The sequence below is a fragment of the Actinia tenebrosa genome, unplaced genomic scaffold (genome assembly GCF_029948245.1).
Source record: "Actinia tenebrosa isolate PJP-AT-01 unplaced genomic scaffold, QUT_ActTen_1.0 PGA_scaffold16__25_contigs__length_10494907, whole genome shotgun sequence".
NCBI classification, from domain to species: Eukaryota; Metazoa; Cnidaria; class Anthozoa; order Actiniaria; family Actiniidae; genus Actinia; species Actinia tenebrosa.
This window is the reverse complement of record NW_028292576.1, coordinates 6491836-6603023: the sequence shown is the minus strand read 5'-3', so window position 1 is coordinate 6603023 and position 111188 is coordinate 6491836. Positions and strand designations below refer to the sequence as shown.

The following is a 111188-nucleotide window of genomic DNA, read 5'->3' as shown; positions in this document are numbered from 1 at the left end:
ACTCAAGCCCGAGTTTATTCAGACGCTTTCGATAAATAAATTCCCAAATGCAATATTTATGGTCGGTTAATTAATAGGAGGAGCTAGATACCCGCATTCCATGAATGCCTAAACTCAAACCCACTCAAGTGTAACAGCCCCCATTAAACAATCTAGATCATATTTCACTGAGCACTCAATTAATACGGGGTACAAGTTCTGTGTGAGGTATAGATTTTCTCGGAAGTTCCTACTGTTATGTAACGTGGGTGTATGGGAGTTAAGGAGTTGAATGTTCAGATTTTGGCTCCCTTTCGCAAGATTTCAAATATTTGCTCTTGGATGGGATTCTTATTAGAAAAGACCTTGCAATGAGGTCATTAGTCCATTGTTCTTCCATCATAATTTATCGCCACGAATACACTTGGATTTTATGTAGCTCGTGGCATATTCAAAACAATTTTGTATCATCCTCCAAAACAAAACTGCAACTCAAATGAAAACCTCCAGAACAAGAATATTCAGATTTGATCTTATTTTTTGATCCTATAATCATATCAATCTATGATAAATCAGTTCCATAAAATAAATTCATTTATATCTATATTTATGTATGTCAACAAACTCCCCTTCTAAATATAGTCTATCCGTTCTGGGAAAATGCCTGTGGAGTGAAATGGAAATGTTATTTTTTTCCTCTAAGGGCGCAAAATTCTAGGACTAGCTGTAACGGTGTTAATGAATTTATCAAAATTGCACATGGTTTAAAATGTTCATTACACGAGATTACAATTAAGGATCAAGGGGAAAACAAAAAGTTTGCGCAAGTGATTCACGTCATCGCCTCGCTCTCGTCTCTAGCTGTTGTCATCTTGGAAGGCTAGCCAAATGTAAAACTTATTAATTTTCTCATTAATGAGTAATATTGATGAAGTTTACTCTCAGTGGGGGAGGCAGCTATGCTAAAAAATAACTTAATTTCACTGAAGAAATATTGCTCGTAAAGTCAAGTTGAAATATTCAATATTCATTCGCAGACATACTTAATTTATAACTTAATTTCACTGAATATTGCTCGTAAAGTCAAGTTGAAATATTCAATATTAATTCGCAGACATACTAAACGCACTTTTATATTCAAAAAAAATAATAAATAAATAATTGGGGAAAAAATTCAAGTCTCGTGCGAAGTAGTGATAATTATGTTTAGTGATGATGGGCAATTTTGTAAAAAAGATTATTTTTAGGGTTATGAGTACTTGGAGGACTGAATTCGTTTCGTCTATTTGATCGAGTTCTTTGTTTACGACCCAACAGTAAACAAGGGCGCTGCACACGCAATGAGAGGTCCAGCAACACTAGGCTTAAAAACGAGCCAACAGCTTGTATTCCGACAACACCCATGTTATCAATAATGCTACAGATGGATAATAATTTTTCAACAAGGAAATATAATTTTGTCACTCTGTTTGTTCTGTTCTTTCGTTCTTCTGACCGGAAGTGAGAGTCATAATGAATAAGTTCAATTTTGACTTTTGATTTGCATTTCAATTGGTTACCTGTGGGTGAAAAATATGTTTACTGATACTCGAGCCAAATAAAATACCATTCATTTTGTTATTATCCTCAAAAGTTTCGCCAACCATAGTGTCAATTGATGTTTATTTTGGATGTGTCCGGTATTTGTTTTAAGACAAATTGTAACCAAACAAAGAAATTTTTTTCTAGATCTCGCCACGATGTTTCGTAACCTTGTTGGAGAAAATAATATTGAAAGCAAATATCTAGTTCCAAACCCACAGAATTGTCTAGAGACAATTTTTTGTAAGAGTATTTTGATCATTCGGTTTGGCTGTTTCTTCCGCTGTGCCTGAGTAGGGATACTGAGTTCGTCTGATCAGTACCCAGGCCACTACGGACCACAGAAACAGCTTACATATATGAAGTTTTGTATCGCATCTACCTAATCTTACAACTATATGTTATTCCTAAAATTTCTCAATTTAAGACTAATTTTCCATCCTTAATCCAGTCTTTGTTTAGTTCTAAATGTGACACCCGTCTTGTGACCAATTTAATTTATGAGATGAGAAAGGCATTCTGAAAAACAATCACTGTATGTCTTTTCCAGCATTTTCCATCAGGACTTCTTAGCGTTACAGTGTTACAGGGCTTGCCATGTTGAAAGTAATTGCGTAAGTCCTTGGTGGATTGGATTTTGATTCTGAACTGAGGAAACGTGCGTGATATATATACCTAATGCTATTTTCAAAGGCAAAATGCATTTGCTGGTGCGTATGAGTATAGTGACCGGTAGATTGTTTTGAGTGAAAGCGTTCTAGTGACTGGTATGCCTGATCTACAACGATGAACTCCTTCATTCCTTGTCTCATTCCTTGTCTCTTTTCTTACACGAAGCTCCAAGTAGCCAGGTTCCAGCAGGCCACATTCATTCACTATTAAGTGTTAAGTAAAAATGACTTTAAATACTAGGTATCTACAGTACGAAAGGCTCCAGTCAATCGACCTTGACCTGATTCCCAGCTGTTCTGACCACACTCCATCAATCCGTCATGCTACTACGGCAATATACTCTACAGCTTATCCATGTTGTTGTGTTAAATATAAGAATAAATATATCGCTTTATTTTAATGTTTTGTCGTTCGAGCGCTTTCGCGCTAGTTAACTGGGACACTTTTTTTACTCCACACACACTCAGCTACTACATTTATGTTTTATGCACACAACGCTCAAATTGTACATTGATTTTTACGGAGGGAGGACACCGGAGAACCCGGAGAAAACCCTCGTGGCAAGGGAGAGAAGAATACATCAAACAAACCCAATTCACATGTGGTATCCGAAGTGGCTCGAACCAATGTCTCGAACTTTTGGAACCACAGTGGTGAAAACGACACGTTAGCAACGTACGCCGCCCATGCTGTATGCTACTCATGTTAAGTTCTTGTATACACCTGGCGAGACTGCTCAAGCATGCACCGGGCATTCCAGGAGAATAGTGTTAATATGAATAAGAACCGAGAATCAACAAAGACTCCAGCAGTGATCTCCCGCACCGGGCGTAGGGTGAAGTGAAATCTTTCACATGCGCTGACTATATGCTCCCTATAGTGATAATTTAATTCTCACAACAAATTTAGAAAATACCATCGCGTACTTATAACTCAGACTAATCTTTTGTCTTATTCTATCATATATACACTCCTTTCTACCACTTCTTTCTCTTTTACTCCGACGAAGGACTAGCGTCCGAAACGTCAGTAAGTTTTTTCATCTTTTCACGGTGTATAATTTACCTTTTCATCATTACTGTTTCATTAGAAACACCGACGCAGCTCACACTAGTTTTTAGCTAGTTATATCTTTTTATAACTCAGACTAAGCAGCGTGCAAAACCTTAAAGTCAAGAGCTAGAATTGTTAAAGAAAGCAACATCACTATGAACCATGAATAGTCATATACTGAAACTCAAAATCGGTATGCAAAAGCGCTCTTTCCTTCATGCAAAGATGAGCAAGAAGAAATGGGTGAAGTGGAATTAACAAAATTAATGAAGAGTAATTTCTCTTCGCTTGACACAAGTATTACAAGCACCAGCATGGAACTCCGTGGCCGAATCCTGATTCTACACAGCTGTAATCTAAACAAACTGGCCGGCCACAATTTCGGAGTCCAGTTTCACCCGCGTACCATGACCCTATATAGCTAACATATAATTATTAGCAATCAAGTTGGATAGTTTACAAACTGGTGAATTTAGAGTTTCCCTTTCATGACCGTATCTTATGCAGTATACAATTGTGAAATATTGAAGATATAGAGCTTGTGAAGTGTGCCCTCACGCTTAAGAACAGAGCTACACTGAAAGAGATAATCGGCAAAGCTTTTGCAAAAAAAAAATCATTCAGATAACTATCCTTAATTGCTGCTCGAAGTTAGATTTGAATGTTTTTTGTTGTGTTTTATTTTAAAGTCCACGTGGCCGTAACGCTTAACCGCCTTTTTGTGATATTTTAAAGTTGAATGCATATTAAAATTCTACGTCAGTCCCGCCCCAAAGTGATGCAAGAAATAAGCCCTCCGATGATCCAACCATGCGCCAGGTCGCTAGGGTTACCACTACACTGCATGGTAAAACAGATATCCGATCTTGCTTCAAATGAGACCGCAGCTCATCACTGCTCCTGTATTGGATATTTTAATTTATGCGCCTCACATACTAGCTCATAGTTGTAGTTCTTCTCCTAGTTAGACTTGAAAACCGATTGACTTGGAAACCGTATTGAAAACCAAATCAAAAACTATCTTTAAATATTCAGATTTATATCCGATATCATTGAAAAATACTAACTTTTACAATGTTTTATCACCATCATTTTTATTGTCTATCTATGTTTTCGTCACGTCTTCCTTTCTCTTTATATCGTTCATTGCAAAACTATGCTTTGTTCTCATTTCGTCTGACCTCATGCCTCAGATGCCTTTTAGATTCGTTATCTGGCTTGATTAACGATAGGTTATTCCAGTTATTCCAAATGAATTGGTTGACTATATATTCATATATTCAGTTATTTAAAGTGACCACAGTAAATCCGTGAAACACTAATTACTAAATAGTACAAAATAGTGCTAATTAAACAATAGAAAACAATGGAATTTGCATGAAATTGTGCTATTTAGTATTACTAAAGTTTCACGGATTTACTGTGGTCACTCTATAAAAAGTTTATTTATGTGAATAAGTGATTTCGAATGATTACATTTGTACATATATATAATAATTTTTCATATATGGCTGCGCAAATAAACAAAATCTGTAACTTTAATACTGAAATTAGATTTTCGTCTGCCTGAGTAATTTTTCATTTTTGATCACTCGCATCGGAAACAGCCTTTTGTCATCGGGTTAACGCTGCAAACAGCGAACCAGGTAACCAGCTTTGATAAATGTCTACTTATAAATATCCCAACTGGGTACTTCAGTATTAATGTGGGCGCTTAATTAAATCTCCAAGCTTCTCGGTATGCGATGTCTGGGCCACAAGTACACGGGGGCATTGAAGAGAACTGAATGGAATTATAGAGGGATTGGTTGCATGAGACGTCAATGGGACCGAGAGAGACATGGCGATGGAGTGGGCCGGATCTTGGAGACAAACAGGTAGACAGAGAGAATAACTTAAGGTTTTTCCTCCACCGACTGAAGCTGAATCGTAGTTGAAGCATTTAGACTGATATCAATGTGACTGACACGACAGCCAGACAGCAAGAGGCATCTAGAATAGGAAGAAATAGAATATAAAGAAAAGAGAAAGATACGGAGAGGCTCAACAACATGAAATTAGTCTGCACAATGCAAAAACTGAAAGAAGAAAAACTATATCGAAACAAGTCTTATAAACTGAAGTCGAAAGCAATACACAACTTCTTCCGTCATGGAGAGAGTTACTTCCTCAAATGTCAGACCAAGGGGTTTTCACCATTCGAACGCTAACTCAATTATCACGATTTTTTTCTGAAAAGCAATTGCCAGGAATGTAAAATTAAGTAGCAAAAGTGAGCTGTTTTCAGTGGTTTTTTTTTTAACAGCGCGCGTATTAATTGAGTAATCTTGAAACCTAAGGGCCTAACGTTATAAATCATACGAACTTCAGTCAGTATGCAGATTTAAAAAATTCCATAGCACTTGCCCCTCTTACAAAAAATAATCCTATATTTGGAGTTGCAACCCATCGACTAGCTTCCAATCTTCAAATTTAAGTTGGGTCATTAAGATTATAATCTTATTAGTTCTCTCAAAGCTAATCTTATTGCGGTAAATGAAGTAGATTTTTCTTGCTCTCACTGTGCATAGGGTGTGTTTAGTTCGGATGGTAGTATCGTGTATACTGTATAAGTGCCCCTTATACTTCGTGTCTTTTATTAGTGCAATCGACGCATTGGCCTTGTCCTTACATTTATGGAGAACAAATTAATACATCTGCCAAGGGAGATCTGAATCCCCCCCCCCCCCCCCCTTAAATAGGACAGAAATAATCTTAAGTCAAGCCTAGTGTATGCAGTCGTTGATAACACCAACGAAACTTCGACTAATCGATAACGTTATAGAAAAGAATATTGTAAGCACTGATCAGTGACGTGAAATTCGGTATGCTAGTCTTACTTGAAGCCATAAATACTGAATCTCTATAGGAAAACAAATTGTTAAGCTGAATGTCTTAAAACCTGAATAAAAAAGGTGATGCGTTTTTTAAAACTTTGTTTTGGCGTTTGAGTTTGGTTATGAGTCGCGAATGTAAATTTATTCGCCGAACTCGAGTGACGATTTTAACGTTGTTGTCTCTCACCACATCGTTACATTTTTCAGCATCCTGTTTTACGTTTCTTTGAACTGTATAAAATATGATCCCATTTCAGTTCCCAGGCGGGTTTTGTTACAGATCGAAGAGAGGATGGTATAACACGGGTCATGTATTGACGTGGGAGTGATTAAGAATGCAAAACACGAACTTTATTTTTTAAGCGGCATGTCATCTGCAAGTCCGTACACTAAGACCATCCGTCTGGGTTTAGAAAGGACCTTTTTGACTCAAGAGAGCGCTGGTTAGTGAATGCAAGGAAATGGAAGAGCGGGAAAAGAGAAGGAAAGCACAGCATGCAAATGGAAAAGAAAAAAAAAGGAATGCAGATATAGGAGTAAATAAAGAAGAGGATTACGAGGAAAAGTAAGAAAGAAAGAAACCGAAAACTCGTCTCATGCAAAAACACTAATTGACAATAATGGAAAACTTATAAGCAGGAACTAATATTAATTCGTTAGAAAATGAAATACTCGGCCAACGATCGAAAGGATAGATAAATGAAAGAAAGGAACGAATATATTTGACAACTTGAAAATTTTCCGCATTGTTTGTCCGATTATCTTTCAACATAATTTCTTTCGTGCATTGTCGGCAATCTTGATCTTTAGCCAGCACTACGACTCGGGGTAACCCGAGTATTAGGCACCCCGAAGGCCTGATAAGGCTAACTCTTCGGCAAGCGCGGCCTAAGCAATTTTCACCAGTCACAAGGCATGCTATCTAAACACGTTCTAAATACTATATCGTTCTTATTTATTACAAACTTTCTTCGATTGATCACTAATCCGCCTAATGAACGACTTAGATAAAGACAAAGGAGTCCAACAGTATCACCAATGATAAGATAACACTCGCGTGCTCTGGGTGGATGGCCTGTGTTTTCTGCACGAAAATGACGCCAATTTGAATTAAAAACCTGAACCGGATGCTCTTCTTGAACGATTTACCCTTATCCTCTCTTTTCCTCTTGAAAGAGAAAGCTTTAAGCCACATTACATTGGAATTTAATCAATAATTTCAAAAGCGTGCACGAGTTACGGGATCTCCACTGCCCAGAGACATAAAAAAACATCCCGAGGCTTTTCACTTTTCAACTATCTAATATAAAGCTCTAGCCTTAGTGATTCTAACAGATGTTCTTTTCGATACACTTTCGTTCTTCGAATGGCACGAACTTCCGCTTATAAGTACAACTACTAGTACTTTATCTGGAGCTATTTTCGCCTGCAGTGAAGGAAGCTTAGGAGAGAGAGAAAACATAAGACTAGTTTATCTAAAGTTTCAAAAAGAATGTTGCCGTTTGTGAGGTTTATGCCATTTTGCGTTGTATTTTCTTTGCATGAAGCCAGAATTTTTTACTGGTTTTTCTGATGACAGGAAGCTTCTTGGATTACATTAATTCTTGACTGACTGGTTATCGTGTTTAATTTTATCACCAAAGGACAGTAAAGAGTTTTCATAAGAGATAATATATCGTACTGAAAATCGTAAAGTTAATTGCATTTCAATGGCTTTTCCGGGCGTCCTGGCTTCCTACGTACACTAGTTTTTGGATCGAATTCTTTCTATACATTCCTGCCATGTACCAACTAGACCAACTACAAATCACTGGCACTGAACTCCTCTCGTGGCCACTGAGAAGGGTCATGAAGCTGTCTTTTGTCAGGATGGTACCGCGCTCTCTATAGTGGCCTTAGCATAGTTAGTTTTTGACTTTAGGAAATACGCTCAAAACTCTCTGAAGATAGGATTTTTAATGAGTGTGAGTATTGTAAGAAAACCTCGTTGAAGGCAAGAGATGCCTCCAACGTGATTTTGGAACTTAAGCTACGGACACACGCGGTGCAACATTGCGCGCAGTGTTGTATGCAATTGATGTTGCGAGCCATGACACACAACGCAATATGTTGCACGTAATCTTGCTGAAGTAGAAAACTATCCTACTTCAGCAAGCTTGCCTGCAATGTTGCGCGCAATGTTACACCGTGTGTCTTTGCCTTTACTTTAGTCGAACTTCAAAGATTTACTACACTTACAAGCTCTTTCCAGCTATTGTAATTATTCTGATCATCTGTCCTGTCAGTTTTGGAATTACACGAAAAAAGCACTGTTGCTGGACTAATTTTTTCAAGGCGTTATTTTTGCTAAGTTTCTTTCTTTTTTCTCAGTTGTTTTGATAAGTTTAATACATTTTCTCGTTGAACAGGTAGGCGAATATTCTTAATGATACAAATCACTGGTGGTATCGCTCTTTGTCTAAAACCATAATGGAAAAGCATCGATTTCTCATTACAATATCATTAGTGATAAGATCGTCATTATAATAACCCTTCCGAAACACGCGTACCAAGAATGATGTAATAGTAGATTATTAAATGTATGTCCTTCATTCTTTAACTTTCTTCTTTCTCGTTCTTCTCCTCTTTGCTTTTTTTTATACCTTCTCCATCTTTCTTCATTTGCCTTCCTTTCAAGTTTTTTCCTTTGCTTTCTCTTTTTTTCTCTTTCTTGATATTCAAGATTCTTCATTCTTCTCCTCGTTTTTTTTCCTTGCACTTTTCCTCCATCTTTCTTCATTTGCCTTCCTTTCAAGTTTTTTCTTTCCTTTCTCTTTTTCAGTTCCCTTTTCTTGTCATTTCTTTAATTTCATTCTCTCATTCCCCCCTTCTCATTTTTATATCCAGTCTTGTACAAGGAAAACAACTTAAAATTTACACGCGCAAAGCACGAAACAGTGACAATAACTCAAACATGTCAGCTGTTCACGGCACACTCATTCCAGCGCGTGTCCAATAACTAAACATACGTACACAGTTCACCAAATAGTTGTAAAGAAATATCAAGAATTAAAACCGTTCAAATCGAAGTGCTGTTGTATGATTTATTCCTTTCAGTGGTGCTCCAGCGCGTGGCCGCTCTTACACGAGCCACATTCGCCTTTTGATTACAAACCTTTGGCCTCTAGCTATGAAAACACCGAGAAGAAAGGAACCATTAATTATCAATTCGCCGATAAAACAAGGTGAACTTTATTTTGCGGGTGTTGGAAACTAATTAACAAGTGGCTGCACGTGTCTTGAGTAAAATCCCTATTTATAAAGCAAACATCTTCTTCTTCTATCTGACTTACACACGCATGCGTAAGGGTTAAGCCTATAAAGTGTAATGCTGATTTCCTATTGTCAAGGGCTTCTTTGAACACAAAGTTGCCGAGACTTGTTTTTTGATTTCAAAACTTTACTTTGTATTGATTCTTATGCTTATTATTATTATTTCTAACAAAAAGTGCTCGAAATATCGAATTAAGAAGTCGATCATTTCATTTTTTCCCCAAAAAGGCACTCGATAAAACGAGAAATCTGTGGCACAAGCGTCTACTAAACGCTAGCTGTCTTTAGTGGCGGGAAAAAAAACAAACCATGCCTTGGCAAACGCTTCTTATTCATCAAAAAAGAGGAAAAGAGGAGAAAAAAAAATTCATTTTTGTCAAAAATATTTTCTTTAATTGTTGGAAATACTAAGAAGTCGTTTCAAGTTCTTTTTTCTCCAAAAGGCACTCGATAAAGCGGGAAATATGTGGCACACGCGTCTACTAAGTGGTGTCATTAGTGGCGGGAAAAAGAGCCAACTCGTGGCACACGCTTCTAATTCATCTAACAAGTGTCTTGAAATCAATGGCGCCAATGATAACAAAAATAACCTTTAGTTACCAAACGCTCTTTTCATTTCTATACTACAATGAAATTGAATAACTCATGGAACTAAACGGTCGAAGCAGGTAGTGTATTTATGTTTTATTGTCCTTTGTTGTCCTCGAAGGAAATAAAGCACTATAAGGGACTAATTGTCTAATGCATCTTAATTGAGATGAAGGATACTTTATGCGTATTTTAAGTTTGTTTTTCGGTGTGCAAGAGAATATACTATTAAAACAAAGCGATTTTGAGGAACGCCTTATGAAACTCACGGCGTGACTCAGAAAAAGCTGCTGTGTTATTTGCTATAGGTAATGTTTTAAGCACTGTGAAATGTCAAAATCCTCAGGACTGAGAAGTCACAAAGAAAGTAGGGTTTAAAAGTTAGTTAGGACCATTGAAAAACATATTGAAAAGAAGGATTATCTGGTTAAAAAGCTTTACGTTACAACGACAGCATTGCTACACCTCACTAGTCCATGTAATTAGTTTATACAAATATTTCTCAACAATGGAAATAAGAAGATCATTGAAAACGCGATAATGCATTGTGGGCGGATGATTTGTATGGATATTTGCAATTACAATGGTGACTCATTGCAAATACCATACAAACACAAATATTTTGATATTAGTTATCTAATGACTAGGAGTATAACTTCATGTTTTTGTGAGACACAAAACTAGTACGGCATTTCGTGACTAAGTCTTTATGTAAATATTAGAGTGTGTGACGAAATGTTCATGTAACCAGATAGTAGTTTTGTAACCAGAGATAGATAGGGATATATTCTTACACACATGTACTGAGCATAGATCTCAAAGAAAGAAGCAGTAAATATAAGTTCCAGCAAAAACGTGTCAACTATTGGTTCGAACGGGATCAAAAGTACCGTGTGTAACATTTTGGCGACCCTGCCAGGACCGCTAATCGAGGAATTTCTCGTAAAAAGGCGGTTCTCGAGACCTGGAAGACGATTGACCTCGTGGTCGAAGAAGTTGATGTTGTGTTGGACGCACATGGATACGAAATTAGCGTTCCTTTGAATGCTTTCATCGCAAATAAGTCAAGCATTCCCTTCGTATGGTACTGAAGACTTGATGTACGTGGCCTAAGAGGAATTAATGTCCGTTTGGACGCCAGAAAACTTTAGAGAACGTGGTTTTGCAAGATTTGGGGGTGTGGTGTAATAACAGACCAAGCCGGCTACGATGGATTTTGATTTAGAGGCTCAGCAGTTGAGATTGGAGCAAGAAATTTTAAATTTGTCGCTAGAACGCTTGCAGGAGTTAGCAGAGCACCTCAAGGTGCCTTGTGAAGATGAAGGAAAACTAAAGTTATCGAGGAAAATACGGAGGACAGTCGAAGAAGTAATAGAGAGCTCAGAGGACAAACAGTTAGTCATTGAAGACATCGGCAAATTCACCAAGGAGAGCAACACAGCGCAGAAGGATGCTGAATACGACAAAGCGAAGAAAGAACTAGAGAAGATGCAAGAGAACTTCAAGAAGATGATGGAGGATTACCAGAAGCAAATCAACGAAGCAAACGAAAAGTTGGTATCTCTACAACCAGATAACAAATCATCAAAACAGGAAGCAATCGAACCGGTATGTACTCTTAGTGACGTAGGCGTCGTAGATGTACGAAATGCACTCAGGCGCGATTTTCGTATCATTGGTATGATTGGAGGAGATACGCACAAAGACCGCTTGTCTCTCGTAAGTCTCTTGAGGCAAATCGAGGTTGGTCTTAAGAACAAATACAGCGAGACAGAAGTAATCGAAGGCGTGATCAGAGCGATTAGTCCATCACTTAAATTAAGATCTTATTTAGAAATGATGCCAGCGCTAACGATAGGAAAACTTGAGCAGATTCTAAAAGCACATTATAAACAGAAATCTAGTACAGAGCTTTACCAAGAATTGACAACGGCATGTCAGGCTGCGAAGGAGTCTCCGCAAGATTTTCTAATTAGAGTCATGGATTTGCGCCAACAAGTTCTCTTTGCATCGCAAACGAACGAAGGAACTGTTAAGTATGACTCTGCGTTAGTAAATGGTTTATTTCGCCACGTGATCGAGACCGGCCTGCAGTCGGAATCCATACGCACAAAGCTTCGGCCACATCTGTTAAACGCTGACGCTAGTGACGAAGAGCTAATGGAGAAATTAAATGCTGCGGCGTCGGAAGAGTCTGAGCGCATGAGTAAGCTGAGTCCTGGGTCACGCAAAGCGCTCGTTAATCAAATTCACGCTCCTGTCGAACAAAACGATAGAAAAATACCAGCGCCAAAGAACCATGGCAGTGGGAAAGCACAGAGTGAAGATAGCTACATGGCAACGCTCAAGGCTCTTCAGGCTGAAGTGGCTGCAATTCGATCGGATTTAAATAAACCGCGCGAAAGAAGGAAGGAAGAGAGGAATGTTCGCCGTTGCACTAAATGTGAAGAAAACAACGCTGAAAGTTGTAGTCATTGTTTTAAATGTGGATCGGGTGAACACTTCGCGCGGGGTTGCAAAACAAAGTCGGGAAACTCCCGACGGCTACGCCCGGGGGACAGGGAGTAGTCCGGGAAAACAAAGAGTCCCATGTGTGCGTGTCGTGCGGAGTACAAGGGAAACAAGAAACAGTCATACTTTGTTCGGGATGCGAAAGTGTTAATTACTGTTCAAGTGCGTGTAAGTTTGCACATTGGAATGAGCACAAAACACTTTGCAATGCAATAGGCTATATCACCCAGCAAGAGAATGAAGAGATGAGAGAACAAGGATTTTACCGCACACACCTCACGCCAGGACAACTCACCAAAGTTGTTAATTTGGTGGGGAAGAAATGCATGATAACTTGTTTGTTAAATGGTCGCAAAACTGATGCATTATGGGATACTGGGGCTCAGGTTTCTATCCTCCCCAAAGACTGGATTGACAAACAAATGGATGGGACTACCGTGCGTAAAATAGGGGAACTTTTAGATGGGCAAAATCTAAACCTGACAGCGGCGAACGGTACCCCTTTCCCATTTGAGGGTTGGGTCGAAATAGACTTTGAGCTTTTGTCAGGAGGAGAGGGAGCTAAAGTCAAAGTTCCTTTCTTGGTTTCACGAGACCAATTAGACACACCTATTATTGGGTACAATGTTATCGCAGAACTTGTTAAACGTGAAGGGGAAACAAAGGACGGAATAGTAGACAGTATGGCGGCGACAATGACTCATCTGAAAAGAAGCGACGTAGAAGGGCTAGTGAGTACGCTGCGCGCGGTTGATCCATACTGCGAACTTGCCGAAATTAAAACTTGCAAGCGAGACATTGTAATACCCAAAAAGCAAGCAACAATTATAAAGTGCTCAGCAAAGGTTGGTCCGACTGAGGGTAAGATTCCAGTTTTGTTTGAACCAGACCCCCAAGCCTCGTGGCCGAGTGAAATAAATGTACCAGAATCTGTAGTGACTATCTCGGGAGGCTCATCCAGTCGCGTGAAAATCAGTGTCGAGAACCACTCTGACCATGACGTACGTATTAAGGGCCACACTGTTCTCGGTAGCCTCTACCAAGTACGGTCGGTGACACCTGTCGAGGTAACACGGAGGGATCTACCATGTCAACAAGCGACACCACCCAGCGAAACGGATTTTAGCGCCGAGGAAATCTCCCACCTACCTAGCGTAGACGGCCTGACAGACGAGCAAAAGAACATCGCTCTGAGCATGCTCAAAGAAGAGGCCCACAGTTTCTCCCAAGACGACAACGACATCGGCTGTGCTGAAGAGCTGCAAATGTCTATCAACCTGTCAGACACCAGACCAGTCCAGAAAACGTACACAGCAATCCCGAGACCTCTGTATCCTGAGGTAAAACAGTACGTGGAGGACCTTCTAAACCGTGGCTGGATACGACACTCGAGATCCTCTTACTCTTCACCAGTAGTGTGCGTTCGTAAGAAGGATGGCAGCCTACGTCTGTGTGTCGACTATCGTCAGCTGAACGAGCGCACAGTTCCAGACCGACACCCACTGCCGCGTGTGCAGACAACTCTAGAGAACCTTGGAGGGAACAGCTGGTTCTCGTTGTTGGACCAAGGAAAAGCCTATCACCAAGGATTCATCCATCCATCTTGTCGAAACCTTACAGCATTCGTGACTCCATGGGGCCTCTATGAATGGGTTAGAATTCCTTTTGGTTTAATGACAGCGCCTGCTGAGTTCCAACGATTCATGGAAGGCTGTCTCCACGACATGCGAGATGACTGTTGCGTCCCCTACATCGATGACGTCATCGTGTACAGTAGGACTTTTGAGGACCATGTCGAGCACATCCGACAGGTTCTACGTCGTTTACGATCCCATGGTATTAAGTTAAAACCTGCTAAGTGTAAGCTGTTTCAAAGAGAAGTCCGTTACCTGGGACAAATCGTATCCGCAGAAGGATATAAACCCGACCCATCGAACGTTGCCGCAGTACTAGTACTGAAAAACTCGCAACCCAAAACAGTCGGGGATGTAAGAAAACTTCTCGGGCTGGTCGGATATTATCGGCGATATATTCAGGACTTCTCAAGGATTGCGTGTCCTCTGTTTGAACTCCTACAAGGACGAAACGAAACTAGCACACCAGAACAGTGCAAGAAAACGTTCCGCCGTGGAAAACGAAGTCAGCCTGCCGTTTCGTCCTCGCAACCAGTAACCTGGGCAGCCAAGCATCAGGAAGCCTTAGAGAAGCTGCTGAATTGTTTGGCTACACCACCCATACTTGGTTATCCAGACTACAACACGTCGTTTGTACTGCACACAGATGCATCAAAGGAGGGATTAGGAGCCGTGCTCTATCAAAGGCAGAACGGTATTATGCGAGTGATAGGGTATGGTTCGCGGGCACTCACGAAGGCTGAGAAGAATTACAACTTACATTCAGGCAAACTAGAATTCCTAGCATTAAAATGGGCTATTTGTAACCATTTCCGCGAATATCTCTATTACGCACCGCAGTTTACCGTCTACACAGACAACAATCCCCTTACGTATGTACTGTCGACAGCTAAATTGAACGCGACCGGCCAACGTTGGGTAGCAGAACTTGCTGATTTCAGGTTTTCAATCAAGTATCGCCCAGGTAGCGTAAATGGTGACGCCGATGCTCTCTCGAGAATGCCTCTTGACATCAACACCTACATGGAATCCTGCACAACCACGACAACGAGAGAAGACGTCTCAGCGGCCTTCAATGGACTCCATGCTCAAGAGAAAGGTGAAGCCGTCTGGATAGCAGCAGTGGGTGGTACTCTAATAACTCCAGATGAAGAAATGTTGAGTGGAGTGACAATTAACGGCCTCCCAACAGATACCATTTTGGAAGCTCAACGACAAGACCCAGCAATAGGACGCGTACTAGCCATGAAGACTGAAGGACGCTGCCCCACAGTCAGAGAGATGAGGAGGGAGCAACCACAGACAAAATCTCTGGTTCGACACTGGAATAAACTACATATAGACGACTGTGGACTACTACGCCGACATATTGGAGAGTATAAACAGCTTGTACTTCCTCCACAATACCACAACTTAGTGTTCAAGGAACTCCACAAGGATATGGGACATTTAGGGGCAGAGAGGGTTGTACACCTCGCACGTGAACGAGTCTTCTGGCCAAACATGGAGAGAGACATCACTCATTTTGTATCTCACGTATGCGAATGTATCAAGCAACGCAAACCGAATCGAGAGACTCGTGCTCCTCTGCAACCCATCAGCACATCCGCGCCTTTTGAACTAATCTCTGTGGACTACCTTCATCTAGAGCGCAGCGTGGGTGGTTATGAGTACATACTGGTAGTAGTCGATCACTTCACTCGCTTTGCGCAGGCATATGCAACTAGAAACAAATCAGCAGCAACTGCAGCTGAACGACTGTACAACGACTTCTTTCTCCGATTCGGATTTCCTGGTGCAATCGTACACGATCAAGGAAAGGAATTTGAGAACAAACTCTTTCAACAACTCCAGCGTCTATCAGGAACATCTCGAGTGCGGACGACTCCATATCACCCACAGTGCAATGGGAAAGCAGAGCGCTTCAATCGGACACTGCTGTCGATGTTAAGAACTTTGCCTGAAACCGCGAAAAGTAGATGGAAAGACTCGCTAAATAAAGTAGTGCACGCGTACAATTGTACTAAAAGCAGCTCAACTGGTTACTCGCCATTTTATTTGATGTTTGGCCGGACTCCAAGACTACCGATCGACATAATTCTCGGAACATCAAACAGAAAGGGAACATCCAGCTACACCGAGTTCGCTAAGAAATGGCACACAGCAATGCAGGAAGCATACCTGAAGGCAGCGAAAAATGCTGATATCTCTACCTCTAGAGGAAAGAAGAACTATGACCAGAAGGTTCACTACACACAGTTGCAGCCAGGTGACCGCGTTTTGGTCAGGAACCTCTCTGAACGTGGAGGGCCAGGAAAGCTTAGATCACATTGGGAGGACAAGGTTCATGTGGTAGTACAAAAGAGAGAGGGAATCCCGGTATACGTTGTGAGACCGGAAGGACGCCCAATCGACGGTAAAAGAAGAATACTCCACAGGAATCTACTCCTACCATGTGACTCACTTCCACTGGGCCACACCCAGCTACAAATGGAACAAAGGCAAGCAAACCAGAATCAAGATAGACCGGCCTTGACACAACCTCAGTTTCTAACTAATGACAGTCCATCTGATGACGAGTCAGAAGAACAGTTTAGAGGGTTTTTACCAAACGAACTGAATCCAGCAACTAATGAACGTGAACATAATGAGTCAGCGGAAACAGACCCCCCGCAAGAAGACCAGGTATCCCAGCAAGACAATCTACCTCAGGAAGACTACGCAAGCCATGACCAAGCTCAGAACCTTGAGGACGCTCAACCTCAGCTCATCACTGTAGGCGAACCTGACACAGAATTAGAAGCAGTTCCTCCTACAGAACCGGAAGGCAGACCAGTCCGCGAGAGACGCCCTCCACAGACGCTAACCTACAACACTCTTGGGACACCAATGACTAACTGGTACCATGCAAATGGTATCGCAGCTTACCCTTATTACGGAGGGACGTATCACTACCCCGCTCCTGCACACGGAGGGACCTTCATCAACCCACCAGTCTTGTCTAGACAAGGACAAGTTCAACAACCTTACAACCAACCTGTATACCCATGGACAGTGTATCGCCAACAGTTTAATGGCTACAACACTTACAACCCGCAGTACTAACAGATATATTTTTAGCATATTATTCTTATAGTTTATCAAAAAAAAAAAACTGGAACAGGACTGTGTCAAATACACAATGATTAGTCAGGGACTACACACGTCCTACTACACGAAACATTAGAGAGACGACGTGCCCAGCGCCGGCGGACAAGAGAAGTCATATGGACTATAGAAAACGAGACAGCAATGAACTGATTGGGCCTGATCAACCCAATTCACTTGAACTCTATAATCTGTAGATAGTCTTTGAATAGTGTACACGTCTGATTTATGTTTAGTGTTTTGTCATGTCCAGGAGGACATCATTTTAAGTGGGGGAGTATGTGAGACACAAAACTAGTACGGCATTTCGTGACTAAGTCTTTATGTAAATATTAGAGTGTGTGACGAAATGTTCATGTAACCAGATAGTAGTTTTGTAACCAGAGATAGATAGGGATATATTCTTACACACATGTACTGAGCATAGATCTCAAAGAAAGAAGCAGTAAATATAAGTTCCAGCAAAAACGTGTCAACTATTGGTTCGAACGGGATCAAAAGTACCGTGTGTAACATTTTCAGTACTAAAACTCTTTTAGATAAATTAAGTTTGATCTAAAAGAATATTTAAAATGTTTCAAATGATGGGTAAAGTTTGGGGTCAAATAGTGCGTGAAATGTTGAGCCGTTTCTCACGTACAGACTTAAGTAAATGGCTTGCAGCGATCATGCAGCGATCATGCAGCGATCATGCAGCGATCATGCAGCGATCATGCAGCGATCATGGGCGAAGGTGGTACGAACAAGACCGGCAGCAATAGATTGCATACCCTGACAAGCATTGGTGTTCATACTAGTGCAGTACATTCTTATACTAAACAAACAAGTCAGAAACATTCGGCAAACACAAAAAATAAAGCAGCGTCTACAATATATTGATGCATCGGTGCACAAATGCTGGTTTTGCTGGTTTGCAATCCGATTCCCAAGAGGACCAAATAACAAAATGTGAAAAGCCCAAACCATAGATTAGTTAATAAAGGGCTTATGGCCAAACAAACAAACTAGTCAGTAATAATCCAGGATTAAAAACAATAATGGGGAAAGGGGTACGAACAAAGACAAGACCGGCAATAAATAGCATACCCTTAACAAGCATTGGTGTTAATACTGGTGCAATACATTCATACGTATACACCAAAACAAAGCAGTGTATATAGTATGTTTATGCATCAATGCACAAATGCCGGTATTGCTGGTTTGCAATCACTTCCAAGAGGACCAAGTAACAAAACGCGAAAGCGCTAACCATAGTTAGCAAAGAACTTTGGCTAAACAACTAGTCAGTCATAAACCATGAGTAAACCCAAAGGCAAAGCAGTCAGCATACATTTTATAGATGCATCAATACAATTAATGCCGGTCTTCATTCCCAAGAGGACAAAAGAACAGCATACGTGACAACAAACAAACTAGTCCTAAACCTTGAGTATTCATAAAAACAAAGCAATGTCTATAGTGTAGATGCATCGATGCACAAATGCTGGTTTGCAATTGTTCCCAAGAGGACCAACTAATGAAAGGCCAAACTAACAAACTAGTCATAAACCTTCAGCATACCATAGTTAATACTATGAGTATACACAAAGACAAAGCAGTGTCTACAGTGTATGGATGCATCGATGCACAAACACCGCTACTGCATGTTTGCAATCCTTCCCAAGAGAACCAAATGACTCGACTGCTAGATAACTGTCAAGGACTGACATGCAATCCAAACAAACAAATACAAAGCAGTGTTTATAGTATTTACATGCTAATGCTGGTGTTGCCTTTTTGCAAAATGAGACATGAGCACCTTAAGAAAAAGAAAACTTTTTTCCGAGTTTAATAATTAACTGGCGGCAATGGACATCAGCAATATGCATTGAAATGTATTATGCTTATTTAATAGACATGCATTATGACATGCTGCAATGCATATGATTGACAGACGTTAATTACAGAACAGCTCCACCCATGCAATGGAAAATTTGATATTCCATGGGCGGAGCCAGGAGAGTGTGGATTGGGTGGCAAGATACCCCTTTTGGAATTGAAACATAATAAGAATAAAGGACAAGATAAAAAGGACGCTATGTGATGTAAAAACGAATACCAGACATAAATATGATAATGAAATAAACGACGAGAGGTGAAAGAGAAAAAACTCAGAAGAAATCTGAATTCCAGATGGGATTTGAACCCACGACCTTCCGTAATCTAGTCGGACGCTATGTGATGCCTTTCTAGGTAACAGACATCCATTAGAAATCGTTCTGGATCCGGCACTGTTTTCATACCACCACGGTTAAGCATCAGAGGAAAACAATCATAAGAATGGTAACAAATTTTACACCCCTTGAAAAAGAAATAGAGCCTAGGGTAGGTCATTCAGCTAAAAACAGGTATCCATAGGGGCCCTGTAAGCACAGTACGTAGTGCAGACACACTCTCTAAAATGTGCAAAGAAAGAGAGAACTTTGTTGTTGCTAAACAACATGGTCAGCGTATGCTGCTGGTGTCCATGCATGTTGCTAATGGAAACAAGGTCATGACGAAGGCTAATGACATAGTCCCTCTATTCTGGACTTTGGTCTTCTAAGGCAAGCCTCTTGTACGAGGTCGTTAGAGCATAAATAGGTATAATTAATCCATCTGCAATCATGCACACAAATGTAATCCCACTGTTGTACTGGCTAATAACACTACTATTAAATAGAGCATTTATAAGGGAGGTAACCTTTCATAATGCCGAGTGGATAAAACGACGCGGCAATCTCATACTTGCTACGATTAATAAAGAGATCTAGAGCTTAAAGTATAAGTGTTGTGTCTAGTTAGGTCGTGGCTATCACTTTCTTACTTTGATTGATTGGATGCAACAGCTATGACGTGGCGTCAGTAGCGTAGCGAAAAAAAAACATTTTGAAAAAAGAATAACAACAAAAAAAAAACATATTAAACCGAAACGAAAGAGGAAAATAAATTATTACAACCTACAAAAGTGCGAATTTATGCAAAGTTATCCGGACGGGTTACCTGTGCACTGCGAACCCGGTCAGAGCCTGGAATCTGCACGTGGGAATTTGAATTTTTTTCTTATTTTGGATCAGTGCCCCCCCCCCCAGCTCCTAGGTCCTCGCTACGCCCCGGCGTGGCGTTCTTAACTACTAAATAAATGATTGAAATGAAATTCCGATATCTCTTGAGTAAGATATAACCTCTTTTTTATTTATTTTTTTAATTTAGTTAAACTTATAGATCACTCAGAATTACTGAATGTAAAACTAGCAGTTCCACCCGTGGTGGTCCGCGTTTGTGCCATGCCTCTCTGCACCGAAACCACCACGGCTGGTAATCCAGCTTATGTGTGAAGTGGCTTATAATGTTTCGTTGGGATTAGGTGAGAGGACAAGCTTCATTGGAGGTTGACGATATGACGGTAAGTGGATAATTGAGGATTATTTCATCAATCAGCATTATATTAGCAAAAAACAATTACGACAAAGCCTTTGTTTTTCCCCGAATTATGAATTCAATATGTGAATTGCTAAATTGTGCTCTAGGTTTATGGTCCAAATTTTACACCCTAATATTATTTTTATTTTTCCCCTCAGTCCTTCTTCTTCTTCTTTTTCTCATTCTTTTTGTTTTTACTATTTTTTGTTGTCTTCATTTGGTTGACTGCAAGAAAAGACCTCTGCATAATTGCCTGTTCTATTTTTACAACATATATATACCTAGTTTAAATTTGCTTAAAGTGCTACTACGACGAAAATCGCTCAAACTTGGATTCAGCTGAAACTTCCTAAGAATACTCTTTAAAGGTCCAATAATCACTGTATGAAGTGTTTTCTCAATATTCAGGACGAAAGTATGATATTTTTACGATTATTTTTTGGAGTCTGTGACGTCATACACTCAACATCGAACATCGCTCCATACATTTCTTTGTAGTTATGATCAAAATATCAGTAGTCAAGGGAGAAAGAAATACCCAAACACCCCAAAATATAAATTATAGTCACAAGTAATGTGAAATAAGCACATTAGCCACCCTTTGGGCTTCATAGGAATAAAATAAATTAAGGATTTATATACAAAGAAATATATGTAGCAATGTTTGATGTTGAGTGTATGACGTCACAGACTCCAAAAAATAATAGTTGAATATTAAATTTCTTTGTACTCCAATGATAGTTCGAATTCTTATTGCAGCCTTTAGACTAAAAGATCGTGATAGCACAAACGTTAACAGGAATACGAAACATGGAGTATATAAATTAGTTGACTTGATTCACTAATTTACTAAGCTAGATGACTTGATTCACTAATGTATTCGCCTTGTAAAGCCCCGTTTACACTGGCGACTTTTACGGCGATTTTTGCTGCGATTTCTGAGGCAATTTTCGGAAATATGAAATCTTTTGTCTCATCCTTCAAAAGAGACATTCGTCTAGGAAAATCTTGGTATCCTGAAAAAACTTTATAAGTAAATTGTTTATCATTATTTATTATGGACAAAATCGCAAAAAAATCGCAGCAAAATTCGCCGCAAAAATCGCTAGTGTAAACGGGGCTTAAAGTAATACTTGTGTGAATTAACAGTATTGCACACCTTGGAGACACAGATTGCACAATGTCTTGCCGGAGGCAATATATCGCAATATATATCACTTACTTAATAAAAACAAAGAAGTTTGTTTAATACTGGTCGCACTTCAAAGGTAATCCCCCTAAATCCAGCAACTAAGTCAAGATAAGTCCTTCTATGTCTGGAGTCTAGCGTGAAGGATTATGGGATCAAACAACGAGCGTTGCTAGGCAGCGGAATTATTTAGGTAGCTCATAGAAGCCTTTTTCCTGAAAGCTCTTTTGATTTTAGCTCAAAAATAATTAGTTTGCTTTGCTAGATCAAACGCATTTTCATAAAGGATGTTTTAATAATTTTTTAGAGAACCTCTTTACTATTAAACAGATAATATCTAGAGCTTAGCGTTGTGTGTCTTGATTACAGACTCATTTACTCAGGCTTAGCCTCGAATCAGTGTCTAAATATTCACAAATACCAACGGTAAAGTAAAGAATGCACAAGTTCAACAATACAAACACTTTGAAACTTGACGGGCCTTCACTTGTAAAAATGATATTATACAAAAAATCGGGCGAACCCTGAGTAAATGAGTCTGTAATCAAGAAACACTGCGGTAATTTGGAACTCGAAAAGGGTCTATTGCAAATCCGAAAAGTAGTCTTTAGTATTGCATGTTGACTTCATTGTTTTCACTGCGGGTGATAATTTTTACATTCGCAATTTTCGTTCGTTTTCATCTTCGCGTTCTATTTTTTCCATTTTTTCCTATTTCTTATCTTTGTCGACCGACAAAAAAAAAAAAAAAAAAAAAAAAACACAAACAAAGCAAAAAACCAAAAAAATCTGAAGAGGGTTTTAGATCGGCGATACGAACTCTATTTCGCGCAAAAACTGAAATGGAAACCCCCCAAAAAGTTAAATCCGCAATCCCCTGCATTAGCAGGATACGCCTATTCCTCAAAATTTTACTCTATGACCATAGGCCCGACTAAATAATTTGCGAAATCCATCGATCCGTAGAAATATTCGGCCCCTTCCTATATACCACAACATTATGAGTATATCGTATCCTGTTCATCACAATACAGAACATATAGCATCAATATACCACCTGTGCCCTTTTATCATATATACATGTGGTTTATTCATACATACACCAGAATGACGACAATTTCTACTTGTCGCTACGGGGACTCTTTTTCTTTAACAACATAATTAACAAGTGTGCGCGTGTGAAAACATTTGGATTACATGACAGGAAGCGTTTTTTCTGTTTTGTTTTGTTTTTAATTTTTCTTTTTTTTTTTTTTGAATAAACAAGATAATTTGTCTCATCTATGCAATCACGGGGGGAGGGGTGGGGTTGTAATTCTTTTGAAAATCCAATAATTATTTTCACCGATGTAAATCATTCAGCCTGAATGGATTCCGGTGGTTGGATGTGTGAGTTATAATCGCTACCCAACTTAGTTACCCTAACTTTGATCAGCCCAGAAGTTGTTTCAGGGTTTGATCTGTGTGTTAGATGTGCCCTGACTTAGATCAGCCCAGAGGTTGTTTCAGCTAGGGTTTTATATGTGAGTTAGCCATGCCCTGACTTAGATCAGCCCCGAGGTTGTTTCAGCTAGGGTTTTATATGTGAGTTAGCCATGCCCTGACTTAGATCAGCCCAGAGGTTGTTTCAGCTAGGGTTTTATATGTGAGTTAGCCATGCCCTGACTTAGATCAGCCCAGAGGTTGTTTAGGGTTTGATCTGTGAGTTAGTCATGCCCTGACTTAGATCAGCCCAGAGGTTGTTTCAGGGTTTGATCTATGAGTTAGCCATGCCCTGACTTAGATCAGCCCAGAGGTTGTTTCAGGGTTCAATCTGTGAGTTAGCCGTGCCCTGACTTAGATCAGCCCAGAGGTTGTTTCAGGGTTCAATCTGTGAGTTAGCCGTGCCCTGACTTAGATCAGCCCAGAGGTTGTTTCAGGGTTCTATCTGTGAGTTAGCCGTGCCCTGACTTAGATCAGCCCAGAAAACATCTATAAGATTTGGCAAGTTTTGATCTTTTTTTTTTTTTTTTTTTTTTGTAAGAAAGAGATACGTTTTACTTGCAATTCGTTTATTTTTTCCAGCACCATTAAGATGAAAAAGCGAACTCCATTCTGATACCCCTTACAACTGTCCTTTGCCTTGAGAGATAACATCAAGATAGCGATCCATTTCGTGGGCTTTAAGGAATCTTAAGGCCGGTTTAGACGGTACGATTTTCGCCTACAACTATCGTATGCAACACGCTCGCGCCATCCTACAACTCGAGTCGTAGCGTGTAAATCAAGCCTACAACTCGCCTACGACAGACGCGAGTGTGTTGTATACGATAGTTGTAGGCGAAAATCGTACCGTCTAAACCGGCCTTAATATATCATCCTGGAGATAAAGGCAAGTGGCGAAATCTCGAAGTAGTGCATGTAAACAATACGGAATAGAAACAGGTCTTGGTGTAAGGTGTGCCCAACCTCACACCTTGACAAATCTAAATCAGATCTCCTAAAAACAAATCACTTTAAAGTAAAATACCATAACATATTTTGAATGGAAAGATCATTGTCACCAGCCAACAATATGATACAAATAAGCAAATCGCTTGGTAAACAATTTCCAACACCTGCCTATTATGACAACCTGCTAAGATCTTGGCACTCACGATCATTTCATTGCCTAGAGACGTGTCTCGCTTCGCTGCTAATACCACGTTCTACTGAGAGTTTTAAACCGGTTACGAACAATATTATTCGTTCCTCGAAGAAGCCTGACTACATATCTCATTCAGTCACTCCTCGCTGGCGCCGAAAGTTGCTACGCAGTTTCCATTCCCATTTAAAATTACGGTCACACGCAAATACATAGAGCTCAACAAACACAGTGAGATCCCGTTGGGCAACGGTCAATCAGAAAAGTGAATGCAATATCAATGATGATAAAAAAGCACCTAATGTCGTACAAAGCTTTTGTTATTGTGTAGGTTACTTACTTTATATATCTATGTTATATGTATCCAACCATAATAGCTGATGTCTTTATCTAGGGCGGAATTCGAAGTATTTTATTTATGATTATAGAATATTTGAGATATAACGCGCACGCTGATTGGTTGGCTACCGTGTTTATATCAGACAGAGACACGCTCGCGCAAAGACGTTCAAAAATAAAATACCTTTTTAAAACAATATAAAACGGCTGCTTTTGTCTCTGTATTGTGATATAAACACTCTGAGAGCTGTAGAGCACTCGATAAGCAAGAGAAACACTAGGCTACGCCTCGTGTTCCTAAGCTTGCTTCTCTCGTGCTATACAGCTCCCAGCGTGTTTGATTACAATACAGAGACATGCTCGCGCGCTTTATATTCCTTAAACAGTGTATTTTTCTCGAAGTTTTGGGCTTTTGAAACACATCACTGCGCATGCGTAGAATCAAAACAAAAACGCGACTTCAAAAGTATCACATAAACAACGACTATCTCCACGCATTGGTGCTAAATTAATTATTGTGTTCATAATTGAACGCAAAGCGTGAATGTTTCGGTCAAGGTGCTAGTAAACAAAGTATAGATTCCAGAACAAGACTTGACACCGTTAACGAGCTGTTTGTCCACATTTATTGAATGAGGCTACCTGCCACTATGCATGAAATTATTCACTAGATCTAGTCATTACCTGCTATAGCATAATTCTATTTTGTTTTCATTGATATCTTCAAATTAGTTCTATCGGCATAACATTGCATGGTAATTGGATGCCGTAGCCATGACTAAAAAGAGTCCCTAACTTATTCAGTGACATGGAAAAGTAACAAAACCGAAACGCAAGCAAAGCAAGGTGAAAAAGTCACACTGTGCTTCTAATTAGCTGATCTGGCGGAGAAGCAAACTATTCGACATTACCTTTTTTATTTGAACACAAAAATGGGTGAAGTTCACCGGGTTTATGAAAACCCTTTTAGTATTATTGTCTGTATAGTAGAATACAGCGGGTAGTAATCACGAACATTCCCATAAGAAGGCTCTTGCAGGCCAAATACCTGCCAACTCCCATCAATACGGCACAGGCAACAGAAGACAATTGCTTTGTGATGTTTCACTGCACGCCTTATCTCGTCAAGCTGCTCACTTGGGTTGCGAGAGTCGTGGAAATCAAGGGTTAAATTCCGGAATTCTTCGATGCTTCCAGCATTGAGAGCACTCAAAGTGAAAAACACTTTGTCAACGGAAGTTGCACTAAGCAAATCGAAGTTCACTTCGATCTTGTGGTTCCCCCTGCTACCACGCCAGTTATTTTTAAATCCATGACCAGAATGAGTTACAGCACCATAACCTGTACCATAACCATAAAGCCCACTAGGAAATACTGTTCTCTTGAAGTCAACAACGTCAACACGGCTGGTACCACTATATAATATAGCCGATACATTGAGATAGTCTCGACGATAGCCCACATAATTCCAATGGAAATCAAAAGTGACATGTTTTAGTGAATCTGAGATGGTCTTGAGGACCTTGATCAGAGTGATTGTACTGTTATCAGCGATGTTGTAATCACTGACCTTCATCAGCTGATTGGATTTATAACTCTAAAAAATAATTATGATATTAATATTCAGCCCTTTTGTTGAGGGGCGTGGTCAAGGGGGCCAGAATTTGTAAAGAAAAAAAGAATTTGTAATGAAAAAAAGTAAAAAGTAATGTCATTTTTTTAATGTTTTGTTTTTGTTCTGCGTCTTGGTGGCTCAAAAAAAAAAGGCAGATTTTTGAATTTGGGGCCCTCCTCCAGAAAATAGAGAAGTAGATATAAGAATTTCAACTAAGATCAAAATGAAATTTAGGAATATTCATTTTTGCAGAGGGAGGAAAACCTCTAAGCAAAGGAGAGAATAAACAAACAACTCTACTTAGCTATGACACAAAACAAATGGATCAAACAGGCTGGGAAGAAGTGGTTAGAGGTAAGTATTCTCACCACTATGACACCCATATTTGAATACTTCCCAAGCACACAAGGGGTAGGATTAAGAGTGTATTAATTTATTTGCATCAGTAAATGCAACTAGGATCTCCTAGGATCAAATTAGAATAGGTACATAGTCAAGTGTACTTGATCTGTTACTGTAAGTCATTAGCATCATTCTTTCCTAGCCATAGGACATTCTAATGTATATTGGTTTGACAAGTTCTAATCATTCCTTTTTTGTCATTCACTTTAGCAAGCATGTTGGCATATTGCTGTTTTGCAGGTGGACCGAATTCATTAATTACCATAACTATAATATTGCAACATCATTCCAGCATAGCACAATGCACTTTTCATTTTTACACAAAGACAAGCGGTTTACTATTCAAAAGAAAGTTTCAATATCTATTATGATAATAATCATAATGATAATAATAATAATAATGACGATGATGTTGTGATTAATAATAACATAGTAATAAACATTTATTAACATTTCTACGTCTTCTAGCTGGATACAAGTAGTACCCTACCGATCAGCAAGACAGGTCTTTGCAAATTCTTCGTGAAGTTTATGTTGACTGTAACCTTTAGTCCAGTATTCCCCCAATTAATGCCTACCCGTTATTTATTTTATCATCATTATTTGCATTTGAATGCTTTAACACCATGATACAGTTAACAATATTGCTACATAACAATCACTTTGTCTTACCTCCAGGGATTTGTCATTGTAAATCAGGCGCTGCTTCTTGGAATCAATCCCAAAGTGCACAGAGACATTCTTTTTCAGGTCCATTATGGTTGTAGAACGGCTGACTACTATGGTTTTTTTGTCTCCATTCAGCATCACCACATTGACGGTAATGTTTCTTATCAAAGACCTGTAGCCTAGAGAATCCACTGATTCATTTGCCGATGCTGCCTGATCATCTTCAAAAGGCGGGAAGAGCCAATTCAGTTTCTGAATACAGGAACTATATTGCCTGCTGTGCTTGGGTACATCAGCATTGCACGCTGGACACTGTTTGCGCTGCTCAATGGACTTTGCAACACACTAAAAAGAAATAACAATTACTTATATTCATAATTTGAAGTTCCCAAAGACATCCATACCCCCAACATGGAGGGAATTTGTAAAAAGACCCCCCTACCCTCATGAACTTCCAATTTTCTTCCAAAAGAACTCTGTAATTTTGTTCTTTCTCTGACCCCCTCCCCTCCAGAATTTCCAATTTCCTCTTTGGGTGTGGTACAGATATATTTTTCTGGAACTACACAGTTACCTTCTTAAATTAAAATGTCATGCATGCACTAGATAAAAAGCTCCTAACATCTGACAGATCTTAACATCCAAATAATTGTAAGGAAATACTGAAATTTGTGTTTAATGCCATTTCTCCCATATTTTAAAAACATGAGCTGATACTTTGCCCTCTTAATAATCAAGACAATACTTGCATTACTAGTTTTCAATTTTTATGTACATAAATGTGTTACTATGAGTAGAGTCACCTGAACTGTTAGAGAAAATGGGCTATTTGGACTGAATGCATATATGCTGCCTATTTACAAATAGTGATTCCCAAACTTGATGAGTGGGTTTCCTGTAGTACAACAGATTGTGGTCAACTTCTGGAACTGGGCTTCCTTTGGGCACATCTTAGTCTGATCACTTTGTCAATTATTCTTGTTCTTATTTTTTTATCATTATTATTTATCTTTTCACACTCACCCTCAAGCAGTAGAGCTGTGCATGCTTGTTGCTGCAAACATTTTCGTGCGGAAATTCTTTACGAAGTTTATGTTGACTGCAACCTTCACACAGCATTGCTGAAATTATTGAACAATATATTTAGTATCCAAAATTTTCAAATTTTGATTTTTAATGCCATATGGTAAATAATTCTGTATATACAGCCTAGATAATATTAGGATAATACATCCTGGTCGTGTATAATTTGAAACAATAGAGCTTTCTCTCAAAAAAGAAACGCAACCGTTCTTGCAAATTTTCACTGTGATAGCGAATCAGTTGTATATCTTGCCAAGACTATCATTTAAAGCTTACAATCTGGCGTAATGCTTCGATTGGACAGCCAAATATTTCAATTATGTAAATAAATATCACTTGGCTTGCTTTGTAGTTCAAAACAAAGCAGTATATCTTAAAGATTCTGGATTACTGAGAATAATTCCAACCCCAAAATCAGTCAACCAAGATTTACTTGCAGTTCAAATTCCTCATAAGTTTAGGGTCTTATTATATAAACCTACCTTAAATCAATTTTTAATTAGTTTCTTTTTCGTCGGGATGTTATCTTAGAAGCAAGGAGGTCATAAAACACAACAGTATACAAAGAAAAGGTTTTCGCTGATGAATTATTTTCCGACTTTCGATTCCAAGAAGTTAGTTTTAATTTATGCGTAATTTCGCGGAAGTGACTTTGCCCTTGCCTACGTCACGCTGGTATGCAGTAATTGTCCCATGGGGGAAGTAGTGAGGAAATTCGTGTTCTTGTTTTTTTATAGTATTTCGAAAATAGTTTTCACCATTTATTCTAATTTTTTAAAATCAGGAGTTCTGTTGCAGCAAAAGAACTACCTATCGCAGAATTGAAGGTCGTACTGCAGGCAAAGACAAGCTATTAGTTTAAAACTAATAGCTTGTCTAATATAGAATTCCCCTCATATAAGCAATCTCGTTTTCCCCTCAATAATTAAGCTTGCGCTATCAGTTCAGACCCGGCTTGCAGTAGCTTTGAAGAAAAAAAGAGAGAAAATTGGACGAGGAAAGAAAGAATGAATGAAAATGAGAAGAGTGAATGAGAAAGGCAGAAAGAATGAAGAGTTAAGCCTTTTGGTTCAGAGTATCCACCAAACACGTCTAAAATGTAATTGAACCTTGAACGCCAAATCAACAAGGACAATAAGTTTTCAACATTTTTTATTGAAGATATTTTAGGCTTTAACAATCCCTCTATTTACATTAATAACGTAGCGATATAATTTTGAATGTGATGTTATGATTTTATTTCATATTTATTAGTTTCATGTTTAGTGCTAACGTCTGACGAAGCACCACCGTTAATTATACAAGTATTTTTTATATTACATACCTTCTCAAATTTCCAATTTGAAAACGAGATGTTTCCCAGAAATGAAACAAAGCTTAATACAAAGATTTTCTGACAAAAATATACTATTTGATATACTCAGTGTGTTAACTGTAACATATTTTTAACAGTCTTACTTTGACACTTTGACTTTAAGTGTAAATAAATCAGCTTATTCTCTTGACGGTATTATTTCATTACTATATCAATGCAATTAAAAACACAATGTCATTCCAATAAGGCGTTGGACTACCACTACCGAAATGTTTCGCAAATTCCGTTGAGCATCCTATTATTTATTACTTCGAAGATGGACAAAAAAATACGCTCAGAGTCAAAGCGTCTATATCTTTCTTGAATTGAAAGTCCAATGTACAAATAGGTTAAAAATTTCCAAGTGGACTTCAAAGAGAAAAGATAAGTGTAACTGTACTATTACTATATCTTTTGAGTATGATTCTTTCCCCACGTGCACGAGCACGAATCTCTAGCACAAAGCATGATGGTAAACCGAGTACTTACGGTTTTTCCGAGCTCCTCTAAAAATCCCTCTGACAATTTTTCCTTCGACATTTTCTAAGAAACTGTAAGTATTTCAACAGAGGAAAATAACAGTATTTTTTCCTGATAAATCTATTGATTTTCTTATTCTGTTTTGTGTAGTACTCAGTTTCCCATCATGCTTTGTGCTAGAGATTCGTTCTTGCACATTGCCTAGATGAATATAGAAAATATTCTTACCGAAACATCAATAGAGATGATAAGAGGCAGCGAAACATAAGGTGATTTCTATTACAGTCATGATTTCATAATGTATTGTAATAAGACGTTTGCATAATGGTATCATTGTACTACGACTACCAAAATACGTTGGTACTAATTAATTGAACAAAAGAAAGTGTGCAAGGGATTCTGGTAGCCGTAGTTAATGACACCATTATAAAAAGGAACATATATTGTTATAAAATGAAATCACCGAAACGTTTTCTGCTTTGCAATACATAACTTACCATACTTACTTTTACTGAACTATATTTTAAATACACCGTGCTAAATTCACTATATTTTGATTATTAATGCTAAATTCCTTTCGCTGCCGCTTAGTACGACTAAAGAGCAATTTATTCCCCAATTGTTTTGTTATAAATTAATTGATTACTACATTTAATATCGGCCAATTAATTAATAATTAATTAACAAACTTGTTAATGAAATTTCTAAAGATTTTGACTATTAAATTGTATTTCATTTTCACCCGTATACAAATTTTTTGCACCATTTTAAAATATGGCTCGCAAATTTATTCAGTTTAAAATTGTTTTGGTCAGACTGAGGTAAAATTATTCCCCAAAAATCGTTCTCAGAAAGTTTAAAATATATTCCATTTTGCAAGAATAAAATTATGAAGTTTTCTGGTAGACTTATAATTAAGCCTTATTGTTGTTTAGCTTTTTTAATTCTATTTACTATTTAAGTTACCTATTCATCTTCCCAGTCTACAGTTATTTGAAAAAGTATTTTTTTGTTTTGTTTTTGTGAGACAAGGAAAAAGATAGCTGAATGATTTTTGAAAATCCTCACAATTTCTATTTACAGATAGACTGACTGACCGGACTGAGAATAATCCTACTTTTTCTCCAGACTCAGTAAAGATGTTAGAATAAGTTTTTAGAACATTGAGCTTTAAGATCCTTATGGATGTGCAGAGATTAGAGCCTCTTCCTGCTCCAATTTCTGTGCATGCACAGGAATGCTAAAACTTGTTATCCTAAGACTAGTCTTTTTAAGTCTGCATGAAGACAAAAGTTGGACTGCTCACAGTCTTCTGGTTTAAAATTTTCATTTTTCAGTCACATTGCCATCATTTTCTAAAATTTAAAGGTTCTCATTGAAGAGCCTCATCATTATGTTGCTATGACTACCAACCATAAGGTCAACTGCTTCTTAAATATGTCAAGCAGCTGATGCTCCCAGATGTCCCTTTGGATTTGCTTTGGCTGATGATGTTTCCATAGCGACATACTTGTTGGTATCATTGTCGACAGCAGCTGTTATCGTTGGCGCTGGAGATAGGTATGCTGCCATTGCATCCATGATGCTCGGTGTCGGTGCAAATTCCAACTCTTCACTTTCATTATCATCTACCGACAGCAACACTCTCGAGCGGACTGCAAAGCAACAGAATTATTCTTTATTTCCATGATTAATGGCTCAAGTAATACTTAACAAATAAAATTTTCAAGTGACTGCTAGAGTAACTCAAACTAGCAGATATGAATTTTTGGTGAAATTTAAGAGAATGCATACTAAAATGTACATTTGGCAGGTAACAGTTATCACCTTTTTTTAAATTTATCCTTGAGTCTAGAGGTCATTTACTCTGACAGTGAATAAATAGAACCTCTGGAGTCCAGGAAAGAACAATAGATCTCTTTAAAAATCCATATCTTATCAAAAGCAGTATGTAAGTTTGTGTATGACCTGGTATCCTTATGAGATGTTAAAATTTGTTCGCAAATTTGGTTATCAGCTTCAAACACTTCCAGAAAGCCATATTTAAAGCTATCTTTTTCTTCAAATACACCAGTTCAATATTCGATGCATACCACTGTTTTTGAAGACCACAGACTTATTTCTGCAGATTTAGTCACCTTTTTATAAATACCATTTCACAAATACCATTTAAAGTCCATGAAATTTTTTTAAATGGTATTATTTAACTTGCACATTCTTTACATTACATCTGGTTCACGTTTGCATCTGATTTGCTCTTAAACAAGCCTAAACCTGTACAAATGAGTCTTTGGTCATAAAACACAGCAGCATCTACCACATGAGAAAAGGGACTATCGAAAATATCTGGGAAAGAAATGGGAAAAGGGGAGGACTATTGCAGCTTTTCGTGACATAACTGCCCCTCACCTGAGGGAGTGGTGTAGTCCATTGGCTGTTTAGGAGCTGTGTGATCAGACACATGATGAGAAGGAAAAGACAGTCCATTTTTTGTTAGTGGACTCCAGCTACCAATAAAGACAGCAAAACACAGTACAACAACCTTACAAGACAAAGAAAAACAAATTTCAACACAGAATTTAGAATAACATTTATTAATAGGTACATGTAATTTTTGGAGCATAAAAAGTCTGGTGAGTCTTTTGTGCAGGGATAAGACATTGCACAATGAATGCTGCAAGGCATGAGAAACTTATATTGACAGTTCTCTTCTCAAATGCTTAGACTAAGACTATAATAACTTTTGCCCACTGCAAGTTTGGTAATATAGGAAAAAGACGAGAAGTTTACACTAGATAGCACATTTTTCATGCTCCTCTGAAGTAAAAAAAACCCCAGACACAGTATATTTCTTTGTGTTTTATTGGCTTATAATTCTGTCCAACAAATTTCTAACTAAAAAAAATTATAATAAAATTAAGGATAATAATTTTTTTTACAAATGCCCAAAAAATCATGATGCCTAGAATTTGACAATTTGAATTTTGTATTATATTAAAGTTATAGAAAAAAGAAAACTTCCCTAATAGCATGCAATATATTCATGGTTTACAAACATCAGGAATCCTCTTTCATTCAAATTAAAGTAAAATAAAAATTCCTTGTTTTATGCAATAGCATATCACATTTACATCAATGGGTGACATCAGTGTGAACACTGAAACTAACTGTTCAGTGTAAATTGATTAAAGTAACTCACCATTAGGCATGTACTTGTTTGCGTCGAGCATGCACTCACAGGACAATGCGTTTTTGTGTTGTTAATCATTGACTGTAGTTTCTGAAGTTGGCTTAGTAATGATCTGTACAGGAAAGACAACAATAGTTATGAACTCAATGTCCAGTCAATAAATATAGTGTATATGAATTTTTATTCCGTAGTCTTTCATATTTCCAAGATGCTGTCTATTTTATCCCCTTTAAACAGTGCCACAATGCACTGCGATACAAACTCAACCGAGTTTTTTTTATCAACCTTGTAATGGCCAATAGACTTAATCTACTTATGCATGATGTTTTGCCCATCTCAGGCCATGTGTCACTCTCTTGAGAATTGGGTTCTTTGTTTGAGTTGTAACTCATGTGCAACCGTTATAAACAAAGAAATAATAGTCTAGGGAATGACACATGGTCTGAAATGTAAAAACAGTGGATAAGGTCTATTGGGATTTCTTCCTGCACTATTTCCCATCATTCTGATTGCACTATCTGTAGCTTATTGATAAAAAAATTAATTTACCTGTTTGTGTTTTCTAAACCATCCAATTTCTTCCGTAAATCCATATTTTCATTTGAACATGTTTCAATTCTGAAAGTAAAATAAAGTACAACTGGTCAAAACAATGTCTATTTAACTCATATCTGTATTATAGATGTATCATTGCGCACCATATGTTTTGTTTGTTATATTATAACAAATTTTGTTACGTAACTAAGTGAAGATGTGTCATACTAAGTCTGCACATTCTTAAATTGTCATTTCCATAAACATGCAAACTCTGTCGCAAAAAATCCAAATTTCAGCAAGCAACTTGCAGCTACTGAGTTTGCAGGTATATGAAAATGGCAGTAAATTGTAGAAAAATATTACTTGCCTCTTTTCTAATGTTTCCATGTACTCTTTCTTCTTGCGCCTGCTTTCTTGTGCAGATATCTAAAATTGAACAAGAAAAGTTGGAAGTATTATAAATGGTAGGACAATGATTCCAATCAATTAGTTCCCCTATATCTTGGTTAATCATAGAGGTTGTTCTAATGCTAGAGGTTCCTCTAATGCCAAAGTTTTCTGGCCCCCTTTTCTCTTATTTCTGGATTTTCTCCTTAATCATTAAGAAATCATTAACCAATCAGCCTTGCAACCAATCAATCAATTCATCTATCTGTCAATCAACCAGTGGGTAGATATACACCCTGTACCTAAACAGAAAGGTCATCATCAGAGGATCATCATCATTTTGACATTAACTACATATTCACTAACCTTATTTTTTATTTTTCTTCTAACTTTCTTGAGAGCTCTTTCCTCGACCTATGACATACAAAATCTTAAAATTAGAAAGGAAATAAAAACAGAAACTCCTAACAGAAAGTATCACTGGTAAAGACCAACTTAAGCTGGTACAATACAATAAGCTTTATTAGGTTCCCAATATGGGATCTTCATACCTAATTTACATTATGATTAATTACAAAAATACATGAATAAAGAAAAATATATAAATGTAATAAGATATATTTTATATGCAAGTGAGAAATCTAATCAAAGACTAAGGACTAAGGACTAGGAGTGTAACCAATATTCAAGATAGTGAGACTTCAATTTTTCTTTTGAAAACAGACACTGATGCAGAATTTGTGATTTCACTAGGGAGGGGATTCCAAACAGAAACCCCCCTATAAAAAAAAGAATTTTGGGCCTTAGTAATGCAGCACTTGGGAATATAAAGGTCATTGCTGTTTCTGGTGTTATATTGATGTATATTACAGTATTATACACTCGTATTTATACCTTTGTTAATGGTAAACCAGCTGGAACTGGTAAACCTTCCGAGACTAATGTTCTTCTTTCTTCTTCTGTCAGAAAAAATGGCTGCTTGTCTTGTGGCTGGTCAAAACAATATTGAATATAAATAACATCATAGAACAAAGACAAAGATACTTGTAAAAAAGGAGAAATCTAACAAGCTCTGCCAAGAATCCAGGAATCGAGAAGTCCACAAGTCCAGGAATCAAACCAAAGACCCTCAATGCGAAATCCTGGTTAACATGAGAAGTGCAAATGCATTTATGCAAGCAAAATTACATGTTACCTATACAGTAACACAAAGTTTAAAACAATACAAGAAATGTTTTGATGTACATGTAAACAACCGCTAATGTTGCGCATCTTAATTTACTTGTATTTGGAATTCACACATGTACATTGCTTGTGATTGCATTTGCATAATTGCTCGGGTGAACCACAGGCCTATGAGGAGAGAAGCAAGTGCACCACTGCTTCATGCACACTCCAAAACATTATAACATACAATAATGATGTGGTGCATCTCTCGAAACCTGTCTCTCAATCACCATTGTGTAATTCCTGCTTGGGATTCTGGTTATGAAGTTCTAATTTATAAATCTAAAAATAAGATACCTTGAAACATTGTGGTGTGGTTTCTCTTGGGCTTGATCCACCTATGCTCAGTTCACCTTCTCTTGGTGGTGTGCTGGGGGTCGTGCTTGTTGGTGAATGGGCACTGGAATCGTAACCTTCAAACATAAGAAAAATACATAATTATTCTGCTTTCTTGGAGCTTTAATAAAGCAATGAGATCATTAAATAAGTCATAACCTACTAAAGCAATATGACATGATGGTAAACATCTAGTGATTGTCAATGATTTTGAAATTCAATTTAATATATTTCAACCATTCATATTTCACTTTCATTTAGAATTTTTTTAATGAATAAGGTTAGTAAATTTTAATAGGGACTGTATCACAAAAATAGACTTCAAACCTATATTTTTATGACTGGAACATTTTAAAATTTCATCAACAATTTCATACTAAAGTCAAAAAAAGCTAGATCTTACAATTCCCTTGCTTTTTTACTTTTGTTCATTCTCAAGAATTAAAAGTAAAATGCTTTAAAAGTTTATAAGTTATTAATAGAATAATTAATAAGCATTATTCTCGATATATCAGATTGGATGATTGTCACTTAAAAGTCAAAATTTATCAACAAATTACCAAACTTAAATAATCTAAAAGGGTTTGTATCTTAGCATTTTAAAACCATTTTCTATGCCTTGTTATGTTGATTTTAAGTTATAATTTTAGCCGTTTAAGTGACAGTCACTGAGAAAAAGAATTCACGATAGGAAAGACAGCGAAAAAGGTGCTTTGAAGGTGAGGGTGTTGGTGCTTACTGTATTGCGTGCAACGTCTGAGCGTGGCATATTCGGACTGGATAGGAAGAGATGTATAGTAATACCCATCACCTATGAAAAATACATAGCAATAAAACTGTCACTTTTTAAACTAAGTTAAAAAAAATCCCTTATTTTTATTGGGCTTCTTTAGACAGTTTAATGACATTGTTGATTTATTCTAGTGTTAGTCTACAGCCTTGAAAATTAATACCAATATTGCATAGTAATAGTTAATCCATAATTTATTTTAGAATAATGCACAACTTAAGTGAATTGTTACGCATCTTGGCAAGCCATTAGAAGTTCTAATCAACTGCCATTCATGGTTCAAAGATTATAAAATTCAAAGTTCACGGGTAAAATTATTGTGTTATGTTTTAATCATTTGCCATAATGAGTAATTTGGCAGAAGATTTGCTCATCTTAAGCTGCAAGTTGATCAATCTAATGACTACAACAATTTTACAACTTCATGAAAAGCCTGGATTTAGGAAGCCTGTTGCTTTCTAAAACTTTTATTTAAAAAATTCCTCTTTTGGCCAAATCACAATTATTAATCACGTTCCACTCCCCAGTGAGTAAAATTTGAAACAAAACTATTCGAAACATTTTGAGAATTTCAAAAATGTTTGTACATTATTATTGGTTCACAAGTTTTCAAACATGAGACATATTGTTATTCACAGTCTCAGACTTAGTCCAGATAAGGATTAACTGTGTCCAAGGCCTTAAATATACAGACCAAGGCTGTGAGGCAAAGGTTTGTTTTCAAGACTAAGGGCACAATTTATTACTAACCGGACCAAATTTAGGACCATACGTATAGTAACTTTTACATATAGTAACTAAATTTTTTTTCCCTTTTCTTTTCCAATTTTTTTGCAATTCGTTATTTCATGCTTTCAAGTGTGGATGACATCAGGATGCTGCATAGTGGGCAGACACTGAAAAAAATACCGCCTCCTCAAACAGCCAATCAGAATGCATGATTTTTAGAATGCTGGACCAGAAAAAAAACATCTAATTTTACCCCTCGTATTATATCTTGATATGAAACTGTATCAGAGACATAGTAAGAGGGGTGCAAGGGTGACTGTGACCCCCTCATCATTGTCAATTGATTTGTAACATGCATGTACCCTAGGGGAGGGGAGACAGGAATGATTTGTTTAGGATATGGGGCACCACCCTCAAGGGAAATCTTGAGTGAGCACTGCTGTGGTCCAGGTTTGAGCCATGGCCAGGCCTAGATCACGATATGTGAGTTGAGTTTGTTTGATGCCTTGTTCTCTCCTGTGCCACGAGGGTTACTGAATTTGTATCCCACAATAAAAAAGTGATTTTATTTTATTTTATGCCCCTAAAAATGGATTAAAAAAACTAGATTGTTTAAAGAAAAATTTAAAAAATAGTGTTAGTTATAAAAAAGAAAAAGTAAAAAAAATCGAATTTTGTTTTAAATAATTCTGTAACCCTAGGGAATTCCATCCCATCACCTGATTCACGTCATTTAGGAACTATTTTTAACACAGCTAGGAAAATCTTTTTGTTTTTTGTTTCTAGGGTTCTAAATAGGAGTGGGTGCAAGCAAGAGTACGGAGTTTAAACACTGACGTCGTTTTACGGTGAAAGGACGTAAAAATATACGTAAAAGCTTGGTAAATAAAGTCATGGCAACGATAGACAATCTTTAACAAAAGAAAGAGAAGAAACTAGAAAAAAAACTCTCACTAAGGTAATTAAAAATAAATAAATGAACGTACATTCCCTTTTAAATAAGAATATTTCTTTTCTGCAAAAACCACATAAAATTTAAAGGATTTCCTTAGTTTATAAAATTATTTAACTAGCTTTATTTACTTTGCGTACAACGATTAGTTGAAAATAGTAACTCATAAATCTGGTTTAAAATACAAATGACCGGAAATTGCGAAAAATATTACAGGAATTAACTTTTATTTAAAGGGAAAATTGTATCACATTCCAAAGAAAGTAATTTAGTCTCGGAGTTAAAGATTTTCAACAAATTAGGGTAAATAATCAGTGAAAAAGAAAAGAAAATTACTCTATTGGTTTCATAATGATATTCGAACGCTAATCACGCGTATATGAATGAACTTCGTACGCGGGAAAAAGGAAAAACTACAATCAAAAGTGTTGAAATTTTAGAGTAGTGATATACCTTAGGTAACACTAAACGAATATAAAGAAACCCCTTGTTCAGATTAAGTAGAAATTCGATATTTCAGAAATGTGACCTCAAAAAATTTTCGACTGCCTATTGTCTTACTGCAATATATCAAACAATTTTTTTACATTTCCTTGCACGATATCCAAATTCCCCATTTTTAAGCCAAGAAAACCTAGGATTTAAAGTTTTTATGATAGGTTGTTTTAAGTTTTTTTAAATGGTCGGAAGTATTCTATTTCCTTCGTTGTTTTTAACGGAAATTAAAGAAAGAAAGCTGAAATAGACAAAGCCAGTTTTGAAACAAGTTTTGTTTGGTACCTCATACAAGCTTATACAAATTTAATGTCCTCATGGTTAAGTTGAAAGTTATTGTTGACAAAAATCTATTCAATAAATAACACTATTTTACTAGTTTACTAAGACTTCTATCAAATCTAAAATTATTGTATATATTTTTCTCTTACTTACCAGATTCGTTTTCTCCGATGTCTGCATCAGCTTCAGCCAAATTTATTCCGAGAGAAGTTTTTGACTCATTCATTGAGTTTATACGTTCGATCTCTGATCCTTCGAGGTGACCATTAAAATGATCTTGTGTGGTATTAAACGGAGGACATAAAGGGTTTCTACCGAATAAGTTTGTTTTAAGATCATCGTTCGTATCGTCTATAATGAGAGATTTACTATTGTGGTGGTCGAAGTCAGGCGACCGAGACCTTGCTGTCGGGGTTGGGCAATATAAAGATTCATTTGAACAATCTTCTGGTAATGCGGGCATTGGGTCCATACTTAAACCACTCAGACCTAAAGAGTGGTTCTTTGCAGAATATTGGAGTGTTCCACTGGAAGTGTATTCAGGAAGAGTGTAGTTTGGTAAAGTTTGCTCCATACATGAAGGGACTTCGTCGAAAAAGCTTGATAGCCAGTCTACAGGGACCTCTTCACTACAATCATGCTATAGACAGAAAAACAATATTTTCTCCTCAAAATAAAAGCTAAGTCTATCCCCATAAGGAATAGCTTGAAACAAGGGGGAGCCCTTAAGGTGTAAAAATGAAAATCCCCGTGTTTACTAAAATTATTCCACTCACCATTGATTGAAAATTGTCTTGAAATCCGTCTTGCATCATTGAATCAAAGATTCCTGAATCCGTTGGACAAATCGACGACAAACCCGGCTCTTTCTTTACTATACTAAGATCTAAAGAATTATCCATGTCTAAAGAGGGAAATAATTGAGGGAAAATGATGGTTAAGGGATGCAATGTTTAGGGGAAGATGTTGGAGTAGACATGAGCTTTATTCACTACTGGGAAAAAACTTATTCGCCGGTAATAAAAATGTCTTATGTCTATTACCCAATCAGCATCCAGATACCCAGACAGAGAACAAAAGAACGAATAATTATCTCCCATATAAGGAGATTTGGTCATAAATTATGCTAATTTGAAGTAAGCTTTAATGTTGTTTGGTATCAGTTTTTTTTCTATTCATAGTTTTATCAATGGCTTTGGTATCCACAGGTGATGAATTTGCTTGGCTGGTATGCATGTAATCAGGTCGTAGGAGAAATTTCTGTGATTGGTTAATATCATTTTAAATCTTAACATCCAAAAAACATAGTGCGATTCAAAAAACTGTCTCTAAGCGATTGACATACAAAATGTTATTTCAATAAGCATATAACAAACGTTCATTTTTTCTAAGATTTATTTTTCGATTCCTCGTATTAAAAGTCAGTCTATCCGAAAGAAATGCCCTTTACTTTATTTTTATTATTTTTGTAGTTTCTTTAATTTAAATCTCTTTATTTCTTTTTTTATTTTTATTATTATTATTTTTTTCCCCACAAAATATTCATAGAATACGATAGCACTATCAGGGATTTTTTTTTTACTTAGTTTCTTTCAGCTAGTGACAAAAGATCAATTATTATTCTTAACTTCCTAGTTAAAAATATTTTTCCTCATATATTAGGAAAGTGGTCGTATAATTCTTCCAATATATATTCATTAAGATTTCGTAATAATAGCTTGTATTAACGACTCTAAAACACCAAGACAACGGATGATTAGTCTTAAAGTCATCTTTGGGGCTTTTTTCGATGCCTTTGATGGTCATTTAAAACACCTACGTTTAAAATAACAAAATAACAGTCTAAAATAATCATTAAAATATCGAAAAAATTAAGACTTCAAACCGTACTACAAACCTTGTCATTTTTATTGTCTTAAACAAAAGAAACAAAAAACTTCATACCAAAGTTCAAACAACTAGCTTTAAACGAGTTAAAATGATTTGCCATAATAACTAAAGTATTAGGAAAAGGATATCTATAGTATATAAAAGTGCGATTTAAAAAAAGCTAGAAAAACGATTTTTTTTGTGTGTGTGTTGTTGATCAATCTGGTAGATCAGTAGAAGTGAGAACACTTCTAGTTGACCGACCAATCCTGTTGTCATGGATACCACTATTCATTTCAGGAAAGCTTTGGACAATCACAGCTGTTTTTTGTATGAATTTGAAGAAAAAAACTTTTGGGATAGATGAACGAAGAGATTAGATTACTAGCTGAATAGAAAGGGGTTAAGTTGTTAGAGTTGACTTTCACAATCATAGACATTAAAAAAGTAACTTGCTATGATTATTTCCCTCATTACTGTAAATTTTTAGTCGGTTGAACACTTTGTTTAACGAAAATCTTCAACTTCAAAACACAGAGTCCTCATAGTTGATGCCTGCTGTGAGTATGGAGCAAAGGAACAACACGCAGGACCGAACGTTCATACAACTTAAAGTGTTAACTTTTCTGCGTACTTCAAAACTTACACTGCACAATATATATTATCCCTTCCCAATTTAGTCCTAGAGGATTGATATCTTACGATAATTTTACGATATATATATTTCAACAGATTTTTTTTTTTTTTTTTTTTTCCATTTAAAATTTAGCCTCACAAGATGCGAAGAAGCCGAAGGCGGGTTTTGTTTGTTTGACAAAGGGAGAGTAAAATGTGGGTGTTTCGTATCGCTGGTGATTTGGACTGCTCTCTGACATTCAGGCATGATTTGATTATATTACTTAGATTGTATTCTATTAATAATTCTATATTATAAGCTGCTACATTAACAAATCATGTTGGTAGTAATCTTAGAAGATAATATCCCAGTGGAATATCGAGATGTTTCCGATAGAGAAAAAGACGGCTAAAAACGTTTCAGTGAAAACCACTACGAACGGCCAAGACGACCAAAACCCTTTTGCATGGTCAGTGGAATGCATAGATGCGGCAAATCTGGGGATACTGCCTAGCTAAGAGCTAGCGCTTTTGCTACGAAGAAGTTCCCAAATATCATACTGGTGAATATAATGTTCCCCGACATTGAATATCGGGATCAGACTACACCAAAACAATAAACAAATAACTGTTGAAAATACGGTAAAGTCAAAAAAAAAAAGAAACAATAACTAAAAATATCGAAAACTAATTAGAGTCAAACCCGTACGCCGTATAATGCAAGCATGAGACCAAACTTTTAACTTAAAAAAATATATAATTAGATAAAAATTCCAGTTAACAAACGCTATGCTCATGGCTAAACCTTATCTTTTTAACTTCACACCAGTCGTTTGTTACTTTGTTATCGCAATTGTCTTCCTTTATACCATGTCTTGTCCGAGTACAAGTTTAATCGGGAATGGGGTAACCGTTACTCTGTTACTAACAACTTTTTTTCCTTTAATTGTCCTCCCAGCTACAATTCAGAAAACTAAAAAAAACCCACAAAATTTTAGTTGATCGGAGAAAAAGCTTAAATTTTCGCCAACTTTTCGCTTGCCTAATCGTAAGTTATATATATATATATACATATTTCTGTTAGCAGCGTCGATATTGGACGTTTCTCAACGCCAAATGTTTCCATAGCGACACGCCCTTTCTTGTTGGAATGCAATATACGAATTCTGAAATTGGATTTTTAAAACAATTGGAGTACTTAAACAAACACTCTAGAATAAACAGTTTAGCAAGAACATTAAACTTGTCTTTCTAAAACACATACAACTCATTTAGGAGATTTAATTTCGGTCTTAAAAAGCAATTATACTGGCGCGCGCGCGTAAGAACCGTCATCGTTTGTCAATCAATTCTAGCTTACAGTTTGTGTTGAAATTTTAGGACAAATGTTTTCCGGCAGTTTTTGTCACACTACATGCAACTGAGGATTTCGTAGGTATATCACTTTTTTTTTGGGAGATAAAGCTACTTTTGGGAATTCAAAATTTTTGCAAATTCTCGTTCGTCAATAAGTTGCCAAAATAAGTTTATACTTTCTCGTTAATTTTCTAGATCATAGTAATATAGGAAAATTTTTTTCATCAATTCGCAGGTTTAGAAATCTCTACAATCGTTAAACTTGGCGGCATCCAAAAGTTAGCTCTCTCTTGAGTGAAATATTTTTCTCTGTGTTCTTAAGTGTCAAGCCTTCCCTCAAAAAAATTCAACAAGCTACATTAATCCCAACTCATTTTTTCATGTTGAGGACTAACCTACAGATCAGTCCTCTACAGTTTATTTTCCAGCTTTTTTCTTCTCGCCAAATAGGACGGAACGAAAAATAATCAAAACACAACTTAAATTATAAAAATCTTAATTAAAAGAGGGGAATAAATTTAAGTCTTCAATCGTTAAACTCTGAAACCTGATTTCCGAACACAAACAAATTTCATAGCGCTATAACTAACAATAAAAGAGGGAGGAAAATTATATCATTAACTCAAAATATTATTTGTATAAAGCTGAAAAAATCTAAACGGACTTTCAAAAAAGTTTTTAATGACGCTATGAGCTGAGGACTTCATCTACTGAGCTTATTTGCAATGCCTTTTGTCGGTAACCGCTTCGTTCTTTCATATTTTCACGTGTTGCAATTGGATTGGTTGGGAAGTTTGATCACGTGATGCATGTTGGAATTTATCGGAGCAACGTCGCATGCGCACCAAAGAAGACATGCTTTTTGCCGTCGATAATTGAATCGCGAAGATCTGGTATGGGTTCGGGATGTTCTTTGTGAAACCTGTGAAAAAGAAACAACGGATTTGGAGTTTATAGGATGTAGAGCTAAAACCACGAATAATTTGAAGTTATAATGGCGCCAAAATAACTTTATTCCGTTTCCTTTAGACTTTACTAGTTATTAGCGGGGGCGGAAGTGTTACGAGCAAATGTTTGGTTTCATTTGAGACCATTTTAGTGTCGACCGGATTAGAAATTTGCTAGACGGTGAACGCGCATGCGCAATGTTAGTGGATTTAGTAATAAGAGCCCACGTACTTTTTGTCGCTATTTAAAAGTGTTACCATCGGTTACAAGAACAAAAGAAAGACAGCTGAAAAGATAGAGACATGCAGACAGACAGACAGACTCACAGACAGACCATCCTCGTATCCAAACCCCCCAACTTTCTTAAGAAAACTCGATTTTTCCCGCTGAGAAGAGTCTAGGTACAAGAATGACAGACAAACAGCCAAACAGCCAAGCAGGCAGGCAGGCAGGCAGGCAGACAACAAGAAAAAAGAAAGAAAAATAGAAGACTTACTTGACATGCGCATCAGTCTTGAATCTCATCCCTACCATCAAAGGCAGTTTCTTCCTCCGTTGTTGATGTAAACTCTCGTCTGTGTACTGCGGTAGATCGCATATCATAGCACCAAGTGAAGACAATCTGATGTCCTTTGGCATTCCACCTGGGACAGACGGAAGCCTCACAATAGAGCCAACGTCACCAAGCTTCTTTGCCATTGCTACTTTTTGGATAGCTTTCGAACACGCCAGACTCTCAAAAGACACCGCTTTTGTGCTGGAGCCCAGAGAAGAATCCTGCAAACACTGAGGTAGAGTGATACTTGTGAGAAATCCAGTATTGTTACCCCGTGGTTTTTGGTAAGGTGAACGTGTTGGAAGGACGTTTGAAGCATTCCTCTTTTCGTAAAGCCACTTCGCTTTTGCTTTCTTTACTTTTTCTTTCCATGAGCTGTAATCCTTTTCCTCCTCCTCCTCGTCTTCGTCCTTCTCTGTCACCCCAGTTGCCGCAATGTCTGTTGGTAACTCCTTCTCACACCCGGTCGCTTCCGACACCTTTGTTGAAACTCCTGGTCTTCGCTGGTTGCTTGTCTCTTGATTTTCGATTCCTGGCAGATTCAACGAAGATTCCTTTCCTGGACCAAATGGTTGGAAGTCTGTCTCGTAAAGACTTTTTCGATATAAAACGTCTGAGAGCTTATCAAGAGCATTTTGTGTCGCAGGACCAATTTCCTAGCAGAGAGAATCAAAAGAAGTTAGCATTCAATCAGAAAACGTGATGTCTAGAACGGAGACTTAAAATGTTTGACTTCTCTCGTCTCCTGACAGAGTTCATTTTCCCAAAGGCAGTAAATAGTTTCACGCGCAAGCACACTGTGCAGGTTTCAACCGCGGTAAACAGGGAGCAAGGACGGCGTTGCTGGTCCATGATACGAGCACGTTTTTGAAACGGGTTTTAATGCGTGCGCCCTCGCTCTTGCCGTTGCCTTAATTGCTAGTGAAAACGGTACGTTGGCCCACAGAGGTGCAATACACAGACACAAATTCAAATACAAGAACACAACTCCAAGGATGACATTGCATGGAAAACCATTTTGAAATTGTGCTAAGGTCATCTTCCTGGCTTCGCCCTACTGAATCTCATAAGGTCCGAAAGCAAAGAAATCAACGCCACCTACATGGACGTCTACCAAGACATCGATATACGTACCTTTAGCTGCGTCTTCGTTCAGAGTCAGTTCCATCAGTAGAATAGATTCGAATATTAATGACAATAATGCGTACCAAAAACAGCGACTTCATTGTCCTATATGAATGCGCATCGCTTAGAGACTAAATCCCATCCCAGGGGATTTGATTTCGAAAGTTTGGCAGGATGATGTGATTGTGTAATCTAAAATATTTGCGTACCTGTTTTAAGGTTCGTCGGCTTATACCTGCAATAAAGGCAAAATAATTATCGTTTTAGGTATAACTCATGGAACGTCACATACTGAGCTCTGTCGGGAAGCGCAAAGGTTAATATTCGGTGTACAGCCCTAATCTTGAGAAAATGCGGTAGGCGGAAGGCTAGGAAATGGAAAACAAAATAGAATTTCATACAGGATCGTCCTTTTTCTCTTTCTGGCCTCTTGCGCTTATAAATCCCTTGTCCAAGACTCCGAGTGTCTGTCTACACACACTGATCCCTTCTGCGGCGCGTGCATAAGAAAAGGTTTCAGTACGAGGCCAAGAGGCCATTCATTTCTCCTGCTACGAAACAGTAAACATTGTGTACTTAGCCGCGCATTGAAACTTGTGTGCGTGACAAGCGAAGCATATCTCGGAAGTGGGCTAGTGTTTTTGCTCTCAATATTAACTCGCTAATGTACTAAATAACATTCCAATGAATCAAACGAAAGCACGTGGGCTGGTATCTACCGTTTCAGCTGTTTCGTGTGGTGTTTGTTCAGAACTATCACAACAAGTTAACGAGGGAGTGAAGAAAACTCTTTACTGACAAAACGTCGCCAATAGTAGCTATTGCTGACTAGAGTTCAAGGAAAAATCATTTCAGATGACTAATAAGCGGCTTTTTTATATCTTACCATCGTATTGAGAGTACACTGGATCAAAGCGAGGGAAAACCTCAAACTTGGAAATATGACTGGTGTAGAGATTTGGATAAAGACACTCAGGCAATCTGGCGCTCCTGTAGTTATAAAATAATAAGGAATCACTTGTTTGAGCATGGATTTACTATAAATATCTTATACTAAAAAGTCGTTGTACTAGCTAACGTAGGAATATTGTTGCACATGCATTATTTCCATACTTACTCAATGTTTCTTCTTATCAGAGGTAAGAGATCTCTGAAAAATGGAATACATGAAAATTAGTATACACGAGCTTACTGCGCATTCTTGATCACTACGCGTAATAGTACACTAGCTTACTACGCATTCTTGAATCTTGAACACGTGCATGATAGTACACTAGCTGACTGCGCATTCTTGAACACGTGATAGCATACTAGCTTACTGCGCAATAGCCGACTGCGCACTTGCTTACTGCGCATTCTTGGTCACGTGATAGAACACTAGCTTACTGCGCATTCTTGAACACGTGATAGTTCACTAGCTTACTGCGCATTCTTGATCACGTGATAGTCCACTAGCTTACCGCACATTCGTGATCATGTGACATTACACTAACTTACTGCGCATTCGTGATCACGTGATAGTCTACTAGCTTACCGCACATTCGTGATCACGTGACAGTGCACTACCTTACTGCGCCTTCTTGAACACGTGACAGTACACTAGCTTACTGCGCATCCTTGATCACGTGATAGTTCCCTACCTTACTGCGCGCTACCTTACTGCACATTCTTGATCACGTGATAATTCACTAGCTTACTGCACATTCTTAACCACGTACGTATGATAGTACACTACCTTACTGCGCACTAACTTACTGCGCATTCTTGATCACGTGACGGTACTCTACACTTACTTTTCATCTTCTGCCTTTTCCCCAGGTATTGTTATCGATGTTATAACACAAGGCTTATGTTTACTAAAAAACAAAAAAGGGAAAAATCAACAAAAAAAAAGTTGGTTTTCGAAATATGGAAAAAAATATGTCCCAAAAACTCGAAGAATTTGAATTTGATCTATCCGTGCTGAGTTAGCGGTGCTCTGAATTAGATCAGTACCGCGCACGTGTTGTTTCCTCTGTGACCCTATGGTCCCCTTGAGCTGCATTACGAAGTACTTTGAGGGATCTATTTTTCTTGGGGTTCAACCACATGACTCAAAATCCCTTGTGATATGAATAATAATGAAACAGCCGCCACGTTAGTTGGTCTAATAAGAGAATTTTAAATTAATAGAATAATCGTTTTACTCACGTTAGAAGGCAGCCATATTGGTGTACCAAACAATAGAAACTCTTTGCACATTTTTTGTATAAAAATGGAGTTCAATTCCCCGAGTATGGAAAAAAAATTTTTTCGTACACCAACATGGCCGCTGTGACGTCACGTGAAAACGCTCTATAAGAAATACTCTGTTATCGTCGACCAACATGGCGATTATGACGTAACATGCACCCAAAAAATACTATAATATCTACACATTACCTATCATGAATTTCTTTTATGATTCCAGGTATCTTCGTTGATGGAACAGTCGCCAGCATTGGTAACTTCTCTAGACCGCCATGTACTCCCCACAGACCAGCTCCTTTGATTGGATACTTGATAAACCTATAGAAAAGATAAATACCCAGTCAAACTACCTTAGTGAAATAAGTTTGGCTAACTTTCTCACTCAATAAAAACAGGTAGAATGAGAATAGACCTTTCTGGAGTTCCAAATAACCGCTGTGTTCTTTGATTTTATAGCGTATCACATGGGGTTAGCCTCGTATCAGTGTGTCTATATATAGACCGTTTTCTCAAGGTTGCGTGCGCATCCAAATTTAAGGAACTTGACGGAACACGAGTCATGCATTGTACACTATGGAATTTTTATCGATAAGAGTCCATAAATTTGATTCTTCTCGACTTTAAATATAAAACTGGCTTCTCAATTTTACGGAATTTAATTTTTACAGTTTTGTGGCATGGCCCGTCAAGATTGGATGCGCACGTTAAACAAAATCACCCCCACCCCTCCAGGGCGAGATTCTAATATAGCGAATGCTTCCAAATTAAAGGTTTTGTAAACTTATCTTAAAAGCAACGTAAATTAAAAGGGCCTAATCGTATGAAAGGTTGCCAAGAATTCCACTAAATTGTTCGAAATCTCACTGTAGTTTACAATCCATTAATTTTATCGATGCTTTGTTTGTTTTCTAAAATTTTCAAGTATGTTATGTCATCCTTTGTTTACTTTTGGAGTTGAGTTTCTATTAAATAATGTTCGTTTGTCAGTTGATTAAAAGGCCGAAAGTTCGACTGCGTTGTTGTCAATTCTGTGAGCTGGATTGAAAATCAAAAATGGTACAAGATAGACAGAAAAAGAGTTTCAATATACACTTTTTCCTGTACATATATATATATCTTACATGTGCCTTTTACTACAGAGTAGCGCTTTTATAAAATAAGCTTTTTTGCCGTAAAAATTGGCGAAAAGTTACTACAGATGTCGGTGTTGTTTTTTTGTTTTTTGTTTTTTGCTTTTGTTTTGTTTATGAAATAGAAAAATTTTATCATTTCTTAGCTATTCGAAAGCCATTTAATTTCAAAATTCAAAATGGCGTTCTTAATTATGCGTGCACGTGCATATTGGTATTCTTTTACTTTAGCTTTTACGTTTACTCCAAGATTTAATTGTTCTTTGAATTAATTTAAAAGAAGTAGGGACAATTCAGACAATTTCTTATTATTAAAGCATCATTCCTTACTGGCATTATCAAAAGTAGGTATTATCTAAACACATTTCCGGGCTCGGTGTCATGTGAGTAGAGTTGTTTGTTGGTTCTCTCCTGTGTAGTGTGTGAGTAGAGTTGTTTGTTGGTTCTCTCCTGTGTAGTGTGTGAGTAGAGTTGTTTGTTGGTTCCCTCCTGTGTAGTGTGTGAGTAGAGTTGTTTGTTGGTTCCCTCCTGTGTAGTGTGTGAGTAGAGTTGTTTGTTGGTTCTCTCCTGTGTAGTGTGTGAGTAGAGTTGTTTGTTGGTTCTCTCCTGTGTAGTGTGTGAGTAGAGTTGTTTGTTGGTTCTCTCCTGTGTAGTATGTGAGTAGAGTTGTTTGTTGGTTTCCTCCTGTGTAGTGTGTGAGTAGAGTTGTTTGTTGGTTCTCTCCTGTGTAGTGTGTGAAAAGAGTTGTTTGTTGGTTCCCTCCTGTGCTTTGAGGGTTTTGTCCAGTTTTAGCCTCCCATCTCCACAAAAATCAACTCAAAATAAACCAAATGCAAATCAACAAGAGCCACAGGATTATTTAGCCACAAGCGCTATTATACCCTAGTAAAACAAGGACGTTGTATTTACTTTATTTTAAGTGAAGAAATCAGTGAAGACTCACCCGGGTGGAGGAAGAAGGTCTCGTTCACGAACGTTCATCCTGAAAGCCTCTCTGGTTAGAAAGTCTGTTGGAACCTCAATCAAATTTCGGCAAAGAATACTTTCACCCATTTTGGGTATTAGATCTTCTTTCCAGTTTCGACTCAACCCATCGTCACTGCAGTAAACTAAGAATGGAATTCCGAACACAGATCAGACTCGCGCGCTCTAAATTAGCGACACATAAATGACGTCATGAGAAGCGTGACGTCATAATTTATGATAATCTACTTTAACCATACAAATTGATTGATATATTTCTTATCTCAGTGACTTTTAAGTTCCAACATTTGCCATACAACGTTGGCTCTTACAAAAACGATTGAGAAAGGAGGTTGGGTACGAATTTGTCGAGTGGGGACTGGGTAAAGCACTTGGGCGTTCCGTCTGGGTTGACTGTATTAATTAAAAACTATAAACAGGCCCCCTAGGACATATAGGTTTCCAATTCCCAGGAGCTTGAAATTCTTTTTTTTTTTTTTTTGCCCTCCAAACTGAGCTGCTTTGAAATCACATGCATGGGGCGTCAAAATTTTGAGAATATTTTGAGGAACCAAAAGAATAAAGAATTTTTTTCCGTTTTTTTTTTTTTCCCCCCCAAACTTGATAGTTGAAAATAGCAAAACTATATGCCATGAAGAATGAAGAAGTTCAGGCGTCGTATGGAGTTTGTATCGTGACAGGAATGAAAGGCCAATCAATCGTCCCTTAATTCATGCACTACTTAGGATAATGTCCTATAGCCATAAATGTAATAACCAAGTACTTACGGAGAGTCAAACAAAGTGTTCAATCAACAACCAATTCTAAGCAGCATTTGTTTGAGTGTTTTGGTTTACGCAGGCTTATTATGCTGCTCAGAGTTGTTTGTTGATTGAACACTTTGTTTGACTCTCCGAAATACTTAGTTATTACATTTATGGTTGGAGGGTTATTACATTTATGGTGGGTTTTGATTATTACATTCATGGCCAAATTTTATTACATTTATGGTTGTTATTACATTTATGGTTGTTATTACATTTATGGTTGTTATTACATTTATGGTGGGTATTACATTTATGGGTATTATTACATTTAAGGGTAATACAAACCAGACCAGCACTGCAACCCATGTTTATATAGTGTAGTTTTCGTATGACTGTGAAAAAGATGTTACACGACAAGAGATACGCCAGACCAATCACACTGCTCGAAAATTTACTCTCCATCCAATCAAATACCTGGAACGCAGCATAAAACCGTCGCAGACACGGTCACGCCAAGGTCACGGCACTGTCAGACCAATCAAATTGCGCGAGAAAAAAATCAGCCAATCAAAATTTTAGAAACCATCACGGTCACGGCAAGGCACGCATACGGTTTTGAAGTTTTCACAGTCATGCAAAAACTGCTCTAAGACTACACGCACGCACGACGAAGTCTCACATCGATAATTATATGAATATACCTCTTAAGCTTAGGCGTAAGGTTGTTTTTCCATTTCAGACCATATGTCATTCTCTAGAGTATTATTTCTTTGTTTAACGGTTGCGCATGAGAAGACAATATGAATATTATTCTTATTCTCAAGAGGATGACACGTGGTCTGAAATGGGAAAACGTTACGCCCAAGGCAAAGAGTGTTTTCGTGTCATATTCGAGGGTCTGAACAAACTTTTTATTGATATCAGCAGTATATAACATATTGACAACTATTACATGATATTATGACGTTATTAAATTACGTGTAAGCTATACATTTTCAATTTTGTACAGGAGCGAGTGATTCGATGGTACAAGACCACGTAAAGAACGTCAAGAGATATCCAAGACCTCATCTCTTTTCAGCTCATAACTATTATTCTATAATATATATTTATAATTTTCTGTTGTACATGTGTATATGTTAGATATTTATATTCGTATTAACTGGGGGTTAACCAAAAAGATATATAGTTAACTTAGCCAGACTCAAACGCAAATAATAGCCTCTATTTTTTTTCGTTTTTGTGTCAAAAAAAAAAAAAAAAAAAAACTACTTGGATTGGGTCATAGGATGAATAGATTTAAGTGGCATTCTCAATTCCCGAAAAACCTTTTTTCGAAATCTGCTGCAGCGAAAAAAGTAGATTAATGGATTAATACAGCAGTTAGAAAAAGCTAATAAAGCCGCAAAATACCGAATACTGAAATCCGCCTCAATAGATATTTTTGGCTTGAAGATGGAAACGATTCCATAGAGAAGGATGAGCGAATAAGGCATCGTGAAACCCAAAATTATATTCGTGAAAATACGAGCTTTTTTGAAATTATGTTTTTGGAGAACTGTTAGTTTTGATGTGTTTTTTCTTTTATTTGAATAAAGAATGGAAAAAGCTGAATAAAACATAAATGACAGGGGAATTAAGTAAACTAAGATAAAATAGATAAGATAAGCCAAACGAGGGAGTGAATGCTCCAAATCAAACTTACAAACAATGGTGTACTGGTGCGAGCTAAAATCTATTGCCTGGGAATCAATAGCCAAGAAAAACGTTGAAGACACTATCCAAGCCTCAATCCAAACTAGAACAATTGATAGTCTTATAAATGAAGGTGAAGGGAGGTTTTGCCAATGATAAATACAAAAATACTGTTCAATTGATACGAGAAACAAGTTGTGTACAGTAATGGCCAAAGACCAGCCCAGAAAAAAGCGACTAATCTTACAAGGCCATCCTCTTTGCAGACCTTCGACAAAAGTTTCCAAGATTGCTATAGTTGGATTGGTGATTGAGGTCAATATGTCCGAGATAGAAAGACTGACCATGAGGTATGAGGTCACTGACCGTCTAAAAGCTACTTGAATATGAGTCATTTTGTTACGTAGCAGTTGCTGAATTTTGAATATCAAGGCGAAGGTGTTAGCCGTGATTCCAAAGATCATCATGCATATGGATAAGATGAGCAACATTTCGTTGATTCCTGGATAAGTTGGTTTAAAAACGAATTGTTTTTTAATGGTTCTGTTGCTACTATCGTCTGTGAAGTTCGATAGTATCATCATCTCCATCTTGCTTGCTGGCGGTAGGCCAAGGAATACCTTATGTAACCAGAAAAGATTAATCAGTTCATTTCATGGTCATAAATAATTATCGAGTAGATCGAGAAAAGACCGCTATAGATAGGGCGGAACTCGCACGATTTTTCAAGCCCTTGCATAAAAATTAAAATGGATCATTGCAGGAAGCGGTGAGCGAGAAATGCAGGAGTTTGGGATAGGTGTGGCGAGTTGGACCAAACAGTACCGGCTTATGGACCAGAGAATGAAATATGAGCATTCAAAGCTGAAGCTACACGGATTAGAGAGACGTCTGCGATCCTGCAAAGCATGAACTCAACGTCATTTTGAGCTAGGAACGGAACGGCAAGAAAGGTGGACAACAGTAGAAAAGTGTGTGAAAAAGAACTTACCGACTTTTTAAAATAATATCGAACGTCAACAGCGGTTTCGAGATTTAACTTCAGTTCTTGATCGCCTTCTGTCTTCGCGGATTTTTGTAGCTCTTGTTTCAAGTACGTACGCGCGACTGTGAAAATATCCTCAGGCGGACTGATTTGTTGATGTATATGGACACTAGCTATACACGGCTTGAAGGGTCGCGGGAACTGAACTCTGCCAAGGTTTTCGATTCTGTGTCAAATAAGTTCAATAGCGGCGGTCTGCTCTAAGAATACTTATGTAATGGGGGGAAAATAAATCTAAAGCGCTCTAAGCTATGGACATGATTTGCCGTTAGGAAATAATCGCGATCGGAAATGATTAAATCAAAGTGAATTCAGCAAAGGTCTGCGGAAATTGCAAATGAAAATTCTCAAGCGCCTTTTTACCCCGGGCAGGATTTGTGTAGCTTGGAAGTTGCAATAATTGTATTTTTGTTTTCGCTTTAAGTAATTAACGCTACTTAAGGGATCTCTATTACGTACGAAAATAGCTCCAAATTTCCTTTCGTTTGGAAAAAAACACAATGGAAAGATGGATGGATAAATGAATGGGAATGGAATAGGATGGGATGCGTATTGGAGATTATAGGAAGGAAGCAAGAGAATAAGAACTAAGAGAAGGAATCCCCGTGCCCCATCATGTGTACACTTTGATGTTATTTCTAGTCTATTCTAAAAATATCATCCAATGATATCATTTATTTGACCCGTTTGATTTTCTGCATGCGCATAGTACGCGCACGCTCTACGCTGTTTGCTAACGTTTTCTTTTGCTTTTCTTATGTTCAAATGTTCAAATCTGCCCTCAAGATGACGATGTAGGTCAAAAGCTTTGGAAAATAAATGTAAAAATACTCCAGAAATTTGAACAAATTACTACTTCAATTTCCTGTCGTATTTGCCAAGCTTTCGACGTGCACATTCATATCCAGGGCAGAGTCGGAAATAACGGAAAACCCCCAAAACGTAAGCGAACAGCGTAGAGTGTGCGCAGTAAATGCGCGTGCAGAAAAACAAATGGTTTAAAAATAGTATCAAACTGCGCACATGATGGTTACAAGGCTATATAGGGGGTATTCCTTCTCTTAGTTCATTTTCTCTTGAAGGAAGGATGTCCCCACTTATGTCCCATGATGCAATTAGGAGTATGGAGCCCACTGTAGTGGTTAGTCAGCGGTCACCCATCATGGTGGACATCAAAGGATGAGAGTTTCAAGGTATCGTCCTGTGGTTTACGTACAATTACTCTTCTTATTCATCGATATTTTTATCAATTCCTTTGGAGAGCTCTTCAGAACAGCAGATGTGGTTCTCCTGGTCTTATATATGTAAGTACAATCCGCTTTTTGTGTCCAGTTAGAAGCGTTTTTTAGTCAATAATACTGACATTGTTTTCGTGTTTTGACATCAGCGCGTCGTTATCTTCTCCTAAAATACTCTTCAAATTTTTACTCCTTGCCATGAAGATTATCTTAGAATCTTTAAAATCTTTTTATTTTATAGAATATTCATTAGATTCGTAAGATATTTTGAGCGATCGATCGAGCGAAGTGCGTTTTTTGACAGCATTGATCTTCGTTTGCGCATTTTAGGCGCCTTTCAAATGCTCTTTGTTGAATAGAATCATGACTCATGGTTAAGATTTCACCGGACTTTCCATTGTTGTGGGCGGAAAAGACTTCCCAAGACTTGATAAAACTCTGATTCTTGATTTATTTGTTCTTTCTGCAAGATCCTGGTTAAGATCAAAGAGCAGTTTAGTAAAACAAAAAGGTTAATATTTCTGTGTTTTTATAGCGGTTTGGCAGTTGGATTATAATGTATACTAATTAGATGATTCACAACGTAATTACATTCCTATCTAGCTTTTTATTTACATTCAACATAATGTATTTTCACCGATAGTTATTAAAAATTCCGATATCTTAAATCATAATTTCGATAAACCTTACCAGCAAAGGTTTTCAGAGGTCTGACCAGGTTTGAAAAGCTTCATTTTCAGCCATTACGTGACCAAAGCCAAACATGTCTGGGTTAATTCTTAGCTTTCCTCAATTAAAATAATTACAAACCAGACTGTTGGATGCTTAATTGACAGAAGCAAAAAACCAAAGCCAAATCTAAAATTACTAATATGAATTATATGAAAATAGGTGCATAATAGTGTATATCAAATGAACAAGGTTTTGTCATAGATTCTATTGTTGTCATGGAAACACCAGAATTATACACATTGATATAAGGTTTAAATTTTCAACAAAAAATGGCCTAAATTAGTACACTTTAGAAAATGCCTCCCACACACACACACACAAGCACCACCACCTGCTAAAGGATGTTGGGCTTAAGACTAATGATAAATTTTCTACCCATTATATTTTTCTCCCTCTAGCATCCAAGATGTCTGTATCATCCTCGCCATTATTGTAGTCTTCCTACTCTTCTTTAATACCTATATATTTCAAGCTGGATTGGTGTCGTTACTGATTAGAAAGTTTAAAACTACCATAATTATAGCTGTTGTTTACTTGGCCCTATCTGTTGGTCTGCACGTATGGACAATGGTAAGCACATGTATGGTAGTGTTGTTCAGAGTAGATTTCACATGACTTAGAAATGGTATAGCTCTAGCTCCACCACATAGACTTTTTTTTTTTTTTTTTGGTAAGATAAATGGATTTATTTCTGAAATTTATCCAAAGAATGAAGGCCAAGTAAAAGTAGTTTCAAAAAGTTTGCAATTTCTTGAAACTAAAAAAGACAAAGAAACTCTAAATTCTAATATTAAATGACATTTCTAAATTTTCTTATCCGTTTGTGTCATCATATCATTGAACATGTTTCTTCAACCATTATTGATTTTGATAATTAACCCTCTCATCCATGGCCAAGGGTAAAATATTGCCAGATACTGCCACCACATAGACTTAATGACATACTTTAAGACCAGGAGGCAATGTGTGACATATACAACTGCTACTTCATATTTACAAAATAAATGTCTTGTGAGTATATACGCCTATTTCCAAAAATGAAAACTTTGTCGGTTGGAGATCTGAAATCTGAGACCGAAAGGAATTGTGGGTTGTAAGCTGTAAATTATTTTTTGGTTTTAATCATTATTTCGCAAAAGGTTAATATCTTGATATACTAACTTTGAACAATGACCTGCGCTGGCAAACTTTCTGGGTAAGTGTATATTGAATTTTTGACGAGAAAACACTCAGTCCCCCACAATTCTAATTGGTCTCAGATTTCTGAATTCAGATATCCAACCGATGACGTTTTTTGAAATAGGTTTCTATAATAATGTTAAGTCATTTTGGCTTGTGCTCCTCAAAGATCAAATTAATAGAGTACTAAAGTGTGAGGTCACAAAAAAAAAATTTTGACTTTAATTATTTTCGATCTCTAATTTTTATAGACAATCAAAAAATATGTCTACACACCAAATTTGACGAGAATCGGACAAATATCAGCTGAGATATGACCATTTGAATATATAATTACTCTATACAAATGCTGAAAATACAGTGATTTGTATAGAGTAATTATATATTCAAATGTTCATATCTCAGCTGATATTTGTTAGATTCTCTTCAAATTTGGCTTGTAAACATCTTTTCTGATTGTCTATTGAATTTGTTAACCAAAAATATGATCAAGCAAAAATTAATTTTCACTTGAGTACTCTATAGCCTCTTTCTAGCCTATACAGCCTCTTTCTAGCCTATACAGCCTCTTTCTAGCCTAGTGGTCTCAGACTTACCAAAGTATTTTCTATTTTTATGAACAACAGTCTAAGAAATGGGGTGATCCACAGAAATTCATCTGGAATGAAGCCCTTCAAGCTTTGTTTGTCTTTCAGAGAGTTAGTAAGTATAAATGTCAATCCAAAACATTGTTGTTAAATAATTCTAGGAGTTCTACTAAAATTTATGGTAGCTGAGTGCTATGCAGTTAATTAAAGCATGTGCAGATTTGCAAAACATTAGAGAAGCACAACACACCAGGGAACACCCTCACCTTTGAATTGTGAAACGTTTGTTGTTAGAAAGTTTCACAAAGCTGGGGGTGTTGTGAGAAAGTCCCCCCAAAAGTAGAACTGCTTTTTACTTGTGCAACTGAAACTTGTGTGGTGAAAAAGTTTCAGGGCAAAATTGTGCTGTGTAACACTTCAAACTCTCTCTTCAAACTTTTTTCAACATGCCCCATGGCCAGTGAACAATCCAATCAAAGCTGAGCATTCACAGTGAGCAGGCAAATAATTTACATGGTGGATGATAGGAAAAAATAATGCACTGTGTAACACCACGTGAAACATTTCTCTCAATGCTGCTGCACATAAGTTTTAACTAAAAGTTTCAACGTCTAATGGGGTCCGTATTTACCTATTTCAGGTGCTGTACTCTACTACTACTTTTACAAAAGAACATCATTAAGACTTGGTGATCCAAGATTTTACAAGGACACTGATTGGTTGCGGCAAGAGTTTGCTAGGACACACTGAACTCTAGATGACAGTTTTAAATATTGTTGTCCAGAAAATGCTGTTGTCCAGGACAATCTTGCCAGGTACTAGAAAAGTTACCAGACTCTACAAACGAAGAAGAAGCTGGCTGGTAAAAAAATACCATCAACATCTTACTGTAGGGAATCACTTTTCTCAGTGTATTCCAGTTTAACAGGTTCTCCAAGCTGGTAGTATGTTAGACGTCTGTTTTACAAGATTCGGTTGTAAAGAGCAACTGCTTTGTCCTTATGGGGGTTGGAGCCAGGGGACTTGAAACTGAAACCATAAGAGGATTTGTAGCTGATCACTACAGCATCTTTGGCCACCATTTCTTCAAGATATTTTTAAAGATTGCCACTGAAATTAAAAAAACTGTTCCAGCTAGTTTTTATGATTTGTAAAGATAAGCTAAGTTCTTATAATGGCATACAGCTATTTCAATAAACAAATGCTTTTTAAAGGTTTGGTCTCATGTTTCATGTTGCATACTAAGCTTGAAATGTATTAGAAAAAAAAGTTTGAACCCAAGTGTTGAAGTTTGTTGTGAAATGTGATCGTCCGGGTGAGTGTAGTCTTGAGAAAGAATATTGTTGGTGGTGACTTGTGTTTCGACAACCTGAGCGGAAGTCAACTTCAGAGTCCAGTGAGAAAACGAGAGAGAATGAAATGTATTGTATTCATATATAAATAATGTCAACACAGAATTATGAAAAATGCTCATAAAATTTAGGAAAAGTTCATTCGTAATGCGCGGACCTTTCGCTGATCGCATTCACATCACCCATAATGCAGTTCTGGCTTGGTATGCAACAAGGAACAAAACCTTGATCAACCTTTCTTGAAATAGCTGTATATGTATATTTTATAATGATTTAACAAAATATAGTTCTAACTTTTTATAGCTATCCAGTCCATTTATCATCCATGTATACTTCAACCATTCTTTACAGTTCAGTGACAATTTTAGTTCCACCCCACCCCCACTAAAATAGTTGTGGTTCTATGTTCATTGTCTTCAACAATGGATGATATGATACTAGTTCTAATTTATTGAGTAAGTATGTACAGAACTGTGAAGTAAACGAGAGCATAAACAGCCTGGTTATATGTCACAACAAATGCATTAAAATGTTGCCAATAATAATATTTAGGGTCAAAATGAAAAGCAGTTCTATTGTATAACGTTTTTTCTAAATACTCCTTCTTACAGTTCCATCCAGTGACCGTGAATAATAGTTTCAAAACTATAGTTAATCATGAGCAGAAACTCCAACCTCGACTTGGAATTCTTATTATTCATGGTTGCTGAACGCAACTGTAAAAAGGAGTATGTTTCTTTATATGACAGGATTCGTTGTCCACAGGTCAAATTGTTTCAGTGGGGGAAAAATTCACTCTATTTTAGCCATTTTTGTGAGCCGTTGGACCTAGAAATATCAAAAAGTAAGGGCTATCAAATATTAATACTATCCTCTGAGAAAAGTGAACCTTTTTCTCTTCACCTCATCATTAGAGTGAGTACAGTGATTTAATTGGCTTATAAAAAATCGTTTAAGCAAAATAATTAGTAGTAGACAATTCCATTGTTTCCTATTGTTTTGCTTTAACAATTATACAACTTTGTTTCATGTTGCCGAGATACCAGTATACCTACTTTTTCACTTGGAAAATTCCAAACCCTTATCAAATTGCGTAACTGTTTTTTTTGTGTGGCATATCTTCTTATTTACCATGACACGACATCAACAGTTGGTCGAAATGTTATCTACTCATGATGCCTAGTGTTGACATAATTTGTTGGCATTTCCTCTTATTATTTTATCATGATTCTGTACCAATCAGAAAGGGAGAAAATTTACGTTTGGGTTAAGATTACATTTGGGTTAAAAAAGATATGTTATACCCATAAATCAGATCAAATGTTGTTGGATTTAAAAATAAAGTCTAATTTTTTGTCATGACGAAAAATTGTACAATTTCACGAGCATGATCAGGAAGGGTTGTAAACAAGTGCTCAGAACTTTATCAACACTGTTTAATTTTTTTAAGAATTATTGTTTTAAATTAGCTTTTTTTACAAACATAACTGTTGCTAGATTTAAATTTAAAACTAAGGGTTGCCATGATATCAGATGGCTGAAAAAAACCACCATATTCACTTTACCCTAAGGGAGTTTTATCCTTGCTCATAAAAAATGATCTTGAATATAGAGCTTTTAAGTGTGACGTCAAAATGACTTCCAGGTCCAAAACCAAAAAAACAGTTTTGTTCACAATAAATTCTAATCGCTTTAGGTGAAGGTTAAAACGTTCCCCGCTAGCAGAGCCTATTTTTCCTTTGTTGTTTTGGTTAAAAGAAGGGAGAGAAAGAGAAGAGAGACTCTGCTAGCAGGGAAGTTAAAACGTTGAAGATAGGAAAGGAATTTTAGGAAGAGAAGAGAAAAGACAAAGTAAAAGGACATTTTTGCTTTGTTTTGGAAGTTTTTTTTGAGTGGTTGGACCTGGAAAAATGTTACAACATAAAAGCTCTAATGTCCATCAGGGTCTGGAAGGGGGGATCCGTGTCCATTTTCCCCTACAACCAAAAAGCAAAATCCTGCATCCCAGACATTGAATTCGGCAATCCCTGAGTCAAGGCCAATACCAATATCCTGAATCATGTAAGATTTTTTTCTAGTTTCCCGGATCCTGCTCTATATTTTATCCGTTTCCTGGATCCCATAAATACTCTTCCACACCCTGATCCACGGTACCTGAAATGGCTGCATTTTACTCCCTCAAGATTGTGCAAAACCTTTTTTAGAATGCATAAGAAACTTAATATGCTTTTGTTGTTATGTTTAGTTAATTACAGAACTATGTTTTATTATCTTAAATCTGTTACCTACTCAAGTACTAGTCACTTTCATTGACTGTAGACTAGTACGATTATTAAACACACCTAAAAATGACTGAATGTGATTGGCTTGAAGCTAGCTTTAGTTGTTTTCAGATAATATGGACATCAATACAGTCAATGTTCATCACAAAGCAGTGGGAATCTGTCAGTACTCAAACAAGGATCTACACTGTACAGTATCAGCAAGAGAAAATGAACTAAGAGAAGGAATCCCCGTGTCCCATCATACATGTGCACACTTTGATGCTATTTTTAGAATCATCGATGCTATTTTTAACTTGTTACCATGCCTGCGCAATAATCATGCTTCCCTTTAATGCCTTGTATTAGGACACGAAAAGCGTCATATTTCACTACGTCCATGACAAAAACACAGGCTTTGTTTACTGCAAGACTGGAAGCCGCCTACCTTCAAGAAATCAACAAATCAGGCTGTTCACTCAAAATATCTCCAAGCTAAAAATAGCATCAAACTGTGCACATGATGGTCACAAGGCTATATAGGTAGGATTCCTTCTCTTAGTTCATTTTCTCTTGGTATCAGCTATTACTTTTCACGTTGGTGTCTTCTATTGTAAAGATACAATAGTTTCTATGCAAAATAAAATAAATTAGCTGGGAAATTTCTACTGAGGGCAAAAATGGTATGAGCAGTTACTTTCCTGTCATGCTTTGTGCTAGAAAAACTAGCTCATGGGCATTGTCTATTTGGGCCACATTTTGAAAATGCTTGGAAGGGCCAACAAAAGGCTTTTTTTAAACCAAAAATCTTAACTGTATTTTGTACTATCATTATGGATTTGCAAAGACAAACTGGTAAATTAGAAGTCTGGATGCAAAAGTGTTGAAAGAGATCATTAAAAAATGATATATGGTACAGTTATCAAACAGTATACGTATGAAATAATTTACACAATCCTTCAGAAAACAGATCCACAACGGATTCTATGGGAAGTTCCGGGAGAGATGCTCAAAGCTCACTGTCAAAATCATGTCAGACTCCGAAGTCCTACTAGTTTTTCTAAATATATAACTTGGTTTTTCTAAATATATAACTTGGTGGCATTCATTAATGTATGTATAACTTACATTTTTAGAGTAGAAAAACTACAAGGTCATAATTGATCTTAAAATTTTTCTGTTAACGACAGTAACTTCAAAACCACCTGTTACTTTATCTCTATCTAAGGGATCCTAGCTAAGGGAGGCAGCATAACAAATCCCTCCCGTTCAATATTCATCCAGGCAGAACAATGGGGAGTAGTGAGGAGAGGCTGTTGATTACTGTATGTTCAAAGTCATGTTCCTATAACTAGAGGCAGACCTAATACAAAGATTATTACAAAATATTCTTCTTTAGATACAATAAATAACACTATACCAACAAAGTGAAAGTATATAGAAAAGTACTGTTAGTACTTATACTTACTCTAGCACTTAATGTAAAAAACATTCAGATTAATCTAACTTACAGTAGATACCACTTAGTTTATAGTGTGACATGAAGAATCGTGCCCTGGAAATATTTGTAGAATGTCAATGGTTAAGTAGCAAATAAACCATTTGCAATTTTTCATGTGAAGACATTACATGAAGGACAAAAAAAAAAAAAGCTAAAAGGCTAAAGATAACAGCTGGTCAGTTACTATAGTCATAACGATCAGCTAAGTTAGCTTTAGCTTTGCAATACTGTATATACATCATTTCTGGCTTAATGTTACTGGTCAAAATTACCAGCAAGGCAAAGATTTGACTGTATAAGTTTCAATTCTGTCAGTAAAAATTAATTATAGTATGATGGTTTTTAGCAGTTGACTTCTTTTTCAAGTTAGAAACATTAATATAATTAGTTAGAAATGGGTAAAGGATTTAGCAAGACTTTCAAGAATGCTGTTTAAAGTTAGTTATTGAAGCATTCCAAGAACCCACCAAATACTTCCAGGTACCCTGGGTTTTTCAAGTCACACTGCTGACTACTGAATATAATCGCTTGTCAGAGGTGTACGGTCAGGTCTGTACTTGTACATAGGTGGCTTACTGCACTCGGCAATTTGTTCTTTGATTTGTCCAACAAATATGTGCGTCAAAATGATGCCGAGGAACTGAAGAAAGAAAGAAAGACATCAAAGCAAGTCTCAAATAAATGCTACAGGGAATATAGAAATCTGTATGAAGACAGAAACCAAATCCTTTCCTCTTCTCAAAAAGAAATATAAGGCAGATATTTGAAATGTTTGATCTGAAAAAAGCGGCCATCTTGAAACCAAACTTCTGATCCTAAATGTTGTATCAAAACTCCTAATTTGCATATCAGGGACCGGTTGTACGAAGGGTGGATAGCACTATCCGACGGATAAATCCTTATCCAGTGGATAAGTCGATGCTGTTTTCCAATAAATTTATCCACTGGATAAGATTTATCTCTGGGATAGCGCTATCCAGGCTTCGTTTAACCGGGTCCAAAATATTACTGAGGAACCGTCCACACTATGCCAGATAAATTTGAATCTGCAACTTTCACACTGAAACCGAAAAAAAGTTTTCAGCCCACACATAAAAATGGATAAAATGCTTGGTTTGCACACTAGTTCGATCAGAGGCAGCAAAAAACGCTTCATTGCACATCTGAGCATGTGCATCGAAGCTGAAATTGAGCCCACGGTGAATTTTTAGCCTTCCTGCCATGTTCCTATGACATTCATGACGTCATCGTATTCAAAAATTTCGGATACGAAATGTTCTCTGTCCACACTAATATGGCTAGCCGGCGTTTTCAAATTGTTCCACTCTACTGGAGACCGTATTTGAAAAAAAATTGTTTTCGGTGAAGAATTGTTCTGGATTCGTCCGGACTGGTGTGGATGGTAGGCCTAACCAAATAAATAAAAATTTGGATTCAAATTTTTCCGGCATAGTGTGGATGGGGCCTGAGCATGGTCATAGGGGTTACCATTTCAACTCCCTAACAAGCTTATTGCATAAAACTCACCTGAGGGAAAGCAAACGCAATAGCTAAAGCACCAACAACATACAAGTGATCCCTGAACCATATAATGACTGCATCTAAACATCCAACGATATAGATTTTCTTTTCCTTGGCAAGGATGAGACGCTGAAGGAAAAATATTTAGTCATCAACTGTCAGCTTCTAGTATTCAATTGCTTGTTTTTACCTGTTATAATTTCTGATTTCTTGTATAAAATAATTATTTTCTGAATTGCAAGTTTTCAGTAAAATTCTGTCTTGTTGAGAGAGACCATTGAGAGCAGTTAGTGCTCAGTGTTTGATCACCATTTGGTGCAGATAATAGAGAGTTTTAGCTTGACTTTTATTTTCTTTTATTTGACCACATATTTTACTTTACTTTACTACCTTTTGCAAACTTTCTCACTACCAAAAATATTATTTTCTTTTTTTACTACTTGGATTTTTCTGCAATTCCTTTCCAGTAATTTAAAATAAGAATTTTTCACTGGTCGACTGACATTTGCCGTGAATAAAAATTTTTTATCTAACTCTGTAACGAGATTTACAGACTCTTATTCAGAAAGGTATGTTTTATTGGGTGGAGAGCTGGGGCTTCAGAGGAGAGGGTCATCAGTAACAACCCTTATGAAAAAAGAATATGTTTAAAATATGTTTTCTAAAATGTATTTAAAGCAAATTTTAAACATGTTAAAAACACGCTTAAAGTGCTACTACGACGAAAATCGCTCAAACTTGGATTCAGTTGAAACTTCCTAAGAATACTCTTTAAAGGTCCAATAATCACTGTATGAAGTGTTTTCTCGATATTCAGGACGAAAGCATGATATTTTTACGATTATTTTTTGGAGTCTGTGACGTCATACACTCAACATCGAACATCGCTCCATACATTTCTTTGTAGTTTATGATCAAAATATCAGTAGTAAAGGGAGAAAGAAATACCCAAACACCCCAAAATATAAATTATAGTCCCAAGTAATGTGAAATAAGCACATTAGCCACCCTTTGGGCTTCATAGGAATAAAATAAATTAAGGATTTATATACAAAGAAATATATGTAGCAATGTTTGATGTTGAGTGTATGACGTCACAGACTCCAAAAAATAATCGTAAAAATATCATACTTTCGTACTGAATATCGAGAAAACACTTCATACAGTGATTATTGGACCTTTAAAGAGTATTTTTAGGAAGTTTCAGCTGAATCCAAGTTTGAGCGATTTTCGTCGTAGCACTTTAAATATACATTAAACATGTTGATTTTTGGTAAGGGAAACGTAACTTTTGTTTAGGGTCAGTCCTTTTTTATTTTGATTTGTCAAAGCTTTCATTTGTTGACTTAATATAAGGGCTATAAATTTCTTACTGAGTAAAGTAGGGGGAAAAACTCTGCTGTGAATCCCACAGCCCTCTTGTACCTTTCGTTAGCTGATCAAAACCCAGCAACTGTAATTCACAAAATGATGTAAAGTAAAAAAAAAGATATTTACATGTTTATGCCTGACATTCCATCCACACTGTACATTTATGCTCTATAAGAGAAAGTAACAAACTGGATATTAAGTATTATTCAAGTAATACCATGATCACCTTGGAGTCTCTTGTCTTCTGAGGGCTTTACAAGTCCGAATTTCCCGCATGCATAGAACATGAAGGAAATTTAGAAGACAAAGAAATCCTTTGTCTTCTACTAAATTTCCCTGTCACATATAGTAAATGTAGGGAAATTTACTAAAAAACAAAGGATTTCATTGTCTTCTAAATTTCCCTCATGTTCTATGCATGAGGGAAATTTAGAAGACAATGCCTCGTCACCCTCAGGGACAACTCAATTCCCCTGCAACTGAATCGCTTACAACGTATGCTACTTATGATATTACTGCACGGTTTCCATGTGGGACGTGTTCTCAAATCTGCGCATGCTCAGTCATAAGATAAATTAAAAATGACAACTTGTTTTTAAATTCTATTTTTTGTTTTATTCCACAAATTTTCTCTCGTTATTCAGCGAAATTTAATCACTAATTTCCCTCATGCCATGGTTTTACTTATAAAAATATATATTATTTATCAGCCATTGATTTGCTTCATTGTTTAACAATCCGTTTTCCCATGCGCGTGCTTGGATTACGTAAGGTTTATGTCAGGACCTCTGAACTGGGCAGAGACAGGAATATGGCCCGCTCGCACAAGTAACAATTTTTAGTCATGTTCTCTTACCTGGCCTTCGGTTTTGACGCAACAAGAATGAGGTACTCCACATTCCTCTGGAGATGGGCCATTACATTTGAAGTATTGGTTGATGTTCCAGTCATTGACGTTTGAGCTGCCACAGCATTTAAACTAACAAACAAGATATTTAAAAACTTATTTAGTTTATATCCTATGTGGACTGATGACAAGATATAGACCATATAAAAGAGGGCATGTCCCTTGAGATACCATAGTTCATCCGTTACAGAAGACAAATGCTTTGATTAGAAAGGGTATATAAAAATTTGTGATTTTCCAAAATTTCAGTGTAATGAGATTAAATCTGATAAAAAGCTACCAACAGCCGTTTGAAATTAGGCCCCATCCATACGTATCCGGAAATTTTTGTATCCGCAAATATTTTTTTTGCAGATACGAAAATGTTTGTGTCCACACGCAGCGTATTTGAATCGTTTTCGAATCGTTTTCACTGTCCACAAGTATCCGGAAATTTCTTGATCCGCCCTGATGCACGCTAGTGCCTAGTCCCTTTGACGGATAGTTTTTCTTATTAAGCATGCGCAAAATCGTGTTTATGTCATCGTATTCACAAATTTGCGGATACGACCGTCCACACATATCCGTATTCGGAGTGTATTCGAAAATTTCCACTCAGGAGACTGTTTTCGAAAATTTCCGGATACGGATACAAAATTTCCGGACACGTGTGTACGTAACCCGTATCTGCAAAAAAAAAAATTGCGGGTACAAAAGTTTCAGGATACGTGTGGACGGGGCCTTAGAAAGGCTTGTATGGAAACAATGACCAAGGGCCAGTCAACCTTGCTTCATGTTTTTAATTTACATAGTCTTTCTTGTGATGAAAATATATTTTTGAAATCAACCAATCTTTTCCTTGTTTTTCATATGGTCTATATCCATTATGATTAAATTTTAGACCCGAGCCTGAATGGCATACAATCCAGATACTGAGTTTATACGTCTGAATAAATTGAAAAATGAAAAAAAAAAAAAAGAAAAAAAACAAAGAAAGAAAATTGAAAACAAAAAACAAAAAACAAAAAACAAGGCTTCAACTTCTTAGCCTCAATGTTGTAAATGAATTTCAAATTAGATTTTAAAACAATTTCAAATTACTCACCTTTTCTTGGATACCATCAATAACATTTTGTAGATCAATATCATCCCTGTAGTTTACGATGCCTTTCTTTATTTGGGTTTCAATTGAATCTCTCACCTAAAAAAAAACATTGGCACTCTTAGTCCCAACGGGATTAATGAACGCTTTACTTTCAACTAACCTTTTCTTTTGTCTTTTGATTGTTTGTTTTTGTTTCCTTGCCTACCTTACTCTCATTGGTTTCTTTTGTCTTATTCTATCATATATACACTCCTTTCTACCACTTCTTTCTCTTTTACTCCGACGAAGGACTAGCGTCCGAAACGTCAGTAAGTTTTTTCATCTTTTCACGGTGTATAATTTACCTTTTCATCATTACTGTTTCATTAGAAACACAGACGCAGCTCACACTAGTTTTTAGCTAGTTATATCTTTTTTAAAAAAAAAAACATTGTGAAGTTCTAACATGAAGAGAATATCAGACTCTATCTAAGTGGGTGAGCAGACAGATGGACAGATACAGGCAGAAAGATAATGGTTGGGTGCTTGGATGACGGTTAAGGGGATGGATGGAAAGAAGGATTATAGATGGGAGATGCAAACCTGTATGGATGGATACTGTATAAAGAGAGATAATGATTGAGAGGATGGGATGACAGACTTTAAATAGGTAATGGTTGTTGGCCAAAAAGGATAGATGGATGGGAGGTCATGGGTGGGTTAGTGATCAGGTCATGGCTGGGTTATTGGATGGGAGGATAGAAAGAAAGGTGGGTGATGAATGGATGAATAGATAGATGGATGGAAGGATGACCAGGTCGTGGATGGGTAATAGTTGATGGAAGGATAGATAGCTGGATGATGATCAAATGTATGGATAGATGGATTGGGATGACAGATAACTGGGTGGTTGGATTCAATGGATTAGATTTTATAAAGTTGGCATAAGAACATGGACCTAAAGTAGGACAGATTCCAAACGTCTAATAAAGAAAATGCAATTTTAAAACAAAAACTTCAAAGCTGCATACACATTAATTTGAAGAAATATTATCATTTACCTCAGGCCAGAAAGCAAATGCAAGAAGACCTCCAAGAATTTCAAGAATGACAATGATAACCATCATCCATTTGTACTGTGAATAAAAGATAAAATTAGATTAGTAGATATTGGTTTGTTTGATGCAAAATATATATTTAATATATATGCATTGTCATATGATCGCTTGTCACCACCACAAGTACAGCAGTGGTGCAGCTCAACAGGGTCTAACTAAAAGCACGTGAAGACAACTCTGGCCGCTGTTATGATGCAATGTTTCCTTTGAATAGGGAATTAAGGGGAGTGTATCTAGTGCACTCGCATCAGGACACGTTTAGGGTTTCAGGTTCGATTCCTGCACCCAACAGGGTCTGCGTAGAGTTTGTTAGGTCTCCTTCCCTTGATTCAAAGAATTTTTTCCAATTTTTCTCTTTCCATCAAGTCTAGCACATTAAATCCAAATAGCTGTGTCTAAATTAGATCAGCCCAGAGGTTGTTTCAGGGTTCAATCTCTGAGTTAGCCATGCCCTGACTTAGATCAGCTCAGAGGCTGTTTTAATGTTTGATCCATGAGTTAGCAATGCCCTGACTTTGATCAGCCCAGAGGTTGTTTTAGGGTTCAATCTGTGAGTTAGCCATGCCCTGACTTTGATCAGCCCAGAGGTGATTTCAATGTTTGATCTGTGAGTTAGCCATGCCCTGACTTTGATCAGCCCAGAGGTTGTTTCAATGTTTGATCTGTGAGTTAGCCGTGCCCTGACTTTGATCAGCCCAGAGGTTGTTTCAGGGTTTTGATCTGTGAGTTAGCCGTGCCCTGACTTTGATAAGCCCAGAGGTTGTTTCAATGTTCGATCTGTGAGGTAGCCATGCCCTGACTTAGATCAGCCCAGAGGTTGTTTCAGGGTTTGATCTGTGAGTTAGCCGTGCCCTGAATTTGATCAGCCCAGAGGTTGTTTCAGGGTTTGATCTGTGAGTTAGCCGTGCCCTGACTTAGATTAGCCCAGAGGTTGTTTCAGGGTTCGATTTGTGAGTTAGACATGCCCTGACTTTGATCAGCCCAGAGGTTGTTTCAGGGTTCGAACTGAGAGTTAGCCGTGCCCTGACTTTAATCAGCCCAGAGGTTGTTTCATTGCTCGATCTGTGAATTAGCCATGCCCTGACTTAGATCAGCCCAGAGGTTGTTTCAGGGTTCAATCTGTGAGTTAGCCGTGCCCTGACTTAGATCAGCCCAGAGGTTGTTTCAGGGTTTGATCTGTGAGTTAGCTGTGCCCTGACTTTGATCAGCCCAGAGGTTGTTTCAGGGTTCTATCTGTGAGTTAGCCATGCCCTGACTTTGATCAACTCAGAGGTTGTTTCAGGGTTCAATCTGTGAGTTAGCCATGCCCTGACTTTGATCAACTCAGAGGTTGTTTCAAGGTCCATAAAATTTGAAGGTTTGAATATGATTTTCTAGTGTGCCCATACCGTTTCCAGGAGACAAATGTTTTCTCTGAGTGCTCCAACAGTACCAAAGAATGATATGATGATGATCAAACAGCCAACAGTAACCAGAATAACTGCAGGATCAGTAGCAATAGAAGAAAGCTCCTTATATGACGACTTCTGCGTGATGGACCAAATACCAATACCAAGCATTACACCTCCAATTGCCTAACATAAGAATAATAACAATGTCATTGCATTAATCATTGGATGAGGTTGAGCATAATAACATAAAATTTCTATTCATTTTTCTCACTACCTTGCTTCTCATTGGCCTAGAGCAAGTAATGATGAAAAGGTAAATTATACGCCGTGAAAAGATGAAAAAACTTACTGACATTTCGGATGCTAGTCCTTTGTCGGAGTAAAAGAGAAAGAGGTGGTAGAAAGGAGTGTGTATACAGTCAATTCAAAAAAGGTTGTTGTCGACCGGCTCAAGCCTACGCAACCGGACCGAAAGAAATATGGGTAAAAATCACTGAAGCGGTTTAAATATTTGTTCTGAATAAATTGTTCCCGTTAGTAATAAGATAATAATGGCAAGAAACAATCCATCAAATGCATGTCTTTGGGTTTAAGGAAACAAAAACAAAGTACTTATGATTCAGTTCACAATTTCGAATATATGAAGGCATTTAAAAAACGTCTCCTTCAACACTTCCCGCTTGCCTACGAACGTTCGTGCTGTTAACCAGGCATAACTAGTCAGATAAAATTATACAGTCAACTCGGCTTCAATGATTACTACCCAGAGTTCCTTTCGGTCCAGTCGCGTAGGCTTGAGTTGCTCGACGACAACATTTTTTGAATTGACTGTATATGATAGAATAAGACAAAAGAAACCAATGAGAACAAGGTAGGCAAGGAAACAAAAACAAACAATCAAAAGACAAAAGAAAAGGTTAGTTGAAAGTAAAGCGTCCATTAAAGGGCCACTTGGACGAAAATTGTTCCAAAATTAAAACTCTTTCATTCGAGCTGGAACTTTGCTGAAATAATCTTGAACACATTAAGAACCTCTCACTGAAATATCTTTCTAATATTCGAAAGGGAAGGGCCAAAATTTTACGATTTATTTTCGTCCGCCATTAATTTCTTTGTGTCACGGCCAACGAGTCATTATGTACAGCAGTTTTACGCTGTGACGTCATTTACTCAACACTGTCATGTTAGCGTCGTTTTGACTATACATTTCTTGTTAAATTACCTGAAGTTTATTTGATGTTTTAAACGCGTTATCGTGAAAAGAATCTCTAAACAGACTTTTTTTAAACCTTTGATACCTCTTCAAATATGATGGAAACTCCTTTGGACGCTCGCTTTGTCAATCCTGAAGAGTTAGAACCATAAATTATAATGTATGAAGATGAAGCCGAACTAGAAGAAGAAGCAATGCTTAGGAAGAGGTTTTCATAAAAATTCCTTACGTTCATTTCATTATTTGTATTTGCTACCTACTGTCCATGATATAAAGATCTTAAATTTGAAGTTTCAATGTAATCTAATAGTGATTGATGTTATGAAAACAACCGATTGCCTTTTGAATTCTGCGTTGTGATATAAAGATTTGTGACAATATACTTAGATCTATGTGCCGAATAATTTAGAATGTGATCTCGTAATTCTCCTAGCTGATTTACTACAGAACGGTCATTATTTGCTTCAAAATGTTTATTATGCATTGAATAGGTACAAACATACGATTATCTAATATCATCTTTGTAATAGAACATGTCAAAGGTTTCTTATTTATTACTCGCGCGACAGCGGCGTCTGTCACTCAGCTCGTAGGTTTTTCTTTCATTGTGTCGGATGTCTCGCGGACCCAAATTGTGGGGTTGTTCTTTGCCCTTGTATGTAAATATACCTTGAAAAATTGTTATCCTTAAAATGATTCGAATCCCGAATATCTCAGTCACTTCGCGCGATGGAACCGCTAGAATCTCGTCCATGCGTCCTACTTTGTTGTGATTCTTGGCTTGCCGAGATGTATTGAAATTTTCGAATTATGATCGTCAGTATTATTGAAACTGAAAAATTTCAGCGCCTAGACATTGTTTGGTCATATAGTAGTTAGGAAACCGAATGAAACATTATATATTTTCTGAATAAACCAAATAAACCGAGTTTTACGAACATGGCACATACATTACCCACCAATGTTTTGGTTTGGGTTGAGTAAATGACGTCATAAGTACTCGTGCCAGTCTTCTTGAGTCGAATTCTGTGATTCAAAGAAATTAATGGCGGACGAAAATAAATCGTAAAATTTTGGCCCTTTCCTTTCGAATATCAGAAAGATATTCCAGTGGGTGGTTCTTAATGTATCCTAGATTATTTCAGCAAAGTTCCAGCTCGAATGAAAGAGTTTTAATTTTGGAGCGATTTTCGTCCAAGTGGCCCTTTAATCCCGTTGGGACTAAGAGTGCCCAATAGGTGAATAAGCCCTAATCTAATTCATGAAATAGAGCCCTAATCTAATTCATGATTTATTTGAACTCAACATGATAAATGTAACATTTATAGGTTTTCCTCGTGCAATTATTACACTTATCTGGTCAAGTTTACTCAAGGTCACAATAGAGATTGAAATACCTTAGCTTTTTACAATAAATATATAATAAAATAATTATTGAATTCCCTTAATATAAAAAATTACATGTATCAAGACCTCTGCCTCTTTATCCAACTCAGATAGCTCGGCCTTGGTCTTGATAATGACACTTATTTGTCTTGGTGGATGTTTTCCCATTTCATACCACATGTCATTCCCTAGAGTATCATTTCTCTGTTTAAAGGGTTGTAATAATGGGAACACATACGAATATGAATACAACTCAGAAAAACTTATTCTCAAAGAAATAACACTGAGTGTGTAAACACTGCACCAAGATGAATTAGGTGTATTGTATTAGAGCAGGGTTTAAAATAATGGTCGATCAGTTGCCAGTCATGAGCATAGGCCAAATTAGTTTTAGCTTCTAAATTCGTACCTTATTTCTGGCTGAAAGGTACTGGTGAAAATGACTGACAAGGTAAAGATTTGACTGGACAAGTACCATGTCTGGTTGGACATTATCCAGTGTCTGGCCATTACCTTGCGCCTACTGCTAACTAGCTGAGCAACTTTGAGGCCTGTTTACACTAGCAATTTTGTGGTGACTTTTTTGGAGTTTTAAATCGCATGTGCAAACGTCACCTGGCTTGAATCCATGGTTTTAGTGGGACTCAAAAGTACACATGTCAATGCCCAGTGATTTCAAATTCAAATGAGCTTGAAAATTAATGTAATTTGTAATGATTTTTGAAAGTGATTTCAGAACCAAAAATGCTGATGTACCTTCCCATCCTTAGGACAAAATATTGATGATATGAGGGCAGAGTTTTGAACAAGTTTCTATGAATATAATATTGTCAAACTCCTATTTTGTGCCAACCTGTGTGATATTGTCAAGTAGCTTCTGAAGATAAGTACAAATACAGGTTGGCTACTACTTAACAGAGGTTTTTACATAGTAAGCTTGCTTTTGAATATATATATATATATATATATATATATATATATATATAACAAAACGTAAACAGAAAGTAGTGCATTTATGTATGGCTGTTCATATACAGATGAAATTTGGATCTTCTCTAGCAATCTAATTAAAAACAATTTAATGAAGTATTGAACCAAACGATGATAAAAATGCAGTCTAAATCACGTCTATAGTGAGATAAATATCGATAGTTTATGTATGGTTGACAAAAGCAAGGTCACTCAAGAGAATCGACTTATATTTGAAGTCACGCCTAAATCTAAATCAACGATGCTTCTGGAAATACAATGGTATTTTTACTAATATTATGGGTTCTAAACAGAGCTACTTGGATTATGAAGTAAATAAGGAATGTTTTTCAAATAAAACAGGAGCTTGTATGCTTATTTTGAGCTCCCAAAGTTAGAGTAATTATGCATCAAGTCAGCTTAGGAATAAAACTGATTTGAAACGATTTTCGACCTTTGTTCGCTCTCATGTTGCTACTAAAACCACAAACGAACCAGAACTATTAATAGCTTATAATCAAGAGATTAAAGCTTGTTTGTAAGTCGTGCTGTAGCAATCAAACTTGAGTATGAACAACAAAGCTTGACTTTCCTTTTCCAAGTCAAAAATTTAGCTTCACAACATGCAATCCAAAAGTATTAGACAAAACACAAATATATCAATGCTGTTTTGAGCTTGACTTCATAATACAATCAATGAATCTCTTGGACTATTATTTATTAAATAAGAAACTTGGAAAGGTTTCTTTTTAATTTCGAACCAAATGCTGCAAATCTGTTTCACTTCTTCGAGCTCAAAACCGATTCTTAAGCCAACTTACCCAATAGAAAAGGTTGAAAGCAAAGAGAAAATACTTCAGGCATTTGCTGATAACGTTCTTTGGTTCCTCGGCGTTGTACATGGCGGGTTTTTGGATCTTTTTTGCGGAGAAGACTGCGATGTTTTTGAATTTCGTTTAAGGGAGGATCACATGTAAATGAAAGACGCTATGTGCAGAATAATTATTATACATTTGCATAATTTAGAGCACAGGGAGCCCAAAGCCGAAAAGAATTTGAGGTTAAAATTTTATCGAAGAAAAAGAAGAAAGAAAAGAAAAGAAACGAGGAAAAAGAAGTAGGAAGAAACAGTGATTATAGAGAAAAGGAGGAAGAGAGATTGTCACTTGTAGTACTGGAAGGAAGGCTTGACTTCCGATGCAAGAAACTTGACATCATGATGAGTCATGATTTTAAACAAAAACGACCCGTTTTCCTTGTAGTATCTATACCGTATTTTGAGAAATATGTTTTCAATGAATAGGCGAAACTGAGTGTGTAACGCTGAGTCTTCCCCTCTTTCCCTTCTCAGCCCAGAACAAAGCAGCAGTAAATAGACTTAGTTGTGTAGGAAGTACGATACGACGAAAAAAAAGACAAAAAGACAAAAAGGAAAGGACTGGGACTGGAAGGAAGGAAGGAAGGAAGGAAGCAAGGAAGCAAGGAAGCAAGGAAGCAAGGAAGGAAGGAAGCAAGGAAGGAAGGAAGGGGTGACATATGAGTGAGTAGTTTACTTCTCGCTTCTCATGCACAGTCGTGGTACGAGTTCGAGCCCAGGTTGGGCTGATTCATATGTGAGTTGAGTTTGTTTGATGTGTTTTTCTCTCCCTTGCCACGAGGGTTTTTCTCCAGGTTGTCTGAGTTGAGTGTTGTATGCTGTAAATACAGAATGTAATGGTGGGTGCGTGTGGAGCGACCGTTAATTTCACGGAAGAGCCCGGTACGGAGAGTGATGGTTGTAAAATATATATTTGTAAGGAAAGAAGGAAGGAAGGAAAGAGAGGAAATTCATATAGAATGTATAAAAAAGACTTGGGCTTATTGCGGACACGTGGTATTACCGACTCGTGGCATGATTGTTGCTTATATAACATTTATATTTACATCACGGTAAGAATTTCACACTCGAAATAACTATAGAGGGAGGGAAAAAGCTTTAAAAAAGAAATTGTCGGTGTCCACACCCACCCAATTCGACTATGGCATTTATGAGTTTAATTCAGAGTTGACGAGCTTTCCTATTCCTTCCTCCCTTTCTTGCTTTTCTTCACCATGCCGGGCAGGCGTGTACATTCACGTGTATAGCTAGTAACGACACATGGCATTTCTTATAGGCTATCTTCTCCCACCCTTGCGGGTTAATTATATCAAACTATAGCAAAGGAACGAATGATCTATAGAAAAACTGCCTTCATGCGTGCGTTTTCAATACTTCCATGCATTATATATGCTGACTTCCGTGATGTTCCGCCCAAGATTTTACATGCGAAATATGTTGAAGTCGCCACTCCCAACCTAGATACGTCATTTGGAGTGCGTACGCTGTTTCTGATCTTGTGCCGTTGTTATTGGTGTCATTAAGCGTTTTGAATGGTTTAATTAAGCATGACTCTGTCGGATATCTTCAAGGGACCATAGTAATTGGGAACAATTTTCAGATATCATCCCTTACACGTGATCGATCATCTGCATGTATTTTTTTATTTAATTCTATTTCGAATCACGTGTGAAAACAATTAATATCTGCTTTAAAGAAATTGTTATATAATCCAGGTTAATGCCACGAGTCAGTCATACCACGTGTCCGGCCACTCCACCCAGTGAGTGTATAGGCGGAGAAACAGAACCTTAACGTTGTGCTCCCTGACATATTCTCTGTCTTTGATTTTCATCATCAAGAATATATATGGGCGATCTGAGACTAAAAGGAATTTCTGTGATTTTATGTTTTCTGGCTAATATACGAAAAAAAGTCACATTCCTAACTCAAAGAACATGATTCATATTCCAATCTAAAATGAAACTACGTTGTTCGTTTACCGTGAATATTAACGATTTGCAAGCGTGCGATTCGGTCTCAGATTAGTTAGATGGTGGTAAAACGCTCGCCTCTCACCTCTGTTGGTCCGGGGTTCGAATCCCAGCCACCCCATGTGAGCTGAGTTGGTTGGTTCTCTTTCTGACTCCGAGGGTTTTTCTAGTGGTCCCTCGGTTTTTCCTCCCTCCTCTCAAATCAACCCTAACTAACTCAAACTGGTTAGAGCTGTGCTCCGGGGTCACACATGGACTGTAAAGCGGCTGCCAGAGGCGCATTCACATGCTTTAAGTTCGACCCCGTTGAGCTGCGCCACTGCTGTACTTGCGGTGGTGATAAGCGATGACAAGTTTTTTTTTCAACCATCTTATGCATGAATTCGAACAGAAAAAAATCAAATTGTTTTCACTTTTTCTTCATATTTTTATCTTTTTAACTCATATTTCGAGGTTACATACTCTACTTTAATATTACAATGAGTAAATGTGACTGAACCGAATTAGTTAGGAACTTCCTCTATGATTCTAATCGTTACTATAGTTTCAAACTTTTTTACAAGATGTCACTTTTTTATATTCAATCGATGTATTCAACACACCAACGCAGTCCCAAATTGTTAACCACTCGTCATTATGATTTTCAGCTCTTTCACCTTAGTTAAAATAATCAAAATAAACATCCGCAAAACTTGATCATGAAACTGTTTATATGAACTAATTTTACTGCTTTGTATATTAGCCTTTAAATACGGTTTAAGTCATTTTTTCGTGTTCTTTTTAATAGACTGGGTTTTAATGGGATCTAATTGTCGTGGTCTGTTCAATCTGTTCCTCCCCTCGGTAAAACTAGGCTCCATTACGGCATCATGTTGACTGCACATGGCTGGTGACGGGATCCTCGGACGGTGCTCTAGCGGTTTCAGATGTGGCGCGTTTCTGTTCTTTCTTAAATCAAAATCTTCGTCTTTAGGCAGTATATCTATTTCTCCATAAAAGATCTGTCGATTTCTTTCTCTGAAAAACTCGGCCAATTCCAACAGCGAGGGTTCTGGCGCTTTCTTTGACATACTTATCTTGGAAAACGTCGTTGTCAGAAATCAGTGTGTTGCGAGTGATTTCTGGGCAATTAAGTGGCAGTTTATATAGCGTATATGAATGAATCCCTACGATGCTGTAACCATGATGTGGAGGTGGGGAGGGGAAGAAACGACAAATTAGATCCCATAAAAACCCAGTCTAAAAAGAACAAGAAAAAAGGAGAAAAAAAGAAACGAACAAAACAAGCCCAAGAAAATCAAAACTAAGTAAAAAAGTAACAAAGTTTGAAACTTTACTCGACTTATCGTAACTCAGCGCGAGTTAGGAACTGATGTAATATGATAAAATGCCTGTTTGTAGCGTTATTTTCAATTGTACAAAGATGATTTGTTGCATTTTTGTTAGAATGTTGCTTTGTCAGGCTTTTTTATCGAAAATGTATGGGAAATAAGCAAATGAAGGCCTAAACCTCATTTTCGAATAAAATGTTTGCTTTGGGTTAACACTTTGATTCCACTTTCATCGGTCATCTCCTCTTCCAGACAAGTTAAACTTTGTGAATAACAAGATTTTAGCCTTGTACAACAGCCTTTCTTCAAGAAAATAGTTTTTGGCGCTTACTGCTTGAATACGAAAAGAATTCTCTCTTAATAGATAGTTTCGAGAATGTCTGTAAATAACTTTACAGGTTGACATTTATGACCAGTGGTTACTAGTTGTGACTGCGCATGCGTTGGTGTCTAATACATCAATTGAATAACATGGAAACTTAAAGATCGTGTAAGAAAATTTGAAAAGATAGTAACGTTCCGGACAGTTCTTTGTTGGGAGGAAAGAGGAAATCCATGGAATTCAGTTAGAGTTACATTTACTTGGCGCAATTGATACAGTAGATTATGTAACCTTGAAATATGTATATATAGACTGCACAATAAATACCAAGAAAAAGGGAAAAACAATTTGAGTCATTTTTAAGTTTCTTTGCCGATTCAATGACTGTACTATTAGCCTGAATACGACACTGATATAGGGACATATTCCCAAGATGGCGTCTATTTCGTCCCCTCATACAGTCCCACTGCATCGTGCAGTGTCAACTCGACCCAGGTTATACGGGACATAGCAACGGTAACTAAGGGGAGTCGGAGCGATGAAAAGGTTTTCGTCACGGAACCAGCAACGGTCCACGTGACAAGAATTTGATCGCTACAAATTTTCGTTATATAACAGAATCGCAAAACGTTGACATGAAAACATCCGACAAACGCAAAGCATTCTTTCTTTCTTTTTTGATAACGGTCCACGTGACACGGAGTTGGATGCAACCGGTATTTTCATTATGCAACAAGAATCGAAAACATTCGACGAAAAATCTGACAAGAAAATGATTTTTTAAAAAGATCTAGTACTTGACAAGAATTGGATTCTACGTATTTTCGTTATGTAAGTAGAAGCGCAAAATTTTCACATGAAAACATCCGACACACGCAAATTATAATTTTTTTCTAAACAGGTGTGGCGGTTAGCAGGAACTGAAAAAAGCAATTAAAGCAATATTTTTCAAGAGCTATTAACAAATTTATTTTCCAGTAATTAGCGAATGTTACACTTTTTACAAGGCATTCAAACTATCGATATAAGTCAGTTTATATTTTCACGTTTGTCGCTTTGGGATTATGCAAAGATCTAGTCGTAAGGCATAACTTCAAATCTATAGTTTTAGCGTGTATACCTCTTATATTTACTGGGATACCTGTGGTATCACAGTCGTTAAATGCCTTTCTTTTTTTTCAGAAACAGACTTCTTTAAAAGCTATCCGTTTCCGATATTTAAAAGACAAACTGATTTTAAGTTAAAGCTTAGTTCGAGTGGATAAGAAAAAAGGGCTGAAATTTGTGTACGGGTTTAGAAATTAGACCCACAATACAATGCGAAAGAACTAGTCACCAGTCTTCTTTTAACTTCCGCTGGGGAGTTTCAAAACGTTCTGCTTGTTTTCTGTACAACACGGATATTTAAAAGTTCGAAACTTTATCAAAAAAAGAACACGAAATAGAATACTTACAACATTACAAAATGAATAAACTACGTTTAAATACAGTGCTTGCAATTTTTTAAAAATTTTATAAACGAATAAGAAATATAGTATAGCAGGTCTGCGCCATTGCTATCTATATGCAACGCCCGAGCGGGAGATTGGACAAGTTTAGAATAGTAACCAGGCCTTATTTTTTGTACGGTTCCAAGTCGAGGTTGGAAGTTGTTTTTATAGATATTAGTCTAACCTCGACCTCGAAAACGTTTTTTGGTAATCATTCAGGCGAATGCGTGTAAGGTTTATCGTGATGCGCATGTCAGAAAATATTCAACGGTCTGGCCTCACTTTGAAGTGAAGGCGTGGTTACTAATGCACTAGCATTTTATTAGGCATCAAGATTGACAAGGTAAATATATATATATATATATATGTATATATACATATATATACACTTGATTGCAGAAAGGTTGTAGTATACATTTATACAAATACCTAATTTATTCAGTATATTTAATGATATGCAAAACAGAAAACTCGCTTTATTTATTATTTGTCTCATTCAATGAACGTCAAAATATATTATTCTCGTGTTTTACATCCTACGGACTATAAATCAATTGGTTCTGAGGGTTAAAAAAGTAAAATTGCAATATGCATCTCATTAGGTATTTGTATAAATGCATAAATGTTTAAATGTATACTACAACGTTTCTGCAATCGAGTGTATATATATATATATATGTATATATATATATATCAAATTGCTAAGTATTAGTCATTTTTTGAATGTCCGAATAATTGGAGTAATTGAGGATAATATGACTCGATCAATTACTGAAAATTGAAAATTCTAGCCTGGAAGCCACTTGCAGTCGAGAAATTTTGGTTTAAAACCGAAAAGAATAATAACGTTGAGTAAATGACGTCATTTACTGACAACTTAGATGCTGAATAAAATTGATAAGTTTTACTGTGAAGAAAATATGTTGCTTGGCTACTATTGGGGCCATATAGATAAGTCTAACTAAGTTTAAACTCATTTCCAACTTTCATTTCAGCTTAAAAAACGATTACACGATTACTTACTACTATTTGTACAAAACTACCTTCCTACTAGTCATTATCGACGGTTGGCAGCTCCTGGGTTCGCAAGGCTTCACGGGCTAGGAAGTTTTCTCGTTTCACCTGATTGGATACTGTCTTTGGCACGTCTGGGATGAGCCATGCAAGGAGACTGGTCACTGCGAAGACGATGTGCTGAGGGACGGAGAAAAATGAACGAAAAACAGTTTATAGTATCATAATGGATCCGGAAATACGTCACTTTTAAACAGCGCTATGATTGGTCTAGAATACTCCAGTTTCGAGTTCTCTGAGTTCTCTGTTGCTCAGGGTTAGCCTCGATTGTGTGTAGAATATTCATGTGTTCCAGTGAAAGTCCGTGGAATTTCAAATTGTTTGTATTGTGGAAGTTGTGCATTCCTTACTTTAGCGTTGGTATTTGGGAATATTTAGAGTCTGCGATTAAGGAACACAGCGGTAATTTGGAACTCGATAAAGGTCTATATTACATGGGACAAATCAACGTCTAAATAGCACCATGATTGATCTAGCTTTAGAAAACAACTCACTAAGAATGCGATGACAAAGAAGAGCTTGGCAGCCACGATGTGCCAGTGTGCCTTGGATGTCGTAAAGCCATTAGGGTTGGTGACGTTCACACCGCCAATCAGAAGGAAAGGAGGCTCGTAGTATCCACGGAATCTAACAGAAAAATACAAGAACCCATGCATCAATGAATGGCAGTCGTTCAAAATACTTTGTTATCCATCATGGCGGACATGCAACGATCACGTGATCTGCTATTGTCTGTTGAATGTCTTTGTAATTTTTTATTTATTTATTTGAGATTTTGCCCAGGACACAGAGTCCCCTTTGAGGTACATTGCACAAATTTCCAACCGACCCCCGTAAAATCCCCATACCCATCTCACAATGAACCCTTTAAGAAATCATTAGTAAAGGTCCAGACACTGAGGATGGTCACTGCCAGGGTTTCTTTACGTCCCTCCGTTGCCCGGTGAGGTAGTTAGGGACTTTAAGATTTGCAAAATCTACAACGGCGACGTCAACCGGAAGTGTAAATATTTTTTCTTTGGGGTTCTGGTCATTGGAGATTTTATTCAAGACATTGTCAGTAAAGTCAACTCATCCACAGGGAAGACAGACTTTGAAGGCGCGAAACCCCAAAGCGAAGTTATTTACACTTCCGGTTGACGTAGCCGTCCCAGATTTTGTAAATCTTAAAGTCCCTAGTGTGGAGAGGCGGGACCGTGGCCATTCGAGCCACATGAAGGTCTAACCATTTGTTATTGTAATTACAAAGGCAGCACCTTCTCAGTTATCATATTTTTAAGACCCTGAGTCCCCGCTACACGTCCCCTCGTATGTAAAGAATGTGTTTTGTCGCTGTTACTTGTTTGTGGGTCATGTCCCTGCTACATTACCCATAGTGTGTAGCCACCTTAATATTTACCTGCAAGTCGGTACTCCGAGGCCACAGCTATCCGGGTTAAAATTCCCTTTACTTAAATCTGAATCCGGTCGTTCTTTATCGGTAAAGTTAGAGATCGCAAAGCACGAAAGGCTGCTGTCAAGGAAGCCTGTCAAATCGTCATGGCCATCGCCACCGTAGCGGTAGTATAAACGGGGGACAAACTCCGATACAAATGCTATAACAAAAGCCTAAAAAATAGTATTTCATTGATTATCAGTAGCTATAATACACGTGAATATATAATGAGATACGGAATAGCCGAAATATGGCTGCTATGGTCGCTTACGGGAGAGGAAAAAAAAAAATTTCAAAATTGTAACTCCAAAGGCGGTCGCGGTCGCTTACGAGAGTGGTGGCTTACGAGAGAGTTTTTTTTTACAGAGTTTACATATGGAAAACACGGGAATTTGAAAAGGTGATCGCTTACGAGAGATGGTCGCTTACGAGAGTGGTCGTTCAAAGAGAGTCGACTGTATCTTTAACTAAACAGTGATAAAAGGGCAAAAAATGCTAGGGTTATATATTTCACTGGTAACGCGGTAGGTAGTGGCTCGATTCTCCCGAGCCAGGGCCGGGCTCATGTGTAAAGCGCTCGAAGGTGCGCACGCACTTAACCTTCTCAGACTTTCAGTGCTCCTTATTACGGGTATTTGAATCTAAAGTCACACAGAACAGAGAGAAGTTGAAACTGCTTGAAAATATATAAGGATACTCACGTTAACCACGACGGATAGTTTGGTAACACCGTTCAATATAGCGTACCATATACCTAGTAAATATAATATATATTTAATAATATAATATAATATATAATTATTAAAATAGCAAAAATCGGTTAAAAACAGTTTGAACTGGCGCGGTAATGGAGTGAAATGGAACAAAGTCACGTGAGTCTAACTTGGTCACGTGAGACTAACTTGGTCACGTAAGACATGTGACTAGCCCGTTGGCTTGCAGGCGTTCCAGTCTTTCCCGTCCCCAACCAGGAACGCGTGCATTGTATCACGCGACTTGATCACATGAAAAACAAGGCCAAGTTGGAAATGACTAGTTCACGTGATTAAAACTGGGAAATGAAAAAAATATGTCGATTCCTTTTCACTTTTGCGTAATACGACCCGGGCTCAAATGCCGGGCTACTGGGTCATATGTGAGTAGAGTAGCTGTTGGCTCTGTTGTGATTGTCCCATACTATGATACGACAGCCAATAGTCCCCTTCACAGTTCCCTGCGCCATCTTGAAAGGTAGCCATGCCTCTGCATCGAAGCGAGACAAACGGTGAGCTTGCAACGTGACCTTTTTTAACACCTTGGACAATTATTCACAGGTCTCTATCATTGCAAGCTCACCGTTCGTCTCGCTTCGATGCAAAAGCAAGGCTACCCTTCAAGATGGCGCAGGGAACCGTGAAGGAGACTACTGATAGATTTTTAATCAGCTTGGATCACACATTATCATAACTGACCTATATCTTGCGCTCGAGCTGCCATTGGCCTTCTGAAAACACAGACAAACTTGTAGGCGTCCAGTCGAATTTCGATCAGATTGTTGATGAGCGCGAAGAGTGGGCCGAGGGGAAATGCCGTCACAAAGATGGTAATGAAACCAAACTGGATAACTAGAAATAAATAACATTGTTATTATGCTAAAAATTAAAAATACTATTTTTGAAGTCATGGATCCATTCTTTTACTTGAAATGTGTTGGCTGTGATTTAAATTCAAAATAATGTTCTTAACCAGGTTTTGCCATTTACATACTCTATACGTTTTGTAATTTATTTCATCATTATCATCATCATCATTATCACCATCATTACAATCACCATCCCCATCATCATCATTACTATCACCATCATCATCATTACCATCATCATCCCCATCACCATCATTACCATCATCATTACCATCATCATCATTACCATCATCATCATCAACATCATCATTATCATCATCATAAGTGCTCCTACAATTACTCATTCCGAGGTTGAGCGAAAAACTTGGCTGAGTTGGTACTGCACTGCATTGTGGGACTTGTTTTAGGGGACATCTTTCCAAGATGGCGGCTACTTCTCGTCCCCTAAAACAGTCCCACAATGCACTGCAATGCCAACTACACCCAGTTAAATTCTAAATTCTCAACCTCGGAATGGCTAATCTGCTAAGCCAGGTATTTAGTGCTCGTACCCATCTCGAGGTACTCGTAGAACAGCCCGTATTTTGGATAGTCGTACAAGTCGTAATCCAGCTCCCATCTCGTGTAACCGGAAAGATCTGGCGGCTCAAGGTTTTTTCGAGATTTCCACCAATTCTTTAACTTCCTGTGAGAAGAAATTTTTAAGAAGGTTTGAGAATTCGCTCAAAGTCAGGGAACGGCTAACTCACAGTTCGAATAATGTTTTTGCGTTGTTGGGTTTTGCGGAGCGGAGGGAAAGCGGAGAACCGGGATAAAAACCCTTGAATCAAGGAAGAGACCTAACGATCTCTACTCACATGTGAAGCCGAGTCTGGTAAAACGATAAACAAGGGTATGATAACACTGGCATCTAAATGAAAGAACTTCTAGAGTGCACTCAATCTCGTACCCAGAGCCCACGTTCCTCTTGGTCAGCACCGAGAAGCGTTTCTCGTTAAGTATCCGTTTTCTTGTTTCTTTGTGCTGACCAGGTGGAGCGTGGGGTCTGGGTACGAGATTGGAGGGCATTAAACTTTTTACTTACGGTAACACTATTTCCAGAAGGTTGTTGAGGATTTGTTTACCAACCATGATGATGGCGAGCTGAAGCAACAGCTCAAACAGACAGCCAGCGGGATTACACTGCAATATGAAATGTAAATAAAAATCGTGACCAAAACAACCCCCTCTCCTACTGCGGCTTATTCACCTATTGGGCACTCTTAGTCCCAACGGGATTAATGAACGCTTTGCTTTCAATTAACCCTTTCTTTTGCCTTTTGATTGTTTGTTTTTGTTTCCTTGTCTACCTTGCTCTCATTGGTTTCTTTTGTTTTATTCTATCGATATAAACACTCCTTTCTACCACCTCTTTCTCTTTTACTCCGACGAAGGACTAGCGTCCGAAACGTCAGTAAGTTTTTTCATCTTTTCACGGCGTATAATTTACCTTTTTATCATTACTGTTTCATTAGAAACACCGACGCAGCTCACACTAGTTTTTAGCTAGTTATCTCTCCTAACCCCCCTCCCCATAACTACCTCTTTGTCTGTCGAGATGACGCTCATTTACATAACTCTAGTCATTTTTACACAATAGTTATCCAATGGTTAATCTCTAGTAAATCCCTAAATCAGTAGTTTTGGGAGCATAAAGTCCCGGCACTCAAGTTCTTCCGACGTACAAGACAAAGGATTAGATTTCCCGCAGGTGTCGACCATGCCTGTCGCATATTTTTTCGTGTTAATCTCGTGTCAAGAGACCACTCTCCTGCTGGTCAGCAGTCAAACCAGTAAGACAATTGATAACCCTCGCTCTCACGTCTAGGGGAAGTTTGTGTATAGGTTAAAACAATGAGTACACGAACTTTCCCTAGACGTGAGAGCCTGGGTTATCCATTGTCTGACTTACTTGACTGCTGACCAGAAGGAGAGTAGGCTCTTGACAGTCAGTGTAGAGGCACATACATATTAAAATAATGAGAGTTGACATGCAACTGACCTCTTCTTGTCTGAAGCCATCCTCGTTTTCCTTGCTGCCAAGAACGCGGTTATAGTTTCCTGGAGGACCAGGACTAGATGAAACAAAAATAGAAAAGTAAACTAACAAATAAATAAATAAACAACTTTAAAAATATAGACATAAATAGTATACATGTAGGAATGAAGAATGAGTGAAGGTCGAAGAAAAGAACGAACGAAAAGAAAGAAATGAAAAACAGAAAGGAAGGAAGGAAGGAAGGAAGGAAGGAAGGAAGGAAGGAAGCAAGCAAGCAAGCAAGCAAGCAAGCAAGCAAGCAAGCAAGCAAGCAAGCAAGCAAGCAAGCAAGCAAGCAAGCAAGCAAGCAAGCAAGCAAGCAAGCAAGCAAGCAAGCAAGCAAGCAAGCAAGCAAGCAAGCAAGCAAGCAAGCAAGGAAGCAAGGAAGCAAGGAAGCAAGGAAGGAATTTAAGAAATAATTTGTCATAGTTTATAAAAACTAGTTAATGTTAAATTTATAAACTTACTTTAGTTTTCCAAATGCGATGTAAAACAGGGAAGAATAGTAGTTAACGAACTGGAACAGATACATCTTGAAGGTGAAGTTGTCTTCGTACTGTGTCTGGGTCCTTGGCATTTCTTTAAAGTCAAAAATATTGATCAATATATTGGTAGACACATCAACGATAGTGATTCGAATCACATTCACCACTTTCCATAAATAGGCTGTGCACTAGTCAATCAACTGAAGAAGCATTCAACCTAAGCTGCGAGGTTCAAATTTGAACAATCCAGTGAAACTACATGACTTAAAATCCCTTAAGATATATTATATAACAATGAAAGAGCCGCTTTGTTGATTGACAATAGCTTTCCTTGTTAGATCAACCAACATAGCGGCTGTTTTATTGTTATTTATATCTCAAGGGATATTGAGTCGTGTGGTTGCACAAGGGCGGATCCCCCCATCAGCAGAAAAAAAAACAACTGAAGAATTAGATGCCTTTTTATTGTTTTCCGTCGTGTTGATGGAAGAAACTCAGTTAGCCCCCCCCCCCCCCCCCCTTAAAATTTTGGTTGGATCTGCCCTTGTTGCACCCCAAGCCAATACATGCCATCCAACATTTTCTAGCCTGCGTCACATCCGGAATTTTCTTCGTAAATACCGTATTTACGAAGGAAATTCCGGATGTGACGCAGGCTAACATTTACTTGAAAAAATAAGGGAAATTGACTGACCCCAGTTTGTGAATATAAATGCCAACCTCTCATACAGCTATAACACAATAAAACCAATATGTTACCAATCAAGATAAATAATAATAATAATAATAATAATAATGATGATAATGATAATAATAACTCTTTATTCAATTGATAAATTACAAATCAAAAATGCGCAATTAGAATACATAAATGAATTCTAAAATACTAAAACTAATATAAAACTATCAATACACTAAAAATATCTAAAAATCTAATAGAAAAACTATTTTTAAATTAATGATAAAAGGTAAATTATACACCGTGAATAGATGAAAAAACTTACTGACGTTTCGGACGCCAGTCCTTCGTCGGAATAAAAGAGAAATGTATAATTGACCTTTTTATCATTACCGTTTCATTAGAAACACCGACGCAGCTCACACTAGTTGTTACCTAGTTATCTCTTCTTTAAATCTATTAGTATTAATTGTTGGCATAACGCAGCCACTTTTTCTAAGATTATACGAACTATTTTTTCTAAACAAGGATCGACTTTACGTAGAAATCGTGCTTTTTATGCAAAGTGGCTACGACATAAAATGCATTTTTTTTTCAATTTTTCAACCGTACAGCAAATTTTTGTCGTCCGCTACGAGTTGTGATTGAATGATTTTTACTCGAAGAAAATAGTAAGATATTTAATTGTACCTTGTTCAAGAAAATAATTATGACCAAGTTGATTATGGCAGCGGTAGCAGACGTAGCCATACTGATTGCACCCATGTTGCCTTCATAACCTTCACTCGTTATCAGGGAAGCATAGACCGACACCCTGTAGAAGACCACGCCTAGTACTGCTGCAACCACAAGCATCAACTGTAAACACAAGACGTGGGACAAAGATAAGATTAAACGGGTTTTAGGATTTTTGAATTTCGCAATGCCCTTTCACAATCGATTTTTATCAGGGGAAAAAAAGATAAAATCAAACTGCCATTGACGATCTCGTGGATACTACCCTGTGCCTTTTCTGTGCATTTTGTTGACTTTCCTCCGGGATTACGCAGAGAAGTAATTTGTTCGATTTAAATGCTCTATTGAACTGATAAGATGGGTAAAACACCTTAGTGAGTGAGTGACACATTTGTCTGTTCAGGTCCCTCACAATAACTCTTTTCTACACTTCACGTATCCACGAGTTATAACAGAGCAGAAACCGTTACGGTATCGTGTCTGAGTATTTTGATTGGATGAGCAGTGATCTCGTGCGCCGTGATTGGGTTAAAAGATGCCGTCATCGCTACACTGTTGCCGTGCCGTTTCACAGTCGGTTTTTTATCAGGAAAAAAAACTGGAACCGTTACATTAGCGTGTCCGAGTAATTTGATTGGATGAGCAGTGATGCCGTGCGCTGTGATTGGGATAAAAAATTCCGTCAATGCCGCAGAGTTGCCGTGCCGTTTCACAGTCAATACAGTGAATTCTCTTCTAGCGACCCTTACCATGAAGCATATGAACGTCCAGCTGCAGGTAAACCGAGGCAATTTTGTTCTGAAATGAAGATAAGGCTCTTCGTTCTGGAAGACAAAAAGTGTATCAATAATCAAGAGTATAGTGCTCGCCCGAAGCCCTGGGGTCTCCGATTTGATTCTGGACTGGCATCCAAGGCGTTCATTAAGTTTTGAAATAATAGGAGAAATAAGATAAGGGTAGTTAAAGCCTGAAAATTTTAGTTTCTGTTCTCCAATCTTTACCCTGCGAGCAGTGGTTGTTTTTTCTTCCACTCAGTAGGGCTGAACGACAGGCTGATCTACCTACAACCAAAATGGTGCAAGGCAGCAAAAGACCTCTGGTAGCAGGGTATCTGATCTCACACCCTTAATGAAAACCAAGGGCACCACATATAAATAGAGCTTCTCCTTCTTACACTACCTGCTCCCCCCCCTCCCCCCGGGCCATCTGAAATTCAAATTTTTAAAATTTGTAAGCTAGCCGAGTTCTGGATATTCGAACATGTCATATTGGGAGAAGCGCTTTTATCTGTTTGATATTACTTTGAGGTTTTGTTGTTTTGCTTTGTTTAGACTTTATATTCCAAGTCCATTTGAATTTCCTTTTCAATTTCGGCTTGGGTTCTCCATTCTCTCTCGTAAAGAGAACCCAACTGGGTGCAAATCTAGGGAAAAGACCCCAAACCTAATGACGTGTCATACCTATACTACCACAATCCTTTTCAATCTCTTTTCATATTCAAATGTCTAAACTTCTTTGAGAATAGCAAAACGATAGTGAAAATTTGCATTAAAAAACAAAACAAAAAAAAAAAAACACAAAAAAAAAACAAAACAAACAAAACACACACACACAAACAAAAAAACAAACAAACAAAACAAAAAAAAAAAGCTAATTTCACAGGGGCGGCGGAAGCTGAAAAATTTTGGGGGGGCACTCCAATATTTCACGGTACCTTGAAATGACCCCCCCCCCCTCCCTGTTTAGCTTGATTACAAACGTGTATGTGTGATATTTCAATCAGTAACATTTTGCGCGCATTAAACCACTTGCAATTGTGCTGAGAGACACAAAAATGATGCAAGTCGTCGCTAGATATATCGTATATTTTTTAGATACAGAAAATTATGTAATATCAAAATAATAAATAATGGTACATTTGTAATCATAACCAAATCTCATGCGTTTTTTTTTTTTGTGTGAGGCACTATATTCTGGGGGGGCAAGGCCCCCCCAAAAAATCTAGTGGGGGGGCCAGTGCCCCCCCGGCCCCCCCGCTTCCGCCGCCCCTGCGAAAAGGGATTCTGGTAGCGTAGGTATAAAACGTCATCTTGCTTGAGGACTAATGGCGAGTTGCACTAGTGACGTAATTTCGTCTCGTGCAGAATGTTCATCAGCTGAATCACAAGTTTTCAATAGGATTCTTTCTGGCTGACAGCACATGGTGGTCAGTGTTTGACCACCATGTGGAGCAGATAATGAGATTCAAAAACTTTTATCAGCTGAGTGAAAGCTAGTAATAGTTTTAAAAAATCTTGTACCTTGGTGATGGGATTGATTCGTTTTTCTTTGGCCTTGGTTTCATATTCCACACGAGGTCTTTCCTGTCAAACACACCGTGAAACAGTAAGAAAGAGTGAAAGTGTGAGAAGGAAAAAACTGTGAAATGACTGCACATCCAACCTGGACCTTATCGCATTCCCATTATCCAATACCATCTCATTCCTATCTCATTCTTATGATAAATGTTGACACTCAGACTCTGATATCCTATCTAATCCCACTAGTGTTTCAACTATCAAATCCCATCTAATTCCTATCCTATTCCTATCCTAAAACTTGTCACTGACATTCTATCTAATCCCAATCCAACTATCAAATCCCATCTGATTCCTATCCTATTTCTATCCTAAATCTTGTCACTGACATTCTATCTAATCCCATTCCAACTATCAAATCCCATCTAATTCCTATCCTATTCCTATCCTAAAACTTGTCACTGACATTCTATCTAATCCCATTCCAACTATCAAATCCCATCTGATTCCTATCCTATTTCTATCCTAAATCTTGTCACTGACATTCTATCTAATCCCATTCCAACTATCAAATCCCATCTGATTCCTATCCTATTTCTATCCTAAATCTTGTCACTGACATTCTATCTAATCCCATTCCAACTATCAAATCCCATCTAATTCCTATCCTATTTCTATCCTAAATCTTGTCACTGACATTCTATCTAATCCCATTCCAACTATCAAATCCCATCTGATTCCTATCCTATTTCTATCCTAAATCTTGTCACTGACATTCTATCTAATCCCATTCCAACTATCAAATCCCATCTAATTCCTATCCTATTCCTATCCTAAATCTTGTCACTCTAGTGCTTGACATCTCCATTTGTTATCCCATTCCCATCCCAAATTGTCCCTCTAGTGTTTAACATTCCATCCTATCCTATCCATCCATTCTCATTCCAATACCATACAGTACTATCCTGAATTGCGCGACTCTACTCTTTAACCTCCCATCCATCCAATTTCATTCCCATCCCAAGTGTCTTAATGTCCCATTCCATTCCATCCCAACCATCCATTCTCATTCCATTCCCATCCCAATTCTATCCTATATCATAACTCTTTCACTTACTTCTTCATCCTCAAAGTTCATCAAATCCCACTCATAGCTGATTTCAGCTTGTCGTCTTTTCCAGAACTCAAGGAACATAGTGGCTATTTGAAATCAAAGTCAAAAGCATCATAAAAATGACCCACAACATTCAGCTATTGATTGGCGAGCTTGAAAGCTTTTACCTCGATTGCTTACCATTTAAACCAATTGACCCAGTTGGAAATTTGTTTGCTAAGACTAAGAGCGGGAAATTTTAACTTCCAACAAATGGTACACGCGTTTTCGAAAGAACCGAAAAGAGCGGGAAAAGTGGATTACCTCAATCAGAAGACCGAGTTTTGCGGAACTTTCCGATTGGAATGACACATACCATTTGCTTTCCAATCTGAATTTCCGGGTTTTTTTCCAGAGTTGGTGGGTACCATGTCCCTTAATCAACTGTACTCACCCCAAATAGACATGAAGATGGCAAAAATGGGTGTGAACTCATTGTCAAATACATAGGTCACCTGAAACAAAACGAATGAACAAATACGTCAGTACCTACATTCTGGATTAACAGGCTTAATCAACAACATAAGCTAAAAAAATTTTTCATTTCAGAACAGGTATCATTCTTTAACAATAGACATCAGTTTTTATGTGTCTGTCTTATACTACTTTGACAATGTGATGACGAAATTTATTGTCAATAAGAGGACAGACACGATAAAAACTTTTCATCTTTAGTGATCAAAACAACCAACGGAAAGAGCGCGTGCTCGTCGACGTCAGCTTTATCTGTCTGTCCTCTTATTGATGATAAAAAATAACCAATCAGTGTGCGAGAAATTTGTAAGTTATTGTAAAATTTATATAGATGTGGCAGTGCGCCGTGTGGGATGGGCTCGGATATCAAATAAGAACATGTGTAATAAGTAAATTACGAGCCTTAGATGAAACGACTGAAGAAGAGTGCCATACAAGCCTTTCACAACTTCAAGTCGCGTAAAAAATGAGCCAGCTCAACTAGAAACTGTGGACAGCTGTTTCGGCCTGTATTGGGCCTCGTCAGCACAGTGTATCTAATGAGCTGGCAATCCCACGATTGTGGGATTGCCAGCTCACTAGATACACTGTGCTGACGAGGCCCAATACAGGCCGAAACAGCTGTCCACAGTTTCTAGTTGAGCTGGCTCATTTTTTACGCGACTTGAAGTTGTGAAAGGCTTGTATGGCACTCTTCTTCAGTCGTTTCATCTAAGGCTCGTAATTTACTTATTACACATGTTCTTATGTAAAATTTATATTTTACCAATGTTTCCATGGCTGGCGTCGATGAAGATAACAGTTGTGACAGGTTATAAGATAGAGCAATAGACCAAACAAATGCTTCCCATGTGCCTTCCCACAGTTCCCATATACCTTTATGTACTCCAACGATTTATTTGATAGACCCCTTGCACTGAGGCCTGAGAGAAATTGTTTTGGGGGGAAAAAACAATGGATTTTTTTGCAGAAGAAGATGGCCTATTGTTTTGTTCTCCAGAACAATTCCTCTCAAAAATCAATGCAAGGGGTCCATAGACGATAGTCTATTGACTATAATCTAAAAAAAAAAAGATTGTCTATTGCCCATTAACCTGTTGCAAGAGTTTGTGTCAATCAGCGTGTAGCAATAAAAACTGTCTGTGGTAGAGCAATTTCTGTATGACTGTGAAAAGCACAGAGCCGTAACTGTGTCGTGCCGTGACCGTGATGTTTTCTAGAATTTTAATTGGCTGTTTTTTTCTCTTCCGTGCAATGTTATAGGTCTGGCAGTGACGTGACCTTGGCTTGGCCGCGTCTTCGTCGTGTTCTTGCCGTGTTCCAGGTATTTGATTGGATGGAGAGTAAATTCTGGTGAAATGTGATTGGTCTTGCGCATGCCTTTTCATGTCATGATCGTGTTCTTGTCATGCGCTTTTCACAGTCACACGAAAACTGCTCTAACATCTCACCTTTGAGTAGACACACGTATCATACAGAGCCCAGTAAGGACACTTTTGGTCACAACGTGGACACATGGGATAGTCCAACTTTTTAGTTTCATTGCAGATGTCTATACTATAAAACATTGAATGGAACATGATGAATAATTGCTATCAAAGCTGGCTAATTTTTCTTGCACTTCATTGCATGCGTAGATGATATCAATGCCGTGTTCCATTCTCAGATGGAGCACAGTTTTAAACCAATCAGAGCACGCACCGCAATGTCACTAATACATGAATAAAAAGAAATGTTATCTCACTTACGCAGGAGTATAGCTGGCCAGGTTTGCTCCTCCATATATCAAGACTACTAAACCAACCAAGGCTGCAGGTACAAGCATACCAGTATAGAATCCTAGCCATGCAAAGTACAGACCAATCTTCTCGCCAAAGTAATTACTGTGGATTTTAGGATATTAAAATTATGAAGCCCTTCTCAAACTCATTAATAATTAATAATTCATGAGGACAAAAAAAAAAAAAGAAAAAAGAAAAAAAAATCACTAGTGTGACGGATGTTTGGAAATGTCATTAGAATAAAATTTGGGCAACTTATGCTTTGAATTTCTCCAAGAATCATTAATAGTTTGAGAAGTCATATCAAGCACATGAAAGAGTGTTTCATCTTTTATCCAAACACCTCAAAAAAATATGTGGATGAAACAAAAAAGTAGTAAAGTCATGATTCCAACCAATGAAGAAACTCTTCAACCTCAAAATTTGTTTAAAAAAACTTGGCTCCGCCCTGTTTTTTCAACTCACTTCTTGGTGTTTGGAAATCAGATGAAACATTCATGTTGATACATTACTAGTAAGTGGAACAATGAAATTTTCTGCTATGCTTTAATTTTTTGCTTCAATTTTCATATACTTAATATCGAAATTAGAATTCCAGTTCTTGGTTGTTTGGTTTTGGTCTCACCTTATCTGATCTAGTGGTTGCATTTGGTACCATCTCTTTGGAGAAGCCCAGACTTCATACAGAAGCTGCCTCTCATTCTCTGGTTTATGGGTCAACATCGACTGCTCCATTTTGTAGTTGCCCTGTAACAAAAACAACAATAAAATATATTGGAACTATTTACTTAATAAATAAATATAAAGGCTTTGCATGACAACACACTATAATGACAGCCATGATGAATAACAGCAAGTGCAGTAATTGTAACTAAAGTGTTTTCTGGGTTCTCTATTCTTTTTCGGTTTTCCTCCCTCCATGGACATGAGTGAAAAACGTCTGTGCATGCTCTGAATCTGTATGTAAAATAGTCAAAACATTTGTAAATTTCACTTTCAAACATGCCTGATAAATTGGACTTCACAAAGTGCCGAAACTTAGTGTCCATGCTTAAACTTAAAGCTAATTCTTTCATATAGTTTTTGTTAATAAAGTATCTTGGTCTTACAAAAGTATACAAAAGAAATGTTTTGTATACTAGGAGAAAACAACATTTGTTTTTTCACTCAGACTCTTCAAAATTCTTAGAAAACATGCTGAAATGCAAGCATAGCAAACGTTTTTCTCTAGTGTCCCCTCCTGTCCATGTGAGTTTAGAGTTGTACTCTAAGTATAACATTCAATGTAGTGGTAGTGAGTGTGTTGTTTACTTAAACATTAGCCTCTGGCTAGTGAGTCTCAGCAATGACTTATTAATATAGCAATATGTAAAACTGAAACAATTATTTATATTATTATTATTATTATTATTATTAATATATTATATTATTTTGTAACGGCTTAAAATATACCTCATGTAATGGATATGCTGCAGCATAGGTACCATTGGCAATTAGTCTCTCAATACCTGCAAATAAATTAAAGAAACAATTCAATGTGAGGTTTAAAGTTTCATGTACAGTTAGTAGCAAGTTTAGCTCTTTTTGCTAGTCAGAGCAGCATCCTTTGCCTCTAGTACGTGGTTCAATGCACCTGTCTTAGAATTGTCTTAAATGCGAGGCTAATAATGAGAAAGAGTGTGATTTCTTTTGTATTTTCATGTTAGCCTCACATCCTGATGCTTTTGAGAAGGCTCCATCTGCAGTGACTTCAACTTGTTACAAAAGTTTGGAACTGTAAACTAATGTTTCAGACATTAGTCCTTCCTTAAATACTCTGACAAAGGAGTAAATGGAGGTGAATAAATACCGTAATTCTAATACAGTCCCAAACTTTTTCTCACATGTTTACATTTCCCCCGAAATATTAGTAACCAATTTGAATAAAAAATTTTCTGCACTGACTAGTGGCTGACTAGCCTTGTGTTAATGAGGAAACATAAAAGTGTTTTCACAGGTATGAGAGGCTAGTCAGTAGCTAGTCAATGCAGAACAATAGTTATTCAAATTGGTCACCATATTTCAATTTGGTGTATTCACTAGTTGTATTTAACAAACCCACTAGTCATTAATAATCAGTGTTTCAACTTCTGCATCTAAGTGAGAGAAAGAGTACAGGGTAATAATGACCAGCAAAATTAGTCCTAAACTTGGTCATACATCATTTCTGTCTCAATATTGTTACTGGTCAAAATGACTGGCAAGGCAAAGATTTGACAGGACGAGTTCCAATTCTGGCTGGACATTGGAAATGACTGGACAATATTTTAAGCCCTGGATAATATTATTTATTATTATTTATACTGTGCATGATCCTTTTTTTCTTACCAACTTGAGTTGTTTTGTTGCTGCCATATTTTGCTCTTTGCAAGAGTGTGTACACCTATTGATAAACATTTCACAAATTTTAATAAGTACTAATAAAATTTTAAATGATGTCGAAGAGATCTTGATAGTGTGTCTGCACTGTAATGTATGTATGGCTGTAGTTAATGATCACTTAACTTTGCTTGGATCTTAAGTCTTATGTACAATATGATGTGCAATTTTAACTCCAGTTACAAAGTCTGTCCAGGTCCTGTCCTGTCTGTCTGACTGTCAGTGTCTGGGCCTATCTGTGTGTGCATGTGTCTGGCTGTCTGTCTGAGTGTCTGTCTTTGTCTGTGTCTGTCTGTCTGCTTTGTCTGTCTGTCTGCTTGTCTGTCTGTCTGTGTCTGTCTGTCTGTCTGCTTGTCTGTGTCTGTCTGTCTGTCTGTGTCTGTCTGTCTGTCTGCCTGTTTGTCTGTCCAGTTCATCAGTCTGATTGTCCGTCCATCCATCTGTCTGTCTACATTGTAAATTAACATGACTTATTATTTTCAATTTTCTTACAATTCTTCCCCGCTGAGCTTGTGAAAAGAATGTATCCCTATCTTCAATAAGGAACTTGCTCATTTTGTCTTGTCTGAATGCACCAGTAAAGTAATTCCTTTCTTCTGGAAGATCCTCATTGCGGAGCTCAAAAGGATTCCGAATTCCAATGCAGTCAAAACATCTCTCTGTCCAATCAGATGTATCCATGTCATTGAGCTATGAAAATGATAATAATTATTTTAAGTTTATGTTTAAAAATACTTTTTACCAATTGATAACAGAAATTAATAATATCCACTTACACTAATAGGCATCTTCATCATCATTTCCTCAGCTATCTTTGCCAACACTTTCCATGGAGCATGAACTTTTACGAATGCTGTCCTTCCATTGCTAGACTCCTGTATATTCAAGAACATTAAAATTAAAGAAGACCACCATCTAAATACCAATTACTACCATTATCATTGAAGTGTGACCTGTGAAGTTCAATGACTTGTTTGCTGACAACCATTTTGACGACGGTTGAATGAAAAAAGAACTGAAATTTTAAAAAAATATCTTAAGGGAAATTTTAATTTAAACTAGATGCATGACTGCGTGAACTCGGGCTTTCTCTTTAACCGTGAAACTCCATAGACTCCATAGTGTTCGCAGTCAGCAATGAGACACCTTGAGACAATCCGCCATTAGTCGTCGGCCCATGCTTTTATGGCGCATACTACCACGCATGCGCACTACATAGAATCAACGCATGCGCTGTGAACACAACAGCGATTTGTGACTGCACACAAAAAACAAAGCCCAATTTATAACTCGGCCGTTTCCTTCGGAAAAAGCCCGAGTAATTAAAGATTTTAACGGTCTAGACCTTTAAAATCTCTTTAAAGATTAAGATTCAGTCTAAAACCTCTCTCAAGATATTGTTTTTTATTTCAGTTCTTTGATTAGCTTTTAAGTTATTTTTGTATATACTAAGTTCTAATTTACTAACCTCCTCGCCAACTTTCTCTAATTTGAGTCCAAAGTCTATCAAACTTTTTTCAAATGCTTTCCGTTTTTCCTCACGTTTTTGCTGCCATTCATAAGGTTTGGCTGTGTTAATCTCATAAGCAAGGACATAATCTGCAAAATATTTAAAAAAAAATCAAATTATGAATTTAAAAAAATACAGTTGGGCTGGGCCGGGGATTGAATGCCCAGGTAGGTGAATATTAAGCAAAATTCTTCAGCTTAATAGCTTAGTAATTTGCAGGGCTCGAAATAGGAATTTTTATTAGCCTGCCATAGCAAAGGTATGCATGGTAAAAGGAGGTCATTTCAGTAAAATTTGCATGCTGTTTTGTTATTCATTTTGCAGCCCATCATTATTTTTGCCTGCCAAACCTGAAATTTGGCCTGTCATTTGGCCATTGGCAGGCCGCTATTTTGAGCCCTGAATTTGTAAAATGTTCACTTGGTCCCCAGGACTTTCCGGCAATTCAATAAAAAGTGAATTATATTATTATCATTGTAATTCTAATATATCATTATTATTATTATCTATTATTTATCAAACAGGATTCTGGCTTTGCCAAGGGCTGAGTATGACATACTGTACCCAAAAATCTAATTATTGTCTTCCAGTACCAAGAGAGGCTGATTTGAAAGTGTGTTTTGCAATTTGATAATTATTGGGGTGGTTAATATAACATAGTAGCGCCCCTTAGTAGTTCTATTCATTGCCTATGTCTCTCAAACATTTATTTATACAACTTACCTATTCTCTTTGCGGGGTCTGTCTTAAAGAATAGAGTTTCAGTATGTCTTGTTTGCTATTGAAAGAATTCAAAGGAAATTTATGTATTAAATATATGATGAACCATTAAATAAAATGAATTTCTAGCTGGTTTGATTAAAAGTTTTTTTTATACCTCAATATAGATGTTTTTTTGTTAATAATAAATAGAACTGAAAAATGCATTATGTCCCAAGCATTGTGTTGTGTGTATGAAATATATTTAGGAAAGTAAGCCCTAGCTCGTCAACTTGTGAATTGAATCCAGGGAGGACACATCACCATAATAGGCCTTCTGCAACAGTTGGCTATGTGACTATACTTCTCTTAAGAGGAGAAGTTGTGTCAAAATGAACATCAGAAATGAAAAGAGTACCTTGATATTAGTAATAATTTACTAGATGGGCAATCCCTGATAATTGCACTATGTTTAAACTAGGTATATAGGTGGGCTAACAATGCAATTCGTTTTATTGGTTGAAATCTCCAACCAGAATCAATTGGATAACTCAACAAAGTAAAGGGATAAAGTTTATTTGTCAAAATGGTCTGCACTTAATCATTGTTTACCTATTTTTGTATTAAAGATTTATGCACAGGGATGATCAAAAAATTATTGAGCTATACAAGGGCAGATCCAGCCAAACTTTTAGGGGGGGTGGCTAATTGAGTTTAGGGGGGGGGGCTAATTGAGTTTCTTCCGTCAACACAACAAAAAACAATATAAAAAAGCATCGTTTTTTTCTGCTGAATGGGGGGCTGCAGCCCCTCTTTGCCCCCTGGATCGGCCCTTGCTATATATGATACACATGTAATAAAAATGATGATGTAATTCAATTTTTATGATGATGATGATGATGATGATGATGATGAAATAAAAGTCAGGAAATTACATACAGAGCTTCGCCCTCCAAAAACAGTCTGTTGAAGAATGCAAGCAGTGCAAATACAGTTAATGAATTAGTATTGTAGTTCTAGAAATTAACCATAAGACAGACAGACAGACATAATACAGAAAGACAGATAGTCTGACAGACAGATAGACAGACAGAAAGACAAACAGATAGTCTGACAGACAGATAGACAGACAGATAGACAGACAGACAAATAGTCTGACAGACAGATAGTCTGACAGACAGATAGTATGACAGACAGTCTGACAGACAGATAGTATGACAGACAGTCTGACAGACAGATAGACAGACAAAAAGACAGACAGACAAAAAGAAAGAAAGAAAGAAAGAAAAGGAAGGAAAGAAATCAAAAAGATAAAAACAAAGAAATAAAGAAGAGAAGGAAAGAAAAAAGAAAGAAAGCTTGATAACTTATGACTCACAGAAGATTCTCATCTTACATATGGTGATGGAAGGTGAAAAGATTTTTTCTTTGTAAACAAGTATCTGATGTTTCTTGCATTTACCCAGATTAGCTGCACAATGACCAGAAGTTGATATTAAAAAATAGTTTTAAATAAATGACAAACCTCTCCAGGGATGAGGGAATATACATTTATCTATAAATATATTTTACAGAAGACTGATAACCAAAAGAAGGATTTCCTTTCACGATAAATGCTGACTATCAATGAGCCTACTATTCCCAATGCTATCAGTTGCCTAGTTAATGCTCACACATGGGAAACAGGGGAGGTAGTAGCTGGTGGCATTGGGAATAATGGGCTCCTTTTCCTTGCAATGCCGATCCAGCAAAAAAAAAAAAGGAGACTGTTAGAAGAGAAAGCTCCGGGATGATGCAATTCAGGGCATTCTGGTAACACTCATAAATCAAATTGGAATTTAGAGTTTTCATTGGGTTTTTGTCGGGGAAGGAAAACCAGTAAGCCTGGAAAACACTCAAATTATTGAAGTCAAACCCAAAGTAAAATTAAATATGTCTGACTTAATACAAGAAGTGTGTATTATAAAATCAATATGTAAATTCAAGTTAGAGTAAAAAGACATATTAGGAGGAAACACCCCATGTTTCCAAAATGATAAAGTATGAGTTCTGAAAAGCGTTTTCATACAATTCCTTCCCAAGTAAGAATTTTTTTTACTTATTTCACTTTTAAGTCTCTTAAAGCTTTAATGTGGAGTAGACACATTAAATTAAAATGTTTTACAGTTTTCACATGGGTCTATTGAAACTTTGACTTTTGGACTAGCTATAAACAGGTAAACAGGTGGACAAAGAGTTTTCAATCCCATTTCAATTTTTGCTTTTTTTTGCAGTTTTAATGTGCCGCTGGATTGCAAAATTGAAGTAGAACTGGTCTAGCTAGGTTTTGCCTTTAAAATCTTTCATTAGCTTGAAAACACAAGCTGGACTTAACTATGAATTTTCAATATTCATAAGACAATTCTTTCAAAAATACAGTAATGAAATTATAGCTGTATGCAAATCTCACAAGGAAATTGGAGCAATCGATTGTCAATATTATATGACTAGAAGATCAAAAGCTGTACATTTATCAAAGAAAATGTCATCACCATGTTATTCATTCCACAAGATTATTTATTGAAGTAATTGCATATAACTGCGTTGTCACCATCATTTCCACCTTTTTTTTTGTACCGAACAAATATGTACAGCTGTACTCGAGCATAATCTTATAGGATTTGTCAATTTGTTAAAAATGTATGGCATATTTATTTAAGCTTTACTAGTATATATACTGAATGTATATTATAAAACAAGTTTAAACACAAATTTTACTAGCTTACTTTTAGTACCATTTCAGCATGTTTCAGCAGACATACAAGTACAGGTTGTGGCTTCAAGGCATAAACTCGTTAATTAAAATTAAGAAGTTCATTAATTTTTAATAGGTTTCAGCAAAAAGGCATCAATATTACAGTATTTGTTATCGAGAGATAATTGCATTTCTAATCACGTTATTTCTATTTCCTGCCTTACACCAGTAGCTTCTTCTTCTATTAGCTGAACTAGAATAAAAGCAATTCTTCAAACCGATTGCTTTAGAGTAAAAAACTTTATTTTTCAAGCCAAAACGAAGTTAATCCTTAATGACTTCGTGATAAATGATTACAACGTACAGTACTTATAAGATCTTGGTTTCAAAATGACCGCCTTTTGCTCTTTTGCTCGGACTTGCTTTGAACCGTTATTTTGAAGTTAAGCTTAAGACTTATATCATCGAAATATGACAGACAGCGTGTAATGATATTTTACAAGGAAAACAAACGAATACTTAAACTTACTTCTTTAACACGATATGTCGGTCTGCTAGCACCATCACTAGTGTCTTGAGATGAAGGACGAATCCTACTCTCGCCAGAAGACAGTATCTCACCTTCGAACCCTACAGGAGGGAGGTTAGGGGAAGATACAGGGCGTGAAGGACCTCCATGGCTGTAGTCTTGACCAGAAGGTTGTTGCCCTGAAGGAGGTGGATATTGAGAAGGAGGGTAGTGTTGTTGTGGTGGTCTATACAAGTCATCTCTTGGAGGATAAGCTGAAGATGGAGGCTGATTGCTGTGTGAATGAAGCTCAAATCCTATCGGAGCTGAAGGCTGTTGTTGTGACGGTGGATATCCTGCGTAATAATCACCACCACCATACGCCGCCATGTTATTCCTTGGTGTTATTCCAGTAGGAGTAATTCGATATGAACCTCGACCTGCCATAAATACCTGAAGGGAACGAAGGTTGGTTAATCAAGGGAATCCGCTGTCACGACCGAATACAACCGAGTTATTTACGAACCACTCGAAGCGACTCGAAGCAATTGAAAATCAAAACCCGAACGCTGTCCGAATGTCTCGTCGCATGTTTCAAACTCGCCCACCTGGATCGAGACTTTCAACATATACTTTTTTTTTTAAACTATAAAATAAGAAATTCTGGATACGTTTCTTTAGTCCCTCATATCAGTGAAGCGAATTGGTTCATTCTATTTGTTTCATTTAGCTATGCAAATGCTTGATTTTAAAACAAGCTTTGCCCCCGTAACAAAGCTAAAATTCAAAATATTTTTTGACGTATATTCTAAATATGAATGAACTCCCCATGACGCATTTCTATATGTCTAAACAGTCATGTTGAGAAATTGGACCTAAAAATTTGAATTTTTTTCAACTTCAGCTGGTCGCATCTACTGTAGTGCTGCGGCTTGTAATCAGTCTGTGGAGTGAGGCTTGCCGCCGGTCAAGTCTAGTTTGCTAGGAACGTACAGTTTTTAAAAAAACCTTGCTTTATGTGAACTTTTAGATTTAATATTTACGCAAGAAAGGGAAATAAAAAGACTTGAAAAATGTTAGGGGAAAAAAACATTGAAATACCCCCTCTCATGCAATTGGTTTAGTCAACTTTGACCGCCCGCTTTTTCCATGCCTGTCGACATAATGCCAAATATATACAGTTAGCTCAATGTCTTCAATAAAAATAGTAATTTATTGTAAAGAGGTTGATATTCTTCAGTCTGGTTTTCACATGTAAAAAATTGTGTACAGACTTGATTTAGGGCATAATATGGCTGGCGAAAATATGCTGACATTGCCAAAAAAATATTAAGTTAGTATTGGAAATCGCACGATCTCGAGTACAATTCGAAATTTTATAGGTACGAGTGCTGTGATGTTTTGAAAGTTTTCAAAATTGGACGAGACGCCTTTAGTACGCTTCAGTCCCCTGAGTGGTAGCTACTCGGGGAGAAAACGTTGCGTGACGACACTGAAAGCGACTGTGGGGGAGACTAGGCATTCAGGCGATCGAGTCCAATTTGAGAACTTTCACCACGAGTATTTAAACTCCGAATTGTACGAGAAGATAGTGCGATTTTTTGTTTATAATATACACTCAACAAAATTGAGCTACTTAATATGGACTCTAAAGAGTAAAATTTGGAATTAAGTTGCACTCCTCTTGTTCCTATCAGAATCGAGTAATTTTGTTGAATTTATTATAATATTAGAAACCTAAGAACTAAATAGTTTTATGCCGTCTTTATTTTTATTAGAACATAAGCAAAATATATATGTAGAATAAACATAAATGGAGTTGAATTGTACAATGAAACTCGGAAAAAAATATGATGAATTCCACTACAGAAGAACGAACCCACGAACAAGATATCGGTCAATTGATGGTTTTCACGTCGGCCATGTTGGAGGAACTTAACAAAACAATTCTCAATGAATTCTTTTGTTATATCCTCCTACATGGCCGCCGTGTCTTTCGTTATTTAATTTTCTTGGAAATGGTTGAAAACCATCAATACAATAAATTTTAGTCATAGATCTTGCAAACCGTATACTAAATAACTATAGAGCTATGTCAGTGATGCACATTCATGGTTATTTTTTATGGTTATTCATGTGTCATGCTCCTGCTTTTTGGTCAATGCCGTTGGTGCTATGGCCAAGAAAGCAGGGACGGCAGAAGACTCTTTGGTATAGGTATCGTCCTCAGACCCTGCGATCCATCTTGTCAGTATAGAGGTCGAGGAACGCAAGCGTTGTCAATGGAGAACGCAGCAGGTTCTGAGGATGAGTTAAGTTGTCTCAAGATATCTTGAAGGTTCGATAGGGAACAATCATGTCCAACTAAAGACCTTCTTACTGATATAGTACGTAGTGGTTATCGATTCTTCGCGCGCTATTTCTTTGGTTTCATACAGACTTGATGACTTGCAAGAATCCTAAGAAAAGAATAAAAGCAAAATGACATTAATACCATGTGAAAATTCCTAAAAGGTCCTGCGAAGTTCCTGTTTAAATTGGAAGCAAAACACAGAGATACCCCTGGCCTCCTGGTCATGAGTTGATTAAAAGTCGGCAGCGCTATACTCACGTAAGCCGACGCAATATCTTCAAGACTTTAAAACGACCTTCAAGTTACTATTCATTATTTCAGTAAATTCTTACCCTTTTTGTGCGCACTCGAGTCCCTGCTTACAAGGACCGCAGTCAGGTTTCTCTCCAATCCAAACTTTCCTGTACAACACTGAAGCACATTGATGGTATTCGGCGAGTTTGGGCTTGCATATTGGCAGCAATGTATTAACTGTTGGCTCAAGGACGCAGCACGAATCTGACTTACAATCTGAATCTTTCTCACAAAACGTCCCTGGATCTCCTTTTGATTTTTTCTCGCAGCGACCAAACGTACATTCCATTCCTTTGCAGCACTGTTTTTCGCGTGCGCAAGCCATCTTTTCTTTGTGGCAATCTTCGCAGTACAGAAGATTGCAATATTTTCCTTCTTTACAAGGTTTCTTTTCTGAGCACTCAGCTTCGTAATATCCAGGGGCTATTATCTGGAATCATTAAACAAAATGTTAGTGCACATGTTATAACTGTTGCGATGAACGGATGCGCGCAACGAGGGAACACATATTAAGGTTATTTTACTCAGGCGAATTTTTGCAGCGATTATTTGAAGTGCGCTACTTGCGCGCGGCGACTTTGGTCAAAGTCAAAAATGGTAAAAAATCAGTTCAACTTGTAAAGTTTCCTTCTGCTGAATACCAAGATTAACTGGACAGACTCAATATCAATCTACAGATATTCAATTGGAAGCATAAGACAAAATTTATTATATTTTCAAAAATCGCGCATGCATCTTCTGAGTTAAAGCGCAGCAGAAAATTGCCCGGGTAAATGGGTCCTGCTCTATACATTTTAAACATTCTTGAGTAAAGGAAAATACTAAAGAGATAAATTAGACTATAATTATATATTTTTTCATGAATTGAAAATATTTTTTTTGCCTGATAGTTGATGCATGGAGGAGATACAAAATAATACAATACAAAAACCGCAATATAAAAATCTTTATTTGACGAGAGAAAAGGTCTCAAGCGGAGGTTTACGTTTTGAAAGGCTTCCACACAGTGAGCTAAGAGAGTTACGAAAAACAAAAATGAATAACAGCCGTCAGCTATATATATCTGGAAACCAAGCAACGTGAACTGATAAAATGGTTAATAGGTCTGATTGTATGCAATTTGATAAAAAAAATGAATTGAAAAATTCTATAGACTAGTTGCGATCCTCCTCACTTTACTAAACCTAATTTCTACACCAGTCAAGGCCAAGTCATCTACTTTTATATAACTAGAATTAAAAGTGCTATGGAAATGCAAGTCATTTTAAGAGCAATATATTTGACGAAGATGGAAGATCACCTCTCTTTCTTTTGCCGACCATGCCATCGACCTTCCTTTTGTCTGTGCTCCCATTGTTCCCATTGTAATCGTGATATAAAATGATAGCAGTCTTCAAACAAGAAGCTTAAACGGCTATTTTAAAACAGTTACATGGCGAATTGCTTCAAGAATTCAAACACTTACCTGTCTTTTTGCGATATGCAACTTTTCATCATTTTTGCCTCCAGTGATTTCGCTCGTTGAAATGTGTTTCCTAATGCGAGCATTTACTTGTTTGGCCATCAATGTCTTTTTACTCAAATTCAAAACATCGATATTATCTTTATATTTGTAATCATTTCTTTCTAACTGCCGTAAGATGTTTTTATTAACCATGTTTGCGTTGAGTCGTTTTGCTTCGGCGATATCATTTTGAGCAAAAACATAAACAAGAAATACGACCAATGTAAGAACAAAGAAAAGCTTGAAAGATAGTGTAGTCCTGCTCATATTAAACCACTTGGGGTTCAGTTCTTTTAGATATATTTTCTGTGAACTGATAACATTGTTACTTCTTCTTCTTCAGCTCTCGCGATTTCCGTGCGGCACTGCGGGCCAAGGAGTGTTCAAACTACTATAGTATCAATCTTGTTTTGATATTGATAAGATAGATACATCTGAATATATATAGACTCCCTAATTTATCAAAAGTTTTGACTCGAGAAAAAAATATTTTGAATAATGAATGACGTATTTAAAGCTTTGTTCCATAAACAATTGGACCTGCTGTCTGTCATTCGCCTCGAGCTTGTTACCAGCAAGTAGACACTTTTCTTCTCTCACTGGGTTACGTACCTGTGTATTTTGTATCGCACCTCGGTATAGACCCTTATTATATATCAGCAGATGACTGGATAAAGCTTCGATAAATTGACAGCTAGATTGACCAAGAACGGTTGAAAAAAGCTTTTGAAGAAACACTATAAATCTTGGCCTTATTTTCAAGAAAAAACATGTTTTATAACTTTTTTTGTTCCTTAAGTGCTTCTACCGACAAAAGCTATTACGCTTTGTTTACTCTTGGCTTTAAACAATTTGCAAGCATCGCGCCAATTAAAAAATATATATCAGGGCCGTAGCCACAAATTTCTGATTGGTCCGGTTTTCTAGGGCTTTCGGTTTTTCTTACATTCTAAAAAAAAAATTCATATATTTTCCCCCCGAAAGTTGGTCCGGTTTCGAGTACCGGTGGCTACGGCCCTGTATATGTATGTATATTCTTTTTAGTTCCAACGATAAATTTTAGAGCGTACAATGGTGAATGGATTGTTATATTTACTGAAGATTAGTCGAACCAGTCAAAGTCGGGGCGGTGATGCGGTACCATGTTTATACAAGCTATAGATATTCTCCATCCTATACATTCGACACTGTACTCAACAGACCATACATTATACGCTGGGAAACCACGTGTGCATATAATAAACAATAAACGATGCACAATGTGAATGACATTAGAAGTACTGCATAACGTATATATAATAGAGAGTTTTAGATTGACTTTTTTTCTCCCCGCAAACTGAAAAACGTGACCACGTTTTCATAGTTTTCCTTTATTTTACTTTACCTTTTACAAACCTTCTCACCAAGCGCAAATACTCTTTCGTTTTTTTACTACTTGGATTTTTTGCGCTTCTTTTTCAGTAATTTAAAAGATTTTTTTACTGGTCAACTGACGTTACGTTTGCCGTGAACGTAAATCTAGAACTCTCTAATAATGCTTGGAAACGATTAAAAAAACATTAATATAAACTGAAAGCGTGTGTTTTATTTGTTTCGCCTGGTTCTCCTGTGCTTGTTCGAGGGTTTTAAATATTGTACAGGTTTTCCTTCCTCAGCAAAAAAATATCGGTGACTTTTGTTAATCGCGAGAACCTTGATTGTAAAACCTGTAAACGTTGTATTATGTCAAATAAAATTTAACTGTGATGGCATTCTTTGTTAAGTTGGAGTTAAGAGCAGAGAAATTATAATTCAGAATACTATTAATTTTGAAGTTTATGGCCAAATCGATTTAATCCGTGTGCCGGGCAGTCCCAGTCGTGAGCAATTTTTCTATGTGCCACCTGTAAGAAAGTACGTTGTATTCTTTGCCGAGGAAAGACAAACTCGTCAAATTGAAATCTGTTAAGCAGAGGATACAGTATAGTCAAGATATGATACTTTGCCAGTCGTTGACGTTGAGCAAGGCTACGCCAGTAAATTTTGAGCTTGGGCTCCCTGTGTAGATAGTATTTGCTGAGCATCCAGGCAGGCAGGCTGACGTGTTCGATTATTGCTCGAATGAATCAAACATGGCGGACAGCTGATGAGAAAACAACAGTATTTACACCACAAAATAACCAGTAATCTACCCGAAAACTCCTCACGATGTGGGGCAGGCTTAGCTCTGTGGCGCAGATAGTCACAGACAAGCTTGAGGAGAGTTTTGGTGATGATCAGGATCAAACTGGCGCTGTTTCTGCACAGCCACAGGTCAGTCAGCACAAACTTTCATCATCAAAAATTGTTCTTCTCGAGTTATTTATTCGTATGTTTATTCACGTGTTTTCGAATTTCTACGGTACAGAGCTCAGAGGAGATAATATCGGATCTAAGGAAGGCGTTGGTAGAGTCCGAGAAGCGCAATGAAGATATTAATCATGAGTTCCAGAAACTACTTCGTCTGAAGGAGGCAAGTTTTGATGTCTGATAGCTGGGTAGGAGTTAGTTATAGGATTCTAACTTGGAATGATAGGCGAATAAATCACCATAAACAACCTTTGTTTGATATGTAACTCTATGGGACTGAATTTTATTGATAAAATTATCCATATCGACTTTGTATAATTAAAATTTTAAGACTGCTGCATGTATTATTTCAATTTTATTATATATAAGTAAAGATAGTACATGTGTGTTGATTGGTCGAAAATTGTGCTTTATTAGTGAATGGAGCACAGTGCTGGCTACATCTGAATGCGCAAGTGCTGCTACATGTAGATCCTGTGATGATCTTTCTTTTTGCATAAATAAATTCAATACCAAAAATAAAATTAGTAACTATACGTAATGAAAGAAATAAAACAGCTTTTTCTGTGCTCCATTCAGTAATAAAGCCCACTTAGGTAGTGGCATAAGCACTCACTATTTTTTTTTTAGCTAGACATATAGTGGATTTGTTTTATTGTAAAGATGGCATGATCATGATTTGATTTATAATTTATGTAGTACCCTTCAATGTAAATGCTCAAAGACTTTATGATCATGAAAAGATAGTTAGTAAGGTCGTATGTGGTACAGTGTAGATGCTCAAAGTTCTCACTGCATGGGTGTCTTTACGTCTTCGTGCAGTGGTTCTTTCATGTCCCGCTGATAAGTGATAATGATGTTTGGACTGGATTTAAAGTGGTTCATTCAATCCATTTTAAGGTCTAACCATTTTCAGATATAAATACAAAGGCAGCATTTTCTACTTAGGTATTGTAAAACCCTGAGTGTTGATCTGAATAAGGATTAAACCACGACCTCCTTGTACTGCAGTCCAATACTCAGCCAACTGAGCCAACCAGGTGTTGGCAAGGTATGCAGCTAATACAGGCACAGAAATATTCTGTGTTTTATACAATCATGAATTTTTAAATTTATCTCCCTGTCTTACAGGAAGAAATTGTAAAATTAAAAGGAGAAGGAGCTGAAGCAAGTGTCCACAGGGAAGTGTCAGACACAAGCTCTGAAGAATTACAGAAAACTATTGGGATCCTAAGACAGCAACTAAAAGAAAAGGAACATGAGCTGGAGGTACATATAAATAGGTTAATTTAGCTCTTTGAAATATTTATTTACACATCCATATATATTTCATTATGAATTCGAAAAAGAAATGCTCTGCTTTCTCTTCTCTTTGCTTCGATCCCTTCTCTTCACCTTTCCTTTACTCTTTTTTGCCTTTCTTTTACTTCCCTTTCCTTCCCTTCACATCCCTTCCTTTCCTTCCTTCCCATACACACACACTTAAATGAGAGAGATTGACATTTTGATAAATATATTATTAACGGGTCATTTCACAGTATTTTGGACAAAAACATTGAAAAATGAAAATAGGCATTGAGTAACAAAAACTACATTTTCTAGAAAGCGAATAATCCGAAATGCCATATCTCTAAAGATTTTTTCAGTTCATGTCATTTTGAAGGAAAACGGTACATTATATGACTTGAGTGTGAGAATAAAATTTCTCATTATTAGCCAATTTTTTCACAAGCTTCTGCTAGTGAACCAAACAAAAACTGGCACAGTCTTATCTTATCTTATCTTATATTTTGTGCAGTATATAATAAGTGCATGATATTTTGTTTCAGAACTCAAAAGCCTCATTTGAACAAAAATTTAACAAGCTCAAAGCTAATGCCAAAACAAAAATTAGTCAACTAGAAGAACAGTTGAAATCTGGAGGTGCAAAAATGGTAAGAAAAAATGTAATAAAATAAATGAATTATAATTTATTACATAATTATATTAACACACATGTAATTTGTGTGGATATACTTTAGCTTTGACAATACATGTTTCATATTTTATTTCCAAGAGCTTAAAAAGGACAATACAAATTTCATATTTCATTTCCAAGGGCTTAATGATTTTTTGTTTTGCTCGAGTTTTTTTAATTTTGTGACCTAATACATAGGAATCTTAACCACCGCAAAAAAGAATTTGCAACTATATCAATTGACATTTTGGATGTTGACCCTTCGTCGGAGTTAAACCCAATCGTATGTTAGTAAGTACTGTAGATTTGTTTTTCACTAACATTTTATTCCAATGCTGCAGCCACCTTCACCAGCTCATGGTTCTAAGCAAAAATCTACAGAGCTGAGCACTTTGTTGGCTGAAAAAGACAACGTCATTCAAACACTTTCTCACCAACTTGAAGTCAGTCAAAAGAGAGAGAAAGAACTTGAAATTGAAGGGAGACAGAATGAAGAGAAATGTATGGGAGATATAGCTACCAAAATAATGGAAATTCAGCAGTTAAAACTGAAGCAAGAAGAAGTAAACCATCTGGTTGAGGAAAGGAGTAGAACAATACAAGAATTAATGGATAAAATGGAAGCACAGAAACGCTTGATATCCAGTAGAGATGAAGTGATTGAGCACATGCAGTCAATGAAAGACATTCAGGGAGGTTCTGATGAGATGGTTTCTGTCCTGAGAGAGCAGGCTAGTACAGCACTTAATAATGTTTACAATGAGTGAATTTATTTATTGCTATTAATGTTAGGTCAATTGGAAATCAAGGATGGCTCAGGGGAAGTGCACTCGCCTTTCACCTTTGTCACCTCTAAATTGATCCCTGTACTCAGCTTCACATGTAAGTAGAGTTTGTTAGGTCTCTCCCTTGATTCGAGGGTTTTTCTCCTGGGTCTAAATTGGGTATGATCCCTGGACTCAGCATCACATGTGAGTAGAGTTTGTTAGGTCTCTCCCTTGATTTCAGGGTTTTTCTCCAGGTTCTCCAGTTTTCTTCCCTCAACAAAACCAGTGGCCACAAACAAGAGTGGTGAGAGACCTACCACTGTATGCTTCTTGAAATCCTCACATCAAAACTCTTGTATAAATTCATTGTTAATGACTGTGATAAATGCAGTCTTTATTTCAGCGTGTAATTATAAATTTCATGGTGTTTACTGCAGATTGGTGCCATGAGCAGTAAAATTGAGAATCTTGTGGAAGAATGTGAACGACATAAAAGAACAACAAAAACTTTACAGAAAGAAATTGATTCTCAGAAGGAAGCAGTAGAAGCCAAAGAAAAGGTTGGTAATTCACAATAATATAAACCAAGGCATTTATTATTGAATCAATGAAAATTTTTAATGAAATTTGTTTATTTCATATTCAATTTTATTGTATCAGGGCATCAATAACATTTGAATGTTTTTTATAGTGTTGAGGTTTTGTACCATCAAGTCCTGGTACCCATAATACAGCTTGGACTGCCTGTGGTT

At 37.2% G+C, this 111188-nt stretch overlaps 8 protein-coding genes and 1 long non-coding RNA gene across 11 annotated transcripts in view; 3 read left to right on the top strand and 6 right to left on the bottom strand.

The window, feature by feature from the left end:
- Nucleotides 1-25548: 25548 nt before the first annotated feature.
- Nucleotides 25549-29331, bottom strand: LOC116305040 (uncharacterized). The gene is made up of 4 exons (XM_031714862.1): nt 29197-29331; nt 28655-28752; nt 27635-27976; nt 25549-26542 (listed from the first exon to the last, which is right to left on the bottom strand). Exons 2-4 carry the CDS (start codon nt 28748-28750, stop codon nt 25898-25900), a joined length of 1083 nt encoding a protein of 360 aa, XP_031570722.1. The 5' UTR covers nt 28751-28752; nt 29197-29331; the 3' UTR covers nt 25549-25897.
- Nucleotides 29332-29849: 518 nt separating this feature from the next.
- Nucleotides 29850-40482, bottom strand: LOC116305018 (uncharacterized). Of its 2 annotated transcripts, XM_031714836.2 has the most exons (11): nt 40250-40482; nt 39627-40113; nt 36965-37036; nt 36187-36302; nt 35557-35652; nt 35029-35076; nt 34643-34701; nt 34288-34356; nt 33748-33850; nt 32958-33090; nt 29850-32203 (listed from the first exon to the last, which is right to left on the bottom strand). In XM_031714836.2, exons 1-11 carry the CDS (start codon nt 40373-40375, stop codon nt 31989-31991), a joined length of 1524 nt encoding a protein of 507 aa, XP_031570696.1. In that variant the 5' UTR covers nt 40376-40482; the 3' UTR covers nt 29850-31988. The 2 variants fall into 2 exon arrangements, with proteins under 2 accessions (XP_031570696.1, XP_031570697.1); XM_031714837.2 differs by lacking the exon at nt 36965-37036.
- A 2741-nt stretch (nt 40483-43223) lies between these two features.
- On the bottom strand, nt 43224-50435 carry LOC116305019 (uncharacterized). The gene is made up of 8 exons (XM_031714838.2): nt 50245-50435; nt 48364-48489; nt 47736-47798; nt 47060-47092; nt 46829-46932; nt 46152-46177; nt 44758-45473; nt 43224-44235 (listed from the first exon to the last, which is right to left on the bottom strand). Exons 1-8 carry the CDS (start codon nt 50352-50354, stop codon nt 44133-44135), a joined length of 1281 nt encoding a protein of 426 aa, XP_031570698.1. The 5' UTR covers nt 50355-50435; the 3' UTR covers nt 43224-44132.
- Nucleotides 43300-48997, top strand: LOC116305020 (uncharacterized). Its single transcript, XR_004198120.2, has 2 exons — nt 43300-43392; nt 48392-48997. It is a non-coding gene; the product is annotated as an uncharacterized LOC116305020 (long non-coding RNA).
- A 4474-nt stretch (nt 50436-54909) lies between the features above and the next one.
- On the top strand, nt 54910-59406 carry LOC116305017 (transmembrane protein 138). Its single transcript, XM_031714835.2, has 4 exons — nt 54910-55075; nt 56140-56311; nt 57547-57622; nt 58148-59406. The coding sequence occupies exons 1-4, from the start codon at nt 54951-54953 to the stop codon at nt 58255-58257; spliced, it is 483 nt and encodes a 160-aa protein (XP_031570695.1). The 5' UTR covers nt 54910-54950; the 3' UTR covers nt 58258-59406.
- Nucleotides 59407-60281: 875 nt separating this feature from the next.
- LOC116305016 (tetraspanin-33) lies at nt 60282-74558 on the bottom strand. Its single transcript, XM_089031119.1, has 8 exons — nt 74382-74558; nt 69990-70175; nt 68545-68619; nt 67505-67600; nt 66370-66492; nt 65640-65681; nt 64149-64271; nt 60282-63261 (listed from the first exon to the last, which is right to left on the bottom strand). Exons 1-8 carry the CDS (start codon nt 74460-74462, stop codon nt 63133-63135), a joined length of 855 nt encoding a protein of 284 aa, XP_088887245.1. The 5' UTR covers nt 74463-74558; the 3' UTR covers nt 60282-63132.
- A 4449-nt stretch (nt 74559-79007) lies between these two features.
- On the bottom strand, nt 79008-101795 carry LOC116305014 (anoctamin-4). Its single transcript, XM_031714831.2, has 25 exons — nt 101255-101795; nt 98016-98070; nt 97251-97381; nt 96559-96657; nt 96275-96472; nt 95732-95786; nt 94817-94872; nt 93990-94111; nt 93332-93466; nt 93035-93140; nt 91504-91564; nt 91074-91156; nt 89960-90022; nt 88409-88483; nt 87615-87782; nt 86940-86976; nt 86228-86339; nt 85725-85797; nt 84768-84865; nt 84235-84368; nt 83514-83666; nt 82764-82816; nt 82027-82235; nt 81122-81254; nt 79008-80747 (listed from the first exon to the last, which is right to left on the bottom strand). Exons 1-25 carry the CDS (start codon nt 101678-101680, stop codon nt 80604-80606), a joined length of 2979 nt encoding a protein of 992 aa, XP_031570691.1. The 5' UTR covers nt 101681-101795; the 3' UTR covers nt 79008-80603.
- A 630-nt stretch (nt 101796-102425) lies between these two features.
- On the bottom strand, nt 102426-105996 carry LOC116305015 (dickkopf-related protein 3). Its single transcript, XM_031714832.2, has 3 exons — nt 105346-105996; nt 103919-104310; nt 102426-103692 (listed from the first exon to the last, which is right to left on the bottom strand). The coding sequence occupies exons 1-3, from the start codon at nt 105649-105651 to the stop codon at nt 103650-103652; spliced, it is 741 nt and encodes a 246-aa protein (XP_031570692.1). The 5' UTR covers nt 105652-105996; the 3' UTR covers nt 102426-103649.
- A 1485-nt stretch (nt 105997-107481) lies between these two features.
- Nucleotides 107482-111188, top strand: part of LOC116305012 (uncharacterized) — a 28564-nt gene continuing 24857 nt past the window's right edge. For both annotated transcript variants that reach the window (XM_031714830.2, XM_031714829.2), the window contains exons 1-6: nt 107482-107676; nt 107771-107875; nt 108844-108981; nt 109542-109646; nt 110011-110400; nt 110874-110996. In XM_031714830.2, the coding sequence (XP_031570690.2) occupies nt 107572-107676; nt 107771-107875; nt 108844-108981; nt 109542-109646; nt 110011-110400; nt 110874-110996 (966 nt within the window). In that variant the 5' untranslated portion in view covers nt 107482-107571. The remainder of the gene's footprint in view (nt 107677-107770; nt 107876-108843; nt 108982-109541; nt 109647-110010; nt 110401-110873; nt 110997-111188) is intronic.

What these genes read in the sequence shown, in the direction of transcription:
- LOC116305040 (XM_031714862.1), bottom strand. Translation starts at nt 28,750, where the DNA reads ATGCTGTGTGAAGGTTGCAGTCAACATAAACTTCGTAAAGAATTTCCG. An exon ending in CACAGCTCTACTGCTTGAGG is followed by an intron (nt 27,977 to 28,654) that starts GTGAGTGTGAAA and finishes ATTTCTTTTTAG; the next exon opens with TGTGTTGCAAAGTCCATTGA. An exon ending in ACAATGACAAATCCCTGGAG is followed by an intron (nt 26,543 to 27,634) that starts GTAAGACAAAGT and finishes ATTATTTTTTAG; the next exon opens with AGTTATAAATCCAATCAGCT.
- LOC116305017 (XM_031714835.2), top strand. Translation starts at nt 54,951, where the DNA reads ATGAGAGTTTCAAGGTATCGTCCTGTGGTTTACGTACAATTACTCTTC. An exon ending in GTTCTCCTGGTCTTATATAT is followed by an intron (nt 55,076 to 56,139) that starts GTAAGTACAATC and finishes TTCTCCCTCTAG; the next exon opens with CATCCAAGATGTCTGTATCA. An exon ending in GTCTGCACGTATGGACAATG is followed by an intron (nt 56,312 to 57,546) that starts GTAAGCACATGT and finishes TATGAACAACAG; the next exon opens with TCTAAGAAATGGGGTGATCC.
- LOC116305019 (XM_031714838.2), bottom strand. Translation starts at nt 50,354, where the DNA reads ATGGGTGAAAGTATTCTTTGCCGAAATTTGATTGAGGTTCCAACAGAC. An exon ending in CTGATAAGAAGAAACATTGA is followed by an intron (nt 46,933 to 47,059) that starts GTAAGTATGGAA and finishes TTATAACTACAG; the next exon opens with GAGCGCCAGATTGCCTGAGT. An exon ending in AGTGTACTCTCAATACGATG is followed by an intron (nt 46,178 to 46,828) that starts GTAAGATATAAA and finishes CCTTTATTGCAG; the next exon opens with GTATAAGCCGACGAACCTTA.
- LOC116305018 (XM_031714836.2), bottom strand. Translation starts at nt 40,375, where the DNA reads ATGGATAATTCTTTAGATCTTAGTATAGTAAAGAAAGAGCCGGGTTTG. An exon ending in GAAGAAAAATAAAAAATAAG is followed by an intron (nt 34,702 to 35,028) that starts GTTAGTGAATAT and finishes GTTCAATTTTAG; the next exon opens with ATATCTGCACAAGAAAGCAG. An exon ending in ATGGAAACATTAGAAAAGAG is followed by an intron (nt 34,357 to 34,642) that starts GCAAGTAATATT and finishes TTTTACTTTCAG; the next exon opens with AATTGAAACATGTTCAAATG.
- LOC116305014 (XM_031714831.2), bottom strand. Translation starts at nt 101,680, where the DNA reads ATGGCAGGTCGAGGTTCATATCGAATTACTCCTACTGGAATAACACCA. An exon ending in TAATTATTTTCTTGAACAAG is followed by an intron (nt 86,977 to 87,614) that starts GTACAATTAAAT and finishes ATTGTGTTATAG; the next exon opens with CTGTATGAGAGGTTGGCATT. An exon ending in CTACGAGTACCTCGAGATGG is followed by an intron (nt 83,667 to 84,234) that starts GTACGAGCACTA and finishes ATTTATTTCTAG; the next exon opens with TTATCCAGTTTGGTTTCATT.
- LOC116305016 (XM_089031119.1), bottom strand. Translation starts at nt 74,462, where the DNA reads ATGTACAACGCCGAGGAACCAAAGAACGTTATCAGCAAATGCCTGAAG. An exon ending in CATTTGCTTTCTGGCCTGAG is followed by an intron (nt 67,601 to 68,544) that starts GTAAATGATAAT and finishes GTTTTTTTTTAG; the next exon opens with GTGAGAGATTCAATTGAAAC. An exon ending in GCGTCAAAACCGAAGGCCAG is followed by an intron (nt 65,682 to 66,369) that starts GTAAGAGAACAT and finishes TTTCTCTTATAG; the next exon opens with AGCATAAATGTACAGTGTGG.
- LOC116305015 (XM_031714832.2), bottom strand. Translation starts at nt 105,651, where the DNA reads ATGAGCAGGACTACACTATCTTTCAAGCTTTTCTTTGTTCTTACATTG. An exon ending in TGCATATCGCAAAAAGACAG is followed by an intron (nt 104,311 to 105,345) that starts GTAAGTGTTTGA and finishes TAATGATTCCAG; the next exon opens with ATAATAGCCCCTGGATATTA. An exon ending in CTCGAGTGCGCACAAAAAGG is followed by an intron (nt 103,693 to 103,918) that starts GTAAGAATTTAC and finishes TTCTTTTCTTAG; the next exon opens with GATTCTTGCAAGTCATCAAG.